The sequence below is a fragment of the Eupeodes corollae genome, chromosome 2, assembly GCF_945859685.1.
Source record: "Eupeodes corollae chromosome 2, idEupCoro1.1, whole genome shotgun sequence".
Taxonomy (NCBI): Eukaryota; Metazoa; Arthropoda; class Insecta; order Diptera; family Syrphidae; genus Eupeodes; species Eupeodes corollae.
Genome location: NC_079148.1, coordinates 46,767,099 through 46,879,634, shown reverse-complemented (window position 1 = coordinate 46,879,634; position 112,536 = coordinate 46,767,099). Strand labels below are relative to the sequence as shown.

General features: G+C 31.9%; 4 protein-coding genes and 1 long non-coding RNA gene across 7 annotated transcripts in view; 1 reads left to right on the top strand and 4 right to left on the bottom strand.

Moving 5' to 3' along the window:
- Positions 1 to 4,351, bottom strand: part of LOC129948230 (uncharacterized) — a 13,307-nt gene extending 8,956 nt beyond the window's left edge. Inside the window, exon 1 of the long non-coding RNA XR_008781843.1 lies at positions 3,856 to 4,351. This is a non-coding gene — a long non-coding RNA (uncharacterized LOC129948230). The remainder of the gene's footprint in view (positions 1 to 3,855) is intronic.
- An 18,804-nt stretch (positions 4,352 to 23,155) lies between these two features.
- Positions 23,156 to 31,729, bottom strand: LOC129946253 (3'-5' RNA helicase YTHDC2). Its single transcript, XM_056056380.1, has 3 exons — positions 30,930 to 31,729; positions 30,661 to 30,868; positions 23,156 to 26,762 (listed from the first exon to the last, which is right to left on the bottom strand). The coding sequence occupies exons 1-3, from the start codon at positions 31,470 to 31,472 to the stop codon at positions 24,358 to 24,360; spliced, it is 3,156 nt and encodes a 1,051-aa protein (XP_055912355.1). The 5' UTR covers positions 31,473 to 31,729; the 3' UTR covers positions 23,156 to 24,357.
- A 989-nt stretch (positions 31,730 to 32,718) lies between these two features.
- LOC129944895 (uncharacterized) lies at positions 32,719 to 34,276 on the bottom strand. The gene is made up of 3 exons (XM_056054556.1): positions 34,222 to 34,276; positions 34,046 to 34,146; positions 32,719 to 33,236 (listed from the first exon to the last, which is right to left on the bottom strand). The coding sequence occupies exons 1-3, from the start codon at positions 34,274 to 34,276 to the stop codon at positions 32,895 to 32,897; spliced, it is 498 nt and encodes a 165-aa protein (XP_055910531.1). The 3' UTR covers positions 32,719 to 32,894.
- A 4,841-nt stretch (positions 34,277 to 39,117) lies between these two features.
- Positions 39,118 to 40,002, bottom strand: LOC129946029 (uncharacterized protein C9orf85 homolog). Its single transcript, XM_056056041.1, has 2 exons — positions 39,949 to 40,002; positions 39,118 to 39,885 (listed from the first exon to the last, which is right to left on the bottom strand). Exon 2 carries the CDS (start codon positions 39,882 to 39,884, stop codon positions 39,189 to 39,191), a length of 696 nt encoding a protein of 231 aa, XP_055912016.1. The 5' UTR covers position 39,885; positions 39,949 to 40,002; the 3' UTR covers positions 39,118 to 39,188.
- A 24,436-nt stretch (positions 40,003 to 64,438) lies between these two features.
- Positions 64,439 to 108,218, top strand: LOC129948030 (probable serine/threonine-protein kinase DDB_G0282963). 3 transcript variants are annotated; one of them, XM_056058838.1, is made up of 12 exons: positions 64,439 to 65,431; positions 72,246 to 72,443; positions 87,607 to 87,790; positions 92,024 to 92,206; positions 92,309 to 93,178; positions 94,268 to 94,598; positions 98,185 to 98,409; positions 106,150 to 106,528; positions 106,746 to 106,980; positions 107,063 to 107,314; positions 107,390 to 107,586; positions 107,653 to 108,218. In XM_056058838.1, exons 1-12 carry the CDS (start codon positions 64,569 to 64,571, stop codon positions 108,002 to 108,004), a joined length of 4,269 nt encoding a protein of 1,422 aa, XP_055914813.1. In that variant the 5' UTR covers positions 64,439 to 64,568; the 3' UTR covers positions 108,005 to 108,218. The 3 variants fall into 3 exon arrangements, with proteins under 3 accessions (XP_055914813.1, XP_055914812.1, XP_055914814.1); XM_056058837.1 differs by having other exon boundaries at positions 107,378 to 107,586; XM_056058839.1 differs by lacking the exons at positions 64,439 to 65,431; positions 72,246 to 72,443 and adding exons at positions 78,670 to 79,550; positions 79,848 to 80,156 and having other exon boundaries at positions 107,378 to 107,586.
- The last annotated feature ends 4,318 nt before the right edge of the window (positions 108,219 to 112,536 follow it).

The window sequence follows — 112,536 nt, the reverse complement described above, 5'->3', positions numbered from 1 at the left end:
CCGCTCTAACGATTTTCAAAAAAATAATTTGGAAAATCAACGGTTTTTTTATTTATAAAATTGCATTTGAATTTTTTAAGACAAACTTATTTTTCAGGTAAAATTTTGAATCTTAAAATTTTTTGTTTTTAATTATTTTTACTGTATTTGAAGTAAATTATTTTGACAAAATTTTAATTACATTCCTATCTTTTATCCAAATTAATGCATTTGGTTATAAATGTATTTTTATAACTATAACTATTGTAAATACCAACTATGGCCGTGTAGCGCCACTGCATCGGATTAACGAGTATGATATGTTTAATCAACAATCTATTTTAAAGTGTCTATCAAGAAGTAATATCTTGGTACTTTTGTATACCTATATGATTTTAAAATATTATTCTTTTGCCGCCTAAATAAAAGAATAAATACTTAGTACAAGTTAAAGAAACGGGCCAGAAAGAGTATTTTCTATTAGAATCATTTTTTCAACGTGTACACATTATAACTATCTACTTATAAAGGTATTACGTACATACAACTTCTACAACTACTGCTTACGTATCACTTCATAACTAAAATCCAAAACGTCCAAGAGCCTGACTGTAAACATCACATGAATAGCAATTTCTTCTACCTGTTCCTATACTTGTTTCTTTTAAACTTTAACGAAAAAAATAAACTTAACTTAATAACTCCATGCTTGCGCTGAAAACTTATAGGAAATGAGAAATAGGATTGGATTGTAGTAAGAACCTTCCAATTACAAATAACATTCCTTCATTATCATCATAAACATGGCTTTATCTATCTAACCTAACGACCTAACTACACAACCAATAGGAGGCGATCGCTTTACAACTTAAACATTCATGGTCTGCCTCTTTCTTATCTTATTTATTTTCCATCCTGGTTCTTCTTAGATGAAATTACAATAAAGCTATCTAAAGGAAAAAAGCTTTGAAGGAACAAGTTGAATCTATATGAATCGCAACGTAGCTTTATACATAATAGAAACCATTTTTCATATACAAAGATCGTACCCAAGTAAAAGCAGACTTATGAATGTAAATAACAACAAATATGGGTAAAAGATCCTAAACAGCTGACGTAAGCATGCAAAAGTTTGTTTGATGCTCTTATTAGATACAATATTAAGCCATTTTGTTTGTTATATAAAGTGCATTGATATAAATAAAACAAAAACAAATTCATGAACCTTCATATGGATGCTCTTTAAGGTAAAACATATACAAGTGTAAACTTTTTGGGTCGAAAATTAATTATCTCCCTTATTCTGCTGGCTGCTTATGGGAATGGAAATAATATTTTTTTCTCGCTTCCGCTGAATTTCTCCACTTTCGATACTAACGCGAACGACTCGGTATCGGTATCTTGTCGTCCTAAAAGTTTCGGCTCATGAGAGTACTATGGTTTTCATATACAAAGATCGCGCGGATTTTTTTGAGACAAATCAAATGGCGTTTATATCTTTGAAGACAAAACTTATTTCACAGGAATATTTTAAAATCTTATATAAGTACTTTCTTAAACATACTCTTAGCATACAGGAGCAAGTTCGTGCGACCCAGTCGTGCATTTTATTTAAATTGATTTAGTAACAAAAAACACCCACTCAATGTTTTTGAAAGACCCTTTTGTATCTATATGTGTTATTATCTGTATAGCAAAATTGGTATCCTGAACGTACAGATGTATACGGACATATCTCTAAAAAATTTTGATTTAGATTTAAGGGACCTTGAGAGAAATTTCAAAATTTTCAATTCGACAAACTGGACTGATTGCAAAAACAATGAGAAGATAAGATACGTTAAAAATCGAATTGAAATTCTAAAACCTCAAAGCTTAGTAAAACGTACGCTCAATAAAACTTTTATTTGTTACGAAACCAATAATAATTCCATCATAGAACAAGTTAAACAATCATTGTCATTGAACTAAATATTAATACAGTTATTTTTGCATAATAATTAGTTTGCGAACAAGAAAAAAGAAAAGTTTCAGAACGTATTCGATTTAAGTCGAACAAAGTAGGATTAAATATCTTTGAACCCAAAATTTGTGGTTCAAAATATTTTTTTCCAAATTAACAGATTTTCGCTTTAGAAATGTTTAAGTGACAACAAAACCAAAAACTACACGAAAGGGACTGCAGAACTTTTGCAGTTTTTTATGGTGTTTAATAACCAGTTAACCAGTTTATGGAAAAAGAATATTTTTTTCTAAATATTTTTATTACAAAAACGTGTATGTAAATTAGCCGCTAACAGTCATGTCATTAGAAAATTTAAAATATAAAACTGATTAAAATTAGCCGGAGATAACTTGGATCTACATACCTACCCATAATTGGGCCTGTGTTGGATTCACATAAAAACAAACCGATATTTTAATAATAACGAGGTATTAAGTTACAGTGAGTTGTCTTATTATGTTCGTCATTCTGCGTTTATAAATCTTTTATAATTCAACCTTGATTTTTCAAATTTCATGGCTCAATAACCAATTCTCTTTTCATTTTTGCGCTATTATGTTGTAAGCTATTAGTATTAATAATCTTTAATAACTCAAAAAGCAATCTTACATACAAAAAAAAATGTTTTGTCTTTTATAAAAAAAGTTAATGACTAAACAATATTTTAAAAAAGTTGTCCTAAAGTTTTTATTTAAGATCAAAAAGTTTCACTGTTTTTTCACAGGCAACCTTATACAAGTTGACAGTTAAAAGTTGAAAGACTGATCATTCGCCAAATATTTTGTCACAACTTAACTAAACGACTTAAAATCCGTTGATAAAACAGGACTTAGTTTTCAAATTTGGCAACCTGTTGACAGGTTACATATATTTTATAGATTTCATCATGAATGAAGCTCTGCACAGCAACTCTTGTTAATATTCTTACTGCCAATAATCGACCTCAATTGGTGGGAAAAAGCAGCTATTGTTTTGATTTTTTTAACATTTCCATATACTCGTATGTTTCTTGAAACACAAATCACAAACTATATCTTAGACCGTAGTATTAAACCAGGACTGAATGTTCTCTAACAAAAAACTGGAGATTGGAGAGTCTATATCACCGATTATAACATCAAGAGCAAACGAAATCAAAAAGTAAACCCCTGATGGTTTGAGACAATTTGTCAATTAAAAATTGCTCAGCTTTATTATGTGTCAAGAATTAAGGCCCATTAAAATGCGACTTTTAAGTAAAGCACCGCTGCAAATATTCTAGAATTTATATCAGAAAATTACAGCATGAGTTCAAAATTTAAATTATTTCAAATAATTGTTTTGGCAATTAACTTAATCTTACAGGTTTGTCTTAGCTTTTTATGAACATAGGTTCTTGATTGCGACAGAGTCATGCAATTTTTACTAATACTACATAAGAACCTTAGTAAAACAAAAACTGCAAGTTGCTTTATACCTATAAACAAAAGTATACAGACACGATATAAAAACAAAAATATATAATTAGCCGATATAGAAGTTGGCGTAACCACTAAAGCGGCAAAATCAAGTTGCTCGAAATATAAATTACTTATATAGTAAATGTGAGGTGGGTATAAGGCCTCAAAAAAAATATATAGAATTTTTATAATACCTCTCATAACAATTAAATTTTAACTCAAGAATAACCACTCCATAGTATATCAACTTGAAGCTTTAACCAACCTACTTTCAAGCGCAAGCGTATATTTTAAGATATTAGAATGTTAACGTATATACAAAATACTAGTTCACGTTCACTCTGCCGAATAATTTTCTTTTTACCACTTAGCACAATGTGTAAAATAAAAATTTAAAAAAAAAATAAACAAATGTGAAATCTATATAATGACCTTGGTAATGATTTCCTCATCGTTGCCGTCATCTTCATTGAAGTTATTTTGAAGTTTCAACAACAAAGTGTCAGATGTCATTTCGATGTTTCCTATTTTTCCGTTGGATTTTTCAGTGACAAATAAGAATTATTTGAACGATAACGCTGTATATTGTCATTATTTTGACATTTCAAAATAGATCTCTTTACTTAACGAAAGACACCTTTTTTTTAACCCGATTGGCTTCAGCACGTGCAAGTCAAGATAAATAATTTTAAAGCTTGATAAATGAGTACTTGGGAGAGAGCCAGGTTTTGTTTCGCGATTCGACTTAAACTGAGCAAGTTCAATGCGAATGTCTTATATTTTAACCGATACGACAACAGCAGCTAGACAGACGACCGACCAACAACGACGATCACGACGCGACGACTTGCCAACAACGTTCTAGCAACCTGGGCTTCACCTGAAAAGAAGTATAGGTAAACATTTTCCGAGTCTCTGAAGTGGCTCCAAGAACAGGTATAAGTTGGTAGATTGATTGCAGAAAACTTAGACAGATTGATCGACAAAAGAAGTTTGGTGTAGTCGTAGTGAGCACTTAGAGGTCCAACATCTTTAAGATGAATCAATGTTTGACAGGTTAGATATTTTTGTATCTTAAAGCTTTGTATTATCTTATAATGATGAAGATGAGAAGAATGTCTGTTGTTGTTTGTTCTGGCCAAAATAAAATACGAATTATGATATTTGTTTGAAAATAGATTTTTATTTCCGGATTTATATCATGCATTGGTGGTGGGTATATAGTTTTTGTACCCTTGTGTTATAATAAAATGAAGATGGAATTTGATAATAGAGTTATGTTAAGTATTTAAATCATAAAATGTACCTTTGAAATGAATTTAGATCTATAAATTAAACTAGTTTATATGTTAATAGAGGTGACTGAAATATTTATTTAAAATAAATTCTCTGTTCTTGAAAGCATGAAACTTGTTATAACTATAAATAAATATATGAGCCCTTAGCGCTGAACTTACATATATAAAGATGATTAAATAGTGAAAATATTTGTTGTAGGAATGAAATTTAACTAATTATTAAGTAAGTAAAAAATACGTAGGTGTGGAATGTATACTTGGTCTTATTAAATTGAAATTTAAAGCACCTATATTCTTAAGCTATGCATGAACAATGGCGGATAAAGAGGGGGGTCGTAGGGGTCCTGAACCTGGACCTGCACAAATTCATAAACTTTTGACCAATGGACGATCCAGGTCATATGAGCCAAAATGCTTATACAGTTAAATTGTACAAATAAATGTTTCGTCTAAAGATTTGTAAGTAATTTAACGACATTTTCCAAAAAGTGGTTTGGTGTCAAAATCAACTAAAATTTTAGTTTCACTCAATTTATAATTTGGATAAACTTTAATAATGCTTTAAATTTTTCCATAAAATTTGTTTCTAAGCAAATATTCAGGTTCTTCAAAAAAAAAAATTTAAATAAGAGATCGTCAAATTGATAATAAGTTTCATTTAAATCCTGCCTTCAATTACGTCTCAAAAATTCGTAATTTGTACAAAATTTCGAACTCGAGCTTTTAACCAAACATGACATTACGATGTTAAATAATTCGAAAATTCAAAACGTTCTAAATTTTTTCCTTAATTTGGTTTCTTGCAACAAGAAAAACATATTTCGGTATTAATCCAAAAGAGTACCCTTTATAAAACCTTTATTTTTTTTAAGTTTTTTTTAAATGTCATTATGTATATTTTTCATGTCACCATTTTAAATAAAAAAAATTATAAGCACTCAAAAACAGTACCCAAAATTTGTAAAAAAAAATTAATCTAGTTTATTTGAGAAATAAAATGGCATTTAAATTTTTGGGAAAAAAAACTTATTTTGCAGATACATTGTTAAATCTTAAAATATAATAAATAATTTTAAACAGACTTTATGGAAGGAATTAACAAGTTCTAGCGACCCATCGTGCATTTTATTTCTTTCAAAATTGATTTTTTATTGAATACAAAAACTTTTAAAATCTTTAAAAATTAAATAAATCTACTTTTTGAAGTGAGTTTGCTTTGAATGTTCGAGAACTGAGATTTAAACAAGAATTTTAATAATATAAATGTCCCAAAAATAGCAAAAGTGAAATTTTTGCTAAACAAATGGCTTATTGAATAACATAATGAACGTTTCATATCTATTGATATAAAAGCTTCAAATCTCTTGGAATTTGAAGTGAAAAGAGATTCTGAAACGTGTAATTTGTCAGTACCACATAAAAGTTTCTTCCAAACTTATTTTTTTGCCTTTTTTTGTTGTATTTATTTATTTTTTAGAGAAAATATATATTAAATTTATATCCTGAAATTCAAGAACTAAACATTTTTTTCTCTACAACCTCCTCTACAGAACATTTTTAAGTGGTGAGCAAAAAATCATCTATATGTAAAGTGTGATTAAAAGTCTGGATCCACCGTTGTGCATGAACACAACATTAGAAAACAAATTGATTTAAAAATCTTTGTAATTAATAAGTGATTTACTCCCGAATAAAATTTAGGAAAGTACAGGAAATCAATACTTTTCGAAAGGAACAAACTCAGCCGATTTCCCACCGCATTCTGACATTAGAACCAACTTTCTTAGGTAGTCAAGGACATTCACTTTAAAAAAATTTGAGCAAAACAAAATACAAGTGGCTCTTGAGATCAAAAATTGCAAAAATCGTATCTGCCTGACGTCGAAGAATCTAGAAATAAACCTATCGGTCTTATCAATGTGCAAATTATCAAAAGTATGACAGATAAAAAGCGACTGGGTCGTACGAACTTTCTTATGTATCCAAAGAGTCTGTTTAAAAAAATGTCTATATTTTAAGATCTAAAAATGTACCTGGCAAAAAGTTTTTTTTAAAACATTTAAACGACATTTGATTTCTCGAAAAAAAACTTAATTTTCCAAAATTTGTATTTAAATATTGTTAGAGCGTTTTTTTTTCAAATTTATTTGTTAAATGTAATATTTTTGGTATACAGTTACTTAGAGTTTATTAATGACAGTTTAAAACTTTAATTTCGTAAACAAATTATAACCCATCTCTTAAATACGGAATTTTGAAAATCAAAAATGAAAACAATGACATTGATTATTAAATATTATTAAAACAGTATCAGAGCTTTTGCAGAAAAAAATTATAGAAGTCGATTAATTAGTTTTTCCGAAAACTTAAAAACAAAATAACGATTCCTTTCGGAGCAATATTTTTAGTCTTAAACAAAACATTTAAAAATCGCATAACACGAATTGGCTCAAACCGAAATTTTCAAATTTGCAGTCAATCTACCGAATAATGGTTTGGGCTGTACAGACAGACAGATGAATGGAATTGAGGGACTCTACCATCATAATGTCATGTTTGATTAAAAATTTCGAGCCATATTAATTTTTCAAAAACTTAGAAAAACTAGGTAAACAACATAAACGACATGTTTGGCATGACTCCGGCTATATGGACTCTGAAACCGGCTTAGGTTGAAATACTGTATTTCAAATACCAATTCTGGGTTTGTCGAAGTTATGTAAATATTTTGATTTTGGAATATAATTGTCTTAATATAGGTACAGTATTTTTCAATAAAGAATTAAAGACACAGCAGAAAAAGATATAGCACCTTATTTATACACAACTTTGAACTACAGTATTTCGACTCGTTCCATAAAACTTTTCTAAATCCATTCCATTCAATACCAAAAACAGTCACTTAGGACCTTGATTTCCTTTTTAACCTTTTCCTTTCACAACAACTTAGAAAATGTATCGAAAATGTCAAAATATTTTGTAAGGTTAACTTTGAGCCCCACGTGTGATTCATTTCCGAAATAAGCTTCTAGATATGTAGGTACATAAAAAATAACTATAATTGAAACAAACTACCCAACCATAAAGACTGTACTTTAAGGCAAGCATAGAGAATTTTCTTTCAAGAAAACATCTTTAGTACCATCTCAATACATACATATTTTCTTAGTACTTTTCTTTAATTATACGGAAGGTAGACAAACAAATGGATAGTAAAAAATTTAATTTTACTAATTAGTTTTCTTGTAATGTCATCAGCAGAGTTCAATAAACTTATAAATTATGGTAGAACTTAGAGGTTGGAAATGATCTTGTCTACGAAACAAAATAATTTAATTTACTATTTTTAGATGGGTGTCTTCTCAACGAGTATCTTATTTATTTTTCAGAGAATGGAAAAAATATATTAGTGTATTGAAGCTGAGTTTTATTAAAGCAGAGTTACCAATAAGATACAATAATATCACAAGCATTTTTTTAAATTCGAAAATGCTCCTTTAACACCAAATAAAGAAATTAATATATTTAGTGTACCAATATTTCTATATCAGCGATGAGTGCAGTAAATATAACATCACTTTTCAGAACTAAAACTAAAATTGATCTTAAAGTCATAAACACCAAGCAATTTTCTAGAAAAAAAATAAATGAAGAACTATAAAAATAAAAAACAGAATCGCTTCTTGTAATGGTTTATCATACTCGTACGTTTTAGAAAACCACAACTCATTAAATCTCTTGCAAAATGTTGTTCTAATTCCAAGGAGTAGAATTTTTGATGAACTCTCCGATTTATTAACCTAATCCTAGTTTGTATCAGCATTTTTGTTAGTCTTTGAAAAACATATATTTTTGTACAGCTATTCAACTATAATCAAACCTTTCGAAACACTCACTAAAGTCAAGTTGAACAAACAAACCTTTCGAAAAATTTTCTCAACTAAATGTAATAAAAACAGCTCAAGACTGTCAATAATAATTAGTTTTTAAAATAATAGGAAAATGCAGAGAATTTATCATCTACTCGTAAGTCGTTGGAATTGGAACAAAAAAAAGTCTTGGATGCTATCTTCCTTTTCATGACCGTCTGTCGATTTCTCTAAACGTTCAACAAATATTAATAACAACATTTTTTGTAAGATAAAAAATTCTTTTTGTTCACATAATACTTGATTCGCAAACCATTTCGAATATTTCGTAAAATTTCATAATTTGTAAACAAAGTTGTCAATTGAATTTTTATTAAATTTCAAAATTGGTTTTTGTTATAGATATTTTAAGTCAAAAATCGATTTTTAACAATTTAAGTAAAATTATTTCTTATTTAAAAAAACGTAATTAGGATTTTTGGTAAACCATTATCTTACGTTAACAACCATATTTTGCACAGAATGATATCATTTGAGAGTCAATACCTTCATTATTGACGAGATATCGAGAATCGAACATCAGTTTTAACCATTTTTGTATAGTATTTTTAATGGGTCCGATTTGTCAAAATGAAAATTTAAGATCCCCAGAGTCGAAATAAAAGATGCGTGTGTACGTCCGTACGTTCGCGACATTTTTTTCGTTGTCCATAGCTCAAGAACCAGAAGAGACATCGACTTCAAACAAATTTTGTTACACAGATAATGAGGCAGATAGATGCAGAAAGGGCTCCCAAGAAAATTGCGTGGGTGTTTTTTTACCATAGCAGTTTAAAAAAAGGTGAACATTTTGGCTAACCCTAAATATCTCATGAACTAAAAACGCTAGAGACTTGAACTAAATTTTATATCATATACTGTAACGTCGTGATACCAAACAAGTATATTTTTGGAAAAATTCCAATTAACGGTTTTTTTATAAATCAAAATTAACTGAGAAAAAACAATTTGTAACCCCAAAAATTTAACGAATACAAAATGATTTTATCTGCAAAACAATTTTGTGCAACGAAAAATAACGTTTTTAACATCTGGTAAGATTTTGAGAAAAGTCAAATTGACACATTTTTTTTTATAAAAAATAAAAACCTAAAAAACCATTACTCAAAGTTGGTAAAAATTGAATTTAGACTCAAATATCTTTTAAAACCTTATGATCATGGCTTTCAACTAATTTTAACTTATAAGAAATTATATTGTCATCATTCGGTAAAATTTTGAGAAAAATGAAATTGACAGTTTTTTTACAAAAAATAAAAACTTAAAAGAAAATTTAACAAAAGTTGGTAAAAATTGATTTTCGACTAAAATAACTTTTCAAAAAGTTGAGATTATGGCTTCCAACTAATTTTATGTTATGAGAAATTCTGTTTAACATTTTGAAAACTTTTGAGAAAAATCGAATTGACAGTTTTCTTACAAAATATAAAAACCTAAACAAAAAAATTATCAAAAGTTGATAAAAATTGATTTCGACTCAAATATCTTTTCAAACCTTTACTACTACTCCTACTATCTTTAATCTTTTAACAAATATTGTTGTCAACATTCAATCAAATTTTGAGAAAAATCTTTAAAAAAAGCAATAGTAAAGCTTGGTAAAAATTTACTTTCGACTCAAATACCTTTTCAAAAATTAAAAAAAAATTAAAAATATTGTCTTCAAACTGTTTTTATTTTTCAGAAAATATTGTTTTCGATATTTAGTACTTTTTTATAGTAGTTTTTTTTTCATACAACAGGGGCCCTACTATGTATCTCGATTGTACAATGAAATTGCTCGAATTCAAAAATTGTTACTATGTATCTATTTGACTACTTTCGAACGAACGAGAATCGGATAGTTCTAGTAGTGCCAACTACATTCTTATCAACTTTCGAATAAACTAGGAACTACGTAACTCGAAAGTAGAATTCAAAACAAGGCAAAATCGAAAATAATCACTCTACATCAAATGTGTTTGCGAGCGAAGTTTTTTTTGTCAAAGTGTAAGTAGAATTTTGAATATGAGTTCCATCTACCACCCCATTTACACCGGGAATTCGTAATAATAAGCGGGCAGATGACTCTTTTGATTGAAGTCAAACCTTGCTGTTCTTTTCACCACCCAATTGGTTCATGTTGCTAAAGAATTAAATGCTGCTGATAACCTAATGATAATCGGAACAGCATTTTGTCTTCTGCGAGTAGTCATTTTGGATATGATGTTAAGTAAGAACATAAATCCGTCTTTAGAAAGAAGATAGCTTTTAATAAAACTTAAACAAAAGTATATATTTTTCATTAGAACGCGTTCAAATATTCCACTGTGTATAAAGGGCGACAAAAAATTCAGAAAGATGCATGAAATCTTTGTTTGAATCATCATCTTTGAACAAGTACAGTCCAATAATGCCACCAGCCGCACAAACCGCACCAAACTGTGACTTTTTCTGGGTGCATTGGAAGCTCTTACAATGCTTCTGGCTGATATTCACTCCAAAACTAACGATTCTTCTTGTTGTACCCATTGAGCCAAAAATGAGCTTCATCGCTACACTTTTCGATAAAAAGTGGACTTTTAAAGAGGCGATTCACCAAAAATGTTACGTTGCAGTAGGTCGTTCGGGTTTAATTTTTGCAGCATCTGTATTTTGAAAGGCATCACACCTAAATCCTTCCGCAAAATGTTCTACGTTGTTTAGTTACAGAGGCCATATTACTGCGAACGGTGACGAATCGATAATTGATGGTCATCATTAACACTGGCCAATACAGCTGCGATATTTTCTTCAGTTCATACCCTGCGTAAGCGTGTTGGTGGTTTAATGTCCAACAATCTAAGTTTTCAGCGAAATTAAGTCACAATAGCTTGAATAGCCGCTTCAATGGGTGGATTAAGCTCACCGTAAAATGAAAGAAGTGCGCGATGAATTTTTTTAACAGAGCACGCATTTTGGTAATAAAATTCAATAATTGCAAGCGTTGTTCGTTTGTAAGACGATTCATGATTAAATTATGGACCAAAGCCAAGGTGTTTGACATTAAAACAAACAACAAATTAATTCATTCATCCAATTTGTAAAAATTTAAGAAATGCTACTAAAACTGATAAACTTTTTTTTTCGACTAAAAATCTATTTAACAAAACTAGAATTTCAAACTAAACCATTTCTTTATATGTAAAATATTGTTGGTAATTTAATTTTTTTAAGAATAATTCAACTGACAACTTTTTTAACCCAACACGGAAACCTACAATCTTTTAAGCAAGACAAATCGACTGATGGGATGGGAAGTTATCAGGGTGGGTTGCGTCCCAGCCTAATTTTTGTATTTGTATGACAAAACTGACAATTTGGTTTAAAACAAATTACTAAATGTTAAAAAAAATATTTTGTTAAGTATAAAATTAGACAACATTGTAAATTTTTGCCAAGATATTTTTTTTTCTAGGAAAAATTTTCTTCAGTTTGTTTCACTATTTTACCAAATGTCAAAAACGTTATTTTTCGTTGCAAACAATTATTATCTCTCCGAAAATCTTAAATTTAGATTCTAGGGACCGTGAAACGTCGAGAACTGCAATCATTTTTGAATTCGACGAATCGGACCGAAGCTACAAATTTTAAATTTACAAAGAATTTGTCGAAAAGACTGGCAAGAGACCGAAGGTACAAATTTTAAATTCTCAACAAATATTAATTATTTTTAAATGTTTAATTCTCAATAATAAACTATAAAAATCAATACTTTGAGTCTCTGGTGTTTGATGAAAAACTCACTAGAACTTCAAAAGCTCTAGGTTTAGAATAATATCTCGTGTTAAAACCGTATACTCTTTGCAATTTATAGCAAGTAAAAGTATATTTTGATTTCATTACATGTCATTCTCATTATATATTTCTTAAACAATTTAATGAATTTTTTGACAATTAAGTCAAATGACTTGGACTTTAATTCCATTTTAAATGTATGTTTTGTATTTAAATAAGTTATCAAAATGAGAAGCAATTACCTAACTCATAAAACAAAAAAATCAATTTTTATACAAAACCATCAAATTTGTATACTCAAGCAAAGCCGGACGGATTAGCTTGTGTCAAATAAAGTGGTTTGTATTCATATTATCTCTTTCACTTCAGAGCAAACTTTAACACTCTCTTTTCCATCGCAGCATCAGTAAATTATGACAATCAAATCGTAAGGTAAGACAACGCTTGATTAATTCACCGAGATCAATTTTAATGAACCAAAAATTTGCCACAAGCTGCAACATTAACCGCATGCTAAACCATAATTGACTCTACTGACTGCTCTTAGCCGTCATTTATTTTTTCGATAATATTCATATCTATATAACACCATTATAAATAATATACTTTATTCCAAATACTAGTAATGTATATTTTTTTAAACTTTACTTTAGTATTATTTTCGTCTAATTTCACATCATCGTCTCTGAGCCATAACACCTGCTCAGGCAATGTTTATGTCTAACCAAATCTGACGTGACGTCACTTCACCAGGTATAACATAAGAAAGCATTCATTTACCTTTTTCCTTTCTTTTTGTCGGCTTTTTCTTTTAGATAGTTTGGGATTGGAATTAGATTTGGTTAGAGAGTCAAACTAAAAGATTGATTCCGTTAAAGTTTTGCACAAACATTTGTTAGATCAGTCTCTTCAGATCGGAAGTGTTTTTGGTGCGTTGGTTGTTTATAAAATTATTGTTTTGACTTTTCATAAGACCGACAATGTTTTAAGATTGTGAGGAAATTAAACTGTTTTCAACGGTAATTAAGTTCAAAAAGTGTCGTTGACTCCGTCGTCGTGTGCGGGACAAAAAATATATCTTAAGATTGTAGATAAAGAAGTTACAAGATCTTCACTTAAATCTTAATACTGTAATAATAATATATTTACACTGTAATCTTCATGAAATGGGATAAGTTTTCTAAAAGTTATTTTTTATTGTTTCGGTCTATTAACATCTATTCCATTCGATTTATATTTTTAATGCTGCTTTAAAACTCTCGCGATTAATGGACGTGAACTGAGTGAAAAGTTTTAATAGAAAACAAAAAATTAATGTGAACAACTACGTTTTAATTTTTCTTAATTGCAGTTACCCATAAATAAAAATATTTCTAGGATACAAAACAACAAGTGAAACGGTTAATGAGTTAAAAAGCATTGCATGGGTTGTGATCACTTAAGACGTAGCACTTACCTGAACTTTAAATATTATTATTACGTATGTGTTCCTTATTGTTAAAGAAATTGAAATATATAAAATATCGTCAAACAGTGCTTCATAATATGTATGGTTACTTTTAAATTTGTATTTTGAATCAAGATCTAATTTTTTGAAAGAGAGTACATATTTCACGAGAATATGGTGTTTTTGACTGAGGATAGTTAAAAACCCCATATGTTAAGTAAGTATCTATACATGTTTTCAAATATATAAGGTTTTTTTTTAAATTGATATCTTAGAGACATCCACTTAAACTTTTTGTTTATTCAGAATGAAAGTCAGTTCTGAGATTATGAGACAAAAAAAACTTAGCATTTTAATTATTATTTACAATCCATGTACTAATCATCATTCAACATAAAAACCTTCTGTGTTTGGAAAATACTTGAAATTGTCCAATAATCCATGACATCGTTTTTAAAATTTAAAATTAACTGGTCCTGTGAAAATCCCTGATTCATGGTCCACCTCAGTTAAGAATGGAGATTTAAAATAACTGTTCTTATTTTTAAAAAGGCACATTTCGCTGTACAATATTGTAACATTAACCAAATGCTTAAGAAAGTTCCAAGAACAAAAAAAAAGAAATCTGGTGGTAGAATAATCATTTTCTCAATAAATCATGGGCTGGTAGCTGGCAACACTATTGGGTGTCAAATAAATATAATGCCTTAAAGTTCTTAAACTTGTACCGACTTTTTTACTAAAGCCGCGTATTTTTGTTAACATTTAGTTATTGCAGTAATACAAGTGCCAATAGAACAATACACTCACCTATAATTTAATTTGTTTGTTTGGGTTCACTGGTAAGGGTGTGTTCCAAGAGTAGTTTTTATTAAAATATTCATGAAAACGCAAGTTAAAAGATTTGGAGCTTTTCTCATTTCTACGCTTGTAGAAATATAATTACGTGTGTAACGCACATTTAATACCTTTTTTAAAATTGATCACTTATTTGTGAAAGTTTGTATAAGAAATTTTCGACACTTTTTTATTAAATTAACTTGAAATAAAAGTCTAACAGTTTTTTAAATTTTATGAAAAACCATAGACCGTGCAAGCTTTAAAATTCGCTCAAACAAATTGATTCTTTAGGGTTTGTTCTTGTATTAAAAAGTAACATTTAATTTTATAAACTGACAGTGAACTTAGTTTTCTATTTGTTTTTAAAGTCTGATTTATAATTTTTGTATGTGAAAATAACAATACAGTCTTTTGGAAAACCATCAAATATTTGGTTAAGTGCAGAAGAAGCATAAAGTAGAATAAATAGCAACCAACACACCCTAAATATTTATTTCGTTACACACCACCTTATTGCCTCCTACATTTCACAATCCCAAATTTGTTTTTCGATAAAATATTTGTTTACTGACTTGTTTTTTATTCGCTATTCCGTTGTTGTTTTCCCTTATTTTGGCGTAATTTCAAATTTTCCGAAGATACAGGATGACATGTCATATTTAATAAAGGATACAATCAATACCTTGGGATAAGATTTCAATTAAGTTTTGTAGATTCTCAGAAACAAATTTAAACCAAAAATGTCCCATTTTTTTTTTAATGCAATTTACTTATTACATTTTGTTGATACTGCCCTATTCTGCTCACGTGGATCGTATATTCGATTCACCCATTCGATTCCCTTTCACACTTCCTTTGCATTCTGCTATTTCTATTTATCGGGTGAACTACATTATCCCAAACAAAATTTGACATTGAAATCAACAACTATTCATGTAAATATCTTGGGAATGTTGGATAAATTGTTTTGAATCATACAAAAATTAAGTTTAATCAATCCACCTAAACAGAACCATTTGTGTAATTTTTGGAAATGAGCAGTATAGGACTTTTTATTCCAATTGTAAGCAGAGGAATAAGAGTATCCTTAAACAGAGAGCTTCGGCGAAATTTTAAAAAGTGTCTTCCTTCCCCTAAAAATGTTAATATTCTTTTATTTATAAAACAAATATTCTAAATTTAGCAATAAATTAGTTTTCACTTACATTTTGCTTATACAAATTAACAAATTAATGCTTTCACGTGAATAGAAGAATACCGCGCAGTATTACTGACGACGTTACCGACATACACAGATTCACTTCGAATGAATAGCAGAATAATGATTAGTGAAAATTCATCCCCCCAATGAATAGCAGAATAGACCTGTTAGTTCAGAAGAATCTAGAGTTTTAACGGGTGTTTTTTAGACAGGTGGTTTTAAATACTAGTTTCTGAGCTGGTCTTTTTGACAGCTGTCACTTGATTTATTCTCAATTTGGTTTGCCATTTCATAATAAATAGTCTCACTTCTGAACCACATAATAATGCTTTTGTTGGCGCTCCTCAAAGAAATAATACATTTTTTAAAGGAAACTTTTGGTGAGCGTTATATCTCACGTCCGTCGGTCATCGGCTGTGGCATGGCCTCCATGATCGTGGAGTTGTCTGTCTACACGCATTATTGCTAGTATACAGCCCGAGTGCCATGTGGCAAAAAGTGATCGAAAATTGTTCCTCTCGACTGGAATTCATCCTTTTTTGAAACATAATGCAAACTTTTATCTTTATAATAAAGCTAAATTCTTGGTCAGACACTTAATTATATTTAATTTTATATAAATGATTAATTCAGGTATCGATCGGAAATTAAAGTTTTCTAAAATATTAGTTTATAATCTTGTGATCGAACTCAAATTGCATGTCAGTCTACCACATTAGGGGTGTTTTGTAAAAAGAAATGGATCCTTCAAAAAATCCTTATTTTTAGAATTGATTTTCAATCTCATAAAATTATCTTTTGTTACCTTGCGTAGAATTGTATTATTTAATTAAAAAAACACACGTATTAAACACCTAGTTTCTCCATTTCACTTTTACTTGAAATGAAATCGAAAGTAGTGACCAAAATTATAATTTTTTGAAACTGGTGAAATTCAATAATGAATTCAATCCAAATTTAGAACAAATGCGATTTCTAGAACTTAAAGCTGAAAGCCAATAAATAAATAACCTTTTGACACCATTGGACAAGACTTGTATACTTAGTAAAATTAAGAGCAATGTTTTAAAATACACTGTTGACTATTATAATTTTCAAAAATTTGATCTACACTTTGAACTCTAAGAGATATTTTTGATACATATGTATACAACGTGGCATTTTTACAAAAGTCATTTTAATTAGTTTTAAGTAATTTTTTTCAAAACTGTTCAACGTTAAATTTTTGTTAAGACTTTAGATTGTCAATTTTGGTCTTAAAGTCTTAATTTGACCGGATATACATTTTTTAAATCACTTACTCATTCACATAAATCCGATGATTGGAAGAGCAAACAGACGTGTTTTTTTTAAATTCCATATACCTATAATACAGTGAGAAATTGCCAAAAAAACGACCCACAGTAATCCAATTTTTATATTTGAAAGTTCATACAATTGAACATTTTCCAGAATAATTTATCAAAAAATTCCAACAAAAAAAGTAGCGAAATTAAGACATAAAATAAAAACTCCAAGGAGGGGTTTGTTCGTAGACTACCACATTAACATGTGGTGTTGAAGCGAGCTAGAAGCTCTCCTTAATTCTTTATATACCTAAATCGAGTTAAAATGAGCTTGCATCCCCGACCGGAATCGAGTCAAAATATGGAGTTGGTCTTACAGATAATGCATTATGGTCTGTTTATTTGCATGTTTGTGTAAAAAAAATATAGTTTTCTTTTAAACAAATTTAAAAAAAAGGCACATGGAATAGGTAGCATATTCTTGTATGGTCATGTATCATTGTTTAACACGAATCAAACTATCTCACTTGAACTTCATAAGAAACATCAAAACACCATTTGCATTTTAGAAATTGCTATCAAACTTAATCATTTTTAAATCTTCTTGTACGGTGGAAACACCAAAAAGATTTATTTAATATAAACTGAGATAAACCTTTCGTGGAAACATAGCAAAACTTAATTATATTTTCTATTGTTTTCTCTTGCAAAACAAGCCCAGTTAGTCCATTTCCATTAACAAAACTAAATAATATATAACAGATTGATTTGTTTCCCCAATGGAAGACACATGATTCCAAATGCACAACAACCCAACGAACACAGCCATCGAGATACAAATGCAATATCAATCGTACCAACATTTGAGAACGAAATCACATAGGATTCATTCCAGACTCGTATAAATGTGAAAAATCCATCCGTAGCAAAATTTAAGATTCTACTTTAACTTTTATCGGTTGTAGGTATCCATACTGCGGATATTGTTTTTGTTATTCGTGTAAAATCCTACTATACTATTGATAAATTTTCCAACAAAACACGGGTAACGAGGCTGATTTGGGGGCCGAAAACAAGTTTTGATTTTTATTTTATTGAAAGGTACAATTTGTTTTGGTAAGTTTTAATCAAAAACATCCAGTAACTCCAACAGCACCTCTGGAATTTAGATTCCCCTCCTCCAAGAGCTCAGTTCCGATTCATTGATTTAAAACTTAACACATATGTAATTTAAATCTGCCCCCTACGAAAAAAAAGTGCGGGCGTCTATGGAAGACGCATCGTAAACACGTTAGAAACATCCAAAGACATGGCGTAAATTTACATAAATATTCAAAACTCTCTACCGGCAGATTGACTATATAACTAATTATAAAATCAGAATGCAAAGAAAATGATCTAAAAGCTATAATATGTTATAGATCGTATTTATAATTTTCCAATTTACTAACGAAAGTAATGACAATCTGTTTCAAATTTATGTATATTGACTATTTTGTTTTTTAAGAGAAAGTAAAACTTTCATTGGATTGATAAATTTTTAATTTTGTGACGTTTCACTACTTCTGTGGTCTGTCTGTCTGATTGTCTGATTGTTCCGCACCAGAAGAGTCAATTCTTTTTGTTGTACCTCTACACGAATGTTGTTTTGTTGGTATATTGATAAAAATTGATTTAAAATTTTATTCAAGTGATTTTTCAACCGTTTAAATAAATCATAAATATAATGTAATTAAAATCAAAAGTGTAAGCTTTGCTTGGGTCGAGTGACTTTTTGGATATTTTATTTAGAGGAATCAGTAACGTGTAAAAATATTATTTATTATGACAGCTTTTTACTGCAGATGCTTTTATTACGAGGCTTGCTATTTTCTATCAGGGTCATGCTTAACGAAACACAAATAGACCGAAAATAATGCAATTGTAACTCATTATATTTAAGTATCGATGACGTAGAACTTCAACTTCTACAATATATCAAAAATTCTTCAAAATAAACTCATGAAATTGGTATACAAGCGTTTATGAAAGTAGAATGAAATTTTTCATTGTTCATAAGAATTGCCAAGAACAAAAGAATCTATAAATTTACAGAATCGAGCAACAAAAGCAAATGAAAGACTATGGTCGTGCATTAAGCGGTCCCTAAGTTATGTTAAATGTTAATAAGCCCTTTGCTAGTGGCTACTAAAATCTTTCGACATTAACCACTTTAAACATTTATGGAAACTTAAAGATGAGGGAGTTAGAAAACAAATGAGGATGGAATGGGAAAAATAACTCTCAACTTATTATTGCCTTAAGCTTCTCAATCCCAGAAAGATGCGAAACTGATACAAAAGTATAGGTACATATTATATAGTCTTCACGCGTTAAAATACTTAGTTATTACTTATTATGGTATGATCATAACGGTTGATTATTGTATTGGGTTAATAATATGGTGTTCCAACCATAATACATTTTAAATAAAACAATTCAATACATTGGGAAGGTTTAGACAACATAAAGGACTTTATTTCATGTCAACTGCATTCTTGGAACGCAAATTAAGACCAAGGCAGCTAGTTAATTTTTTAGACATCATTTATTTCAAACTAGGAACTTTACTTGGCTATATTTAACTTTAAGAAACTACCAACAACATTATTAACTACAAAAAATCATTACACAAGTTGCAAGTCCATCATACATTTTGTTTTGTACCTTGTAAAGAAATAGTCCTTATTCCTTTTTCAATATGACAATTAACCCTTTTACACAAAACCTTCCATAAAATTGTGCACTAAATACTCGTAAATATATATGTAAATCACAGAGTTATAAGGTTCAGCTTTCAGTCGAATAAAAAAACAACTGCAACTTAAGCCTTTTGGACAGTTTTATACGTAGAGCATTTGAATTGATTGGTGATAATATCATCATTGGTTCATTTACGTCGCTCGAACGTAAAGTTAAGTTCCTTGTCTCACCCTTTTTTATCTTTTTTTTTAACAGTTTATGCTCTAGAGAAATATTTAGCTACATTCCTCCCCTTAAACAGTTCACCTGTAGTACTCTCGCTTCTAGGAATGCTCACCAATATACCCTCAAACCCAGCTCCGATCGTTCTTTCAAATACAGAGATTCGTTTTTCAGCCGTACTACGAGAATGTCATACTTTGTCTTTCCCATTTTGATTTTAAAGACTTTTTAATAAAATCGTTACTGAAATTCAATTCCTTACCTTTCCATCGTTAAAAATTTTAAAAATTGACACAAGAAAATAGACAAAAATTATTTATTACTTGTATTTTGTTTTATTCTTTTAAGCTTTTAAGGCTAACTGGTTTCATATTTTCTTTAATCGCCGTCCTTCCGGGAACTTTTCCAATTGGTAGTGTAATTTCTTCACTAAGCCAATCTTCATTCTTATCCAAGAAACGACTTTTTATTCTATAACAGATTTCCATCTATGTTTATAATTAAGTTTGAACGCCTTCATTATATTGAGAAGTTCATCTTCTCTGTCTTTGTTATAGTCATCAGGGTTGTAAAAGAATGCAATCTAAACCCTAAAACTATAAAACAAGTATGTAAACCCGCCAAGGCTTAAAAACCCATCCCGACTACCCACTATCTAGTGCTGATTGAAGACACCAAAACTGGTTCTTCTGCTTCACCCTATCAGTTTGGTGCCGTTCGGACACAGTCCTACTGAACCGAAAAAGCTCCGCCTTGTGCCATGACGTCTCGATTGTGCAGGAGTCGCCTATCCACGGCTCGTTGTCTGACGTGGTAGATTAGCGGAACTGCCAATCTATCCTGTATCAAACCGCCTCTGTCTAAAAAAAGGAATGCCTCTGGTGGAATGAAACCGCTCTTTTAAAATACTCGTCGTTCGAATAGAACTCCCCGAAAATTAAATTGTTGGTCGAAGACATAGCTCTGGCAATGTGACCTCTAGCTAGTTTTATCACGAAATTGTCAATTCTGTTGATTCAAACCCCGTTGTATAGGACCTCGTTAGAATAGTAATAGACGTAAGAAGATTCGGATGATATAAGCCGGTGAAGCGTCGTAAACATTGCCGCTCGAACACTCGAAACTTCCTGTATGGGAAGTGGCAACGTTGAACAACACAGGACAACAATAACCGTTCATCGGCCGTATGAGGGCCATGTAGCAAATAACCTTCAGTCTGGAGTCAAGCCGACTGCTAAAGAACAGCCGTTTCGTTGTAGCGAAGGCTCCTCTGGTTCTGGTCAGAGCAGCATTTATATGTCTGTCGAAATATAAATACTGATCTAACCAGATACTTCACTAAACTTTTGCTCGGTAATCACTGCCAGTGAAGTACAACGATGACCATCTTGCGCCAATTTTTGTCCATATTCCACGTATTCAATGGAGACCGGAACAGAATTGTCTCCGACTTTTGGACATTTATTTTCAGTTTCCAGTCGTCGCAATATCACTGAATCCTGTCGAAATCACGCTGCAAGATAATTCTAATAATCTCAACGTTTCGGTCCATTCTGTACGCAATTAGTTCGTCGGCGTACGCCTTTGCCTTTGTAGGACTACCTATCAGATCGCTGCTGGTGTAAAAGCTGAAGAAAATCGGCGAATTTACCGCTCCCTGGCCAAGCCTGCTCAGTTTTAGGTAAAGACCCTCTAACCATACGGTGTCAAAGGCCTTTTCCAAATCAACCAGAACAGCACCTGTGCATTGTTGTTTTGATTTATTCCATTGGATATCAGAAACGAGTTTAGACGCAGCATGAATTTTGTCATGACTCGCCTTGAACCCGACCTGTTTATCCGGAATCAATTTGTTGTCGGCAGCCCACTTAGTCAGAGCCCTATTGATGATCTTCTCGAAAACTTTGCTGATGCTCGGAAGAAGACTTATCGACCGAGTTGGAGTTGGCCTTTCCCTTTTTCGGGAGAGGATGAACCAAAGCTGTCTTCCAATGGACTGCATTATTGACGAATCTGGTATAAATGTCAATTGTTTCCATCGGTAAATGTCTTTGTACAACGTTGGATGTACCATCGACAACTACTGACTTTTTGTTTTTTATTGAGTTGAAGAAGAGCTGAAGCTCGACCTTCGTCACGAACGAGGGACTTGGTCCCGTTTTGCTCAGCGATTATGACATTTGCCAAGGAATTGTCATCGAACCGCATGAAACCGCGGTTCTCAGATCGCCATTGTGTAATATCATTTCGAAGATAAAAGTGATTAAGAGGACTCTGTTTTCCAGGTCGAGGTTGGGGAGAATGCTAACATTCACCTTGTACACAGCTCCCACCGCCTCCACTTTTTCCTTCGGATCTTCAATTATGTAAAAGTCATCGTCAAAGATGTCCTCTTCCGGATCTATTTGCGCTGTCCTGAGTACGTCTCTGTTCTCTTCAGTTCTTTGGAGTTTCAGACACAGAAAGTCATTGCCGTTATTTTTTCTGAATATCTTGTTGATTTTAGGGAACATACTAGGGTTACTGGAATTAACTGACCAGATCTTGTGATCACAGTACTTGTTAATTGATAAGCTTTAGTTCTGCTTTAATAACAGATTGATATTTTTTATTGACGACTTCAGTGTCCCAGTAGTGTGGGTCTGTAAGTCGTCTGTATAAGTTTTTAAATCTTGTCAATAACCCACTCTTGTGCTTACGTAGTGTGTCAATAGTCGAGTTTCTGTAAGCGTCCATTTGGTCTCGTTCTTTGTACTTTGGTATTGTCCGTTCCATCGTTCGTTTTATTGTTGTGTCCATCTGTTGTAAATGTTGGTCAATTTCTGTAATCGCCCTAATCATCACGCCACGGGTACTACACTAAACACATCTAACTTGCATTGTATACATCCTGGAAAGAAAATACTGAAAATATTTTGTATATTAAAAATGTCCACATTCACGCTGCATTCATCAATTTCACTGGACAATAATCTGAAAAAGATTAAATGATGGAAAAAAGATAACAAAAATTACACTACTTATTTCATGTTTATTTTATGTATAAAATCACATATATATCTCTAATGCCATATTCAAAAGAAAAATATTCGTTCTTTTTGTTTTGTTTTTGTTTTTTGTTTTTGAATGATCAATAATAAATTTTTTCATAACATTAAATATATAATGACGACCAGATATAGCCAATTTATAATGTCTAAGCATCCTAACGAATGTTTAATTTGTAAAACAATGTGCATATAATTTCAAAATATTGTTTTTATTTTTGTTTGTTTGTTTTGTATAATTTTTAAGATTATTATAAACTTGTTCAATAGCTAAATGTCTGGCAATGTATATATTTATCATCTTTATTGATAAGGATAATTATTATTTATGAGTTTGTTTAAAAAATATATTCATTGCATGTAAAATAATAGAAGTACAACATAAGTTATTTGTTTTTTTTTTAATATTAATGTAATTCAAATAAAATATTGTTAAATGAAGAAAAATAAATTCTTGAAACAAATGGAATATTTAATTTAAAAAAGAAAAAGGAAATGTTTTAAAATGTAGTCTGGTTTTTAATTTAAATTTAAAGCCGGTACTTTGTTAATTGTTATTGATGTTACAACGTCTTTATTCATTTAGATCACTTTGTGTTCTTGTGTTTTTAAACTAAAGGCTACGTTATACTTTTGTATATGTACGAATAAAATAGCCATTTAAATAATAATGTCCTTTAACATTTATCATATAGATTATTAAATTTACATCGATTCAAAACAGAAAACAAACAATGTGGATTAAGATTTGTTTTAACATCAATATTTATGTTTAAATTCATGATAAAAAGAAATGGGAAATTACAACACAAAACGACGACGACTGATGCGGTGCCCTTTTCGTAGTTTCGAGCTGTTGCAGTTTGTCTTCGTCTTTATCTTCGTCATCGGTATAAACTTAGTTTGAAGTTATGTATGTATGTAAAAACAGACAAATATTTGATATATGTATTTTTTATATATATATATATATTCCTACTTATGTATGTATGTATTGTTTATGTGATTCTGATTCTAATCCTGATCACAATCAATTAAATTAAAAAAAAAAAAAGAATTTTTGAAAGCTTTCCTTATCAGAAAAGATGAGCTTCTATTTCACCAGATTCTAGCTTATAAATAATAAGTTATATTATAAATATAAATATATATATATAAGTTTTTTATTACTGCTTAAATGTAAGAGTACATTCATCAACTTCGGAGTTGAGAATAAATTTAACATATTCCACAGCTTTTTCCGATGTCTCCGAATGTCCAAGATATAAAAACTTAATAAACTCAATTTCAACCAAACTTCTTAAGGTTACCAAAATGTCAGCATCATTTTCGCTCATAGCAAATTTAATCCAACTGTCTAAAGAAAGCGTGCTCGTCCGTGCAATTTGTTCGTTATTTTCATCATTGGTTTGTTCTTCTTCGTCGCCTTGCGTTTCCACCAAATGCTCTCGGCCACACTGCAATGCGATCATGACAGGCGGTACTAATGTGTTCATATTGATGCTGTAGTTGTTGAAGAGTTTGGATTTCTCATAGAAGACAAGCCAATCGTATGGTAGCTTATTGGCGAATTCTTTGAGTGACTTCTTTCCTGGTGGATTGAGCGATGAACTCCGCTGCAGGAGTAGCTGTTTGTCGGTGCCCGATTTGATGTTCATTCGTTTGCGATCGATTAGGGCAATATTTGGATAGAGACCGGCCAGCAGGCAAAGACGAATTAGATTCCAATCATAGTTATTTGAATGACCCGGTGTAATTGAGTACTTGCTGACAATAACATCGTGAATCTGTTTTCGTGTTGAGCAGAATATCTCCATGCACGGCATGGAAAGGAAGTGCTTATTGCAAAATTCTTGTTTTCTTCTCCTGTTATTTCTTATAGACATATATGAATCATACAGAACGAGGATTCCCATCTGGTCACTGTAATAGTCGCCAGAAAGTGATTTGCGCTGAACCGATGCGGTCCCGTGAAGAGCCCGATCGGTGGGTAATATAAAAGGGTCTTTGACCGAGTGGAAAGCCACTATTGTGGTCAGTGGCTCGACGCACTTAAAGAATATGCCGTACATTAGGGCTTTGCCCAACTGCACATCTACGGGTATATCCACTAAGTGTCTACCCAATTCGGTTATAAGTTCGTCATCAGTGAAGACGCCGATGATTTTGAGCTTCTTTACGGCATTTTGCACAATTAGGCCTGAGGGCGGGTTGAGTGCTCGCGATAAGAAACTTTGAACGTCTGATTGTGGATCAAACGATTTGGCATAGAGACAAATTTCCGTCAATGGAATGCGCATGAGTTCTGGAATGCAATGCGGGCTCATTTGATAGAATCTTTCATGCGAATACAATCTGTAGCATACTCCGTTTTGCGTGCGTCCAGCGCGTCCGGACCTCTGTCGGGCATCTGCTTGGGAGATCCACACGGAGCGCAATTCGGAGGATGATGTCACCACGTCGTGCGTTTTCATCTTAACCTTGCCCGAATCTATTATGTATGCGAGATCCGGAATTGTGATTGACGTTTGTCCTATGTTGGTGGACAGGATGATTTTGCGATTGCGTTGCGGCTGCAGTGCCATTCGCTGATCGCTCGATTCCATTTGACCATGCAAAATGAACATTGTGTATGTTCCCGAGGGGAGGGTGCTTTCTATTAAATCCCTCTGCATTACAATGTCATTGTAGCCCGGCAAGAAAACCAATATGGCGCCCGGATGTTTGCTGCGATAAAGTCCCTCGATCAGAGACAGAATCAAATAGTGATCGACTTCGTTATCATCGTGGAACTGCTGGGCATAAGCGGAGAGCAATGTTTGCTTTTCCATGATCTGTAAATCGTTATTTTGATGAGACATTCCCAGCAATTTCAAACAAATGCCATCCTCAAATGCCGCAGCATAGGTCAGAGCCGATTTTCCCGAAAAATCTCGAATATTGATGTCGGCATTAAGTTGAAGGAAACGCTCAAGATATCGTGGAAGATTGCACTGAGCGGCAGCTATGAGTGCGGTTTTTCCACTCTTCGAATGACATAAATCGATGGCAACGCCCTCGTTCTCTATGTAGTATTGCAGTTGATCGAATAATTCAATTGTACTCTCCAACCTTCCGCTCGCCTCTAATATCTCATTGATTATAAGATCGAAGTTTGTTTGTGTGTGTATATCGGCTTGAACTTTTTTAATTGGTGCGGCTGCAGCTAGACGCAAATATTTCTCCATCAACGAAGAACGATAGCCAGTGTGGAAAAGTATGTCTTCCAAATGGTAGATTTTAACATTGTAGCCTTGTCCGGGTACGTTAACTATGGGGCAATCGTTAAAGAACGATGACAGCAAATTAATGTCCATTGTAGCTGACATCAGAAGGACTTTAAGGTTTTTATTGTACTTGAGTTGTTCTTTGACGGTTATCAAAGTGAAATCGGTGTCTTTGTCACGCTCGTGGATTTCATCAATGATTAAATGGGTGATTTTTTGGAAAAAGTCTTTTGCATCTCCCATAATAGATCGCAAAACACAACCACTCGTTGTGTAGATAAGATTTGTAGTTCTTCGCATGCGACCTGAAATAAAATTTTGTTAGATATAATATAAATGATCTTGAAAAGTACTATGAATACAGAACAATTAATGGATCCGTTAAGAATATTGAATTCGATATTTTCATAACTTGAAGTTGTTATCAAAGAATAGTTATTTTCGTAATTTATTCTTAGCGGTCCAAGAGAATTATTGACGTTTTAGTTGAATAAAGGATTTAGAGATTACAACAATCAAAGAGTTTGTTGTCACGAAAAGTTTAATGGTTTATGTAACGGGTTCAAATGTAATGAGAAGGTTCAGTCAGGTTGCTTGTTCGGCGGAAAGATCAAAACAAATGTAGGTCCTTACGTCAAAATCAATGTGGACTAACTTTTAAGCTGTAAATTGTATACAACGTCGGAAGGGAAATTTAAACTAATTTTGTATTTGTGTTAAGCCAATCAGAATGGTTCGACTACGTAACCGCTAGCTTAGTGAATGTCGTTACTGAAGCTCAATTATGCCTCACCATCATTTTAAATATGGACCATCTGATATGCCTTTCACAGAACCTGCATTTTCTTTCTAAAAATTATCGTTTATGTACAAGCAAAATTCCTCTAGCTTATTTTGAACTTGAGGGTCCTCTTAAGGTATATTAGATTTACTTCTTTTCATTTTCCTTTGGTCAAAATGCTACTCTCATAGATCTTGTATATTATTAAAAAATAGGGAAGAGTTTCGGAGGGTATCAGATTTTGATCCTTCAGAAACTACTTCAATTGAACGGTCCAAAGGATAATTTCTAACGTAACAAAGAAGAGATTTATCAATAAAAAAACCTTTGAAATATTAAGTGCAATAATTTATACTATTCTGTAAGGGTAATCATAGGATCACCAGTGGACCTATTGCTACGAGAGCCATACTGCCGGCCATTAGGTTAGTTTGGGTTGAAGTGGCTGTCCAAGATGGAAACGGACATACTTAGGCCAGTTTAATGGCCTATTGTGATACCACATGAATCTTGAGGCTTCGTCCTAAGCTTAATGGATTCAGTTTGAGTCCCTTACAAAACGTGAGAGGCAGATTATGCTGATATGATTTAGATCGTTGAAGAAGAATTCTCCTAGGTAATTCTTGCGTTTTCGAGCCAGAGCAGGGCATGTACAGAGAAGATGAAGAACTGTTTCCTCCTCTTCCTCGTCCATACAACTTCTGCAAAAGTCATTTGAGAATGCGCCCAGTCTCGTGGCGTGCTTTCCTATTAGACAGTGTCCGGTTATGACACCTATTATCGAGCTTATATGTGATCTGTTTAGAGAGAGCAAGCACCTTGAACGTTTTAAATCCAGTGTTGAACAGATGTTTTATGTGACCTGACACATGGTGATGTTGTTCCACCTGGTGCCTGCCCTCCTCACAGCGTCTTGCATTAGCAACAGTTTACAAGAAGCGATTGGTATGCCAGTACGTGCTAAACGTGGCGAGTTCATCTGCTTTACAGTTACCTGCAATGTCTCTATGGCCCGGCACCCAGCAAAGGTGAATATTAAACTGTTGTGCCATCTCCACTAGAGATAATCGTCAGTTATGGACTGTTATAGAGTTTGTAGAGTCAGAATCCAGGGATTTGATAGCAGCCTGACTATCTGAGAAAATACGGATATCAGACGTTGATATCACGTTTTCTTTAAGCCAGGACAAGACTTCCTTTATCGCCAAAACTTCCACCTGAAGGCGGAATTAGAAACTTAATTTCACCCATCAACCCCTTCTATTGTTTTTGAACCATCTTTATGAAAATTGATTGCCCCATCTTCCAGAAATGTCCATCCTCCCAGAAAGATCTGGGAGGTATAGAAATCTGGAAATTTCTGTCGAACTGCAGTTGGGGAATGGTGTAGTCTGTGTGCTTTGGAAATGATTCTAAATACCTAAGAATGTTAGTCCACTGCGACGAAGGTTTGAGGCGAATAGCAGAACTTGCAGATATTTGTTTGCAAAATATGTCAAGAGGTGTTAGGTAGATTTAGGTGTCCAGCGATCCGCTTATACATAGGCAAGCTGAACGTTGGACTTCATTTCTTTTATGCCGGTTTATACCTTTCTCCAAAGCAGTCTACCATACTGCCACACCGTTCATTAAAATCGGTCTGATTACCGATGTGTGATTCTGGGTTGTGAGTCCCCTTTATTACCAATAGCTTTTTTGCAAGAAAAGAGAGGTACAGTAGTTTTTTTGATTCTTTCCTGTACGTTGCGTTTTCAATTTATATTTTATCTAAGACAAGACCCAGGTATTTAGCCTCGGCTGAGAATTTTAATTGGATTCCTTTAATATAGGAAGGATTGACAAATGGAATTTTGTATCTCCTCGAAAATAATACTAAATCGGTTTTGTGTGGGTTAACACCCAGTCCACACATTTTGTAAGAGTTTTTTAAGGTATTAAGATGCTTTCCTGACACTGCTATAGCAACGTCGTCCGCATAGGCTATCACTCTGAAGCCCTTTGACTAGTTAGGATTTCATTCACCACTAGGTTCCAAAGGAGAAGGGATTGAACACCACCTTGCGGTGTCCCTCTACTAACGAATCGTCTGCCCGAAGAGTTGCCCAGTTTTGAGTTGACTATTCTGCTAGTTGGTATTAAATGAATTAATTCCCGAAGCGAACTCTCTACATTTAGAGATGTTAGTGAACATGTGATTGCAGATATGTCCACGTTGTTAAAGGCATCTTCGATGCGTTCAAATATTCTGCCGTACAAATATATTGAAATTATCTCTTATTCTTCTGCCTTCAATTTGCTCGTACCGTTCTTCATTTCCTTGCAAATTAAACCAAATTCCAAAAATTTAGTTTTGTTTTTAAAACTGTCAAACAACTCGATATTACTTCGAAAGTACACAATTTTTTGAAAACAAGTTGGTAAAACCGGCATCCGATTCTACTTTCATACGTAGTACGATTTGAAAGTAGAATCGGAAATACGTTTCGAATAGAATCAAGTTACATAGTAGGGCCTCTGTTTCCAATCAACTCGGAAAGCGAGCTTTTTGAGGAGAACAGATTTAAAAGTTTACCCAGTGGTTTTGCCCGCGAAAAAAAAATACCTCTTCGAAACAATAGCGAGGATACTACCCGGGGCAATGTATTTGTGGATGTCGAGGTCTTTAAGAAGATTCGTTTCATAGAATCGTTTGTGCTGTCAAGCAGAGGAGAAGTCGTGTCACTCATTGGCAGCATGGAATTAAGAGCAAACTATGCTGCAATCAAATTGGTATATAAGTCGAGCCAAAGGAGTGTCATAGTGTGATTACAGGTCTTTCTAGCTTGTTTGATCTTCTGGTTTTTCTTAAAAGGGTTTAGCTTTTTAAATCCGAAAACTTAGATCTTTTATCCTAAAAACTTCTTTACAACTCGAACGAGTTTTTTTTGTCGTTTAATACATTTAACCCTATTTAAAGAATTAATTTTTTAACTATTTCGGCTAAAATCTATGTCACTCTCAAGGAAACATAGTCACCTGTTAGTTCCTGAAGAAGACGTTGAGACCTTTGCAGTTAGCTTTCTCTTATGGCATTACATTTGACTACCATATGGTCATACAGATCCTAGAATCTTGATGTCTTTTCTATAGAAGATCATTCATAGATCTTAAACTTGTCATTTCAAAGTTTAGGTTAGGCTTCTCTAAAGTAATCTTCATCATTATTCACTTAGCTACAAAACAAAATATATCGTCTAACTTTCATTCATCTTTATACTCTATCATATAATCAACTGCAACTCTGATCGTCGGTTGGTATTGTTGCTGTCGGCCCTTTGAAGCCAGCAGTTACAGGAATTGTCTCCTTTTTATATACCGACTTCTATCAACCTTGGTCATTTCTTTAATCCCTATAAAATCAATTTTGAACAATTAAAACTTACTTTCTAAACGTATTTGGTAGCCAACAGTTTCACCAATGGGCTCGCAGCGTTCTTCGGCAACTCGATTGGCCACAGTCACAGTTGCGATACGTCGCGGCTGTGTGCAAATAATACGACACGGCTTATTGAACCGTGTACACTCCTCTAGAATGTACTGGGGAACCTGGGTTGTCTTTCCAGAGCCAGTTTGGCCATTTATAATAGCAACCTTCATTCAAAATTTATTTTGGATTATTTATTTGAACAAACAACAAAAACAAATTACTTACAGAATTATTACGCAGCACTTCCATAATTGCACTCTGATACATGGCAATTGGCAAATCCATTCTGTCTCGCTGCATTTGTAGATTAACTCTGGGTGGTCGTGGCGGAACCAGACGTGGACCCAGTTGCAGCAACAAGCAACCCTTGCGGAAAAGACTGCGTTCTTTTTCGCAATTGTCGATGCTCTCCTCAAGCATTTTCTCCCTGAGTTCTTGCAAAAGGGGTTTGTCGAAATAAGTTCTAGTCTCATCGGACAATCCCAAAAGTTTGGTGTGTCCGAGAGTTATTCGTTTCGCGCGTAGACTTATGTGTAGTTCGCGTTTATCTTTGCTGCCAAAGCTCTTCGATTTTAAGCCAATAGATGCCGCATATTTGTGCAGAAACTTTCGGTGATCATTGGGCAGGGCGGTTAGAATGAGGGTTTCGGCTTCTCCGTAATCCAGAAAATGGGTTATTTTAGCTTTGAGTTCGCGTTGGACATTTCGGGGCAAATTGTTGTTTTCTTTGGACCTTGATTGCTGCTGCTTATTTGAATTATTAGCCATTATCCCAAAGGCAAAGGGTACTGCTGCTGGAAAATTGCGCACAAAAAATCCTCTCAAGCACAGAAATTCAAGTGGAAATGTGCGAAATTGTTTTATTGAAGTTTATCGTGTATTATTGTAAAAACAAATATTGATGCGATGTTATTTTTATTGTTTTTATTTGTGAAAAACAAGCAAAAAGAATTTTGCAATTTTTGTAGTTAAAATATACAAATTAGTTTTGTGGGTACCGTATACACCATTCCGTATGGAGTATGGAGCTGTCACATCGATTATATAGAACTATCTCCCTCTTTCATAAATAATCAAAGAAAAAGGTTTGTTTGTTTGAATATTTTGATAGAAGTTTCAGAAACAAAATAAAGGTGCGTTTAAATCTCGTATTTGTTTTTTCTTGTATATCGTAAACTTACAGTTGAACGAGATTGTTAAATGATTTCATTCATGGCAATCTATTTTCATGAATATCAATGGAATTTGGGTTTATAGCTTGATTTAAAGCAAATGAAACAGATAAGCTGTTCGTTCATGACTAATCTAAATAGTTCATCGATACTATTTGGCAGGTTTCATTTTGGAGTGTTTGTTTTTTTTTTCAGACGTTATAATCATAAATAAGCTTTTCAGGTTGGTCCAGTCATTTGGATTACTAGAAAATTTAAAAAAAAGAAGTCAAATTAATTAGACCAACAAAGAGTGCCTTATTAGCGCAAATACACAATAAACATATCGTAGAATTACACGATTTAATAATCCGATGAGTAGGTTTGCTACGGAAGGAAACAAATGTCAGTATTGACAATTATTATCTTTAGGCCTAAGCGTACTCCAAATTCATACGTTTATAAAGTGTATTCGAGAGATATAAAATTTCATGCAAATTTAAAAAATGATCAAACTGTACTTTTCACATATTTGGCAGATTCCTTCAACACTCTTCCACTTATCTCAATAAAAGTAAAAATTCAAAATATTTGCTTTATGTTCAAAACCAATCGAAATATGGAGAGTTTAAAAAAACTGATGCTCTGAAGATCATACTTGTGTTCCGCAGTTGGTATTCAATGTTGTGTTTATTTTTCAAATTAAACTCATTTTTTTTATCCATTCAGTTAATAGTTCTACAATTTCTAATGCGGCATATACATTGTTCAAATGCTTGTCAAGCATGTGAGAGTGTATTAGTTAATTTTGTTTGACGTGTCGTATACACACATCATGCATAAGCTTGATTTATATTTATTTGTTTATCCGAATATATTAGGGTGCTGGTATGATCGGGAGAAATCACCTGTGTTTGCGCTGATGTTGATTGATATGATAAATCATTAATATTTGGTGAAGATACTCTTGGTTCATTTATTATAAAATTTCGAATTTTACTTGAGGTTGATGAGGAATTTTGAGCAGATATACTATCATTTAAAAAATCGGATACTGATGGATTATGCAGAGATGGAAACGATTTTTTGAAATTTGAAAAAATCTTGCGCTTGACACAGGCGTGCTTGTCCTGCTAACGACACTTAGATGCATTGAATTTCTGTGCAATCCACCCATTTGAGCTTTAAATAATATGTCGTTGATGAATTTTTCTGCAAACATTCGTTGCGTTTCTTCCAATTTTTTAAGTTTTAATGCCCATTTATCTGCAACTGCTCGAAATTCATTCTTTGGCTCTGACAATCGCTTGGCTGCTAGAATTATTAATTCGTCACTTAGATTTGACTTTTTTCGTTTTCTTGGCGCTTCTGCTTCGACTTCCTTAAAATATAAAAACATACATATGTACATATTTAATGTAAGTTTGCATTAGACATAATTCAATTTTTTCTTCATAGACGCCTACATCAAAAGAAGATTGGCAAAAAATTGCGGACGACTTTTTTTATCGGTGGAATTTCCCGAACTGCTTAGGAGCGTTGGATGGGAAGCATATAGCAATAAGAAAGCCTGCCGATTCTGGTTCATTTTGACAGTCGTCAACGCGAATTACGAATTCGTTACAGCAACGAATATTTAACTATCGGTTAAGCCGCGCTCGTCGAATCGTAGAAAATGCTTTCGGTATACGGTTTCACGATTCGGAGTGCTTCAAAGAACTATTCCACTTTCACCAGAAAAAGTTCAAACTGTCGTCCTCACGTATTGCTATTTACACAACTTTTTGCGAGCTAAAACATCAAACCAGTATTTTCAATCGGGCTCTGTTGATCAAGAACTGTTACACAATGGAACTATTGATCGAGGAGCGTGGAGAAGGCAATGTGATATAGCTTCTTTAGAAAATACATTATTTCGAAATTCAACAACTAACTCAAAACTGATCAGAGAATCCTTTTGCGATTACTTCAACAATGAAGGTCAAGTCTCTTGGCAAAATAAATTCTTAAATGGCCAATAAACTGTGTTAAAGTTTATCTAAATTATAAATGCAAATTTCAATAAAATAATACTCACTTCTGTAATATTTTCTTTAAATTCTATACTGCTTCTTGACTGAATTGTGCCTCATTATCACGCAAAAAATCCATTGCATCGAAATAAAAAAGTGTTATTTCATTTTCCTAGGTGAGTCCATTCTCCAATCCCGAAATTCGTTTTAACTCCCTCCTATAATTTGTTCGCAAGGTATTAATTTTTTGAGAAACATCTTTAGCTTCAGGATACTTCTCTTGATATTTTTTGAGAAGCTTTTCATATTGGTTATTTTTCAAGTCTCGATTGGCGTATTCTTTCCCTTATATACTCCACAACGAACGATAGACTGCCATAAACTCCAAAATGAAAGATTTGTTTTCCATAATTAGTTTTCCGATACCCGATGTTTCCTCTTCGACAAATATTAAAAAATAAGCTTGATTGATCAAGCAATCAATTTCGAATATACATTATGTCAATGCTGTCTATCTGATTGAAGAAAAATCAAAACATTTTGATTTTGCTTCAAGCATACACACATTGTATACGTGTTTCATTTTAACTAATGCTCTTTCACAAGCATTTGAACAATGTACATATGTATATGCCGCATTAGATCTTAAAAAATCAAACAATTTGGACAGACAAAAGGATTTCTGTATTTTTGTATGTCAGAACTCTTATAGGGTTTTCTATGGGTAAATTTAGATTTTTTTCAAAAATTGATTTTTTGTGGCGAATGGAACACAACTGGATCTGTTTATTGCTTGTCATTGCATTTGTGTAACTTTGTGAACATGCTATGGAGTGCGGTAGATCTGTCAAATTTCCAGCTAAACATTTTTCAACAGTTGTATTAGTACTTATACATATAGTCGTGCTCATACAATAAAGCCAACAATATTATAGCAAAAGATTTCGTGGGAAATGAAGAAACTTAACACAATGATAAATTAATTTATTTATGCAAAATATACATTTAGTAACTGGAAGTTTACATGATATTTTATTTAAAAAAAATATCTTTGAAAAACTTATTACTGTATGATATTTTTTAATCGATTTTGGAAGTGGACATATAAGTAAGCTATCTGCATTGAAGTACGTTTATAAATACCTAACACTATTGAGGGCAAATTTTGTACCTTCTTTGCAGCTAGTATTAAGTTAAATATCCTTTCTGTTTTATTACTTCTGCGTATCTTTTTTGCATTCTACCTACAAGCAATGAACACTGGGCAGGAGTTATTTTTGAGCACTCTTTTTTAACAAATGTTCCAAAACGAACCCTTTTCTATAGCCGCAACTGCTTTTTTTGTGATACCCCATAGATTTTCTATGGAATTCAGATCCGCGATCTGAGCAGGCGTGTCCAGGACTTAGATTGAATTTGATTCAAACCAGGATTTAACGACCCGAGAGTAATGCTTCGGGTCGTTGTCCTATTGAAATATCAAGCCCAACGGTAAATTGTCAGCATAATCACTATTTAAATGACTGTCCAAAATGTCCTTGTACATTTCCCCTATCATATTTCCATGAATTTGCAACAATGGACCAACTCCTGATGATATAAAACATCCCCAAACCATCAGGGAAAACCATCCATGTTTTACAGTTTTTTTGTGTATTTCGGGTCCAATTCTTTTAATGGCGTCACATACTGTCTTCGTCACTGCCAAAAATGTTGAACTTGGATTCGTCGCTCCACACGACCAAATTCTAAAAATTTGGACTTTTATAAAGTTGTTCTTTAAGCAAACTTCATTCTTTGAGCAATATTTTTTTTTGACAGGTTGGGCTTACGTTTAGCGATTAGTCCATTCAATTTTTTTCTTGAAGTCGCCTTCGTATGGTTCGATAGATAGATATATTTATTTGTTTATAAGCTTAGCTTTTATAAAATTGATTGGCAATATGTAAATATTACATTATTTCATAAGGTAAGTGCAATATAATTTCAATTCATCTAACAGAACAATAAGGTAAGATATATAAGCAACAATTATAAAGAAAATAAAAAAATAATTACTTTTATTACTTAACCTGAAACCTGGATTTATCATTCGTTAAGGATAAAAGCTCTTAAGTTAAGCGAGTTTCTTACATATTTATATATATTCAGTGCAACGTTTTGATCTTCAACTTTCATTATACTATTCATGTCAGTTAAGTTCATAGGGAATAGGAAGTAGTTTCTAACTGCATTAAAAATTGGACATCCTAAAAGGAAGTGTTCAATTGTATCATCTTCATATGTATTACACAATGTGTAAATGTTCATTGGGTCAAATATATGTCTATCACCGTGTAAAACTATTCTGTGGGCATATCTGTTCGCGCACCTAATTTGCGCTAAGACTTTATGCACGTATGGTTAGCAGGATGAATTCAGGTACAGAGCCGGTTTATATTCTGATTCTTGTATGTTCGCTAAATAAGGAGCATAATAGCAGCAAGAAGTTGAGTTAGATGCCTTCCTGAAATCTTCATTTATAATGCTTCTCTTCTTGTCTTCAAGGATGCTTACAAAGTATTGACGAACAGGTAATAAGTTTTGCTGTTCCCATATATCCCTAAAATTACTCATTAAGGCGGCCTTAAATTTTGTTACCCAGTTTGGTCGTTGGGAGTTGTTATGGGTTCTCAAGATTTCGTTGTAACACTTTTTAATTATAGGCGCTCATCAGAGGCATTCAACATTTTTTCCCAGAAATGCAAAGCTCTTTTCGCTATCTCGTAATCTAATGGAAGTGTACCAGTTTCTAAGCGAACCACATTGCTTTGTGTGTTTTTAGCTAGACCAAGCAACTTCTTTTAAACTGAAGTTTGAATAACTTCAATTTTGTCTCCAGCTTCCAGACCCCATATCTCCGCACAGTATAGTAAAGTCGGATTAATTGTTGAATTATAAACTTTGATTCTTCCTTCCCAGTTTTCCATGTAAGGGCTCCTCATAGCTTTTTCGGTTACTGCTGCTGCTGCTCTTGCTTGAAGACATTCATAGTTTCATTCCAAGATCCAGTTCGACTCAAGGTTATTCCCAGATATTTAAAGCTATCTACAACTTCAATTGAGTCTTCTTTATATGCAAATCTTTCCGGACATGATGATATTTTTCTTTTTGCAAAGTTTACTATCTTCGATTTTTCAGTATTTAATGTCATATCTTTTGCTGTAAAATATTTTTCAAGTGATTTCAGAGTTTTTCTTAAATGAAGCTCAGACTGAGCGAAGACAGCAATATCGTCGGCATATGCTATCAGGATAACATTTGTTGTTTCCGAAATGTCTATTCCTGTAAGGCCCTCGATTCTTAAGAATTCTTCCAAATCATTTATATATAAGTTAAATAGGAGGGCACTTGATGGATCACCCTGTAGAACACTCTTTGTGACATTCGCTTCTTCTGTTAGGCCACTTGTTGTCTTGATAGCAATTTTGGTTTTCACATATATGTTTTGAAATGCATGTATTATTTTCCCACTTGCTCCAATGGATCTCAGGTGGGTCCATAGCTTATCGTAATTCACACTATCGAATGCTCCTTTAAGGTCAACAAAGACTACAAAAAAACTTCCTTTCTTTTTTACAAGAGTAATATCTGTTATTGCAGTTAGGATAAAGAGGTTATCAGCACAACTTCGTCCTTTTCTGAAACCGTTCTGGAATTCAGGAATTAGTTGCTCTTCTTCTGCCCACTCTTGAAGACTGTTTGATAGGATTTGGGTGTAAACTTTCACCAAAGCATTTTCGATCGCTATAGGTCGATAGTTCGTTGGTAGAGATTTATCACCTTTTTTAAATATCATTGTAATGCCTGCTATAAAATGCCTGATAGGTTTCTTCCTTCGTTATCGAACAGGCTTTGAAAGAAAGAAAGTAAATATTCACACCATAGGTTTGGTAGATGCTTAATGAACTTGTTTACAATCCTATCCGGACCCGCGGATTTATTATTGCGCAGCCCAAATATTACTGTTATAAGCTCGTCCATGCTTATGTCTCTATCAAGAAATGGATGATACGTATCGGCAAAAAGTCTATACACTACCTCATTGCCACTATACATATCCTGGAGGTAATCGTCCCAAACTTCCTTCGTAATATGGTTTCGAGCAATAGAATTCGGTTGGATGCTTTTGATTGCTCTCCAAAAATCTTTGCTGTTTTTTGTGTTTTGAAGTTGTTGTGTTAGGTCCTTATTGGATTGTTTTTTAGCGGAGTTCAAGGTTGATACGTATAATTTCCTGCTGGAGATGTACTCTGATCTTTTGTTTATGTTATTAGGGTCTTTTCGATAACTTCTCAATTTCGTATGGTTCTTGCTGATAATTGAACATCATAGTTCTTCTCCATTTGGGCTCTCAAAGGTTTGTTGTTTTTTAAAATATTAAACTGCGTTCCTAACTTTACCTCTATCAAAATCTAGTAATTTGCTTACTTTTATAACTTTTGGGTACTTTTCGAAGCATTTGACAATAATTGGCTTAATTGTATGACCAGATCAGATTTGATCTTAAATAAAAAATAAATGAATAAATTTTGCCCCATTTATATGAAAAATTCTTACTAAAAAAAGATGATGACGACTTTGAAAATTATTCTAAATTTAAAATCGCACGTTGCAAAGAGATAATATAAAAAAGCTATCTCCAAACGTCCGAAGCCTGAAAAATTGAATGGGATTTGAAGACCTTCCTGTTTATGGCGTGATGGCACTTTAATACCATAGTTGTTGAGTTCAATCCTTGTCTGTGTAGCCTAAAGTTTTTTCTTCCCATGTACCATCTCCTGAAAGAAATTTCCAAATCATCCGAGAGTAATTCTTTTCATGAAAATTGATTTCTTAAATTATCCGTTCGGATTCGACATATAAACTGTAGGTCCCCTCCACTCCTGACAACATTACTCGCACACAGGAATGGTTGAGAGTTGTAAGTCACTAGGCCCTTTTTCTCAACGGACTGTTGCGCCACCTAATTTTTTTAATTTATAGATTGGAAACCCTTGGTTCAGGTTGAGAAACGAAGTTAAGTTTCCAGAAAATTTAAAATGACTTGTTCCAAAATTATAAAAAGAAGTCGTTATAACTTGAAAATTAAGCGGATATAGACACATTACCTATAATCCATCTTGAAATGCTTCCCTTTGTGACGAGGCTTATATGAAATATTTATCTATAAACTAAAAGTTCCAAAAAATAGCCAAACAAGAACACATTAAATTATATAAAATGTTCATAATATTCTTTATTAAACTCTAAAAACAAACTCAATCAGAATGTTAACCACATCAATCAGAGTCTTCATCTTCGTCTGACAGATCATCTTCATCATAGTCACTATCAGTCAGTTCATCTGAATCCAATTCACCTTCGGTTCCTACTCTTAGTTCTTCGATCTTCCTTAGCAAGTTATCTCTTGAATGGGGAATTCGTTTGGGTATGGGTTTCTCAGCAACATCAGCCCCCTCTGAACCATCGACGGCCGTGGCGGCAGGATCATCTGCTTCATTATCTTCCTCCTTATTTTCAGAGTTATCCACTTCACCTTTGCGCATATAACGGAGGAATGCCCTACGTTTTCTTTCCGAAAAGGACTTTATTAATTTATCCATTTCCACTTTAAGTTTGAGTTCTTCCTCTGGCGTTGGCAATGCAGGTTCAATTTCCACCTCATCGGCCGCCTTCAAACACTTGGCACAAACTTTCGCCGATATAGCACAGTCCCGACAGAGAACATGGTAGGCTTTGCGGATGTTTCGTTGCTGGCATTTAACACAGGTTTTTGGTTGGGTAAGCGGTTTGTACTTTTTGTATTTAATTTTCCATTCTATCACATGCTTACATCGCTGGCAAACTTCAGAAATGTGCAATGAATTTATCAACTTTTGTTGTGGTGTTTTGTCGTGCAAGTCGTTCTTGAAGACATGACGATTTTTGTATTTTTGTGTACGCGTCCGTACTGCGTTCCCCTTCTGTGAACTCATCCTGGATTTGAAAACAAAATGTTGAAAATAAAATTCATGAATCAGATTAAATTAAATTAATTACTGTTTATTTAAATTTAAATTCCTCCAAAACTTGATGAAGAGCAAACAATGTGCTTCGATTCGATAAACAGAAAAATATAAACTTGTCAAAATAAACATCCATAACCTCACACTTAAATGTCATTGTGGATTGTAAAACAGTGGGATACGAATGTGGACTGCAAATTAGTATACTTTTTAGTACTGTAGTTATGGTTTGTGTATTTACTAGATTATAAGTTCTGTTTGTCAACTTTTTTAAATTACATTTATCTGAGCAAGTGATATCACTTTAAATTTATTTTCCAGCATTTTTTATGAGAATTCATTTTTTATTTATTTCAATGAAATATGGGAAAATAATTTAGAACAAATTTACCTTTCTAATTAGATAAGCATTCGCAAAATTTCTTATCTCATATTTTTCTCTTTTATAAATATTTCCAGATAAATTACGAACCCAATTGAAAAAAAGATGCTCGATCTTAAATTGTGTCTTTTGGATTTGATTCGCCCTTCTGGATCGTGCACCAAACCAAAGAAAACGCTCAAGGACCTCTGCGATAAATATCCCTCTGACTTCATGCATAAATACAATAATGTCAGTGTCATTATTTTCAATGAAAATATATCGATGGCAAGTAAATATAATACAAAGAAATTCGAACAATCAGGATTTGGACAACACTTCCGGCAATATTCTTATAGAAATCGTTCAAAAAGCAGAAGCCCCAGCAGTTCTTCTACTTCTTATTGTCCATCATCGAAGTCAAAATTGGACTACGATTCGGAAGACTTCATTAGAAGTGACATTTTACGAAAAAGTCCAAGGAGAGAATGTGAATTCGAATTCACTTCGCAGGATACAGATAGTTTTGATGCGAATAATAGAACCGACGAAGCTCGAGATAAATTAGATTCATTTTGTACGCTCTGCACTTCATCGTTTAGCTACACGCAATGTTGTAGGTTTTGTGAGAACTCAACGTGTGGATGTGGTTCGAGGTGCGGTTCTGAAGGAAGTAATGGAAATAATAATAAACCGTTTTCTAAGTCAACCATCAGGTAAGAATATTTTAGTAAGTGAATTAAAAAATCACTTTCAATACAAGATGTTAATGGAGAATATGAAGAAATGTTTAAATAAAGAATTTCCATTTTGTAGACAATAAGAAAAATTCAAAATGCAGACAAAAATAATGCAGATATGAAAACGAATATGTTTTTTTGAAAACCACACCGACGGTATTTTAAATGCATACCGATCTGTCACCATTCAACAATTTTATGAATTATTAAGACCTAGGGCCCACTGAACTTAGTTGGCAGTAATGACAGTAGCTTATTATAACATGTTTTTTGGAATTACTCACAGTGACGTTCAGTGTAATTAAATGTAATACAAATTAAACAACAAAACAAAATAGCAGGCCCGTTCGCTAACTCTGTGATTTTCTGTCAAAAGTTTTATCATTTTATGTATAATTTGAAGCCCTGCCAATTTCACACGCCCTTTTAATAAATAGCACAGTACCTTAAGGTCTGTTCAAACCGAACGCGGTCTTGTGGAACGTACAAAAGTTTTCCCGTCGAGTGTCTTGGCGTCTATAAAATTATTCCTTGTTGTCCTAACAGAATGCGATCAAGAAAAGCTGTTTAAAACGGAACGTGGCGGTGATAATAAAGTTGTAGATTATACGAAGAACGTGAAGGTCAAACGTCAAAAACTAGAGTTATGTTTTGAATATCGACTAAAACTCAAAGGTATTTCTTGTTGGGAAAATCAAGAAGTAAGTTTGAGATAAAGTCTTCATATTTTTGGAGCTAAACTGGTGTGATTGTCTTGAATTGATATGGAGATATTCTAAAATATTTATAGAATGAAATTCATTTGGTTATAACTTACTTACTTAAGGTGGCGCTACAGTCCTGTGTGAACTAGGGCCTCACCCAACAAATTTCTCCATCTAGCTCGGTAACTCCCTAGGTAGATGTCTACAGTTTCGCGCTCCAAGTTGGGTGTGGTCACATTCCACTTGTGAGCGCTACCTGATCCGCGGTCTTCCTCTACTGCGCTGTCCTGTGGGTGTGGATTTGTAGACTTTCCGGGCCGAAGCATTGGTTTCCATGCGCTCAACGTGACCCAGTCATCTTAGTCGTTGGACTTTTACCCTCCTGGCTAAGTCTACGTCGCCCGTACACCTCTTTGTTCCATCTTCTCCTCCACTCCCCTTCGATGCATGCAGGACCATAGATCACACGAAGAACTTTTCTTTCGAACCGATCCAAGATGCTTTCATCCGCTTTTGTCATAGTGCATGCTTCTGCACCGTATAGCAGGACGGGGATGATAAGGGTCTTATACAGGAACACTTCGGTCCCTCGAGAGAGGACCATACGACTCAATTGCTTTCTTAGTCCAAAAAAAAAGCGGTAAGCAAGAGTTATTATTCTGCGTTTGATCTCAGCGCTGGTGTTGTTTTCTGCGTTTACAGCGGAGTCTAGCTAGACGAAGCCCTTGACTACCTCAAAGATACGTCTGTCGATGGTGACGTTTTGACGAAGACGTGTCGGTGATGTATGTCCTTTCTTGACGACAGCATGTACTTTGTTTTGCCCTCACTAACCGTTAAAACCATTTTTGCCTTCTCTGCCTCAATACTCACAAAAGCCCCATTGACATCACGCTTAGTTCTTCCGATTATGTCAATGTCATCAGCTTATGCTAGTTATTGGACAGGCTTTTGAAAGATAGTGTTTCTAGTGTTGATGTGTGAGCTCTGCACTATTCTTTCAAGCACGATGTTAAAAAAATCACATGACAGCGCATCACCTTGTCTAAAACCTTTTTTGTCATCGAAAGGTTCTGTTAAGTTGTTCTACATGGTCATCCTGACAAACGGACGAGTTTGACTTATCTCCAGCTGCTTTAAAGAGCTCGGCATTCAAGCCATTCGCTCCAGCGGTTTTATTAGACTTCAGCTTAGATATGGCAATCTTTACTTCGTCTAAGTCGGGAGGACGGGATTGTTGGCTTTCGTCATCTATGTTGAATGGATTACTTGCCTGGCAGCGGAATTCGGTTCGTCGTCATCGTTATACAGACAGCAGAAGTGGTCCTTCCATATCCTCAGCATTGACTGCAGTTCCACTATGATGTTTCCACTTTCGCCCTTGCAGCCTTCGGTTCTAGGTTTATGTACCTGTGAATTTCGTTTCACCTCTTCATAAAACTTTCGAACCTCATTCCTGCTTTTATACCTCTCAACATCTTCAACCGCACGCTTCTCATGCCCTCTCTTTTTCTTTCTGAGAAGTCGGCGTTCCTCTTGCCTCTTCTGCTCATAGAGCTCACGAGCAGCTCTCTTCCTTTTATGCAGCGCCGCTTTGCGTGCCTGTTGTTTGGCTGGGGTTCCTTGTTGGTGGCTGCTTGAAACCCAGCACATCAGAGGCGGCTTCTCTGATTGCATCTTGGCAATGTTGCCACTGGTTTTCGATACATTGTGTTGGCGGCAGAGAACTTCGAGAGAGGTTACTTGTAACTCGGTTGGAAAAGGATTTGGCGATCTCTGGCGATTGTAGCCGTTCGAAGTTGTACCTTCTACCAGCAACTCCCTGTTTAGCCTTGGGTCTGGAAATCCGAAGTGCTACCTTGGCTACAACGAGGTAGTGGTCCGAGTAGATGTAAGCTCCTCGGAAAGTTCGGACATCCGTGATGTTAGAAGCGTGTCTGGAGTCGATCAAAATATGGTCAAACTGGTTTACGGTAGATTGATCGGGAGAAGTCCAAGTTAATTTGTGGATGTTGAGGTGTGGAAAACGCGTACTGGCTACCATGATGTTTCACCCCGCAGCGAAATCTATGAGCCTGAATCCGTTGTCGGAAGTGTTGTCGTGCAGGCTGTTCTTCCCGATTATTCCACCAAAGATGTCTTCCCTTTCTAGCTTGGCATTAAAATCGCCTAGGACTATTTTAATATCGTAGCTAGGACACTGCTCATATGTTTTGTCTAAGAGCTCGAAGAACATATCTTTGGCGTTTTCATCTTTCTCTTCTGTGGGGGCGTGCGCACATTTTAGGCTAATGTTGCTGAATTTACCATTAATGCGTATGGTCATGAGGCGCTCATTGATGCACCTATAGCTCAAGACTTCTTGCCTAAGTCTGGCTCTAATGACGAAGTCGCATCCAAATAAGCGCTGTTGGTTTTCGTGGTAGCAGTCACCATACTAAATATCGCAGTTTTTCATACTCTTTTTGCCCGGCCCATCCCATCGTATTTCCTAGATGGCGGTGATGTCTGCTTTATAGCAGTCTAAGGCTTCCGCTAATTCTTCAGCAGCACGTGGTCTGTTAAGGGACCTAACATTCCATGTGCATATCCGAAGTTCGTTGTCCTTAATTCGTTTGCGTTGGTTGTGAACAGTAAATCCGTCCGTATCCGAGGCTTGTTGGTACTTCGCAACTACGAGGCTTTTACGTGGCCAGGAAGTCAAGGACGGGGAGCTGGGTAAAACCGCTCCTTATGGGCCTGGGCTCCGAATAAGTCGAAGAAGCCCTATAAGCTGCTCACTAAGCAGTTCAATCTTACTGGAACTGTGGACGCCACCATTGATTCCGTCTCGGGAATTCCTCCGCTGCCGTCCAGATAAGGAGAGAGTGCCTTAGTAAAAATACCCCTACCCCCCTCTCTCGTTTTCTGCCCAAAACAACTTTCCACAATATAAACTGTGTTATAGGGTTTCTATGGGTAAAATGAATCAATTTATTTTTCCTCTACATAGATCTGTCAAAACACAAATTTACCCCGTTTTTGCATTCCATGGGGCAAAATGAATAGATGTTTGATTTAAGATAAAATAAGCAGATCTTAATTTTTCGGCAGATTTACCCCACTTTGCACTAATTCAAATACAATTTAAACTAAATATTTAGCTGGAAATTTGACAGCTTTACCGCTCTTATTAACACGTACCGCAATTTCACTAAATACAATGACGAAAAACAACAATTCCAATCGAGTTCCATCAATTTGTAAAGGAAATCATAACTATTGGAAAACCTAACCAATTTTAAGTTTTCAAAGGTTTTTTTATAGTTGCCTATAATTCGCTACAAAATTGAAGACTAAAATTTTGCGACATCCAAAAGAACGTTGACTTAAAATTAAATTTTGTTTTTCGTTGCTCGAAGACCTGCCTGCATCTTTATTTGAATATATTTTATCATATGAAACCTAACTTTAACATGTTTAAATTTAAATTCCAGTTACACAGTGAAAGTATAAACTCCATCACCCATTGCTAAAATTTTGCGCTTTAATCAATCAACTAAAATATAAAAACACATTTTTAAGGCTTTATAAGAAACCGTATGTGTACACAAAAGTCAAGCTTATATGACCTTGTAATAGGCGTGAACTGCATTGAGTTGGTTTAACAATTGAAAAACTGTACATTAAACATCAAACGTCGTCGTAAATCTACATGCGAGTATATGGACTGTCATCCACATTTATATACTGCTAACTTTTCACAACGCAAACGCACAATCTTTCGAGAGTGAGAGTAGATTTAAATTGAATCTAAACTCTTGTATACCTACTGGATATGGTGAAGTGATGGAGGAGCTCAATAGAAACATTTCAGAGATTGAAAATATGTACAAGCGCGCTTCCAGATGAAGAAACTAATTTTCAGATTATTAACGATAAAATACGTTTGCAGTTTTGTTTTCGGCTTCATTTCTAGACTCCTAATGGCTAACGTTTGTGCGATCTACACAAGTCTAAACGGTTAATATCGATATGATGAATGGTCTGTGAAAGAAGAGATATCCAATTTTATTAATATATTTTTTTTTGTTTGAGGAGATTTATACCTATTTCAACCACAGACAAGGTTTTATAAATAAATTCACAGTAAGGTTGATGTTAATAGAACCATTTTTAAAAGCATTTTGATAAAATGTTTCTGACATTTGTATTTATAAATCTGAAATTTTCTTGAGAAGTAATAGTGTTAAATGTATTAAATAGAAAACTGACTTCCTATGGAACTAATTTAAAAAAGGTCAACATTTTACACCAAGGTCTTTTACTTTCATCTTTATGCGCTTTGCCAGAAGCTCATCCAATAAAATTGGGCAGGTTCAGGCAACATAAGGGAATTTATTTGCAGTCAATTTCATTCTTTGCCGAAATCAACTAGTTAGCTTTTCAAGTGTCATGAATTTTAAATTCAGAAGTTTACTTCGCAAACCTCTACTTTAGGTTCATAGTACAAAAAGTACCAAACAAATTATTGTTTACCAAACACTCCTCAAGTAAGCTTCAGGTCCAACACGATTTGTATATTGTTTTGTAAAGAAATATAAGTTAGTTATTTTCAAAATGACAAGGGACCCATTTACAGAATGTATTAAATGAAGTTGTGCAGAAAATAAATAAATCATAGAGTAATAAAGTTCAACATAATCAACTGTCATTTTGATAGAAATAGACTTGACCTAATAGTTAGGAAGATTTTTCTTGACTAACTTTCCAGTCAACTTTCCATTAAAGTTGCCTTTATTGGAAGGGAATTTTTTGGCATCTGGCCAATCAGATACTAGAAACTTGTCTATTTTCAAGTACCTGTCCATGGGTAGGACTTGTGATGTTGTGAATTGGTCAAGTAAACAAACAACACTATCATGAAATGTACTTTCCCTCTAAGTATTAGGTATACTGCTAACTTTTTTAACATTTCAGTTGAGTTTTAGTTGTGAAAACAAACAAAAAGTGTACACTTTAATTGACAGTTTAACAACCAACCTTTTGACAATTCACAGAGTTTATATGTGCAATGGTTTTATTAAAAAATTGGCTGCAAAAATGTCACCATTTTCTAATGATTTTTAAAAAGCGTTGTATTCTTAATAATTCTTAATTGTCAAATGTGAAACGATGACAGCTTTAAAATTGACAGCTGTCCGAATAGCTGGCTATTCAAAATGAAATTGCTCATTGGCAATGTATGCGCCTAGTCGTGTCATAAATTCGTTTACAACACTTCAAGACCTTGTTGCTAAAAAATCTATTTGATACAGAATGGTTATCTTATTTTTAAAAATGTTGACATTAATAAGCAATGAATAAATGTCAATTCTGTTCCAATAAAGTAAGAAAATAGAATAGTCATCATTTTCTAATATATGTACGTAAAGTATGGACTTTGGTGCAATTGTCTTGTTTTAAAATCTGCAATTTCGGAAATCAGATTCTTCACCCAGTTTGCCATATTAAAAGAGTAGTCTGCTACGTTAATCTATGAACGCAATACGGGAACGAATGCCACTAAAACCCCTAGGTTAGGTTAGGTTATAGTGGCTGTCCAATATGGAAACGGACACACTTAGGCCAGTTTAATGGCCCATTGTGATACCACATGAATCTTGAGGCTTTCTCCTAAACTCTATGGAACCAGTCCCTTACGAAACTTGAGAGGCTGATTATACCGATATGATTTAGATCGTTTAGATCGTTAAAGAAGAATACTCCTAGGTAATTCTTGCGTTTTCGAGCTAGAGTAGGTCATGTGCAGAGAAGATGAAGAACCGTTTCTTCCTTATTGTGGATAGAGTCAAAGGGCTTTCACTGTGGAATTCGAGATATAAGCGTGAAATAAAGATTTTTACATTTGATGAAGTTTATAACAAACTAAAACTGATATTCTAAGGGTCAAATGTTACCATCACCAAGCTTCTATAATGGTTTGTTTGGAAATCTTACCCAAAATGTCACATCTCGCCAATTTTGGGAACAATTATGGATAATTTTACAAGATTCTTTTGAGGAAAAACAAAGCCAAGATAACACAATAAAAGTGCCTAAGGGTCAATATCGTAAGTTTTATGGGAGCTTAACATAAGCTCTCGGGAAGGCCATATTTTAATCGAGCTAGAATTGGCTAGAGCTTGCTTGAATAATGTCTCGTAGGAATGTTTAAATCATTAAAATAGAGTGTCAAAAATGTCAATAGAAATAGTGTGTACCACTTTAGGTCGATGACCGCAAGGCTTAAGGGCTGGAATTAATGTTAAGGTCAGTGAAACTATTTCTTGAATTAAACTGAATTTATGGCCTAAAACAGCATACAAAAAAAATGTTAAGTATGCAGTTTTTATCGTATGGTGTTGTTTGCTTGTTACAGAACTTATGGTACGACTACGGACATACACAAAAAGACAACGTTAAGAAATTGTCTTCCAAAATTATCTCAAAGAAATTGTTCAAAGAAATTGTTCATTCAAAATTTTTATAAATACGAAGTCAATTTGGTTAAACTCCTAAAACTATCTTTAGAGACGAAACTTCGAGTCCAACTTGATAGTGTTTATTCCGCATAGAAAGATTCCAGACAAAATAGCAACTCTGGTGGAAAGTGACATCGACCAATTTGCTGAGCTCAACAGAGGTAGCAGCTGATTAAGAACAGCTTGCTAGAATGGCTTCTTAATTAAGGCAGTAAGCGTTACAATAATTTTAACGCATTCTAAAATTATTAACACCAAAACACAATATCGAAATAGAAAGTGTCACAATATTTTTATAATATTCAAAAGTTAGTTTTAAGAACCTGATCTTAAGACACTTGACCTTGAACAACTATTTATGCTAATTTTGTGAGTTTGACTTTATTATAAATTCCCTTTCTCAAAACATACTGCACTGTAACAGTGCCATATAAAATGCACTTATGGGTCAACCAAATGAACCTCACTGTAAATTATATTCGTCAACAATATCTATCTCAGCCAGCCCAACAGTGCACTGGCCAAAAGAACTGCATAGCTTAAACCTCTACCGCTGAGCTGGTCGCGCCGCGCCGCGCCGGCCGCTACCTCAGCTTTAGCCGCCCATCATCATCATCATCGTCGTCGTCTTTGCCGTCTATGTGCAACTGTAATGCGTCGAAGAAGAAATAAACAGTCAGCCACCTCTAATTTTCTTTCTTCGCGAGTTAGGAGGTTGAGATCGCGAGACTTGGGAGTTGGGACCAATTTCTTCTTCGAGAAATCTATCTTTTCTGCCTTTAACTCATATACTCTTTGGCCATTGTTGCGCTTACACGTGATATTTCTGTGGTCTCAGCCAACATATCGTCTGCGAACCCATAACGAACTCGAAGCATCTTTCTTTTAGTGTAAATCTATTTGAGCTAAATATTATCTATCGTCTTCGATGTTGCTTACAGTATAAAAATCGTGTGCATATATTATAAAAATAAAAAATAGTATAATGCTGTTTGTTTGTTTAAAGAATTTTTCCCGCTACGCTGCTGCTGCTGCTGTTTGATTTTGAATTGTTTGTTTTTATCTCAAAACTTAACCAACATATCTGCTATAGTGTCTATATGGTATATAGTTGTTCAAATGCTATGAAAGTTCATAAATACGTTTATGGTTGAAGATGGTGTTCGAAAGTTAAAGTGCATTTCGTGTACCTTTGTTGTTTCTTTTTATACATTTTATTATTTTATTTAAACAAAAAAGAAACAGTTCACTTTGGATTGTGTGTAATGTTAAAAAAGAATACTTTAGTGCAGTTTGCATTTGTTTAAGATTTTTCTTTTTCTTGTTTTGTTAAATTTCGATATAAATTAAACTTCAAAAAAATTGGTGGTGCTGCAAGTAGTGAGAGTAATGAGAAAGCTAAAATTACCCGGATGAGCTCTTTCAAAAGGTAAGTTTTACTTCGATCCATCTATCCATGGTACCTAACTTTGTGTATAGTTTTGAAAAGATATGAACATATTTTTTCTAATAACTTAGTTAACCACAAACTTTTATTACTTTTATCTCATCTTTTATGAGCTCTAAGTAAAATGACCACAGGTCATGATGCAAGAAAAATGTTAGGTCTTATGTTATTTAATAGTTAAAATAAATATATAAAAATATAAATACAAAGTAAGAAGTATTTTTTGTGTAATCGTATTTGCTGAAAAGATACTTTACTCGTAAAATGCAATAGCAATTTATAAACTTGGAAAGGAAAAAATGTATTTGAAAAAGTTAGTGAAGATTGCATTTTTGTGTACTTCTATACTTTTTACGTCCAAATAAATACTATTTATCTATCACCATAAAGTTTGAGAAATTTGAACCACTGTAGATATAATCTAAAATTAAAAAGCAGGAGGGCATCTACTTGCATAGAAAACTGGAATAAAACCAATTCAGCCTTTAGAAGATTCATATCGATTCTGCTTCAGTATAGGATAAATAATGGAATTATTGCATCGGAAAATATAAATTCTTAAAGCACGAATCTTTCCCTTAAAAACTTCTTTTCAAAACTAAGGTAATGCATTTTGAGAGATCGTTGACGTGTTTGAAATTTAATAGCAGTCCTTTATAATTTTCGAAAAATAGAAATAACCGATTTTCTATCAAGTGCGTTGTTCGTTTATACGAGTGGGTGATTTTTTATACAATATATAAGTAAAATAAATAAATTAGGTGGCGCAACAGTTCATTGACAACTAGAGCCTAGTGACTTACAACTCTCAACCATTCCTGTGTGCGAGCAATGTTGTTTTAAGCCGTATCAAAACAGCGTATTTGAGAAAGCACTTTTTATGAAAAGAATTACAGTACCTGTGAAAAAACTTTAGATGGCACAGGCAGGGATTGATTCAAGACCTCCGGCACGACAGTCCTACACACCAACCATCACTCCATGGGTACTACTTTATTTTATAAATACTATATTTATTTATATAAACAATATAATAGTTGTATAATATTACACAATTGTTTGGTATTAAATCAGCTGATAATTGCTGAAAATTGTCTGTCTCCCAGTTTAAAAAAAAAATGTTTACACGGTTAGAAGACTTAAGGGGGTATTCGGTCTAGAAATAAAAAAAATCGATTTTTTTGTTTTCATATTTTCATAGTTTAACTATTTAAGAATATGTCTACGAGAGAATTTTCTCAAACTCAAATTATTTTGGGAGAAATAAGTATTTTGCTGAGCAGCCATCCAAATCGGTTGGGCTGCAACTAATCGAACAAAAGACATAATGGGGTACTTTAAACGCGTTTTTCTCAGAACTGTCTTTTTGAATCTGATACCCACGATTTCTCAGGTTCTGCCGCACCGATTTACTTGAAAATTTAAGAGAGTCTTCTTTAGGGACTTGTCTACGTCCGGAAGTACGGCCATCTCCAAATTTTCATTTTTACTATTTTTAACAAATCGAAGAATGAGTGATCATTTTTTTTTTTAAGCAGTCGCCATTTTGTAAAAAAAAAATGTTTGTAACTTTTCCGTAGTTCCAGACATTGCGACATTATTGTAGATTAATAATCTTTTTTAGTTTTTGATTTCTGATTTCTGGGAGATTTAAAATCGTGGGTATGGTCACGCACCAAATTTTTGAGACGCACCACTCCATCAGCTGATAACTAACGGAATTTTGATTTATTCTTTACTTTTTTATTTTGTTTTGTATGCTTCTAATGTGAATAAATAATGTATAAAAAAATTGATGGTAAAATTGTTGCTTGCTTTTGTCTACAGCACTTCAAAAATTACCTAAAATTCATTTCTCTAGACCAGAATGCCCCCTTCATAAAATAAATAATGAAGCAAGCAATATCGTCTTTCTTGTATAGTCTGTTTATGCGTCCAATCCTTTGCAACTTTTGTTTGTATGACTTCTTTTTCGTTATTTTGTCAGACGGTGAATTCTTATTTTCATAGTTTTGTATTCTTACAAAATCCTGTTGTTGTTTCCTGATCAAAAAATTGTTTGCCTATTAAATTAAATCAGTGGACAGTCTTGCAATTATTTGAAAGTTTAAAAGTTGTGTGTTTAGACAAGTTTTAACTTTAAAAGTCGGATATTTTTCTGATAGAAAATTGGCTGCCAATTTTGTTCTGTCTCTTTTGATGGTTTACATGATTGATAGAAACATTATTAAAATGTTTTGAGAAAAAACTGCAATCTTTGGAAGACCTTTCAATAGTTAGTCAGTTTAAGGTACCTTTAATAATATCCATGGACCGATAGTCAAATTTTATTTGTAGTAAATGATACAACATCTTTTTTGAAACTGAAGTTGGTGGTTAGCGTGCGATATGTACACATATTTTGACCAATGAAAAGTGTATATTTTCTATTTTCATTTTCTACTAGGAAAATGAGCCATTATTCATTATATTGCGGATTACTGTGGTTCTAGTTTTGCAGATCTTATAACATAACCAACACGAATATCTTTCCCAATTCATAATTTTTTTGATACAAAATTACTTAAATTTTTTAGAAAATCTCGAAAACGCTTCTTTAGAAAAAGTATTGATTTGAAAAAAAAGAAAACATTTTTGCTCAATTCTCAAAAAGCCGCTACGTTAAATTTTAGTGATTTGTTAAATTCATGTATCTTCTTATTTTTTCCATTTACGTTCGTTAGCTTTGTTAGACTGTTTGAGGAAAACTAGTTAATATTTTATAAGACAGAAAAGAGTTAAGGTTTTGCATAAGCAAATTGATTAAAACAAAATTCCAACTTATAAAATGACGATTCTTTAATAGTTTCCACCAATTCTTATACTAACTAATTGGTACAGACTTAGACGATTTAGTTGATTAGAATAAAAAGGAATCAGTTTTAGTTTTTATAGTTTGATCTGAAGAACAAATGTGAAGTGACAGTTGAAAAATTGGCTCATAATGGTGATTATATCCGTTTTTGAAAAAAAGGATGACTATTAAAGCCTCAATTTGGACCCACATTTTTGGATCTAAAGAGTGTTTAAAACAAAATGCATGTCTGGATCGCATGAACTTCCTCTAGTATCCAAAGATTCTGTTTAAAAAGACTTAACTTAAGATTTAAAAATAGACCTGCAAAATAAGTTTCGCTTCAAACATTTGAATGCCATTTGATTTATCTAAAAAACCTTAATTTTCAAAATTTTAATTTTCGTAATTAATATTTTATTTATAAATTTTTTCAATTTTTGTTTTGCAGTTGTTTATAATTGTTTATAGTAAACAAAATTTTAACCCATTTTTAAGATACAGAATTTTGAAAAAGAAAGATATATTTTTCTTAAATCCAAAATAAAAAAACGTTGACAGTTTTGATCATCATGAAATCGGTTCATGAGTTCCTTATATTTTAATCCTTAAAACCTTAACCTTAATTTCCAGGTATGGACTCAGTTAACCCAATAGTTAGGGCTATAGGGGTGTGGAAAGACAGACGGACAAAATCGTAGAACCCAATTTTTTTACTTCTCTTCCATCTTAATATCATGTTTTACTAAAACCTTGAGTTCGAAAAGTAAATAGTTCCTTCCAGAGCTGCCAATGATGAGCTCATAAAGAGTAGTATATTGCATAAAAAAACGTAGCAGGTTTGAAAAAATGTAGTAGATAATGAAAAATGAATGATAATTGCAATGAATGCATTCAGAGGGTGCAAATGGGTTTTTGGATTGGCAAAAATGAATCAATTCAACACATTATATTTGAATTTTTGATTGTATTAGAAAAAATTAGACTAACGCACAAATGTAGTAGAAAATTGTTGATTACTACATATGGAGCATATGGAGTACATTGGTAGCCCTGGTTCCTTCCCTACGACCAAGTCGTTTACTTTTTTTTTGCATCTTAAATGCGACCATTGTTTATTTTTATAACAATTCATTCCATTGACTGATATCGAAAGTATCACGGTTTTAACAGTTTCAAAGAAAGTGTTGTGATCTTTTCAACATATGTACATACATTCAAACATATGTATTTTTTTTTAATTTATGCAAAACAAACAAACAAAAGATCGAATTATTTTTTTTTACAAATTAAATGTTATTTTATAAACTTTTTTCGATTAATCAAAGTGTGAGAGTTACGCATATGGTATACGTCTTTAATCGTTATAAATACAGACAGATGATACGGACAAAAAGCTTCTTTCTTTCACTATTGATTTATTATAAATTCAAAAAATTATCATTTCATTCAAAGTTTCATTCGTTGACATTTGTTCCGTTATTCACTTTTGATCTAGATTTCAATAGAAAATTTAAATAATAGATTTATTATTAACTTGATTGAGGTGTTTTATGTTTGAATCTTTTGATGCTTTATATTTTTTTGTTGTTGACATTATTGCTAGCGGTCAAGACATAATAGGCGGATCTAAGAAGTCGTGTCCGGAAATACTGTAACGTGGACCCAGGAGATAATAAACAAATTCGCACAACTTCAAGTTTTATGAGCGTAGTGATTATTTCGTCAATATTTAAAACGTACATAGCTCGTCATCGCCTAAAAGTTAAAGAATTTCTTTGTTTAAGTTGAGGGCAATTTATAACGGTTTGAAAATAGGATTTTTTGAAAATATCAACAGCATAAATAATTTAAATCTGCGTGCATACAAAATTTACCATATTCTTTTTTTATGCGTTACATGAGATTATCTCAAATTTTGTGGGATATCCGCATTGATCTTGCAGCAATGTAACAAGTTGTTAACTTTGAAGCCATTAAATTAAACAATGTTTGCACATAATTCTCTTTGTTTAAAATGTATAGCTTTAAACGAATAACGACAGAAGACTGTAGGCTCCTTTCTCTTATTATTATAGTTCCACTATTTTCTCCCGCATATACATCGGGCGGGTGACGGACTGAATGGCCGGAGCACAGTGGCAACTAATTTTTTGAACAAAATGCGTGTTGTTGTAAAAAAACACTCCTTTGGTTCGTCGTTGCCACCGCCGCCGCTTTGTCGCCGTTTAAATTGATGAAAGGTGCCCGCAGCAATATTTTGTTTTGTTTTTAGTAAATTTTAGGAATACAGGTTCTTGCAACTTGCAACAGTACCAGCACTGCACTATGCACCAACAGCAATTATGATTTTTACGTTGTTTTTATTTTCTTATATTCCGAAAATTATATTAATGGAGTTGTTACTTGTTTTCTATTACATACGTCCAAGATATTTGTCTAAACAAGTACATAAAGATATTGGTGGACATGATCGCGGCAATACGGCAATGAAAGTTTTATCAAAAGTGAAAACTTATCAGAAAGTTATAAGAAATAATTGGTATAATATTCGTTTTCCAGTTTAACACACTTGCACTTGCACTCGTTCGCTTAAGATGTTGCCTCATGCCTAAGCGAGACACTCATGTAACTTTAAAATTCAAATAGATATTTATGATGGAAATAAAATTAGAAATTAATTTATTTTTTTCTATGAAAATAAAAAAAATAATTTTCATCGTTACATATTTATATCGTTTCTTCATATACAACAAATTGATATGCGGGAATGGAAGAGTTGTTAATTATTTATTTTTATTTTATTATTTATGAAGAAAACAAATTTTCCGACACAAATGTTGAATTTAGATATTAACGAAGAGTCGTTAGAGATAAGAGTACGTACAATTATTAGTCAATATTTTGGTCATAAATAATATCGTTCTATTGCTTTAGAGACAATGAATATATTATTTTTTTAAAATAACAGGTACAACAAAAACCAGTGTACGATGTCTTTGATCCCAGCTTAGTTGAACTTGCGTGATGGTTACTGTGATGGTCTGCCATGCTAGAGGACCAGCTCTATAGAATCTGCTTGTAGTATCTACATTTTTTCCTCTTACGAGAAATTTAAAAAAACTCCAAGAGTGGTTTTGTTTTGATATACAAATTTTAGACCCCTGTCACTACGCGCACACTAGTTTTTACGCATTTACAAATCCATTATAGGTTATTGTGAATGTCAATGTTATAATTAATTAATTTACCACATTCATATTACTGCTGAACTAAGTCTCAGGATTTCTATACCACCTACTTATATACCGATGGATCAAAAACTAATGAGGGGTTCGGTGGAAGCTTGTATTATAAACGACGTCTCTCATTTAGCCTACTCAATCGCTGTAGCGTGTTCAAGATTCATTCATTCTTGTCCTGAACTATGGAAAACGTAATATTGACACCTGATTTATGGATTTTCTCAGTTAGTCAGGCTGCCAATAAATCCTTGTACTCTATCCTTAAGGCCATAAGTGATGGATATTTGATTTGTGCCGGGCCATAGAGATATAACAGAAAATTAAAATGCTAAAAAAGGTACAGTACTACCCATTCTATCACTTTTTGGCTAATGCTGATACATAAAAGTCGCTAAGTGTAAGCTTTTGTTTAAATAATACGTTATAAAGAAAACCAACAGCAGGTGGAATAATATCACCACCTGTCAGTCCCCGGAAAACATCTGGACTAACCTAGATTCAAAACGTTCAAGGTGTTTTATATCTTCAAGCAGATTTCAAATAATCTCGATAACCGAACAGTGCCTTATAGGAAAGCACTCCACGGGCCTAGGCGTATTGTCAAATGACATTTGCTCAAAAACTAAAGCGGTACTTAGCAAATTTAAACGATTTCAGACACACTAACACGTTTCGTAAGAAACTTCCATTGATTTCATTGAGCTCAGACGAAGGTCTGAAGATTCATGTGCTATCACAACTTGCCTGAGTGTGTCTTACTCCATCACTGACAGTAACTTCAAGGAACAAAGTTTAAGAAGTTTGATTTTTTTTTTCAAATTTAAATGTTGAATTTATAATATGTTTGTAAGTTCAAAGATACAGTTGTCCAAAAAAAAACTTACCAACATTTTGCATTCTGAATTATTACTTAAAAAAACATTAATTTGAAATAATTTTTCGATTCGAATGTGCTGATAATATTGAAAAATATTAAGTTGTCATTTTGACAATTGCGAAGAATATGATTGCAAAACTTAACCAACAAATTGTAAAGGGTGATTTTTTTGAGGTTAGGATTTTCATGCATTAGTATTTGACAGATCACGCGGGATTTCAGACATGGTGTCAAAGAGAAAGATGCTCAGTATGCTTTGACATTTCATCATGAATAGACTTACTAACGAGCAACGCTTGCAAATCATTGAATTTTATTACCAAAATCAGTGTTCGGTTCGAAATGTGTTTCGCGCTTTACGTCCGATTTATGGTCTACATAATCGACCAAGTGAAACAAACAAACAATTAATGCGATTGTGACCAAGTTTCGCACTCAGTTTACTTTATTGGACATTAAACCAACCACACGAATGCGTACAGTGCGTACAGAAGAGAATATTGCGTCTGTTTCTGAGAGTGTTGCTGAAGACCATGAAATGTCGATTCGTCGCCGTTCGCATCAATTGGGTTTGTGTTATTCGACCACATGGAAGATTTAACGCAAAGATCTTGGTGTAAAACCGTATAAAATACAGCTCGTGCAAGAACTGAAGCCGAACGATCTGCCACAACGTCGAATTTTCAGTGAATGGGCTCTAGAAAAGTTGGCAGAAAATCCGCTTTTTTATCGACTAATTTTGTTCAGCGATGAGGCTCATTTCTGGTTGAGTGGCTACGTAAATAAGCAAAATTGCCGCATTTGGAGTGAAGAGCAACCAGAAGCCGTTCAAGAACTGCAGATGCATCCCGAAAAATGCACTGTTTGGTGTGGTTTGTACGCTGGTGGAATCATTGGACCGTATTTTTTCATAGATGCTGTTGGACGCAACGTTACGGTGAATGGCGATCGCTATCGTTCAATGCTAACAAACTTTTTGTTGCCGAAAATGGAAGAACTGAACTTGGTTGACATGTGGTTTCAACAAGATGGCGCTACATGCCACACAGCTCGCGATTCTATGGCCATTTTGAGGGAAAACTTCGGAGAACAATTCATCTTAAGGAATGGACCGGTAAGTTGGCCACCAAGATCATGCGATTTGACGCTTTTAGACTATTTTGTATGTTGCTACGTCAAGTCTAAAGTCTACACAAATAAGCCAGCAACTATTCCAGCTTTGGAAGACAACATTTCCGAAGAAATTCGGGCTATTCCGGCCGAAATGCTCGAAAAAGTTACCCAAAATTGGACTTTCCGAATGGACCACCTAAGACGCAGCCGCGGTCAACATTTAAATGAAATTATCTTCAAAAAGTAAATGTCATGGACCAATCTAACGTTTCAAATAAAGAATCGATGAGATTTTGCAAATTGTATGCGTTTTTTTTTTTTTAAAGTTCTCAAGCTCTTAAAAAATCACCGTTTATTTTCAATTTGACAACTTTCAAAAACCATTTTTATTTGAAAAAAGAGGGGCAATCAACTGTATCTTTGAACGTACATTTCAAAATTGCAACTTTACTTAACTTACCTTTACATTAAATCGCCTGCATAGAAAACTCAAAACATTATTATTAACTTTATTTTGTATGGTAATGAAATAATACCTTTTAATTTTCCAATTTGATAAAAAATCTTTCTATAAAAATACATATACATATATACAAATTTAAAAACACAACAAATTAGTTAATCACCGATTTATAAAGTTCAGCTTTTTAATATTGTAAGAAAATTTCACTTGACTTTGAAAGGAAAGGAGTTCCTTGGATAGCTTTCCAGTCAACTTTACAATAGAGTTGCCTTGACTCTTTAGTGTTAGGTAAAAAGGTCTTAAGTCAAAAAGTCTTTTTTAGGGTTTTTATTCAATAAGACGGTCTTTTCTAGTGTTTTTCGTTTAATACCAACAACTTGAGTCTAGAACAGCTTCTAAATACGGGGCTATTTTTTATAAGTATGTATCTATGAATGTAATATTAAGTTTTTAAATTGAAAGCTGTGATGAAATAAATTAATCAGGTGGCGTAAAAGTCCATAGAGAACCACGGCTAAGTGAGTTAGAACTGGTTGGCGCATAGAACATCTGGCATGACAGTTCTATGCGCCAACTATCATATTAAAAAAAAATTGTCACAGTGTAACTATACTATTTTTACTTGCTACATAAAAGAAGTATATGACAAGGTTTGGATTCGTAAAAAATTTCGAACTCGAGATTTAAATCAAACATCATGATGGTAGAGAAGTACAAAAAAGTAGGTCCCCCGATTCCGTCCGTCGGTCTGTCTGTCCTGGCCTCTACAACACAAAAAATTGGGTCGATTGACTACAAATTTGGAAAATAAAGTTTTGAGCCGATTCGTATTTTGTTTAAGACTAAAAATAACAGTAGTCCCAAAGTAGATTGGAACTAGGCCCCCATGACTGCTTGCAGAAATGCATCCCCAAAACATTACTGATCCACCACCATGGGACATGGTCTGTAAGACTTGAGCAAACTTTGTATGCATTTCTTTCCGCATTGGAACAGATTTCTTTTTAGGTGATCCATGAAACTGAAATGAACTTTTATCAGTCCATAAAACTTTGTTCCAGAAGCTAAGAGGCTCATTTACGTATTCCCTTGCGAATTTCAATCTTTTTAATTTGCTCTTAGGAGTTATAAATGGTATCTTTCTAACGGTAAACGTCCCAAAATTATATTCTTTGAGACGTCAGTTCTCTGCATATTTGTTAAATAGACAAGCCGGAATTAAATCTTACGACAATAGATGCACTAACCTCAATACTTTCTACCGTTTAACCCATTTTGCACAAATAGGAGAAATAATGAATTGAACTTTTTGATATATGCTTAAAATATGTAAAAAAATATTATTTTAACTTACCAAGCAAACTGAAGAACATCCGTCAAAATAGTTTTGTCACTCATAAAATAGCACTTTAAATACAAAAAAGCAGCCTTGCAGAAGAACACTATCCAAATGACTGAGTTTGACCATCACGTGATCTATTATAACGTACTTATTAACTTGTTATCGATTGCTCTTTCAAACTTTAACCGTTATAAGTTATTATCACAAGAGCGAGAAATGTACATTTGTCAAAATAGTTATGCCGACCGACCACTGTACGATTTCTTTTTTTAATTCGTAAAAACAGCTTTAAAATTTGTATTTCTTTGGAATTCAAAAGCTAAACAAATAAGAAAATTCACTTGAATAAAATGTTTCTATCAAAGAAGTTGCAGAAATAGGATTCTATGTACTATTTAACATCTATTTTTAATTCCAAGAATCTCACATTCGCAACAAAATTATCACAAATATTTGGAATTACTTCAAATCAGAACAAAAACCTAAATACCGAATACTGGTTACGGTTTCCAAGTTATCATTACCATAATTTTTTAAGATTCAGTAATTTTTTTAGTGTTTTTTAGTTAAAACCAACTTGTATTCAAATATAAAACACCTACTGAACGTTTTTTTTTGTATCTACTATCAATTAATCATCTATATTATTTGATTTCCTGAAATCTTCATGTTGTTTTTTATCTAGCCCATTTAGAATTCTTTTTAATGGCATGGAATGTAAAAATGCATGAATCAAGACACGGTGGAGATCACAATTTAAATACCTCTGTTTCTTTTAAGACCATATTCCATCAATTCAGACGTATATAGAATTATTATTTAATATAAGATAATTTTTCTATGCAGACTGCACATTACCACAAAATTCTACATCTGCGTGCTTCCTATAATTTTAACTTAGCACAAGCTATACATGAGGTAGAAAAAAGGTATACTTCATAAGTCCATTGAAATACTGATATAGTAGGTAAAAGGTAGAGCTATAACTTAAGCCAATTTATTGTTGAGCGCGAGTGACTTATAATTATGGAGTATTGCACATAACTAAACTTTTTATTTTGTTTAACATAACTTTGTAATATTATATTATACGTATACATATATGTATATCAACTGTTGTAACTGCATCTTTAATTGATCTGACAACCGGGTGCAAAATAATTCTTTATATAGAATTTGACATGTTGAAAATACAAGAAATTAAAATTAATAACACAAGGAATGTGCCAGTGCTATGGATTCTCTGATAGCTTTAAATTTGTATACACTTAAAAGTACTTTCAAAAACCTATTGTTAATAACTAACAGCCAAATTAATAAAAGACGCTTATTCGACCTTAATTTTGCGAGTTAATTAAACCAGGGAATAAAAGTTAAGCTGTGGGTTAAAATGTTGCATGAATAAAACCAAAATGTTTATGAAAAAGTAAAGTCTTTACCAAAAACCTTTGATTCCTGGTTGGAAACTTAAAATTTCTTTTTAAGTTCCGCAGACTGGGGTTATTTTTCGCATGGGTTTTGACAGCAAATTGTGATAATTTTTAAACACACCTAGGAATTCTATTGTGCCTGTCAAAATTATTAGCATTTTTCAATTGTTTGTATTGTGTCTATTTTCTGTCCCCCTCTTGTGTGCCTATTTAGGTCATCTTCGAGAATTGCAAAAAGTTTCCTCATATTTTCCTTGGAAAACCTATATTTCCTCCTGAAATCCTCCTCGCTTAGGACTTGAGCTCGATCATACCTTGCTGATTGTCCAATAATTGAAAGACTCGACAAATCCAGCACACATTAGTATAACAAAATTAAATATTTACTTATTCTTCTAATTTCAGACTAAATCTGACACATTTGGATCTTATTCCTTCGCTAAACCACCTTCTTCTGTGGTTTAACTTAGTAAACGTCACTTAGTCTCTTCGTTATTCCACGTTTATTAACTTAGCTGGCAACCAAATTAATAAACGTGGAATAAAAAAAAGGGTTAGGTCTTATCTAAATTCAAATTACTAAATTCAAAATGTTATGAACAAAACTAAATTCATACTAAGTGACGTTTACTAATTTAAACCGCCGAAGAAGGGTTTTTAGATTTTCCAAGGAAAATTTGAGGAAACTTATTGCGGTTGTTAACGATGACCTAAACAAAACCTAAATGAACACAGACACATTACAAACAATTATACTAATATTGACAGAAACATATGAACAAGAGAATTCCTTTGTGTGTAGTAGATTTTCTTAAGGGATTTTTCGTAAACGTCACTTTACTATTCCACGAACATTATGGTTTTATTCATGAAACATTTTAACCCACAGCTTAACTCTTATTCCCTGGTCTAGTAAACTCGCTGAATAAAGGTGGAATTAGCGTTTTTTATTAATTTGGCTGTAAAAGTTTAAGTTGACATTTTGTAATGTTAACTTCAATAAAATATTAAGACACACAAAGATGCTAAGATCTTTTAGAATAATTAAAGTCGGCTTACTAGCTTGTTAGCACATGCTTGGCATTTTAAATCAATTGAGAAACAAAATAATAATAACCTAGATACTCATTTTAGGGCAGTGGGATACTATTACTAATCTATGTATGTAATACCGGTCTTTTTCTAAAATGGTATAAAACATTTCATGCGATTGTGAAACATACCAATTTGTCGAATTAAAATTAAACAATTTTGTTGAATTGTGGTAATAAATCTTTGGAAATATAAACAAATATCTCTCTAAGATCTCTAAAAATCTCGACTCATGCGATATAGTACAGTTAGGAAACGAATTTTTCAGAACAACAAAAATTGCTTTTCTTATTGTCCTTTCTTTAACTTACATTACCATTAACATTAGTTAAAAGATCTTTTAGCAACAACAAAACGTGGCTAAGATGAACCATGATTGAAAATTGTTTGAATGGTATAATTGAAAAATCTCAAAATTATAGTTTTTAGATATCTGTTTGATTTTTTTAATTTACATGTGTCGAGTATACACCGAAAAATGGTCTTTAATTTTAATGAACATCATACATTAAAATTTTCAAAAATGTAACTTAATAAGTTCTAAAATGAGATTGCGCTCTCCCTGATGAAAATACATCGTTTGTTAGTTTGAGCTAATATCCTTTAAACTTTAGAAAATACCCCAATTTTAAATAAACCGATATATATAGCTTCCTTACAATCGGACACGAAACAAGACTGAAAAAACGAACATTAACAACAATCAACATTATTTTAATATTTTAAGACTATGTTTTGGTTAGTTTATTTTTATCAATTGTACTCTGCAATGTTTGGTCTTAATTGAAGGTTCTTATATTGAGAACTACGGTTCAACAATTTTATATATTTTCACATATGTTCGTACTCGTTATGTCAAACAATACAGTCTCAGAAAAATTGTTTACATAACATTCATTTATTATAATTTATAATTTTATATTCTTTTGTGGCACTTTGTACATTATGTAGTATTCTGTATTATTCTTTTTATTTATGATTACAAATATAAAAAGTACCTACCAAATCAACGAGTAGATTCGACCTTAAACGAAGCTCAACATAATCATCCAGCCGAAACGGCCAGCGGAGCGCGGGTTAGTGAGTGGCAAGTTGGTCAAAATGACTAATATATGTAGCATGTATGCTAGTCCCTTGTGCTCGTATTCACTGGTTGAATACTTTACATATAAACGCGGACATCCGACTCTATACAGCAGGTAACAACCATTTAAGTAAATACACGGATCGGTTGCAACAAGTTGCTCTTAAAAAGTTGATAAAACAAATAAACACAAGTGAAGTAAGGCAGGTGGTCCCTTTTAACAGCACTTTTTTCACTTTTTAAGTTGAAATGGGGAAATAATGTATTAAAAATGACAACCACTCTGAAATAAAAATAACTATTTAATAATATCATTTAATTTTGGAATTTGAAGAATCTGCTTCCATTGGATTCTAAGAAAATTAACTTTAATGCTGTAAAAATGCCATTTAAAAATCGACTCTGAAGATAAAGTTGTCTTAACAAACCAACTATGAAAATTTAAGGACCAAGACGAAATTTTAAGATGCTCTTTGCAAAACAAACAATTTAAATCGGATTGGCCTGGACACATATTTCGAACGTCATATGATAGATGGACCAAAATAACAACAGAGTTAACTCAAAAAGTGGAGCGACGAATTGCAATCTTTCTGTTCACATTTCTGGTGAGAGAAGAAGATGGAAGATAAAAGTGAGGGGCTTATAACAATCAAACGTATTAATTAAGTACGTGTAAACAATGTTTAACTTTTAAGAGTTAATAACAATGGAAACTTTCAAGCCCAATGAGTAATGACACATAAAACAGAAAAAATGAAAATATAAATAAACCAGCTTGAAGTTTTCTTATAATTATATTTAGGTACTTATATATAAACTGATCGGTACATTTTCAAGTTTTCAACAAAATTTAACCATTGACATCCAGCTGTCAACATATTCATCGCTGGATATTATATCTTTCAAGAATTGAATGATATAAAAATATAAGAAATAAACTTTGTTCTTAAAATTAAATGAAACAGAATTTTAGGAATTTAAATAACGTACCAATTTTTGTAGTCAACTCGTACGAACACATGACGGTGTTTTATACTTCTTTTGAAAAGTCTAATTTCGAACTTTGTTTATAAATTTGGATACAAATAATAATAGTTTTATTTTACGAATCCATAACTAGCCCTTTAGTACCAACGATCAACTACCTTCATCGCATGTAGTACGAAAATAATAATACAAGAACAACAAAAAAAAAACACCTGAAAAGAACAAAGACCTTTTCATTTTGTAGATACATACTGGTGTTGTTGGTTATTAAAATGGGAATAATCAAGAGTTCATCAGCTCAGTAATATTTTGACATTTTTAGATTCTAATTGCATCTTTTGCGTCGATCTATTAGTTTAAACCTTATTAAACGATGAAACCGCCCGATTTGCTATAATTTATTTTGTGTGTCATCTGGGAAAACAAAAAAATGTTTGCCAATTATTCATATGTGCCTAGATCAGTAGTGAACGATACTCAAGTTAAACCAGTATTTGATAAACAAAATAGAGCAGTTTCACCTTTAAGTACGTACCACCAAAACCATAAAGACGACGACGATGATGGCAGCATTAAGCTTAAAGAACAATTGCACGATTCTAAACGAATTTCCTCATCAGCACCATGCGATTTAACTTCTTCAGCTTGGATTTTACGTTATAGTGAATCAGAAGCAAACTTTCACCCGTGGTTTGGTGGTGAAAGAAAAAAGTTTTCTCAATTCGATCTTCTTCCGTGGCGGAGACAAAAAAATACCATAGATTTGGCAAACACTCCACATTGCGGAGATGAATCAAAATTAAAATCAAAACGTTATATTGAAAAAAGTATTTGTTGGTTAAATAAATTAGAAATTCGAAAAAACAAACGGAAACTGAAGCAACAACTTAAATCTTCGTCGTCGTCGGCGGAAGATAGGGAGAATTTCATACGATTTCGGTTGATATTTTTCTTAGAAATTCGACACAAGAAAATGGAAATAATTAAAAAATCTAACTATAAACCGAGGGTTTTTAAAAAAAGTGCACAAACTTTTGGGAATAATAATTGCAATGTGGATTATGGTGAAGTGATAATGACAGGAAGTGGATATTTTAACCAAAGAAATACACCGGTAGTGATTCTAACTGAAACACATTATAAGAGTACAACGAATACTAAAGTGAATAGTGCGAAAATGAAAAGTGCAAGTTCAAAATCCGCAGATGTTAATTCGAAAAATTTGAAAGAAATTGAAAATAAAAGTAGAGGTGTTCCTTGTAGAAAGTGTAAAGAAACAGCCGTACGTCTAAGGTAAACAAAATAACGTTATACCCAGACTGAAACTCATAAGTTATGCAAATAGAAACCTTTTGTTTAATATTTATTAAAACTTAATATTCTATCACGCTTCTGGCAATCATATCAATCTTTTTATTAAAATTGATTTATACAGACATAATTTTAAAAGCTTGAAGTCATTAAAACAATAAAAACTAAATAAAAATCTATTTATAAACCTAACGATATGTTTTATAAGCATACAATTTTTGCCAAGGAACAAAAAATTAAAAATATATCGTGTCGCTATGTTACAAAGTTGAATCATAATAATAACAAGTGCCAAAAGTAGTGCATTGTAACAAGTTAAAAGTGTTTTTAAAAAGTAGCAAAATGCAATTGTATTTGAAATTAGAACAGAAATAGAACAAGTTGTATCGCCTCCGTTAAAAAGAGTGGCCCCTAAAGAGTACAGTTTGTATCTTATTTACTTATTTCACCACTATAACACGAAAATCCCATTGATAAAAACAAAATGTCTCTGAAGTAGAGAGTTTCATTTCACTGCAATTTTTAAAGAAAATCTATTACAATAAATATATTTCTTGGTTAGAGACTTGAAATATTTCAGCAATTTTCTGAAGCTTAATGTTTTTTTTTCTGATTTTCACCGACAATTTTGGGCATCTGTACAAAATATATGTATACTCATATATTTGAACAAAGTTGACAAATCTTCTGGTTATTCTTTCGCTATAAACCTTCATCTGTGGTTTATTTTAGTAAACATCACTTAAGAGCAACTTCGTGAATTATCAATGACTAACCCTATTGAATAAGTCCCAACCTACCGCATCCATTTGGTAGCTACGTTGAAAAAAAATGCCCGGCAAAGAATTTGCTGCAAATCTGGAATCCCTAGTGTGAAACCTTAACAAAACTTATATTTCTTTTCTGTTAAGAAAAAGACTGATATAAGCAGAACCTCTATAAGACATTTTTAGAAGAGTTGATAGATCCACATCTACACTCCGTTTTTTGTTTCTTGTTAATAAAGTTGTCAGTTGATTTTTAACTTCCCATAAGAAGTTATTGTAATGGTTCCGATTTGTCAAATTGAAAATGTTGAAATTTGTTTACGTTTCAAGGTCCCTAGAGTCGAAATAAATGAGTTTTAGAAGGATGTCTGTGCGTGCGTGTGTACATCCGTACGTTCGCGACGTTTTTTTCGTCGTCCATAGCTCCAGAACTAGAAGAGATATCGACGTCTAACAAATTTTGTTAGACAGATAATAAGGCAGAAAGATGCGGAAAGGGCTCTCAACAAAATTGCGAAAAAAATGACGTTTTTGACATGTGATAACATTTTTAGAAAAGTCTAATTGACAGTTTTTTTATAAAAAATAAAAACCTAAAAAAAACATTACTCAAAGTTGGTAAAAATTTAATTTTGACTCAAATATCCTTTCAAAAACCTGAGATTATAGCTTCAAACTTATTTTATCTTATAAGAAATATTGTTTTAAACATTTGATAAAATTTTGAGGAAACTCGAATTGACAGTTTTTTTAACAAAAAATAAATACCTACAAAAATGTATAAAAGTTTTTAAAAATTGATTTTCGACTCAAATGTATTTTCAAAAATTTAAAATATAGGCTTCAAATTAAATTTCTTTTATAAATAAATATTGTTGTCAACATTTAGTTATTTTTTTAATAAAAATCTAACAGTCGGTTTTTTCATGAAAAATTAAAATCTACAAGAAATAGTACGTACAATTTTGTGCGGTTCTCGATATCTCGTGAATACTGGAAAGCATTGACTTCAAATTGATTTCATTCAATCAATTTGTTTTTGTTAGTATAAGAAATGAAAACTTTGAAAAAAGCTACTAATTTGGTAAAAATTGTTTTTCGACTAAAAATCTCGGTAGCAAAAACATGTTGAAATCAAACCATTTCATCATATGTAAAATATTGTTGGTTGTTTTTAAATTTTTTAGAATAATTTAACTGGTAACTTTTGTAACGAAACACGAAAACCTACACACTTTTTAAGCAAGACAAATCGAGAGACGGGATGGGAAGTTATCGCATCCCAGCCTCTTTTTTCAATTTTTTTTTAAAGTCAATTTGGTCCTTAATTCACGAAATATCGAAAATCGAACTCCAATTCTTACCAATTTCGCATTCTAGTTTTTGTAGATATTAATTTTTATAAAAAAAAAACTGATTATACTGAACCTTGCAAAAAATATTTTTTATGAAGCCAATATTTTAATGATTGACAAGATATTTGAGTTGAAAATCAATTTTTACCAAGTTTTAGTAATGTTTTTATTTTTTTGTAAAACTGTTAATTTCATTTTTTACATACAAATATTTTGGAGATAAAATCATTTTTTGGACGTAAAATATTCGATTTATAAGAAAAAACGGTTAATTGATTTTATTTCAAAATTATAATAGTTTGGTATCACGTCTTATTATATAATATACAATTTAATTAAAGTAACACGAGTTTTTGGTTCGTGAGATATTTTAAGTTAACCAAAATTTTAACTTTTTGTTAAATTGCTATGGTAAAAAATTACCTGCTCACTTTTTTTTGAGAACCTTTTCTGCATCTTTCTGTGTTATAATATGTATAACAAAATTTAAATGAAGTCGACTGGTTCTTGATATATGGACGACGAAATAGGTACCCGAACGTAAAAATCTCTTATTTAGATTCTAGAGAACTTGAAACGTTGAAAAATGTCAAAATTTTCAATTGACAAATTAGACTGACTATGAAAGTTGAAAATTCTTTTAAAATCATATTTTTATATTTAGATGTAAGATTAAAGCTCAAATATCTCGAAATCTCCCGAATCGATTTTGAAAATATTAATTATGTAAATTAAGCAATGGGCCATTATCCTTTGTTACAAACTCATGTGTAAGCGTTTCCTTCCTTTTATATTATTCAGAGACCAAAACTTTATCAAGGCAACCTTTATTACAAAATGTTCTTCTAAAAAAGAGGCTGGGATGCGAACCACACTGATAACGTCCCATCTTGTCTGTCGATTAGTCTTGATTTTGTTGTTTAGGTTTGTAGATTTTCGGGTTTTGTTAAAAAAGAAGTTAGTGGAATTATTCTTACAAATTTTAAAATTACCAACAATATTTTTCATATAAAGAAATAGTCTAGTTTTAAAATCTAGTTTTGTTAAATAAATTTTTAGTAGAAACATTTTTTATAACAATTTCTTACATTTTTAAAATTGGATGAATGAAATTAATTTAAGAGATATCAAGAACCGAACATCAATTTTTACCAAATTTTCGAATTATTTCTTGTAGATTTTTTTTTTATGAAAAAACGGATTTTTATAAAAAAAACTACTGAATCTCGAAAACAATATTTTCTGTGAAATAAAACAAGTTTGAAGACAATATTTTTAATTTTTAAAAGCTTTTTGAGTCGTAAGTAAATTTTGACCAAATTTTAGTATTTTTTTTATTTTTTGTGAAAAATAGATTTTTACTAACTCTTATCAATTTTTTTGTTTAGATTTTTTTTGTAAAAAAACTGTAAATTCATTTTTTTCTCAAAATTTTACCAGATGTGAAAAATTAAATTTTTCGTTGTACAAAATTGTTTTGGAGATAAAATCATTTTGTATTGTCAAAATTTTCGAGGTGAACATTTATATAATTTATAAAAAAAACCGTTAATTGGATTCTTTTTTCAAAAAATATATTTGTTTGGTATCACGTTACAATATGTTATAAAAAAAATTAATACAAGTCTTTAGCGTTTTTGGTTCGTAAGATATTTAGGGTTAAACAAAAGTTTCAACTTTTTTTAAACTTATATGGTAAAAAAACCGCCCACGCAATTTTCTTGAGAGCTCTTTCTGCATCTTTCTGTCTTTTTATCTGTATAATAAAATTTATTTGAAGTCGATATCTCTTCTGGTAGTACCCGTAGCGTGATGGTTAGTGCCTTGGACTGTCATGCAAGGGGTCGTTACTGTCTCTTGCGAGGAATTGACAAATCCTCCAAGAGTAAAACTTGGCATGAAAAAGTGCTTTCTTAGCCGTTCGGATTCGGCATATAAACTGTAGGTCCCTTCCATTTCTGACAACATGGCTAGCACACAGAAATGGTTGAGAGTTGTAAGTCACTAGGCCCTGGTTCTTCATGGACTGTTGCGCCACTTAATTTTGTTTTATCTTTTCTGGTTCTTGAGTTCTGGACAACGAAAAAACGTCGCGAACGTACGGACGTACGTACACACGCACGCACAGACATCTTTCTAAAAATCTTTTATTTCGACTCTAGGGACCTTGGAACGTCGACAAATCGGACCCATTACAATAACTTCCTATGGGAAGATAATACAAATGTATGTACACAAAGTATTGATTAATCTAAAATTCCAAAGGTCAACATTACACTTGATTGTTATTAATACTTTTTGGGGAAAATGTTATTTTTCTAAAAAAGTTTTTTTGTCTTTACCCTTTACCCGGAGAAAAAAATCAATAGCCGTTTAGTTTCGCAAAATCTCAAGACTATTTTAACAGATTTGGATGTTTAGATTCTAGTCATAGTCTTCTCATCACTAGGATAGTAAGAAAAAAATAAATTTGTGAGAGCTTTGTATGGGACAAATGTCAACAAATATTTTTATCAAATCAGGAACAGAAGATTAACTACTCCAAAAATCCCAGCTTAACTGATGTTATAGATGCTTTCGATTGCTGTAGTCGATAGATTGTTTTCCTTTTATTTCGGTATAACTGGTGTATTTGTAAGCCTTTGAAAGCACCTTTTAATAAAAAAAATTATCAATTTTTGTCTTTGTATGGGTCCGGCAAAAAGATATCCCATATTTTAAAAGACAATGGAAAATAAATAAACAATTTAACAGACAAATTTTATTGAATTGTTTAAATAAAATACTATGCCATTTTACATTCAATAAAATAATTATTTAGTTTGAAACATAACCATTAACAGCTTTAAATATAAACGTCTAAAAATACGGGAGGTTTTTTTACGATATTACTTCTGCATACACAATACACATAGTCCAAAAAGTCTCTGTACAGCAGCTTTTCTTTTGTTGATTCTGAGATAATATATTTATGATAACAATATATTAAAAACAGGTTTTGAAAATCACAGTTACAATTTTTTAAAATTTGCTAAAAAGCTGAAGGTAAAAACTAACTTTTTTTCAATATTACCTCTTTGGTTCTTACATTTATTCCTAGTACTTTTTTTTTCAAAAAACACGAAAGTAAGTTTGCTGTATTACAGAGACTTTTTGGACTATGCGAATGTTAAGTTTTGATCATTTCTCTATTATTTTATTTATCATCGTAAACTTTGTCAACTTGTGTTTTTATGGTATACCTAAAAGAGTTTTAAAAAGTTTAATAATTTCTTTTAGGTGCTCCGAATCTACTTAATAGTATAAAGTATAATAAGTAGATATCAAATAAAACAGAACATGAAATTTTCGTAAAAGTAAAACACTAAAAAATAAACTTTCACTTGTTTATTAACTGAATTGAAGCGTGTAAGTGTATTACTAAAAATAATAACGTTTGGATATTAACACTTTCAAGTGCAAGTCCAAAAATGTTTTAACAATTTACTTGGAAAGTCATTAATGGTAGTAAAAATAAAGTAGTTCTTTGATTCTGTCTGATAAATAATATTTTATTAATCTCACAAAGTTATAAGAAAGAAAACAAAGTTTTAAGTCATCTAATTAATTAAGATGTCTGCATAAAATTTAAGTTCTTAATATGATGTGCCTCGAAATTGAAATATCCCAATTAACACACAAACGAACTTTCCTCCTTTTCGTAAAACTTTAAAAAACTTCTTTTCCCTTCCATCTTCATATTAAATTTCTTAAGAATACTTTCGATATCGATTGTTCTACTAATAGTCTTTTGAACAACCATATTCATCAATTCAAGCGTGTTCATTGTTATGAACCGATGGGAGGGAGAAATGAATATGTCTTCTAAGAGAATTAACACAAAGATCATTCAATTCAATTGTTTGATCTTGAATGATGTTCAATAAGTTCTAGAATTCTGGAAATGTACATATAAATATTATTAAAATAGATAGGCTAGCTTAAAATTAATTTTGTACAATAAACTTTTATATCTAGTTAAACAAAATTTGAATTATTATGCATAATTCATTCTAACAGCCTATTGCCGTAAGGCGTATACACATGAACATAATGTACGCCTTACTTTTTCTACTTTTTTTGGAATGATAAATGTTTTTCTTGACATTGACTAAGAATGGACATTAAATTCCGTAGGTGCTGAAATTCCTTATGAATTTTTTAATTGCCCTGGGAAAGAATGAGTATTTCAGTTTGGGAGAAAATCGAAACTTCTGAACACACCTCTGCTAAATATTTATGTATATTCAAGAAGCGACATTTTGAGGTAGAGTACCAATGCTTAGCTGTCAATGGCTTTGATTTATATTTTAAGCATTCAATTAAAAGTAAGTTATGGCTGTGGTTAGGGATACAATACATTTTTATATAACAAAACATTTTTTCGCAATGAAGAATAAGTTTGGAAATATCGAAATTCTTAATTCTGTTAAAAAACGAATCCATCGGAAAAAAAGAAATATTCAATTGAAATTTAATTCAGATTTTCAAACTTCACTATGATTACGTTGCATATAAACAGGGGAAACTACTTTAACTTCACATAAGCCCCAAAGTATACCACATATAAACATAATATTTTTTTTTTAATTCAAATTATATCGCAACTGCAACGTTTTTGTTTTTTGTTTTCAGAACTGTTGATTATCCTGGTCATTTCAATAATTCGAGGCAAATGCATTCTCATCAGTTTGACAAATATGATTCAATGCACTCGGGGAGCATTTCATCAATCGAAAGGCCCAATGGAGGTGCTTTGGCTTTACACTACGCAGCCGCGAGAGGTTGCTTGGATTGCGTTCAACTCCTTGTAGAAGCAACTTCTGAAATTTGGTAAGTTTATTTTACAAATGACAAGAAGAATCTCAAATATAAAACGAATTCACTATAAAAGTAAATACAACTATGTCAAAGTTCATAGTTTTGTTACCAGATTTACAAAAAATATAATGTAGCAACATAAAGTTTGATTTATAATTTATTCTTCATCTTTATTACCTAAGAGTTGAATGTGATTTAAAAGATCTAAAATATTCATTTTTTATAACGTATGACTTTTGTTGGTTAGCATGACTATATGACTTGTTTATGTTTATGCGTATCGAACTTAAACACTGTGTCAAACTCACGAACTCGAATACTGATTATCAGAAATATGTAAATTATTCAAATATTCAAAATTTATTATCGAGATATGTATGCATATCGAACTAAATGTTTTGAAAATTTCAGGGCATTTTGTTTGTTTAGCAAGTGATTTTTTAAGACTAGGCAAATAAGATTTCGACTAACAAGCAGCGATTGCGTTGATGTAAATTATTATTTATTTTGAAACATTTTTTTAATACCTTTCGTTATGACATAACTAAAGATGATGCCGGTTTAAATGTCATGTTGCTGAAGATTGTTCCGGATGAAATTGAAAGTTTTTAAGTAGTTTTGTATGGAGGCACTGGCGTTGTAAATTCGTTCTATTCATTTATTATGCGCCTCGTTCTTTTTTAAATTAAAGTAGGCGTGAATATTTAAATTTGTTTATATTTATTTCGTGTGTAATGCAGTACGATGCTCTAAGATTAACTCAAGTGAAGTTCTATTTCAAATCCATATTGAAAATTCGACGTTTTTACTTGAGCTTTTGATTCTGTGACTAGAAATGAGCGATAGAAGGACTTGTAAAATATTACTGTTTTATTGATATCGGTTACCCCGAATATTGAAGAATAATATGATGAATTTAGTCAATTTACAGAAATAACATATAACAATTAAAGCTAATAACATATGTATCTACATATTATGAATGTTACCATTCTCAATTGATTGAAAAGGATTTATTAAGCAATTTCCGAATTTTCTTTCCTATCAGGAATTTGGATTGTTCGTAAATTCAAAGTTTGACTTTAAAGCAGAGGTTTTTTAAGCAAAACAAAATTAACAGACAACCCCAAAACTGAGAATTAAAATAGAAACGAGAAAAATGAAAAAAATGCGATGCTTCCAGTGTTCAGCATATACAGTGTACCAAAAAAATAGTTGTACAGTCGATTTTCTTTTGTTAAAATGCAGTTATCTATAGAGTAAATTGCAAATTTGTTTAACCTCCAGATTAAGTAAAACACATTTTTTTTAAATAAATTGTTTTAATACAAAAATCAAATTAAACAAAGAAAGTCTATTTTCCAAAAAAAACTTGTACATTTGAAAAATTCAATTAAAAAACAGCAAATGGTTTAATATTTCGTATAATGTCCTTTGGCATTGAAAGTGTCGATTTTTTTGTAACATCTGGTGTAATTTCAATCCATATCCTCTGTATTGCATCTTTTAACTGTTCTGTATTTTTTACTTTCCTTTCCATCAACTTTTTTTTCAACATGAGACCATAGATGTTCAATTTTATTTAAATCCGGACTTTGAGGTGGATGAGGGAGTTCCTTTTACACGTTATACAACAACCTTTCCTTCACTATCAACGAGGAATGTTTTGGGTCATTGTCCTGAACGAAACTAAAATCTTTTTTCAAGAAGTTCAGAGGTAATCAAACTTATTCATTGTCAAATATTTTATATCAAATGAAGTTTGTTTGTTTTCCATTTTTTTTTAAATTCTTATGAATTTTAAACAAATTATTACTCTGGCAACGTTAAAAAACTAAACCTTTCAAAAAAGAGAGGATCTGATAAAGCCTACTGGATAACGGTTCTAAAGGTGTTAAATACAAACAAATCAATGAACAAATTTAATCCCTCTTTGAGCTCTACAATTTTTCAATTTTGCATTTTTAATTTTCAAATACGAAAACTGAAGCTTCAAAGAGGAACTGCCAAATGGGAGTCCATTGAAATGAAACTTCATTTACGAAAACTATATTATAAATGAAACAAGTTTGCAGTTGATATCTCTCTTTGTTCTTAAGATATTTAAGTAAGACATCTATTTTTATCAATTTTTGGTAATATATTTTTTTGAATAATGTGAAGATAAAATGTATTTATCATGAGATATACGAAGTGTACATTTGTTTAAAACTGTTGGTATCTCAAACTTACTTAAGGTAGCGCTAGAGTCCTGTGTGAACTAGGGCCTTACCCAAAAAAACTTCCCATCTAGCTGGGTCCCTAGCTAGATGTCTCCAGTTTCGCGCTCCAAGTTGGATGAGGTCACTTTTCACTTGATCCGCGGTCTTCCTCTATTGCGCTGTCCTGTCTGTGTGGATTCGAAGACTATCCGAGCCGGAGCATTGGTTTACATGCGCTCTACGTAACCCAGCCATCTTAGTCATTGGACTTTTACCTTAAGTCTACGTTGCTGTACAGCCCGTACAGCTCGTCGTTCCATCTTCTCCTCCACTCCCCTTCGATGCATACGGGACCGTAGATCACACGGAGAACTTTTCTTTTGAAGCGAACCAAGATGCTTTCATCGGCTTTTGTCATAGTCCATGCTTCTGCACCGTATAGCAGGACTGGGATGAAAAGGGTCTTATATAGCGACACTTTGGTCTCTCCAGAGAGAACTTTACCACTCAATTACTTTCTTAGCTCAACGAAACAGCGGTTAGCAAGAGTTATTCTGTGTTTGATCTCAGCGGTGGTGTTGTTTTCTGCGTTTATAGCGGAGCCCAAGTAGACGAAGTCCTCGACTACCTCAAAGTTACGTCTGTCGATGGTGACGTTTTGACCAAGACGTCGGTGTTGTATGTAATTTCTTGACGACAGCATGTACTTTGTTTTGCCCTCATTAACCGTTAAACCCATTTTTGCCGCCTCTGCCTCAATACTCACAAAAAGCCCCATTTACATCACGCTGAGTTGTTCCGATTATGTCAATGTCATCAGTATATGCTAATAATTGGACAGACGTGTGAGCTCTGCACTATTCTTTTAAGCACGATGTTAAAAAATCGCATGACAGCGCATCACCTTGTCTAAAACCTTTTTTGACATCGAAAGGTTATGTTAAATTGTTTCCAACCTTTATGGAGCAGCGTGAATTCTCCATGGTCATCCTGCACAAACGAAGGAGTTTGGCAGGGATGCCAAAACTATACATGGCTCTATACATGATAATGATGAGCTGAGAATAATTGCAAACATTTTTGCAAAGTACTTCAAAGATGCTTTTGTAGATTATAATCTTATTAGTTTTCCTAACACATCTACCACTGTTATAAATTTCCCCCAATGAAGTGAAGATACTGTCCCGAATAGTATCCTACAACTTGACGAATGTTTTAGTGCTGGTCCCGACGGTGTACCATCATTCATTTTAAAGAAATGTGCTGCGTATTAAGCACACCCGTTATGTGTTATTTTCAACACGTCTTTAAGTAACTCGCTGTTTCCTTTTATCTGAAAGAGCTCCTTCATAATAACAGTACACAAAAAAGGTTCTTAAAACGAAATAATGAACTACCGACCTATTGCTAAACTGTCTGTGATACCTAATCTATTTAAGTCAATCGTATGTAGCGTCCTTGCTTTTCACTGTAGTTCAATTTTCTTTGATAACCAACATGGTTTTGTTAAAAAGCGTTTAACGGTTACTAATCTTTTTAACTTTACGTCCTTTTGTTTAGATAAAGATTGTATCTTTACTGATTTCAGCAAAGCCTTTGATAAATTCTGTCATAAAACATTACTTTTAAAACTATCACAGCAAGGTTTTAACGACAGTTTCATAAACAGGATATCTTCATATTTGCAAGATAGACGTTATAGTGTTAAATTTAGTAATGAGTGTTCAAGTTAATTTGTTGTGAATTATGGTGTCCCCCAGGGTAGTCACCTTGGCCCTATTCTATTTGTTTTATTAATAAATGACTTGGTTTCGATCATACAAAATTCGTCTATCCTAATATATGCTGATGACATTAAAATTTAAAAAAATTAACTCTACATCTGACTGTCTTCTCTTGCAAAAAGACTTAATATTATTCAGGGAATGGTGCAATAATAATCGTCTTGTTTTAAATGTTAACAAATGTAAAACCATGAGTTTAGTTTAACACGCAAAAAAGCTCCAATCGTTTTTAGTTACATGTTTGATTCTTGTCTTTTAAGTAGAGTATATGTATTTTCTGACTTACATAGTTATTGTCTTAGATCCTTAACTAACATTCAATGAACATATTAACTTCATAGTTATAAAAGCAAATAGAATTATGGGCCGTGATTTCCGTGATCCATATGTTTTAAAATTACTTTTTGTTTCATTTGTGATACCAGTCCTGGAATATGCTTGTACAATATGGAAAGAAAAGATTTTTGCATTTTTGTCTACGATCCCTTCCGTGGTTTCATGATATTCATACATTACCACCTTATTCACAGAGACTTTCTCTCATAAATCTTCCTTCTTTGACAAATCATAAGATGTACACGCAGTATGTTTTATTGTTGGAATAATAAATGGACAAATTTCATCACCATCAGTTCTTGGTAGCTTAAACTTTAGTTTTAGTCGTTCAAGTATAAGACTCCAGAAACCATTAAATACCAATTTTAGCAGATCAAACTATAGTGTACATAGCCCCTTAAATCAATTAATTAAATAATTAATTAATAATAAATTTTACTCTTGTAGTAATTCACCAAATGATAATATAAAAAGTATATTTCAAATTAAAATTTTTCAACAGTCGAGTTTAAGTTTTTAGATGTTAAGTATATATTACAAATTTTTAACGTTTGTATTTAAAGAATTATAAATAAATATATCAGGCGAAAAGTGTTTTGTTTACATAATCAGCTGTCATAGAAATTCATTGAATTATCAAACTTCAAACATATAAGCACATACATATTAAACAGTAAATCACCAAATTTTAAACGAATCAAACTTTCAACTATATTTATTAAACTGCCTATAAAATTCAACACCACAGAATTCAATAAAATGAATTTCGTTTTTTTTAATTTAAATATTTGCTGCATAAAAAAACAATTGATTTCCAACTAAAATCACATTCAGTCGAAAACTATATCACTTGTGCTAAATTTATAAGTCAAGACATCTTGACTGTCTGAAGAGTTATTTTTTCTTTCTCCATTTCACTTTCGTGTATTTTTTTTATACCTAAAACGTAAATTAATGTATGGATATTAATATACTATTTTTTTAATAAGGTAAAACTATTCATTAAATTCAGATGGTTAAACTTTAATTAACTTTTGTGAATCATTACTGGCTTTTTAGATATGTTTACTTTCGCATCAAGAATATCGTCGTTTTCTTTGTTGGATATCATTTTAAATAAAATCAACGGCCGATTAACACGTGCCAGAGCTTGGCGCTTATAGCCAATTTTTTTTTTTTAAATTAAATCAAATTTGTTTAATTACTTGAAAAATTAATTAAGAACCTACAAGTGGATAAGTTTTACATAAGAACGCGAAAGCTATTAAAAGAACACCAACACTCAAAAAACACTGCACAAATCATAATCAGGCAACCTTCCGAAACAAGAAGGTAATTATATAATTATTCAATAAATTGCTCTTCATTTTTAGAATGGAACAAGACAACAACAACAGCAACAAGAATCAAAATTTCAAAATTCAAAACACCTATTAATTTGTATTGAAAGAAAAAAAATTGTAATATTAAAGTGCATACCTTCTCTCATAAGCATACATGACTTCCAAACCAATAATATGCACATTGCACACGATACTTAACCATGTCATCCTACATCTACACGTTCCTACATTTAAACTATCAGATCTTACCTACTGACTTACAGTGCTCCAGCATGGTACTGTACAGTATATTTGCAGCAATGTACATGTAATATTGACTATCGTCCAGCTTTAAGAAACCAGAAAGTTCAATGAGGAAAAACTAAGCGAACGAGTTCGTTCATCAACTCTAAGTCGAAGTCGAAGTCTAAGTATAAGACGAAGTTGAAGATGAAGACGAGACCCGCTTTCCGCTAACTTTTAAAAGAGTTGTGTCTTCTATCTATTCGTCATCGGTACCCTGAAGTGTTCGGTTCGATGGTCAGTGTGTTTAATTTTATCCATACATATTCGTAGTACGTACCTTCATCGCAAAACTTCAAATTTAAAGAGAAAAAATAAGACATTTTGTTAATAATTGAATCATATTGTTGCTTATCATAAACAAAATTAAATAAAAAAAGTCTAGTGCCTATAGTGGGTGAAGTGTTTCATCAACAAGTTGCCACACTTGTGCTTCTTTATAAGTATCATGTTTCTCATACTCGATTAAAGTGGTTTCTTTATAGCCATTAACCAATTCTCTATGGTCACTGAGTTTCGAATTTAAATTCAAAAAAACAATTGTTATTAAAAAAAAAAAGAATTAACTAAATAACAACGAAAAAAATAAAACGATCGAAGACAAACTGTAAAATCAAAACTATACACCGGTAAATTCCGTGAGGCAAAAGATTTCGCTCCATTTTCACATAGATACCCATTCAACTTGTTATTCTTCTTTGAAAATAGAGTGCGCTTCGAGCAGCAAACGTTAAAGTTAAGTGCAGTCTGCATCAATGCTGAATGTTGTGCAGTGCAGTGGATAATGAAGTGTTACTTAAAAAAATCAAGCTATCGACCGATTTTCACAATTTCACCGTCACAGTCGTCCGTTTAGATTTGCTCGGCATAGAAGTGTGTCCAGAAATGGTGTTTTAAAGTTTACCACTCGTATGTTATAGAACTCTTATAGAAGCTCCTTCATTTATGATAATTGTTTTCATACCCCGAGGATGCATAACAAGTCGGATTTAATTTAAAAAAAAAAAACTTAGCTTAAATTGTCAATCTAAGAAGAAACCAAAGCATTGTGTATATACCTTGATAAGAGATACCCATCTTCAAGTTAAAGATACAAAATCTATCTTCACTTTCTTTGTTCTTGATTATTCAAAACATACAAGAAAAAAAAATATACATAATATTATTATGAAGGTGGGTTGTGTTATTGTCTTTGTTTCAAATTCTCAGCGATTTTTGAGTGTCTTAAAAGTGCTTATTAAATATTTTTGTTTATAATAATTTTTGCTTAAATCTATACATATATCACATAATAATTAATTTCTCACACACAACTTCTGCATCAAATATAAAATCACCATCACCAAAATAAATCTCACTATATCCTCAAATAGACGAAATTGCTTTGCATGCAAGAGTAGTTGGATTGTTATAAAACTAGAGTTAGACCGATAAAAATAAATCCAACATAATATTTTTATTCATGTTTAGCTATTTCTCAACGATAAATGCTAAAAAAGGATTACTCGGCAAAATGACAAGTTTGACGTCGTTTCGACGAACCAAGATGAAAGCATCGTCATCATCGTCGTCGTCAAATTGTGATATTCGTTCAATAGTTAATGAGTTCAGTGAAAGCAACGATAATACGGCCACAACACTTGCATCTAATGAATTCATTTTGGCCAATGACGATGGCGGTGGTAATAAAAATGCAACCATAGACAAACTAGAGCAGACAGATGAGAACAATAAGATTCTAGTGCGTAAAGAGCGGAATAATAGACGAAGTGTTGTAAGGTAATTTGTTCATATCTTTTCTTTTCGTATCTTCTACTTTTGTTCTTATTGTTGTTGTTGTTTTTTTTTCTTTTATCATCTTGTCAACAAAATTAACGTTTATGTTAGTTGGTAAACCTGCAACAGCACTTGCACCTTTTTTTTAATTTTATGTATCTTTTATGTGGTTAATTATTTATTCAATCTTTACTCCCTTTCTTTTCACTTCTTCCTTTTTCTTCTTTCTGTTCGTGACTTGTTTCGTATTTTGATGATCATATAGAAGATACTCACCATATCATTTCGTATATTGTCATTATGTAACTGTTTAAAATCAAAGTGAGAGTTATTGTCTTTTGTAGGGAAACAATAACAAACTAAGACATGAAGAAAAGATACATCCATATACTAGATAGATACTTACGTATAGATACATAAATATATCGGAAAGTTGAATCGAAAGTATATCAAACGGTTATTTGGAGTTACTAAAAGATGTATTTACCACTATGTGCATTTAATTAAATCAAATCAACCAACTAATGGGTATACTCGTATACTGGAATTTATCAAACAAATTACCAAGTTATACAATATTAATTGATAGGTTGAAATTAAAATGTTTTTAAAAATCAAAATGCTTTGCTTACGGTTGATATGCGTTAGCGATTGAATACAATAGATTATGATGAGGGCAATTTATTGAACATTCGTACTTAGCTTATGGTATTTTTGATTTTAGGAAATAATTGCTCATATATTTTGCTATGCTTAATTTTTGTTGGAAGTGTTGGAGACGCAAATGGAAAGTTGTAGTTTATTAACATCAGCTGTTGAAATATATTTGTTTTGATTTCTTATGCTGGGGAAAAACTAGACGATAATCACTTGCATAAGTGTAAACTAAATATTTAGTTTTGAATTAGCAAACTGCAAAAAGAAATATTGTTCATGCTTTGATTTGTACTTACTGTATTTCTAGTTTTTAGAACCATTCCCTGTCTCTTCTGAATTCTTGTGGAAATTCGGTTTGAAACCAATAAATTATTAGACAGCCAATATCTATATATTGACTGGAACAGAATAGAAATAGAATTTGGGACATTAAATCAAATCAGAGTTGTAAAGTACTTAAGTACATTTGGACTGCATACTTTTTAAGTACCAAATACCGGGTGCTGTAGTACCCGTTAAATGATGGTTAGTGGGTTGGACTTCATGGCAGAGGTCTTCGGTTCGATCCTTTCTCACGGGTACGGACTCTTGCGAAGAACTGACAAATCCTCCAAGAGTAATTCTTGTCATGAAAAGTGCTTTTTCAAATCAGCCATTCGGACTTGGCTTAAAACTGTAGGTCCCTTTCATCCTTGATATCATTACTCGCACACAGGAATGGTTGAGAGTTGTAAGTCACTATGGCTCTAGTTCTTAGCCGAGTGTTGCGCCACCTGGTTTATTAACTTCCCATAGGAAGTTATTGTAGTGGGTCCGATTTGTCAAATTGAAAATTTGACACTTCTCGACGTTTTAAGGTCCCAAGATTCGAAACAAAAGATTTTTAGAAAGATGTCTGGGCGTGCGTGTGTACATTATATGCGTTCGTACATCCGTACGTTCGTGACATTATTTTCGTCGTCCATAGGTCAAGAACCAGAAGAGATATCGATTTCAAGTAAATTTTCTTATACAGATAATAAGGCAGAAAGGGCTCTCAAGAAAATTGAGTGGGTGGTTTTTTCATAGCAGTTTAAAAAAATGAGACAATTTTGGTTAACCCCAAAATATCTCATGAACCAATGACGCTAGAGACTTGAATTAAATTTTATATTATATATTGTAATGTGATACAAAACAAGTATATTTTTAGAAAAAAATACAATTAACGGTTATTATAAATAAAAAAAAAAAAAACTAAAAAAAAAAATTGTTAGCTCGAAAATTTTACTACTGAAATATGATTTCATCTTCAAAACAGTTTTGTGCAACGAAGAATAATGTTTTTGATATGTGATAAAATTGTGAGAAAAATCTAATTGACAGTTTTTTCATATAAAATTAAAGCCTAAAAAAAACATTACTCAAAGTTGGTACAAATTGAATTTCAACTCAAATATCTTTTCAAAAACTTGAGATTACTGCTTCAAACTTATTTTGTCTTATGAGAAATATTGTTTTCAACATTCCGAAAAATGTTGAGAAAAATCGAATTGACAGTTTTGTTTACAAAAAATAAAAACCCCAAAAAAAATGTATAAGAGTTGGTAAAAATTGATTTTCGAATCAAATATATTTTCAAAACTTTGAGGTATTGACTTTAAACTACTTTTATCATTCAAAAAATATTGTTGCAGATATTCAGTAAAATTTTGAAAAAAACCGAATAGACTGTTTTTTTTTACAAAAAATTAAAAACCGAAAAAAAAAAATTTAACAAAAGTTGTTAAAAACTGATTTTCGGCTCAAATATCTTTCTAACTACTTTTTACTTATAAGAAATATTGTTTTCAACATTAGGAAACATTTTTAAAACAAATAGAATTGTAATTTTTTTTACAAAAAATAAAAACCTTAAACAAAATTTATAAAATTTATAAAAGTTGGTAAAAATTGTTTTTCGACGTAAAAATGTTAGACATTGGCTTGAAACTAATTTTATCTTATAAGAAATATTTCGATAAAATTTTAAGAATTGACAGTTTTTTTTATAAGAAATAAAAACCAAAAGAAAAACGGTACTAAAACTTGGTAAAAATTTACTTTCCATTTAAATATTTAAATAGCTTTTGAAAAGTTAAAAATATTGGCTTCAAACTTATTTTATTTCACAGAGAATATTATTTTCGATATTTATAAAATAAAATCTACAAAAAAAATACTACGCAAATTTGGTAAAAATTGATGCATATATACAAACTTTTAAGCAAGTGAAATCGACAGGCGGGATGGGAAGTTATCAGTATGGGTCGCATTCCAGCCTCTTTTTTATTTATTTATACTGGATACTGGTGCTGGTACTTCAAAAAATCAAGTACCTGAAACTTGTTAATCGCCAGTACCAGAACTTACTTTACTTCTACTTTTACTAAGTACTGCAATACTTTCAAATAATTTTTCAAGTACTTTGGATGTATTTTACTGGATAATGTGATGTTGACAAGTACATTTTAAGCATTTTTGAAGTACTAATATTGGTGATCTTCAAGTACCAAGTACATGGTCCTTCATTTTTTAACTAAAAGTAACCGGTACTTGTACTGATCTGAATCAAATTATAGATTATTACCTTGTTTCTAAATACAAGATAAATTGTAAAGTCTATAATATAATTAAAAACTCATTACGATAATATTAAAGCAATACATTTCTGTATTCTGTTTTTTTTTTTCAACGTGTTTAATGGCTGCCGAAAAAAATAATTTGAAAAAATAAAGAAAACTCTTTATATACAATTTTGACTTGTTGTTTTAAAAAAGAAACTTACATCTTTTGAAAAACTTTCTAATTTTTTCGATACTCTTCTTCTAAATTTTCTGGCATTTTTTTTTTCTAGTTAAAGGAAAGGTATAAACCATACACTGTACTTCGTTCGAACTATTGTATAAAATTTCTATATCTGCATTTTTGTGGTACCTTAAGAAAACCAGTTCTGCAATGGTTTTGAGCATGAATTCATTTGTAGAAAATTAAGAAGCCGTTTAGTTGTATTATTTGAAAACATACTCGCTATGTTAAAGTTTTAATTACAAAAATAAGCATTAAAGTGTGTGTTTAGCGATGTATCTGCTTGGCAACTCTATAGGATTCGGGATAAGTGTGTAAAGTTTCAAATTTTTAAAATATAAAAGCCTTTAAGAACATCTATTCTGAATCATGACGCTAAGCTGAGTTTAAGATTTAAAATAGTTTTACTTAGAGATTTAGAAACTAGGCATGAAATGCCTTTTTTGGCTTTATTTTCATTTCGATTTCCAATGAATTTCTTAAAACTTTACTCTGGCACAATTTTCAATATTTCCCCAAAAAAAATCTCTATTTTTTATTTGAACCACAAAAATGTCTGGTGTTATTCCCAAAAACACATTTTTGTAGTAATTTCCGGGATTTGTTTTATTCTAACATCACAAAATTTAATGAACAAAAATTCAACAAATTTATTTATAGAAAAGCTTCTGTCTTCTGCCGTTACTTTCTTGTCGCAATTTTTGGGATTCTGGGTTATAATAACCTTTTGAATTCCATAAACTAACTTGAAAATGAACTTAAAATAATATTTTGTTTACCTCATTGCGTAATTTTGAATAACATGAACATGTATGTATATGTTTATTAAAAATAATGTTTACAAATTATTATTTAATGCTCCTTTTAAAATGAATTCGAAAAAAAATAATCAAATTTTTGCTTTTGCCTTGAATATGTCAGTTTCGACACAGCTTTTGATTTGCGCGAATTCCATAGTTGAATTATTTTTTGAATATTATGAATATGAATATTTGGTAACACCGCAAAAATTAAAAATATTTCAAGTTGGAGTTAATTGATTTTTTGGCTAAATAACATTTCTAAAAAGTAATTAGTACGAATTTGTAATTTTTGCTTTAAAATCTTTTATTTCATCTTTATATGAATCAGCCCAAGGAATTTGCTTCAAAATGCTTTAGTTCAGAAAAACTTTCAGTAATAATATGCATATAAATATTATAAAAAAAATATAACTTAATTTTGCAATTAAATCGATAAATATTTTTAAACCAAACCCTTTGTGTTTATGTGTATTTATGATCGTTTAATTTTTACAAACTTCAACCTTGACATGTTACTTTCAAAATCGAGGCCTACATTATGTGTTTTTGTTTAATTTTATTTTTGTTTAAGAAAAACAATAACAAAATTGGCTAATTTAAATCCCATTTTACATTCAAAAATAAAAGCTCGTTTGCATGATAATGCATATAAAGATCGAATTGAATTATAATATCAAACGTATTTACCAAAACAAAAACAAATGATTGAAAAATGACACTTTTGTTTTTAAGGCGTCATCTTGCATCTTAATTCTTTTCTCTAGGATTGCAAAAATTAAAAGCGAATTTCAGCACCTCATCGTTATGATTCATAATAATATGAATTTGATTTTCAAAAAATAGTATAATATAATATTTTAAAATTAAAAACACTATTACAAAAAAAAAACTTTTTAAATCATGTAACTAATTCGTTTATTTATAAATTATATTTTATAACAAATAAGTTTCCAATTTATGTTTTGTCAACTAGGCAGACGGCTTTTTTTGATTTTTGTAAACAATGTAAATTATTTAAGACGATCAATACAAATCTATCTAATCTAATCTTACGAGTATCTAATATTTAAACATTTTTTCACAATTCAACAAATTTGTTTAATCTTTTCCAGTTAAATAAATATTAATATTATTTATACCTCAAAACTCTTTAAACTTTGCAATTTTAGGCGCACATAGCAATGAAAATACGGAAATGTTTTTGAATTACAGGGGCACCAAGTTTGACAAGATACAAAATACACGATTTCTTTGGAATTAGTCTGAACATAGAATACATTCATGTTAAGTAAATACCAGTAAATCAGAAATAAATATTGCTTATACGCCATACATCATTTGATGTATTTCCTGTATTTAATTAAGATTGCCGAATTTCAAACGCATAAAAAAAGTAATTGTTTGTGATACACACTATTAACTTCTTATGGTGGTGATCTTGCAAATGAAAGCCCTTCTATCATTTTTCTATATTTTATTGTAAAATACCTTTCAAAATGCTCAATGCAATCAAGATAAATATAATAATATGGGCCAATTGCTTTCAAATACACGAAAAAATGGTTTAGTTAATCAAATAATATTTTTATATTGCTTTAACTAAAGTTTGACCGTCAACAAAAAAAAACTTTTAGAAATATAATCGATAATTGAGTTTAGTCGGAATTGAGTTTAGTTACACAAAATAAGAAAAGATTTGAAATCAATTAAATCGAAACAATTCTGAAATTAAACAAATCTTGAACTGTTTTTGGTTTATTTATTTTTTAACTAAATTGTGCATAGGTTCCTTTTTTTCCTAATGCTCACACTGTGTCTTTGGCATATTTAAAGTATATTCAACAATTTTAGTGTTCGCTAATTATAAAAAAAAAAACATTTATCAAGTAGTTTCATAAATTAGATATAACAAAATTTTTCGCAGATTGTATTACTTTTAAATTCTTAAACAGGATGTTGCAATCCTGTAACGTTTATTTTTGCTGTGTTTTTCCACTTTTGTCGTTAATTTCTTTGGGGAAGTTTTCATTTTTACTTATGTTCATTTACGATCATCGTAAAATTAAGGTGATTTCCCATATTTCGAATACAAAGTTTTCGTTTAAGCTGTCAAAAATCTGAGAATAAGGTTTTTAGAATCTGATTTATCAATTAGTTTCTATAGCACAATTTTAATGTGTAGGTCATTTAACTTCTGGCTTTGAAATTGTCTTAATATTTTACTTTCCCGTTTCTTAAGCCTACTGAACAAATTTTCAAATATACGTATTTGAAATATGTAACAAGCTTAGTTCATTCAAAATTTAGTACGAAAGACTTTAATAGCACATGGGTTTAATTTCGCCATAGTTTTTGTCAATAGAAATTGACAAAACCTTAAAGAGTTACACTTGACGGGAAGAGTGCATCCTCAAACTAGCCGTTTCGATTCGGCATAAAAACCGTAGGTCCCCTCCATATCTGACATTAATCTTACAAATTAATGGTTGAGAGCTGTGAGTCACAAGTCCTTCGTTCTCTATAAGCTGTTTTGCCATCTAAAAAAAATTGACAGTCCGTAATTGACGCAACTGACTTTTTTTTAAAGAAATTTGCTAGGCAAATTTAAAAAAAATGTTATCGCATTTTTCGAAGAATACAAGCATCAATGAAAAAGTGATTTCACATAATTCTTTGTTTTCGAAACATGTACAGTAAGTTTGTAAATTGTTTTTGACAAAAGCTTGAGAAAATTAAATCACTTTTTTCACAAACTAAAGACTAAAAGTTTAAAGTCTGAATTCATTTTTTTTGTTGATGTTCTTTCTAACTATGAGTACTTGAGTTATTAACATTTTGTATTTTTTAGCTTAATAAGAACGAAGTTTTAACTAATTTATTAAAAACCATTTCTTAATAAATATAAATAAGTAGATATTAAAAAAACCAATAAGCTTAAACTTAGTTTCAAATCTTTCTCACAATATCCCAGTGAAAAAGTCACAAAATTATGCGTTAAAAATTGTACCCAATTTTTATAACTTTAAATTTTAAGCGAAATGCCAAAAAATCTCGTTTAAATTTACAAATTTGTCATTGACTTCGATTGAAATAGATATCCATTAAACTTTATATCAAACTACTTTGTACACCATTAACAGTTGCGTCAATATATTTGTTTATTTCAGTGCTAATACACAAATGGATAACGATGTCACACCAGTTTATTTAGCTGCGCAAGAAGGACACTTGGAGGTATTAAAATTTTTGGTGCTTGAAGCTGGCGGATCTCTCTATGTACGTGCACGGGATGGAATGGCACCGATTCATGCCGCTTCCCAAATGGGTTGTTTGGATTGTCTCAAATGGATGGTAAGTTAAACTGTACAAAATATATTACCCAAACCTATTGACAAACGATGTAATCTAGTCAGTTAATTACTTGTGGTTTTTTTTCTAATACTTTTCAATGTTTCTTAACTTTTACGCATTACGTGTAAATTGTAATTAGCAACATTTCATTCACATAAAATCGAGACGATATCAATAAAAAGCTTTATTTACATTTTTGTTGGTACACCTGCTTATACATAGCAATGGATTTTCATATTTTATACGGTGTTTATAATTTTACTTCTTGTAAACCTATGTTAACCACATTTAACAAACACGACTTTTAACAAGCAGTTTATACAAAAATCTTCTTAACAAAATTCCTGAAAAAGTAATTGATCAAAAATTTAAAATAAACATCACTACCTACAGCTCAAACTGGTTGGTTCTCAATTTTAAAATCCTTAAAGTTTAAATGAAAAATTGTAATGAATGCACATTCCTATCAATTTTGCGGTAATTGAAAAGTAACATAAAATATACATAGTTTGGTTTAACTTCTGTGCATTTTAAATACACAGAAGGTAAACCAAAATTCAATCAAAAAAGTGCTTAAACGCCATAGTGACCCAATCTTATATGTACCTCAATATTTTGTGATAATCTCATTGTTTTGTAAATATTAATTTGTTAAAGAATTAAATGTAAAAAAGAAAGCTACAATTAAAAAACTGCATTAGACTGATTTTAGAATCAATTTCTTTCGCATGCATTTCTTAAAAATATATAATGTTGTATAAAATTCAGAATCCGATTTTCAATTTTTTTACATTTTTATACACATATAATATATTAAACATTTGTATAGGTCTGAAAATTGGACCTAAGACTCCAACCTCTTCCAAAGCTTAACGGAGCAAGACACATCTGTCACTCAACCAATGTTTGATCTTGTTTTTAAAACATGTAACATTTATTATAGATATACAAACAATTTAAATCAAATGTATCGCATACAAAAAACGATTAAAATAAATTCATCAAGACACCACACCGTGAAGAGGTGTTACAAGAAAATATAAAAGAAAAACAAACGTTGCTTTTGTGAAGTGATTTTCCCTCGCCAATAGCATGGACATTAAATATAATACAAAGTAAAACAGCCTATCAAAACATTCAACTGATGAAGCAAAAACACTAAAAGCAAAGAGTTGCAATTCACCTTTCTAAATAAGAAGTAAGAAATACAAAAAAGAAAATCTACACAAGACAAGCTCAACTTTCTTTTTATATCTTTTGTGCGATGCTGATGCATCTAAAATTGCACTTCAAGCATTCGAGGGGAATAACATAACGAAACATAACAAAATCACAAAGAAATAAAAGAATTTTGAGGATTATTTTGATTGTTTTTCCTACAAAGAAAAATTAATATGTCTTACAATAATCAGCTTTGCAACTTTATTATATTGAAACAAATGATTTTAAAGGTTGATGATTCTTAAAACCTTTTATTTGAAAATTTAGAATTATGCGCGTACTTCACTTTGGTTGGTGACAAAAGTATCTGCTTGAGATTTTATTATGTATTGCACTTCGCAGGGTGTTTTAAATTTATTTTCAGAATATTTATTTTTAATTAAAAGCAAGTCACACAATGCAAAAAAACGCCATTACTAAAAATGGAACGCATCGAAATTGTTTAAATTTACTACAAAATTCGTGAACATTTTGAAGTTATGTACAACCAAATAATACAGTACAGGAAAATTATCCAACAAACGGCAGAACTTTTTCAATAAGTTACCGCTTCCTAAAAAGTCTTCTTATTTTGAAACGGATACAAATATTTTTTGGGAAAGTAAAATGGTTCAAGTCAAGGTTGTTCCAAAATAGTCCAAAATCTAGGTTTTCTTGAAAAAAAAAAATAGCTACACATACACTTGTGTAACCGATACACTTGTGTAAAAGTGAAACAATAATGATTTGAAACAGGATGGCATATGAGATCACGTAAAAACACGATATGTTTTAATAAAAGAAAGGTCTTGATTTATTTAGTCTTTTATACACGAAGTAAACGATGCGAACGTCCGACTAAGGGTCTGTAGAGTTCCAAATGTTTAAATACAAGTTTCATTTCATAATTGTTCATAATTATAACACACAAAAAATTATCAACCATACAAACAAAACGTTAAAAAAAAATTAAATTAACTTGTTAGTTCAGCAAAACTGTTTTCTTTTTATTTTTATTTTATCAAAATCTTAAAGCTAGACAAAAATTCTTTAAAAAACTAGCCCCAATGTGGGTACTCTAAGTTAATCTATCTTATAACTACTGCCTTTCGGCCTAAGAACAATTTGAATGCTAAATAACGAGAACTTAAAGAACTACAACAAAGAAAATTTATAAAAAAAAAACTTGGTATCTTTACCATTGTTTTTTATTTTATATAAAACTTAAAACTAAATAAAAAAAGAAAACCGAAACCCAATATAATTAAATTATAATAAATTAAATTATAATACTTAAGCTGCTTAAAACTAACCAAAACCAATAATACTACTTAAAATTACTTAAAACCCAGAACAGCCACAGATACCTTTTTTATCTAATATAATTTTTTTTTGTGGCACCATAACTGACCCTAACCTAATCCTTAAACCTATGTAAGCCGGCCAAGATCAAATGCCCTAGACAACTTTGAATGACGTTCTCAATTTGAAGCCACCAAAGCTGGTTCTCCTGCCTCACCATATCTCGTCGGTCCCTATCGGAAACAGTCCTACTAAACCAAAGGCACTCGGCTCCGTCCAGTGCGAAGATGTCTAGGCAGTAAAGGAGTTGCCTATCTAAATTTTTACGGCTGACGTGGTAGATAAGCGGAACAGCCTCCCTATCCTGTATCAGCCCTCGATTGTCTAAAAAGAGAAAAGCTTCTGGAGGAATGTTGCAACTTAAACGTGTAGTACTCATTGTTAGTCGACGACATCGCTTTCGCAATGTGACCCCTACCAAGCATCAGCAAGAAATTATCTATTCTGCTTATGTTGGCTCTTTTGCATAGAACCTGGTTGGAATAGTACTGTTTGTACTCTGACTCTGCAGTCCAAGGCAACGTCGCACATATTGTCTCTCAAACACCCGATTTGTTTTCCACTTGAGATGGGGCAACTTTGAACCATACCGGGCACCCATAGGCAATCATCGGCCGAATAAGGGACATGTAGCAAATCACCTTGACCTTTCTGTTAAGACGGCTGCTAAAAAACAACCATTTTGTCAAGGAAAAGGCTCCCCTAGCTCTGGCCAGAGCAGTTCTCATACGTCTGTCGAAATACAAGTACTGATCCAACCAGATGTCAAGGCACTTTACTACACTTTTATTTATTATTTTATCACTAGATCTGTACAGTTCTTTCTCGTATCCCTTGAGGCTCCATAAAGTGGAGTCCTGAACAGAATAGTTTCACATTTCTGAAAGTTGATTTTCAACTTCCATTCTTCGTATTGCTGAATCCTGTCGAAGTCACCCTGCAAAAGTGTCTTGATAACCTCAATTTTTGGGACCATTCTGTACGCAATTAGGTCGTCGGCGTACGCTATTGCCGCCTGAGTCAGACTTGCTATCAGATCACTGGTGTAAATACTGAATAAGATCAGCGATTAAACCGCTCCCTGTTGAAGATCATTTTTAATATCAAAGATTTTGGTAGGTGTTACATTTCCAAATTTTGACAATAAACCGTCTGGGAATAAGCAAGTTCTAAAGTATATACAACATTGGTTTACTTATGCCAAGGCTGTTTAACTTAAGATACAGACCCTCTAACCATACGGTGTCAAAGGCCTTCTCCAAGTCAACAAGACAAGCACCCGTACATATCCTTTAGATTTGTTCCACTGGATATCAGAAACAAGCTCGGCAAAACTGTTTAGATTATTCAAATGGACAAAAGTTCAGGTTGGTCACCTAAGGTACTTAGTGTTGTCTCAGCAACCTTTTGATTTAGAGAAAGATTGTAGGTTTTATTCAAAAAATCAATAACAAAGTCCTCAAAATAAGTGTATTTTGCGTCTCCTAATATCAAAAATTAATAACAGCAGCTGTTGTCAATTTTTATATTTGTTGGATACCATCGCGTAGTTTGTTACCCTGCAACTTATTGTGATTTAACTTCATATGTTTTTACCTCTTTAATGTATACCATCACCTGTTACATTATTTAAATTGACAACGAATGTTATTGTAAAAATATTAATTTCAGGTGGAAGACCAAGGTGTTGACCCAAATTTGAGAGACGGTGATGGTGCTACTCCTCTACATTTTGCTGCTTCACGCGGTCATCTCACAACTGTCAGATGGCTTCTCAATCACGGTGCAAAACTATCACTCGATAAATATGGTAAAAGTCCAATAAACGATGCAGCTGAGAATCAACAAGTTGAGGTTTGTATATCTTGAATAATATGTAAATTATAGTAACTCCATCGTCAATACATAATATATTCCAATTACACTAATGACATGCTAAATTATTTCTTTGTTTAGTGTTTAAATATTTTAGTCCAACACGGAACATCCGTCGATTACAATACACGCGAAAAAAGCAACAACATCACCCGTCAAAAATCTTATGGCAAACATCACAGTGGCAGTGGCAGCAAACAAAATAGTCGCAACTATACAATCAAATCGAAATCCTCAACTGGCAGCTCTGACATTGAACCATTCTATTTGCATCCGCCATCTGTCCGTCAAAGCAATGAAGGCATCTACTCACAGTCAAGATCATCCTCGGAGAAGATCTACGGTGCACCGATTGTGCCAAATGATGGTCTCTATGTTAATCCAATGCGAAATGGCTCCCTAACACCTCCCTCGCCAAGTGGCAGCATATCCGGTGAATCTTTTTTCTTGCATGATCCTCAAGAAATCATCTACAATCGTGTCAAAGACTTGTTCGACTCGGATTGCAGTAGCGTCAGTAAGAATGCAGCAGCAATACACAAAGAACACTCCTCGAACAAATCCATGATCATCCAGGCTGATGTCCACTCGAGCAGCAGTGGGGCCGGAAGTGGTTCGGACGAATCTGTTTCCATCCAATCCAGTTTAGACTCACCAAAGAACAACATTCGCATGAACCATAATTTAAACCGAAACATTCACAATAACAATAATACCATCAGTAGTAATCAAAGTAAAAATAATAACAATAATAATAATAACAACAACAACAACAACAGCGCCAACCACGACTACGAAGATATCTATTTGGTGCGTGAAGACGCGAGAAATGCTATTAAGAAGAAGTACAACATCGGTAGATCGCGGTCGAGAGATAGCGGTTCGCATAGTCGTTCGGCAAGTGCCAGCTCCTCCAGGAGTACAGATGTTGCCATACAATATACCAAACACGTAAGTTTCAATTTGACCCAAATGCATCTGATATAGCCAGAGAACTGAGAACTTCTTGCCAATCGATGCGACTGGACTAGATATAATTTTGTATCTTACCTACTGTATATGGGCATTTCCACAGTATTTTTAACTTTCATGTTACCACAGTATATTAAGTCTTAGTAATGAAATTGGCACTTTCTAAGTATATAGATTTTCGTATCATGACTTATTTCAATTATATAACCTACTTTTGACTTGATTGGATTAAAATTTTTAATTAAAATTAATAAAAAATAGGCTTAAATATTGCAAATTTCAAGCGTACCAGATGCAAATTTGTTAAGTTTTATAAAGAAAAAACATTTCAACGACCTTTGAAACAACTTAACATCATTAATTTATAATTATTTATAATATACACTGATAGAAAAACCTCGATATAAAGGTGTGCTACCATTTAAAAAATAGTACAAAGCAATTAAATTAGAGTACCTCCGTTTTTACAAATATTAAAATCTGATCTTTTTCTCTATATAACTTTCTCAACGATCGATTCTGGTAGTATTTTATAGGCTTAAATTATTCTCTATCAATCAATAAATCAATTAAAATTAAATTTGATCATGTGCCTCTATATAAAAATAAATAATGGCATTTTAAAGTTTAAAATTGAAAACGTGATTGGTACAGAATATGTTATTTTTTTAGCGGCACACCTATCGATAAGATCTTACAGAAAAATAAATGATTGTGAATGATAATTTTACGAATAATCAATAATAAAAAAAAGCCGTTGATCAAAATTTTTAAATTTCAAAGTCTGTACGACAGTACAAAATCAAATTTTTGTATGAAATGAGGGTTTTTCATTGAATGCACACATCTCCACTGCACTGCACAGAACGGAAGATATTTACTAACGATGTTTCAAAATGAATCACGCAAGTATTTTCTTGTTATTTAGATGATAAAAAATCAAGGAAATGTTTGTTTATAGATGTGCCTCAAAATAAAAAAAAAAAATTTTCAATTGTTGAAAATGAAAGATTCTGTGGAAATGCCTATATACTTTATGTTAATGTGATTGTCTATTTGCTTCGACAGGATTTGAACAACAAGCGTGATATGGCTCTGATAAATCGCTATAAGTCGCAGTCAATCAACGGCCTTCATAGCAAATACGATTCGCCGCGAAAAGAGACCTACACGACAAAGAATGTGAATTTGAAGAACCAAATCAATAGTGGTCTGAAGAGTGATACGTACGAGAGTGTTTGTCCTCCAGAGGATGTGGCCGAACGGACCAAGCAGGCAAATAGGAATTCCACAGTGATTAGGAATAATCTGGATACGCTGAGCAATAATAACACGGTTAATGCGAATAGAGTTCTGAAACGTGTTTCGTCAGCGCCACCTATTCAAAACAACGCAATAGGTAAATATTATGTTTTATTTTGAATCCAAATTACTAACTTTAACCTTTTACATATGTTAAAAAATCGGTTTAGGTGCAAGGTTCATATTTATTTCAATCGGGAACGAATTAACTGATTTTTATATTATTTTCTTGTGATGAGCCTTAAATGTGTTTAGAAAATAATGAAACTCAAAATAAAAACTTTTGTTTATATACAATTACAATTTTTCACAAGTTTTGAGTTCTCTAAATTTTTGATTGCTTCGATTTTTGGTGGAAATTTATGTTGTGTTAAATACTTTTTGATCTTATTTCCTATTTGAAAATTACTACTTAAAAAAAGACCCCAAAAATAAATTACAAAAATTTGTTTTGTTTAAAATGCTGTGAATCGGCATTCTATAAAAATATCAAACCTTCTTGTAAGACAAGATACAACTGTAGTTGAGATAAATTCATCATCTATTCGGCCTTTAGTAAAGCTTCTTTTCCTAAAAATAGATGAGCAGAAAAGTGTCAAATAAATTTGTTTGATCAAACATTTAAAAGGGTTTTTTTAGAATTTCTTAACAATTTTCTATTGTTTATTTTTAATAAATGTTAATAATTCAAGTTACGGCCTTAAAAAACTTACCAACAAACAAAACAATGAATATAAAGCTAATAACTTATAACTGGAAATGTGTACTCACACAACAACTAAATGAAGTAATTTTTAGAATGTTTGGTTTGTGCATAAATACCAGAGTTGTTTGTATAATTTTTGGAAATCCCGAATTCCTAAAAACATTTTACAGATCTTAGAAGTAGACTAATACAAAATTTATTGAAGAAAACAGAGCTTACATAGGTGCCATCCACAATGTTGGAAACTTGCACGATAAATTATCATTTTTAAGAGACACTTTTTAATAGTGTGGATTGTGTTTTTTTAACTTCAAATCAAATTGAAAATTTTGAAATTTCTCGACGTTTCAAGGTCCTTAGAGTCGGAATAAAAGATTTTTAGTAAGATGACGTACGTCTGTACATTGGCGACGTTTTTTTCGTCACCCATAGCTCAAGAACCAGAAGAGATATCGACTTCAAATAAATTTTGTTATACAGATAATAATGCAGAAAGATGCAGAAAAGGCTCTCAAGAAAATTGCGTTTGTGGTATTTTACCATAGCAGTTTAAAAAGGTGAACATTTTGATTAACTCTAAATATCTTACGAATCAAAAACGCTAGAGACTTAAATTAAATTTTATATTATATATTGTAACGTGATACCAAACAAGTATATTTTTGGAAACAAATCCAATTAACGGTTTTTTTTATAAATCAAAAAAACTAAAACAAACAATGTGCCACCTCGAAGATTTTACGAATACGAAATGATTTTATCTCCAAAACAATTTTGTGCAACGAAAAATAACGTTTTTAACATCTGGTAAAATTTTGAGAAAAATCCAATTAACAGTTTTTTTTTATAAAAATAAAAACCTAAAAAACATTACTCAAAGTTGGTAAAAAAAGAATTTTGACTCAAATATCTTTTCAAAAACTTAAGATTATGGCTTTCAACTAATTTTAACTTATAAGAAATATTATTTTCAATATTCGGAAAAATTTTAAGAAAAATCAGATTAACAGTTTTTTTTTTTTAATAAAAACCTAAATAAAACAATTAAAAAAAAGGTAAAAATTGATTTTCGACTCAAATATCTTTTGAAAACTTTGAGATATTGACTTTATACTACTATTTTGTTTACAAAAATCATCATTAAACTAAAAATATTGTCTTCAGACTTTTTTTATTTCACAGAAAATATTGTTTTCGATATTCAGTATTTTTTTTTTTATAAAAATCCAAATAGTACGCAACTTTGGTAAAAATTGATGTTCGGTTCTTGATATCTCTCAAATAAATTTTATTCATCCAATTTGTAAAAATTTAAGAAATGCTACTTAAATTGGTAAAAATTTGTTTTGGACTAATTTTTTTTTTAAGAATAATTCAACTAATAAGTTTTTCAACAAAACACGAAAACCTACAAACTTTAAAGCAAGACAAATCGACAGACGGGATGGGAAGTTATCAGTGTGGGTCACATTCCAGCCTCTTTTTTTAATTTTATCAGTTGTTAAAAACCGTAGTGTAAACTTACAGTCCATATAATTTTGGGCTCCTTATACATTGAACACAGTAAATTAACGTTTGCATGTTAATATACTCGAGACAGCCTTTTTAATGAGTAATTTCTTAAGTTAAAAAAAAATCGAAAGTAAATAAATCCACTTAACACTAAGTGTTTCTTTTCTCAATTGAAAGGAACAGATTACACTTCACTAAATAAGTGTTAGTGCCCTTGCAAGGTGAACAATATCTGCATTTGCTCTCAGAAACTCAAAAATATTAAGGGGAAACTAACATCCAACAATAAAAATGTGGTGCCAACTTTAACTACAGATTCTTGAAATTTCAAAAACCTAGAAGTGCCATTCCTCACTTTTTAAATAATTAAGTCATTAAAGCAAAACAAATTGTTTAGTTTTCAAAGTTGAATAAAACATTAATAACGACATGGCATACAATATTTCCGAAAACAATATAATTCCAAAAATAAAAAAAATAGATTTGTACAGGAAAGTGTTTTTTAATAATAAAATCTACTTAAATTATTCTTACGTTGCTTTTTCTTGTTTAAACTTGGGAATTCACATTCAAAGTGAACTAAAATTCTACTGATTTCTTGGAATTATTTTTTCACTCTGTATATTGAAAACGCAGTAAACTTCAGTAAAGTGAGAATTTAGTAAGTTAATTACACCGTTCGACAAGATTTTTGTACCGGCATTGAAATTTAACTTTTGGTGGCCTTAATTCAAATCAGTATTCAAAGTTAATGTATCACGTCAGGTTTTTAAGATATCACTTTTTAAAATAAGAAAAACCACGCTTTTTGAGGACATCTAAATTTATGAAGTAGCTTTTTTCAAAAAAATTCGTGACTTTTTTCAAATCTATAATTCTTTTCTTCAATATGAATTTAAAATATTTTTTACAATCTTCGGAAAAAACTTCAAAAGTTGTTAAATCTCACCTGTCTTACAAAAATCTAAAAGGAACGCTTAACCAATATTTCTAAAATTGTTTTCAACAGAAAAGGGTAAAATGGTTTGAAAGTTAGTTTTGTTCTTGTAATGAATTGAAAGAAACAATATCAAGATTTTGAAATATATTAAAAAATATAAAAATGATGTTCATAACGGTTTTTTTAAACAAATAGGTTAAATTAGAGTTTATATTCAAAATAATTACTACAAACTAAGTCCAAAACGTATTTATCAAAATTATTTAAGTATGAAATTAAATTTACATTTTTAATATTTTGTATTGTTTTAATATTAAGTGGTACTTTTGTTATAGTTAATATTTTAATATGTCTCTAAATATGAACCCTAGGTTAATCATTTATACTTTACCTACGAAATTGTTAGTACTTTTCATCAACAGTTTGAGATGTTTTTTCTTAAAGTCAGGGAAATATACAAAATACATAATACGTTGACGACATATGTACATAATTCATTTGTATTCTTTTTTTTATTTTTTTTAGCAAATGGACCTCCCCCTCCTCCCTTGCCACCTCCTTTACGTGCTCCTATGAATAAAAGTAATCTACATACAGATAGTTCTTCAAATAACTCTAACAAAAACGCTAATAATTCACCACAAGAAACATTGGATTCAGATTCAGGACTTGAAGTTGTAGAAGAACCAAGCTTAAGACCGTCGGAGCTTGTACGTGGAAATCATAATCGTACAATGTCAACAATATCAGGTAGGTTTTGTTTTTGTCATCAGATTCCTAAGGAATTTTGAGTAAGTACTTAATTTCTATACGATTTTTGGAGATATATTGAATGGAAGATAAAAGTAAATGCGTGTGTATTTTACACTTAATATGACTAGTTAATTTGTGTTGTATATGTTTTTTGGCAAAAATAATTTACTATTCAAAAACCCTGTATATACAACATACTAAAAAAAATCATACAAATTACTAGTACTGTAACTAATTGTAGGCAAAAACAAATTAAGTTCAACCAGGTATACATTTATTTCAAAACCTTTTTATATAAAAAGATGACAATGCAAAACTAGAAACACTGCTTGTGCTTCTTTTCTTAGAACAAGACATTTGGTCGAACTTTTGGCACTTTAAAGCAAATTTTATGTTCTCTCTATTCTGGAATTTGGCCTATTCAAATTATGTAGTAATTTAATAAAAGTTGCCATCATTATTTACGTTCTGCTAGAACATCTCCGAGTTATTATTATTTTAATTAACTATTCATTTCTAAATTCTTGTGTATAACATTTTTAAAATGTTCGCTGTAATGTTGTTTTTAAAAATGTATAATTAAAGTTGCTTAGAACAATAAATTGTTTTTTAATTACATGTTTTAAAAACAATATTGAGCACAAAAACTAATTTATTTCCTTCTTTTTCACATTATATTTATTCAAGTTTGAAGGAAACCAATTTCTTGGTAATAATAAAGAGTGTTTTTTTAGACATACAATTTAATGTTTTGGCCAAGAATTTAGCCTTATTATAGAGATAATGATATAATGTTTTAAAAATGGGGGAAGTAGCCGAATAAATTTCAGCCAAGAGGACCAATTTTCGACCACTTTTTACAAGAATTGGGGCCGTATGTCAGCAATAATGAGATGAGTAGTCTCTTCCAAGTCATCAATCGTGTTGGGTTTATCTGCGTAGACAAGCAAATCAAATAACCCTAAAAACAATTGTTCAGCGGTGTTAAATCGATCTTGGAGACCATGCCTCAGACCCATGTCGTGAGAAAATGTAATAACCCCTTTAATCCGTATGGAACAGAACCAATATGTTGGTAATAAATTTCCACGATTTTCAAATATTATTCAAAATCAAGCCTGTCTTTCAAGTGACAGCTGTCAAAAAGGCCAACTCCAAAAAGAGCAGTGTCAAATTGAAAACTACATGACAATGTTATGCCATTTAAATGACTGCTCCGGCATTCTCTTCAATCAATTGTGGAGATGTGGCATGTACCTCAGCTTTCAAGTGTCCCCGCAAAGAAAAAAGTCTAAAGAGCTTATATCACAAGATCTGGGTGGTCAATCCCAATCGATTCGTCGAGAAACAATTTGAATGAGCTAACAAATGTCAAAAGATGAAATCTCCAAAATTGACAGCTTGTCAAATAGCGGTTATCGTATTGTGTCATCCTAATGTTACATGCAAAGTTAAATCCTGACTTCGATTTTCTAACAAATCCCAAAACTTTGTCTTGTAGTATCCAAATAAATTACGATAATATACATATGTCCCTAGTTACAAGTTATTGTTATCTTTATTGTAGTTTAAAAAATGTGTCTATCTGATAACTCAAATAGTACATACATATGTACATATCTACGAGGATGCATTAATATCACACAGAACTACGTATTTCGAAAATATTTTTCAATTGCAATTTTGTTCATACTAAGGAACTATTAATCCTTTTTTGATAAATTGTGGGAAGCTTTGTTAAAAATTAATAGTTTTGATTATTTTGAATCCAATGTTACTCAAATAACCAGGTGGTAAAGATACTAGGTCAACTTCTTCACCGTTATGATTGTTGATAGTAACTCTTTCTTGTATACACATTGTGTGAATTGGACAAAATAATAGAAAGTTACCAAACATTTTTTTTCGACATTGAAACAAATGAAAGTACATCCAAAAGATACAACCTAAACTCTTGATTCAATCAGATATTGAACTTCAATTTTCAGTGTCAAAGACCTCAATGTCTTGTTGTCTTAATGTAGTTATACTTGTTATTTAAAGACATATGTACAAAGTCAACCGTCGTCGTATATTAACGTTTTTATTATTATGAAATCCTATATTAACGTGCAACAATCAACAACCTCAATTGTCACTACATTTGGTGAGAAATTCAGGAAAATCTTTAAACTCAAAAAAAAATAAATACTAAACAATCTCTTAAATGCATCTTGCCAATAAAGTATGCATGATACATTTGGTGGGGCAAAGTGGATTTTTACCAAAAGGAGGATAGGCCTGTGTTTGATAGGCCTTAGAGAATACGAGTTCAGTTTTTTTGTTTTGATATGTGAAATGCAGCGAGAATTCCATTCAATCAGGACCGTCATCTTCTTTGTGCAAAGTGTAAGTGGGTTATGGGCCTAAAAACGAATAACATATTTTCACTGACCAGATTATTTATTTTTTAGATGCAAAACTTATTCTAGAAAAATAATTTATTATTTAATCAAGTAAATAAATTAGTTTGATTTTCGACTTTGAATGACAAACCATCGTATTTATTTTGACAGAATTATGGCTTATAAATGACAAAGATTTAAAAACATTAATTTATTTGTTTTTTTTTAATAGATAACAAATTGATTTTTATTTTCTAAAAATTTAAAAGAAAGAAAGTAAAATTGCACAAAGGCCCAGTTGATATGCGAAGAGACCCTGTATTCAGGCTCCTTAAAGCGATCGATCTGGATCTTGTTTGGTAACTTTCTATATACAAGAGACAAACTTCCATCATACCATACAGTGATTATAGTTCATTATACGACCGTAAAAAACTTTCAATTGCGTTAGGAAATTCTGTAAACAGTTATCCAGAAATCATTTGGTCAGTTGCACATTTTAGATTTAACAGATCGAACGTTATTGAGATAGTTGGATGAAATCAATCACAATGATTTTTATTAGTTTAATGTGCATTGTGAATTTAAAAAAGAAAATAATATAATAACTGCAGTTAACTTAAAAAAAAAATAATCACGAATTAGGACATCCAACAAAATATTACAATCAAATAAATAAAATGACATTTAAGTGGAAAATTCGTGATGAGGCAATATTATCCTGTTTTAAGTTTCGAGGTATTTTTATGAAAGTACAATACTTTCATTGAAACGTGCATGAACCCCTGTTGACTAAAAACTTGTGTATACAAACTTAAAATAAAAAGTTTAAGAAAGTGAATCCTTAACAGAACTAAGTGAAACTGTGCCTTTTTTCTAAACCTATATAAATTCATTCTAATATACCTAATAACAACCAAACAAATATTAATTTTCAAATCTAATCAATAACTGTCACTATAAGCATGCCATTATGATAAATTTAGGGCTTGTGGGTAAATTTCTAAGTAAGTAAGCTATAAATAAGCCATCTTAAGAACTTTAATTTTTTTTAAACTTTTTTTATATTTCTAACTTTAGGTATATCTTAGGTCTTAAGTGCATGAATATGAATATACCCTATCTATTTAATATAATTACTTTTGTTGGGCAAACTCAAGTGAAACGTTTTCTATAACTATAATAATGTGATACCAGTTTTTAAGTAGTCTGAAAAACAAACAACTACTTTCGAGGAAACATGGACGTTTGAAGTAACTTTGGACAAATTAATTGAAATAGTGATTATGGAGTTTTAAATACTTACGTTCAGATGCTTTAATTATTGTCGATCGGTCCATTGAACACAAATAATGACACAAATTTGTTGTACAAATTAATTTACAACAATTGATACAAGTTTTTATAAGTGTAAAATCAAATGGGCAGTTAGTCAATAAAAATCTGCCTTGCTTCAAGTCAAGTTTGATTGTGTCAAAATATCAGCTGGTCATCTTTCTTCATTTGACTAAAAACTCCGCTGTTAGTTAAATGAAAAAAGATGACCAGTTGATATTTTGACCAATGTGTTAAAAAATGTGTTAAATTTTTTTAAAAAATTTACATCAATTTATGAATGTTATGAATGATGCGTAATAAATTGTTTAATTCAATTTTTTAGAAGTCGAAAGAATTATTAATTTATTAGATATCTGAGCCCAACCAAAATATTCGCTTATTTTGAAACTTTTTTTGAAAGTTTTTTTTTTTTTTAATTTTGATGTAATATCTAAAGGATGGTTAAATTGTTGATTTTGAATAAAACACAAAATATTTAGGAAATTACTGTCATTTCTTTTTATTATGATAATAGGTATTGGTATGGTTAATTTATGTATGGAACAAAATATCGGCCCAATGGCCATCGCGGCTTTTTGCGACACATCTCCATCCGATACAATTTTTGATGAGGCTATAGACCATATAAAGTCTATGTGCCAAATTATCTCACCCTTTAGGCCTTAAATTCTTGTTGGCTTATAGACGTAAACATTTTCTTTCAAATAACACCAAAGAAAGAAGTCCAACTGTCACAAATCACGTGTTCTTGGCGGCCAATTGACATCTATTCGTCATTAAATGTGTCGAGCAAAAGAACCATTGTTTCGTGTAGCAAGTGGCCTGCGTCCTGTGTGTGCGAACTCTTGAAATGCACATATCGTTAACATCCACATCTTCCAATTCAGGCCAATTGCCTGAACGGCCACATTTTGGAAAAAAATACGGCCCAATAGTACTGCAAGCCTAGAAACCGCACCAAACAGTAATTTTGTATGGATGCATTGGTTTTTCGACAGTCACTATTCGGTATCATTCGCCCAAATGAGGAAATTCTGCGCATTGACGAATCCACTGAGGTGAAAATGTGCCTCTTCACTAGAGATGATTTTCTTCGAAAATTGATCATCCTCCGTTGCCATTTCTTGCTACCATTCTGACTATTGCCGACGCTTAAAAGGGTCAAGAGACTTTAGTTCTTGATTCAATTGCATCTTGCAAGCGTGTAAATGCAAGTCTTTATGCATAATGTTCATCAACGAGGAGCGTGAGAGGTGCAATTGTTGGGTACGATGAGCTGCAGTGGACAGCTCTAGGTTTTCACAGACCCCGTTTGCAAAATTTTTGCATGATTTTTCCGATTGTACTCACATTTGGACGATGAAATTGACCAAACAAATTCCGAAGGCATTTTGATTTGAAAGCCTATTTTCATAATAAGCCTAAATAACTTTAACGCGTTCAGTTGCACCTTGTGTATCTTTCCATGGTTAAAGTTGAATTAGTCTAAAATTGAGAAATGTCAAACTAAATCCAGCAACAAAATTCAATGTTTAGGTGAGGTTCACATTCAACATTGGTTGGTAAAATGTAACCATCCATTACATGTATAATATAATTTAATTGAAGTCAATATCTCTGTTCTTTATTGAGATATGGATATGATGAATTTAGATTGTAGACACCTTGAAACATCGATAAATGTAAAAATTTTCAATAAAAAAAAATAGGACCAATTATACAAAACTTTCAATGGGAAACCAGCTAAAAACCCTAAATTATAAAATTTCTCTTAGCATTAACATAAAAGGCTAAAGTTGACTACTTACTCCAAAATGCAGAACATTGTATATCAAATTGCCTATTTCTTATTTGTAGACATTTTTTTTTAATTTCTCATCAGAATTTGAAAAAAATTAACACTTTTGAATAATCATCAAAATAATATATGTACAAATATACGAGTATGTAGATTGAGAAATGACAATTGTTAGAAATGTTTGATAATCGCAAAATAAATAACGTAGAAAAATTGAAGCTGCTGTTCAGAATCTTAACAAAAATTGATGAGATAGTAAATCATTTCTTAAATACATAAATTATGTATTTTTTTTAATCCTTTATAAAAAGCAAATAGAGAAATCAATATGCCATAAGCTGATTTTTAATAGTTGACTATCAAAATCAATAAAATACATATGTTTGTACGTCAGTGTAAGGTGATAGTCGATTTCAGAGTTTTAACCAAACAATTTGACATAAAATCGAAACTTAAAAAAAGGGGAGCTTGAAGGTCGTCTCAATTCTTTATATACCTGAATCGATTTAAAATGAGCTTGATTCCCCGACCAGAATAGAGTCAAAATTTGTTAAGAAAAACCTGTGTGGTCTGTTGTTAGCATGTTTGTGTTCAAAAAATATAGTTTTGTTTTAATCAAATAAAAAAATGCACATGGAATAGGTAGTATATTCTTATATGATGCTGAACTATTCAGTTCTTCATTGTTTAACATGAATCAAACTATCTCACTTGCACTTCATAAGAAACGTCGAAACATTATTCGCATTTTAGAAAGTGCTGTCAAACTAAATCATTTTTGCGCGTTAAACACCAAAAAGATTGATTTAGTTTAAACTACGATAAACCGTTGGTGGGAACATTGCAAAACTTAAAAAACTTTTTTCTATTGTTTTCTCTTGCAAGATAAGACCAAATAGTCCATTTTCATCAACAAAACTAAATAATATCAACAGTAACAGATTGATTTGTTCCCCAATGGAAAACACATGATTCCAAATGCACAACTACTCAACGAACATCGAGATATAAATGCAATATCAATCGTACCAACATTTTAGAACGAAATCACATAAGATCCAATCGAGACTCGTATTAATGTCAAAAACCCATCCGTAGTAAGATTCTACTTTAACTTTTATCGGTAGTATCCATACTGCGGATATTGTTTTTTTTATTCGTGTAAAATCTTACTATACTATTGATAGATTTTCCAAGAAAACACGGGTATAGGAGTATGTACCTAATCTGAAACAAATTATCTGTTTTTAATATTTTACACTTCAAAACGAAGTTAATAGGTTATTCAAGAGAACGATTCTTTTTCTAACGTTAAACTAATCTATCAAATAATGCACGGACGTTTTGAAGAACTCCAAATGTAAATTCTCAAAATTTTACAAAAAAATATGAATAAAAACAAATAAACAAACAAGTTCAACATAGTGGACGATGTACATATATTTCACTCCAAATATTATTTGCAAATTAAACTATGTATGTACATAAATATACTTAGGTTTCGAAGAACATTTGAAGAGTTCCTCGAACAATGTCATTCCACATTTGTAGAATTTATTTTTAAATCCAAACATCAAACATCTTTGCTTCAATATGTAGATACCTACATAATGTATATTTAAAAATGTGTCTAAATTGAGTTTCTGAACTCTACAGCATATAATGAGTTATTTAACTAAAGTTACGCACTTTTCCATTTCTACCAAGTTAGCATTTAGCGCCACTTATTTCAGTATACATATATAACTTACATCTATCCCTTTTTTCCCTATCGACAGCGAAAGCCTAATGACCGCAAAACCTATGTAGGCCTAATCTAGATAGTATACAAGGCATATATATATATCCGCATGTTATTATGAACATCAAAATCCAATTAGTTCGGTTTAAGTTTCGCCTTTCTTTGATAGATATTATATATGTATATCTTTGTGCCCCTCTCCATCTTAATTTAAAATACAATAAAAACAAAAACCGACGAAAAAACCGTAATGCATTTCTACATCGCACACACATTTTTAATTAGCTTCCCTTGCCCCGTTGAATGCATTTTCTTAAGCCTTAACTTAACGTCTTCTGTTATAACAAATTGTTGATATATGTATTTAATGCCGTGCAGCATAGTAAATCTTTTTTTATTCTTCTTAATTTGAAGTGTTTAAGTATCTACCAAACAGATGAGTTTTAATTTGTATACATAAATTCGTTCAATTCCAGCGAACAAGAAAGCCAAGCTTCTCAATGGAACATCAACCGTGCAATCATCATCTTCAGCCACATTTGAAGCTTCGTATCAGCAACAACATCACGGCCATCACAATAATTCTGGAATTGGGGGGATAATATCACAGAGCTACAATTGTTCAGAGAGCGATTACAACGATCAGCAGTGTAATTATTCTTCCTCAGGATACGAGCGTAGTTGTGTTGGCGGCAGGCCAGGAGGTCCAAATCTTGTTAATAAGCAATTGGTTTTGCCATTTGTGCCACCTAGCTTTCCCAATAATTCTCAAGATGGTATTACGCATTTGATAAAGCCTTCGGAATATTTAAAGAGTATCAGCGACAAGGGATCTTTTCATACATCTTCTGCTAGGTAAGTTTAAAGTGGTAAAAGTGAACTATCTGCTAGCCAAACAAAATAATGTGTACAATTTAAATCTACCAAGAAATTGAACATAAATAAAAATCAGCCAGTGTCATAGTGATTGTATTCAATTTGGTATCAATTTGGAGAATTTTAATAAAATTATCACAATCAAGTCTTTTTTTATAAGTTAAAGTGTTTAAAATAATTCTCTTTTATTTTTAAGGTCAACTGACACTGAGGACTACATGCAAATACAAATTTCTCACCACCATCAAAGTGGTATTGAACCTCCAAAACCACCACCACCACCTCCTATGCCAGCGCTCCTTAACGCATCGAATAACAACCTAACACTCAATAAGCAATCTCAAGCTCAGCAATCGCATCAAGACACAGTTACGCGAAAACAACACCAACCCCTCTCAGCTATATCAATTCAGGATTTGAATAGTGTACAGGTAGTAGAAAAAAAATAACACCACTAGTAAAATGGTTCAATCCCCAACATAATATTAATAATATCCTGTTTAAAAATTTCAGCTTCGGAGGACCGAAACTAAAGTCATGCAAAAATCTTTTCAAGCTCCTACCCGAAGCTTCAGCATGCAATGCCTTTCATCAACCACAGAAACATTCCTTAAAACCGATCTTATTGCCGAACTAAAGATGTCCAAGGACATTTCCGGCATAAAGAAATTGAAAAACGAAAAAGCAAGAATGGCTGACAAACATGATCAAGAGCATTATTCAGAGATTTCACGACAATTCAATGCAAATAATTTTGTTGATCAGGTGAGAATAATTAGTCATTGTTGGTCTCTAAAGCTTTGCGGAGCTTACATATAATTTTGAAAGATTCAATTACAGATTCCTGAAAAGGATCAAGCCGGCAATGTTATACCCGATTGGAAGAGGCAAATGCTAGCTAAAAAAGCAGCTGATCGTGCTAAAAAAGAATTTGAAGAGCGAATGGCAAGGGAAGCAGAAAACCGTCGGCTATCGCAAATTCCACAATGGAAGCGAGACCTTCTGGCTAGACGCGAGGAAGCAGAAAATAAACTAAAGTAGGTTCTTTTTTTAGTTAAAAAGAAAATATATAATATATGACATATTCTTTTGTAATACATCAGGGCAACAATATACACACCCAGAATAGAAGAAGGCAATAGAGTATCAGGTTCTTGGAAGATGAAAAATAAATCGGTCTCAATAGATAATATAAGCATGTCGTCATATTGTACAGAATCCAGTTACGACCAAAAAACTTTGCCAATGGACAATCACATTCAAATTGGTTACAAAGAAAACAAAGAAAACGAATCCGAATATCAAGATATTAACATAAATGGTAAATGTAACGATAGGATTTCTGATGCCTCAGACGATCCAAAAAAATGTCAAGATGGTGAAGTCGAAAATGATAATATCATACCATGGCGAGCACAACTGAGAAAAACTAATAGTAGACTGAGTTTGATTTGAAAAAATAATAAAATAAAAATTAAATAAAATATTATTATTACATTACTTTAATGACATAAAATGTATGTATTACTTTAATAAATATCAATGCTTTTAACTCGTTATTTATTGCTTTTGTAATTAAATATACATAATATCTATTTAAATAAAACATTATGCAAAATATTCTGCAAGTTAAATAAAACACCTATGTAAACATATTATTTTTATAAAAATAAATTTAACACGTACGTATATTCATATTCTATAAACTAAAAAATGTCAAATATTTAAATTATGTTTTCTTAATAAAACAATTTCCGTTACAATGTTGTCTAGTTTTATTTAAACTCACGAAAACGTTAAAAACTAACCTTTAACCATATTTTGTTGTTAATTGGAATGGTCAACAATGGAGTTAATAACTTTAAATAAATCAAACGGTTATAGCTTCACAATTTGGTACACTGGTTACAAACAATTAGTAAGATTTTTGATGGTTGCACAGATGTCGCTTTTGTCGTTCATCTAGATGAGTATATATAAAATGATCTTTGGTACGTATAAGAAGAAGATTAGACTTTAGCGCTTACTAACTCTGATGATACTTGGCGTTTTCATAAACGTCTGTCTATCTTAGACCTGCGTTAGACATGTTCATAAAGTCAGATTTGCGATCGAACAAAAATTAAAACATTGTTGTTGTTTTACATCTTGGTTATCAATGAAAATGGGCAGGTTTAGACGACATAAGGGACTTAAAAGTTAGGCAAGTTTCTAGTATCTGATTGGCCAGCTGCCAAAAAATTACCTTCCAATTAAGGAAACTTTAATGGAAAGTTGACTGGAAAGTTAGTCAAGAAAAATCTCCATAACTATCAAGTAAAGTCTACTTCTATCAAAATGACAGTTGATAATGTTTTTTCAAAAACTGAAAACTGAACTTTATTATGATTTATTTATTTTCTGCACAAATTTATTTAATGCTTTCTGTAAAAGGGTTCGTTGTCAATTTGGAAAAGAAATAACTTATATTTCTTTACAATACAGAAAACAAATCGTGGTAGAATTGTAGCTTGCCTGAGTGTTTTGAAGACATTCATTTTGTTGGTACTTTTTGTACTATAAACTTAAAAGAGATTTGCGAAGTAAAGTTCTGAATTTGAAATTCATGACGCTTAAAAAACTAACTACTTGCCTCGGTCATAATTTACGTTCAAAGAATTAAGTTGACTACAAATGAAGTAAGTTATGTTGGCTGAACTTGCCCAATCTCTCGGTGAAATATTTCGATTTTTTAGTGACGTTTATGAACATTTTGTGACTATTTAAAAATCGTACTAAAGCCGCCCTGTACACGTTTTCCAGAATAAGTGTGTTCATTAATACAACAAAGCAGAAAGACGATTGTACTTACGCAGATTTTCAAAGTTTATGAAAACACCCTATATCAATCGGTACAACCAAAGTTCCTTCTCAGAAACACAGAGCTTCAGTTCTACTCAAAAATATTTGTGATAAATAACATTTTTGAACCAAAGTCTCTTCTTCTTAACGTAAACAGATGTTTTTCAAGTCCTGAATTTCAATTAAGTCCACTAGTAGAAATATTATCTATATACATACCTTAATAACAGCCCTATTATAGTTTTCAACTATCAATTAGATACTTGATACATAACAATATTTTTGAATTTTACTATTATTGTGAATTTTTTCTTGACTTATTGTGAATGATTTCTCAACATACTTGGTATTACGGATTTCAAAAAAATAGATACACATCAATTTTCATATCAACCACAAATTCTTGGTTGATACCTCTCAAATACGTTTTTTATTTATAAAAGGTACGTTTTTTCAATTGAATATTTAGAATGAAACAACAACAACTTGTGTGTGCTATCACCAAGTTCATAGGCTGGAGTTATAGCTAATTCACGGGGACCAACCCGATCATCAGACTCCTTTAGTGGTGCTTAATCGCTTTATGTTCAATTTAATTTTTGAAGAACTTTTGCCCGAGCTGGGCTTGAACAAGCGATCTAGCGTGTGAGGAGCTAGTGCACTACGCACTACTCAACCGCACCCACATGAAAGTTGTAAGCCAATTACAGGTTTTTTCGTTCTATCGAACGTTTTTTCATTCTCTTCATAAAATAAAATATATACATATAAAGAAACAGCTATTCGTATGTACATATTTGTTTTTTAAAATTACTTTTTATTGACGATGATTAATTAAGGTCCGTAAAGCTGGAAACACCACAATCGAATTTCGAAATTCTAATGATGGGATGATTTAGGGCTCTTTTTGGGCTAATTTAGTGCTCTAATCCCGACTTGGTTCAAAAATTCCTTCCCCCTCAAACTTGTGGTGTTCCCAGCTTGACGTCAAGCTGGAAACACCACACCTTTAGGTTCATAATTTCAAAAAACTGATGATGAGGGAATTTAGGGCTCTTTTTGGGCTCCTAAGTTAGCGAAACTCCAAATTAGTATCTCCACCCCTTACCTCCTAAAATGACTCGCAAAGTTGAAGTTTTTGGAGACTTTCTAAACCAAACAACATTTTATAAAACTAATGATGGGGTCGTTAAGTGCTATTTTTGGGCTCCTTAGTTCGCGGAACTCAAAATTGTTTTTTTAAGCCCATATCCCCAAACTTAAGTCTCAAAGCTTAAACTTTTGGAGACTTTCTTAACCAAACACAATTTTAAAAATCTAATGATGGGGTAATATTGGGCTCCTTTTGTGCTAATTTAGTGCTCCTATCCCGAGTTGGTTCAAAAATCCCTTCGCCCTAAAAATTGATTTAAAAAGTTCAAACATTTTTTTATTGCATTACCCCGACGAAATTTGAAAAATTTTTACATTTGAAACTCAAAATAAAATTTTTGTGGAGAAATTCTGTACCCGACGTTTTGAAAGCAAAATACAAAATAATAACATTCCATTAAAAAAATACCAGTTTCGTGTTTTTTTATTCCCACTGGTTTGTGTTTTACAGGGGAACAATCAATCAACTCCACAGTCTTAACTCATTTATATTTACTCTTATTTTATTTTGGAGATTTGTATATCAACCAATTATATTTAAACAAAGACTTTCAACCAATCAGATCAAGAATTTCTTTTTTGAAATCAAAGTAACCTTCATCGGAATTCAAAATTAAACTAATCAATTTTGAATTTACGCATATTGTGATATGCGTAAATTGTGCACAAAATTCCTATCACAATATGCGTAAATTCAAAATTGATTAGTTAAATTTTGAATTCCGATGAAGGTTACTTTGATTTCAAAAAAGAAATTCTTGATCTGATTGGTTGAAAGGCTTTGTTTACATATAATTGGTTGATATACAAATCTCAAAAATAAAATAAGAGTAAATATAAATGAGTTAAGCCTGTGGAGTTGAGTTTGCTGGGAGTGACGTCTTCACGTAATCACAAATTGATTTTTTCACTGTAAAACACAAACCAGTGGGAATAAAAACACGAAACTGGTATTTTTTTTAATGGAATGGTATTATTTTGTATTTTGTTTTTCAAAACGTCGGGTACAGAATTTCTCCACAGAAATTTTATTTTGAGTTTCAAAATAAAAAAATGTTTGAACTTTTGAAATTAATTTTTAGGGCAAAGGGATTTTTGAACCAACTCGGGATAAGAGCACTAAATTAGCACAAAAAGAGCCCTACATTACCCAATCATTAGATTTTTAAAATTGTGTTTGGTTAAGAAAGTCTCCAAAAGTTTAAGCTTTGAGACTTAAGTTTGGGGATATGGGCTTAAAAAAACAATTTTGAGTTCCGCGAACTAAGGAGCCCAAAAATAGCACTTAACGACCCCATCATTAGTTTTTTAAAATTTTGTTTGGTTTAGAAAGTCTCCAAAAACTTCAACTTTGCGAGTCATTTTAGGGGGTAAGATGTGGAGATACTAATTTGGAGTTTCGCTAACTTAGGAGCCCAAAAAGAGCCCTAAATTCCCTCATCATCAGTTTTTTGAAATTATGAACCTAAAGGTGTGGTGTTTCCAGCTTGACGTCAAGCTGGGAACACCACAAGTTTGAGGGGGAAGGAATTTTTGAACCAAGTCGGGATTAGAGCACTAAATTGGCCCAAAAAGAGCCCTAAATCATCCCATCGTTAGAATTTCGAAATTCGATTGTGGTGTTTCCAGCTTTACGGACCTGATTAATTAGGTTGCTACATATTTGTATATTTTCGCATGCAAACAAAAAACTTATATTTCAGGATTTTCAAAGGCAAACAAAAATTGAAGCAATTATGACTTCGACTTGTTTTTTAAATTGAGTTATGATAATGTTAACGCAAGTCTTCCAACCCAATGGATTTGGACGAACAAATGTAATAAGATACTTTTGCCACTTTGGCTGAATCATTCAAAACTTCAGGCTTTCCAACCTTCATCACTTAAATTTGGTAGTTCCAACCCAAATTCAACACCCGAGGAATCAACATAGACATTAAAATGCATTAGGTGACTTACTGCTTCTTCCTAATCAGTCAAACGGATTGTGTTAT

What these genes read in the sequence shown, in the direction of transcription:
- LOC129948030 (XM_056058837.1), top strand. Translation starts at nt 64,569, where the DNA reads ATGTTTGCCAATTATTCATATGTGCCTAGATCAGTAGTGAACGATACT. An exon ending in GAAACAGCCGTACGTCTAAG is followed by an intron (nt 65,432 to 72,245) that starts GTAAACAAAATA and finishes TTTTGTTTTCAG; the next exon opens with AACTGTTGATTATCCTGGTC. An exon ending in CCATACAATATACCAAACAC is followed by an intron (nt 93,179 to 94,267) that starts GTAAGTTTCAAT and finishes TTGCTTCGACAG; the next exon opens with GATTTGAACAACAAGCGTGA.
- LOC129944895 (XM_056054556.1), bottom strand. Translation starts at nt 34,276, where the DNA reads ATGGAAAACAAATCTTTCATTTTGGAGTTTATGGCAGTCTATCGTTCG. An exon ending in AGTCTATCGTTCGTTGTGGA is followed by an intron (nt 34,147 to 34,221) that starts GTATATAAGGGA and finishes AAAAATATCAAG; the next exon opens with AGAAGTATCCTGAAGCTAAA. An exon ending in CGGGATTGGAGAATGGACTC is followed by an intron (nt 33,237 to 34,045) that starts ACCTAGGAAAAT and finishes TTATATTTTAAG; the next exon opens with GAAGTCGAAGCAGAAGCGCC.
- LOC129946029 (XM_056056041.1), bottom strand. Translation starts at nt 39,884, where the DNA reads ATGAGTTCACAGAAGGGGAACGCAGTACGGACGCGTACACAAAAATAC.
- LOC129946253 (XM_056056380.1), bottom strand. Translation starts at nt 31,472, where the DNA reads ATGGCTAATAATTCAAATAAGCAGCAGCAATCAAGGTCCAAAGAAAAC. An exon ending in AAGTGCTGCGTAATAATTCT is followed by an intron (nt 30,869 to 30,929) that starts GTAAGTAATTTG and finishes TTTTGAATGAAG; the next exon opens with GTTGCTATTATAAATGGCCA. An exon ending in CTACCAAATACGTTTAGAAA is followed by an intron (nt 26,763 to 30,660) that starts GTAAGTTTTAAT and finishes ATTTTATTTCAG; the next exon opens with GTCGCATGCGAAGAACTACA.